Below are 102,750 nucleotides of genomic sequence, written 5' to 3' on the forward strand. Positions count from 1 at the left end.
GGGTTGGATAGATGGAAAGTGATGCAAGAGGGAAGGAATAGTGGTGGAAGGAATGAAGGGAGATACAAAGCATGGTGCTGGAGAGGGGTGATAGAAGGAGAAATGTTGGGCATGGGGCAGGCAGGGAAGGGCCAAAGATACTGTAGAAGGGCCAGGATATGAGAGAGGGAGAAATGTTGGACATGGCTATAGGGGTGAGAGAGATGCACCCTGGATCCCACTCCCTTTGCTGCAAGGGAATGAGAGGGAAACGGTGGACAGTGAGAGAGGAAGAGACATGCTGCACATGAGGGTGGAAGAGAGAAAAAGAAATGCTGTGCAGGAGTGGGAAAGGGAAAAAGAGGGAGGTGGATCCAGGAGGAGAGAGTGATGATGCTGTACAGTGGGAGAGCGGGGAGGGAGAAATGCTGGGCCATGGTAGGAGGAACCAATGGACAGCAACTACTTGAAGAAGAGTTTGCAGAAGACAGGAAAGCAGAAAAAAGAGAAACTGGAACTAACTTGATGGAAAAATAAATCTCCAGACAATAGAGGTAAAAAAAGGAATTTATTGACTGAAATACGTTAGTTTTGGGCAATGTCTATAGCATATGTCTTTGTATTGTGTTCAACAGAAAAGGAAATGCATTTCTGTTTTTATTTCTCCAGAGTTGAAGTATTTGCTGTAGCCAGTGGGGATCACCAAGCAAAGCCAGCTGTGGACCTCCTCCAAAGATGGCTGAAATTCCCTTCTACCAAGCGCAGCAGTTGCTGGCAGCATCCTTGAGCCATTGTGATGCCAGCATCTGTGGCTTAGGGATGTTGCTGCTGCCTGCCAAGCTTGGTAAAAGGGTTTTTTGGGCACCTTCCAAGGAAGTCTTCCACTAACGTACCTTGAGGGTCCTCATCAGCTAAAGTATTTAAATTTTATACTTACATTAGAGCTCTGGCAGAGATCCATCTACAAAGTACGTATTCTTCTCATTTAATATTTTGAAATTAATGTGTCTTTGCTTATTTATAACTGGGTCTCTACCAGAGCCTCTAATTCAGTAAAATAATTAAATGAATAACTACTTATGAAGTAGATGAGGACAGGCGAGGATGGAAGAGAATACTTGCGGGGACGGATTTGATTCTAGTGGGGATGGGTCTGATTTCTGACCCCACACAACTCTCTAACCTAGAGGTAAATGCTGAGGAAAAGAGCTGGATTTCATTTCCAGATCTATCTTCTTTCTGAGTCAGCTCCTTTGCTCTCCTGCAGAGGAGGAGGGGAGGAGGGCAAAGGAGTCCCAAGTGTCATTTAATACCAAAAATGCCTAAAGACTGGATTTATGGTAGCTGCAGAGAGCCCAAGGTTTGGTGATGGGTTTATAAAAAAAGGGAAAAATACCCCAATTAATTGTGAATGGAGGCTCTTGGTATCGCAGCTCAACACAGGCTGGTTGTAGCTGAGCCAGAAACCAAAAGAAACAGGAAAGCACTGGACCAAAAACCCTCTTTGACAAGAACAAAAAAAAAACCTTTAGGGTCAGAATAGGATGAATTGCTAAACTGCTCTGCACCTTTACCACATCCTCAAACTCTCTAAATACTAACTCCTCTTCACATGCCTTGCATTATCCCACAAGGCTTTGGCAAAGAAAGGAGTGAAGAGATCCTAGGTCCTGTAGCCCAAAGCTACTACAAACTGTGCAACCAAATCAATGAACCGAGCACTTGCCCTTCTGCATAGTCAAAGCAGCTCCTAACACAAAGCTGCTAACAGTCATAGGTTTCAGAGAAAGGGGGTTACGGGGAGACCAGCTTCTACCAGGGATATGGCTTGGACTTAGTTTAAATGCCAGCATTTCCAGCGGTAAATCAAATCACAGGCCACTGTGCACCATCCTTCTACAGAGAGCTTCACTGCACTCACTCCAGCGGCCAACCACAGTCATACAACAGATCGAGAAATCAGTCTTCTTGTTTAGCTACTAAGTTTCCAGTGGGCACTTCAGCTTTAGTCTGTAGGTGGGGGGAAGGAGACTAGACTAGTTAGCCCTCCGTCCCTGACCAACAGCCCCAGACAGCTTTCTAGAAATGCTTCAGCTGGCCTGGGAGACCTACAAGGGTGAAGGAAGCTGCTGGATTGCAGTGGCTGTGTGGACAGGTCAGCAATGCTTAAGAACAATCCGTAGCTTTCAATGTAGTTTAGGGGGAGTTTATAGTTCTTAAACAGTCCCTAGTTGCCTGCCCTGGTAGAGAAGCCTTCATCACAAGTCCTCTTCCATGCTGAAGCTGCTGCGCCGGCTACTACTCTTGGAGCGCCCATCAGGTGACAGGGAGCACAGGAGAGGGTCTGCAGCCCCAACTGGTGATAGGGCTTCATCCATCAGGATGTCTGCAATGGCTGAATCGCCAGTCAGCCCCAGCTGGTAGGTCATTTCAGGATCCAGAAAGTCACCCAGGGCCTCCGCGAAGTTCAGCGTGTTCAGGTCCAGGGCAGAGGAGGAGTCACTGACCTGACCAGTATGGGCCAGGGGGCGCAGGAAGGACATATCTGCCCCTTGCATGTTGGGTCCTGTAGAATCCTGCTTCATTAGATCGGCAGCAGGCAGGGATGGAACAGGGATGCCATGGATCTGGGCCTGCATCTCCAGCTCCTGAAGCCCAAAAGACAGACGGACTATAGTTAGCACATAGCAACCTTCTTTTATTCCTACACATGCAAGTACAGCCTGTGATCACAGCGAGTCCTTATTCCCATTCACCCCACCCCATTTACCTGCACACGTAGCAGCAGGCTGCGGTTGGCATGCTCCAGCTTTTTCTGCCTGGTCTCCATCTCCTTGGCCCGCTGATGCTCCTTCTGCAGCTTCCGGATATAGTCTACCGATGCCTTAAGGATTGTGCCTTTGTTCCATCGCATCTCCCTACAAGACAACAGATAATCCATCAGCCAGACCCCAAACACACTACCACAAATTCCACCCTCCTCTCTAATTCCTAGGATGCTTCTTCTGCCGGTGCCTGAGAAAGCAAACAAAAAGTCATTCCATATGTATTGAATCAGAAAAAAAAATCTAAAAATGTTCTTCTTTACTGTTTTTAGGAACTGTGCTCAGAGACATGAAGGCTCACCACCCAATCATTGCATAGTTCAATACAGTGTCAGAAGAATGGTATATATCTCTCTAGTTGATTACGCAAAACCAAACAGGTTATAGCTTTATCATTTTGGGTATGAAACTCTAAAAAGAATAAAACTGAGCTTTAGAGAATCGCTGGTTCCGACTGTTTTTGATACTGCGTCAGGGAACCGAAAAGCCACTGCTGAACCCTTCCAAAAAAGTGGGCAATGAAGTCTCATATATTGTTAGAACTCCGGTGCTAATTGCAAAAATTCGTACCTCCTCATTATCCAGCGGAGGTATGAATTTTTGCAGTTAGCACCAGAGTTCTAACAATATATGAGACTTCATTGCCCACTTTTTTGGAAGGGTTCAGCAGTGGCTTTTCGGTTCCCTGACGCAGTATCAAAAACAGTCGGAACCAGCGATTCTCTAAAGCTAAGTTTTATTCTTTTTAGAGTTTCATACCCAAATTGATAAAGCTATATAACCTGTTTGGTTTTGTGTAATCAACTAGAGAGATATATACCATTCTTCTGACACTGTATTGAACTATGCAATGATTGGGTGGTGAGGCGGTTTTATAGCCTTCATGTCTCTGAACACAGTTCCTAAAAACAGTAAAGAAGAACATTTTTAGATTTTTTTTCTGATTCAATACATTTGGAGTGACTTTTTGTTTGTTTATGTTCTCTTTTGTCACTCAACAGCTTAGTACTGTGTGAGTTATATTGCCTCTCTTTTTGATTTTTTGGTGCCTGAGAAAGCAGCAAAGCAAATCTCCCATTCTCTTCTTGCACCCATTCCAGTCCCCTGCATGATATCTTCCATGAAATTTCTTTGTTATATCTATGTCTCTTTAGCAATTCTAATATTGTGTAAGCCGCAATGATTCCTAGCTGACATTTGCGGGATACAGGAGTTGATATGGTATGGTATGGGTCTCACACCCAATCAGACATACACAGAGATACTGCTACAGCTGCTGCTGACCTCCACTAAATATATTGCAAGAACACGATGAATGATGATGACCTGAGGGAAGTAGTGACACTGAAGTCTAATGTGACATAAAACTACTTTAATAAGGTATCTGAAAGTATATCACATTCAACAGTTCAAGTTGACAAAAACAATGACCTGACACAGCCATGTTTCAGCAAAATATGCCGTCAGAGGTCCAGAATCCATATAAATGCTGGTTTTATAAATACATACTTCATCTTTTGGGAACAGCATTATAAATTGGTTTTACGCTTGTATATCTCTGCTAAAAGGGCTCACCTTTCGGGGTTCAGAGCATCTGCTACTTGTCCCCGCTGTGATGCTCCTGACGCTGGTTTGGGACACATGTTCTGGACCTGTCCCGTCATCCAGTCCTTTTGGGATGCTATTTTTCATTTTGTTGAAAGTATTTGGAATGTTGTTATTCAACGTTCCCCCTTGTTTCTTTTTGGTGTTCCCCTTCATTTTTCCCCTCGAAGTCCGGGGACTGCTGCATTTCTCCGGTGGACTGTAGTGATAGCCCTCAAGTGTATTTTGCTGAAGTGGCTGGAGGTGGAGGGTCCTGACTACTTGCTCTGGCGTTGTCACCTGATCACCCTTTTGATGTGGGAACATCGAGATGTACAGGATTTTTCTTCACTACTTGGACGTACTTTCCAACGTACCTGGGAGCCTTTTTGGAACACTATGACTCCGGTGGCACGTAGCCGCCTTCTGAACTGTTGATCTGTTGCTTTGGACTACTCTCTACACCTGTTGTTTGTTTTGCATATATTGGTTTTATTTTCCTGATTGGATATTCTGGGCTGGGCTTGAAGGAGGACTGGGGAAAGGGGTGGGTTAGAGGGGGGGGTTGGGGGAATTGTAGGTTGTGTTTTATCCTGTGCTCACCATGTTGTTTGGAGGTTTCTTGTTATTTGTCTTTGGTCAGTTTTCTTTCCCTTTATCCCTGTTGGGGCTTACAGGGGGACTGTGGGGTTGTATAATGTTGTGTTTCATACTGTCAAAAAGCGAGCTTGCTTTCTGAATTTCCCTGTGCCTCTGTACTTCTTTCTGTTGAGCTCAATAAAATATATTTGACAATAAATACATACTTCCACTTAGGCAAATAAACCAATATAACTTAATAGTGAATCTTTTTATACATGTATGAATTACATCACTTTCACAATATGTATTAGTTATATCTTTTCTTGCTAATTACAGCGGACTTCAGTGGCCATATTCTGTGCTATTTTCATACCGCACAATATCATCAGCCTATATTTTCATCTGTCCATTTTCAATTTCATCAGTCCTTTTAGATTTTAACTTCTTCAGTAAGTATATAGTAATTCATCTAAGATTGAAGCATTAAACTATATATCGGGCTTTAATCTTAGATGAATTACTATATACTTACTGAAGAAGTTAAAATCTAAAAGGATTGATGAAATTGAAAATGGACAGATGAAAATATAGACTGATGATATTCTGTGCGGTATGAAAATAGCACAGAATACGGCCACTGAAGTCCGCTGTAATTAGCAAGAGAAGATATAAATTAGAGAATGACACGGGGACAAATTTTTCCCTGTCCCTGCAGGAACTCATTTTCCTGTCCCCGCAAGTTCTTTTCCTGTCCTTGCCCCATTCCTGCAAGCTCTGTCCTCATCTGCACAAGCCTCAAACACTTTAAAAATCATAAGTGTCTGAGGCTTGTGTGGTTAAGGCAGAGTTTACTGGAATGGGGCAGGGACAGTGACAAAACTCACGGGGACGGGGCGGGGAAATTGAGTTCCTGTAGGGATGGGGACAAATTTGTCCCTGTGTCATTCTCTAATATAAATAATTCATATAGTGAATGTGATGTGCTGAATCACCGTATTGCCCAATAACAGACCCAACAGCTATGGCATATGTCTCAGCTCCATGCAGTGAATGCAACTGTTAACACTTTTATTACCTCTGATGCATAAAGCCAAGACATATACCTCAGCTGTTGGACTGTTATCGGGCAGTTCAGTGACATTGTATATATAAATACTGCATCTACATGGGCTCTGGACCCCTGATGCAGGCATATTTTGCTGACATGCAGCTGTGTTGGGTCACTGTCCCCTTGAGCTTCTAGATGTGATATATCTTCCGATACTTCAATAAAGTACTTTTACACTAGGCTGGACTCCAGATTCACTACTTCCCCTCTTGGGTCATCAGCACTCACTCTTTGGCCTATGAGTCTGATCCTTTATTCCTTTACTGACTCCACTAGGTGTTACCATTACAGCAGTATTGAAAATGCACCATTCATTCCACTTTTTGAGCTGTAAAAAAGTCTGTAAGACTAGTTAGTGTTCCCCACATTCAAGGTTCAGTATTACTACAGAGCATCACTAAATCCATTTGATATGGATGGTGAGAGCAGTTTCCCCTGCCCTGAGGACAGCTGTTGGTCCTAACAGTGACCCTCACTTATGCTGTCCTCTGCAATCCTCAGGACTGGGAATGTGGTAACTTGTTTAGCCAAGGATGGAACAGTTCAGGCAGGGAGGCAAGCCCCACTCAGAAGGAGGGGAGGTCTTAGCCACATCCTTAGCTCACTTTCTGTCCTTGCATTTCACTTACGGGTCACTAGACTTGGGAATAAGGGTGCCCAATTCCTTAATGCGATCATTGATGTTAAACCGCCGACGCCTCTCAACTGCAGGAGAAAAGGATAAAAAAGAAAGAATGGATGAATGAAGCGCCTAAAAGGTATGCAGGTAGAGAACTAAAGCCCTCTCATCCAGGGTCGCAACTCCTCTGCTCTCCCTTTACAGAGTACAGCAGCATTGCCGGGATGAAGTGGTGGGGAAGGAAGGGGCGTGAGAAAGAGATGACAATGTGACAGAGTCAAGGACCCCAGGGCAACTTACTCAGGTTGTGATTGTCTTTCTTCTGTCGCTCTTTCATCAGGACCTTTGCATCATGTTCTGTAAGAGATAAAGATGAGAAGGGTAAGAGAAAGCCTGGAGTAGGAGGGACACATCAGATTTCCAGAGGTAGTGAGGCCAGCAAGTACACCCTTCACACAATGAACACCCCCTTCTCCCACCTTTCTCAGGGAATATTTAACAAGATAAAACTAGATCAGATGGATCCTCAGACTGGTAGCTACCCAATGAATAACCAGTTCCTTCCATTTTATCCCCTCTTGTAAAAGTTTAGAAAGACTGGAAAAACTAAAGACACCCTTAAACACTGTGACAATGAGCTGCAAAGTAGATGGGATTCTTCCAACATGAAGCAATGACTGGAACCCAGATGCTTTAAACTCACTGTGCCTGAAACAATCGATGCGGAACTGGTTTAGCATCAAAGTAATTTAATCACTGATGCACACAATGGTTCACCGCGGGCTTTTCCGTGGGTTCGTTGCAGCCTCCGTTATGCTATGCAAATGTAGCATAACAAAGTTATTAGTATTAAAATGAGGTCATTAGTATTAAAACAAGCACTCTGATCGAAGCCCTAACATCACTAGTGTTGACAGGCCTCAAGGTACTGGCAAGTGTGTTACCAACAGGTCTGCCAAGAAATTGAAATAACATTTATCATCATATGGGAGGAGGGCTATATACACACGTATTAAAGGCATGTTTTATGCATGCCCCTCTTGCCTCAGCCAACCATATCCCTGGGTCTCCCTCCCCCCAACCGCCATGAAGATTGGCAGGAGGGATGACTACTCCTTCCTGCCTCGGCAACTCAAACCTCTCATATCCCCGACCACCCTAACCCAATATGAAGGTCATTGGCAGGAAGGATGTCCACTTCCTCCTGGTTCATCCAATAGGACCCCTCCCTCCCCCTGGCACCTTATTCAGAAAACAGCAGGAGAGATGCCCATCTTCAAAATGGCGGCCTTCCGTGAAGGGGTCTAAGGCCCTGATTGGCCCAGGTGCCTAAGGCCCCTCCCATAGGGGCCCTCCCATCTGTGCCCATATTAAAAAGAATAAAGAAAAATAGAAAGTCTTTTTGCCCTGAATAGCTGATCAGCAGGAGACTGCTTTGAGCTTTCTCTACCATTCACTTGTTCAGGCTTCCCCTGCCGGCTCTGCACATGTGTGTCAGTCACTTTTCTAACAACTGATCAGATGGACCTCCGCCAAACTCATTTGTATGTGAAATTGTTTTAATATCGATCACCATTTTCAAATTGGACAATTTATTGGCACCACAGTGCCCCACAGGATTTTAACAGCGATTTTAGAGCATCCGGCCTGAGATCCTTAGGCCACAGATCTTAAGGATGAGAAGAACAGAGGAGTAAGGAACCTGCTGGCACAAGATAATACAGGGATGTGAACAGCAAGACTCCTCTGATTAGAGTCAGTGAAACAAGATTATAGTATGGGGGGGGGCATGTGCAGAAGTCCATATTGTCCTATAATGGCAGAAGGAATAAGTCCACATGCTCAAAAATAAGTTAAATGCCTCTCCATAATCAAGAAGTATGTCCCACCATAATGTATATTGGACGTCAGCATAGCCCCTTCGGGATCCCTAACGTTTCAGAGGTTTTTCAGAAGTACTGCCTGCATATGGAAAGGGAGAGCAAAGAGTAAAAAACACAGAGGACTTCAATAGGTGGCTCAAAGACTGGTGTCAAGAAGGCTTTAGGTACATAGGTTGATGGGAAAATACATGGAAAGACAAGAGACTATATTGTAATGATGGGTTACATCTTACTATAGCAGGAAATAGAATCCTTGTTGAGAATTTAGACAACATGTTTCTAGACATTTAAACTAGAAGGTGGGGGGTGGTGTATGTATGAAATACAATTATGGAGGCTACCCCCAGCAAAAAAAACAAGATGCAATGGTAGTAAAGATAGCAACGCAAACAATATTAGCAACTTACTTCTAAGCAATGTAACAGGAAGTGAAACTAGTATTCAAAAAAACCCACGTGGATTTAGCATAACAGGAAAGTGAACTGAAGAATTCCCATCCTGGGGACAGAGCCTCAGAATATAGAGCTAATTCACCAACTGCGAGTTGTTCTGTGAACAAACTTGTTCACTTGCTCTTGTTCATGTCACTGGCTCTAGGGTCCCCCTACCACCTAATATACTATTCAAAATTATTTATTTTTTTATTAATGATAAAAACTTTGATTTAATTTTTCACTTTTCCTTATTTTTTTAAAAAGCTGTTTTTGCGTAACTTCATATTTCAAAATCATTAAAGTGGTGCGTTTCACTCAATTCACAAAACTGTATGCACAGAATCAAAACCGCTATCAAAACCTTATATTTTCAATTTCATTCATGTGACAGTGAAAACTGTACTTATCTTTTTGTTGTCTCTGCGGTTATTTTCTTATTGTGTTAAAAAGCACTGTTGCTGCTGTCTTAATTCATTTCCGACACAGCCTGCGTTTCGCGGGACTAAGTATACTCCCGCTGCGTCAGGGATTCAAAAGCAACGGAATATTGTATTGCAGCGTACCAACTCTAAAACACCAGCAATACAATATTCAATTGTTTTTGAATCCCTGACACAGCGGGAGTATACTTCGTTGAGATTGAGGGTAGTAGATTCAAGAGTAATGTTAGGAAATTATTCTTTATGGAGACGGTGGTTGATGGATGGAATGCGCTCCTGAGGGAGGTGGTGGAGAAGAAAACGGTGACAGAGTTCTAACAAGTGTGGGATGAACACAGAGGATCTCTAATAGAAAATAATGGGTATATACTGAAGGAACTAAGGCCTGTACTGGGAATATTTGCACAGTCTGTGTCCCGTATATGGACATTCAGTTGAGGATGGGCTGGGGAGGGCTTCGATGGTTTAGATGGGCTGGAGTGAGCTTTGACGGAGACCCCAGCAGATAAAACCTAAGCACACTACCGGGCAGAGTTCTGGGTTTCTGGCCCAGAAATATCTAAGAAAAAGGAACATTTAAATTAAATGATTACCATATTTTTCGCTCCATAAGATGCACTTTTTCCACCCCCAATAATGGGGGTGGAAATAAGGGTGCATCTTAAGGAGCGAATGTATAAAAACCCCAAACAAAACCCGTACCTCTTTTTGGCGTCCCGGCGATCCAGCGCGCTTTACATGCTCCTGCCTCGGTTCCCCTGCTCTTCCAGCAGCGGCAACGGCACAGCAGTGCACGAGGCAGGCACGTGCTTTTTGAGGGACGAGAACTGGCAGGCAGCTATTCGGAGTGTAGGGAGGGTCCAAGCAGGCACGCAAAAAGCGCGTGCCTGCCTCATGCACCGCTGTGCCGCTGCCGGAAGAGAGCAGGGGAACCAAGGCAGGAGCATGGAAAGCGCGCTGGACCGCCAGGATGCCCAAAAAAGTTACCAGGGGGGGTACCTGCCTTCCTGCCTTTGGGCTGGGTTGGCTGTGGGCTGGCTGGCTTGGCACTGGCTGGCTGGCTTGGGGTTGGCTGGAGGATGGATGGCTGGCTTGGGGGTGGGTTGGCTGGCTGCCTTGAGACTGGTTAGCTGGTTTGAGGTTGGCTGGGGGCTGGCTGGCTTGGGGGTGGGTTGGCTGGTTGGCTTAGCTCTGGCCAGGGGCTGGCTGACTGACTGGCTGCCACTAGACATACCTACTATTTGACGTGCCCACCACTAGACATGCCCTGTACCCTGTCCCAGCCTACTATTAGACCACCAGAGGAAGGACAGGGTACAGGGCACACCATTTGATTCAGAATTTTTTTTCTTGGATTTTTTTCTCCTCTACAGGTGGGTGCATCTTATGTTCAGGTGCGTCTTATGGAGCAAAAAATACGGTAATTTATATAACGTATATGGTTGGGCAGACTGGATGGACCATTTGGGTCTTTATCTGCCTTCATTTACTATGTTACTATGTAAAAGACAGTCATTTCTTTGCAGAGAAACCAAGCACAAATCAGACAGAATGGACTTCCTTCCTTCTGCCATTGCAGGGCAGCATAGGTCTATTACGTGGCTAAGACTGACTCTTCTGAAAGTTAAGAGTTTCTTTACACTTGTCTGCTAGGTAAGCTTAAGTCTGTTAGAAAACACCATAGACTGAGAAACAGAGGAGTAGCCTAATAGTTAGAGCAGGCTGGACTGAGAACCAGGGAAGCTAGGGTTCAAATCCTGCTGCCTCTGGTGATCTTGGACAAGCCATTTATGTTCAAATGTGTTGTCTCATTGGAAGGTTAACTTGCGTTGAGTTACGACTGAAAAACACATGAACTACTGTAAATCCAGGTTACACTAGTTACTAACCAATTATCAGATCGGTGTAGTGATGCCACAAGATACTGGCACAGCTATTTTACTAGCTTGTTATCATATATGGAAGCTTAAAGATAATGGGGTCAATATTCAGCACCTACACTGACCAGGTCTAGTGTTGAAACATTTTTATTTAAAACAACCAAACTTCCACAATAATCAAAAAGAAAATCAAACTTCAAAACCAATTATAATCCCCAACTTCCCCCCCAAACACCCTCCCTCCCCCCCTACTATCTGTGCTCCCAAATGGTAGAACCATACACCATCAGGCCCAACTTAAAACATCAAAGGCCAGGGATCTTGTTTCTAATAAAGCACAGTTACTTACCGTAACAGGTGTTATCCAGGGACAGCAGGCAGATATTCTTAACGTATGGGTGACGTCACCGACGGAGCCCCGGTACGGACCTTTTTAACTAGAAAGTTCTAGTTGGCCGCACCGCGCATGCGCGAGTGCCTTCCCGCCCGACGGAGGAGTGCGTGGTCTCCAGTTAGGATAAGCCAGCTAAGAAGCCAACCCGGGGAGGTGGGTGGGTCGTAAGAATATCTGCCTGCTGTCCCTGGATAACACCTGTTACGGTAAGTAACTGTGCTTTATCCCAGGACAAGCAGGCAGCATATTCTTAACGTATGGGTGACCTCTAAGCTAACAGAGAGGGAGGAGGGATGGTTGGCCATTAGGAAAATAAATTTTGTAACACAGATTGACCAAAGTGTCCATCCCGTCTGGAGAAGGCATCCAGACAGTAGTGAGTAGTGAATGTGTGAACTGAAGACCAAGTGGCCGCCTTGCAGATTTCCTCAATAGGAGTGGAACGGAGGAAAGCCACAGAAGCAGCCATAGCTCTGACCCTGTGGGCCGTGACAGGTCCTTCCAGTGACAGGCCGGCCCGAGCATAACAGAACGCAATACAGGCAGCAAGCCAATTGGACAGCGTTCGTTTAGATACAGGGTGACCCAGACGATTAGGATCGAAGGTCAGAAAAAGTTGAGGAGAGGAACGGTGAGCCCTGGTACGGTCGAGGTAGTACGCCAGGGCACGCTTACAATCCAGCATGTGAAGAGCCTGTTCCCCAGGATGAGAATGGGGTTTAGGGAAGAAAACAGGCAGCACGATGGACTGGTTGAGGTGAAAGGCTGAAACCACCTTAGGAAGGAATTTAGGATGGGTACGCAGAACCACCTTGTCATGGTGAAAAACAGTGAACGGTGGATCGGCGACCAGTGCATGTAGCTCACTAACCCTCCTGGCAGAGGTGATGGCAATGAGGAAAAGCACCTTCCATGTGAGAAGTTTGAGCGAGGTAGTAGCCAGAGGCTCAAAAGGAGGTTTCATGAGGGCTGACAAAACCACATTGAGGTCCCAGACGACTGGGGGAGGCTGAAGAGGTGGTTTGATATTGAAGAGGCCTCTCATGAACCGGGAAACCAGAGGATGAGCCGTGAGGGGTTTTCCAAGGATAGGCTCATGAAACGCAGTGATGGCACTGAGGTGGACTCTGATTGAGGTCGACTTGAGGCCAGCGTCGGAGAGAGAGAGCAAATAGTCCAGTACAGTTTCCACCGCCAGAGAGGTGGGATTGTGATGATGAAGAAGACACCAAGCGGAGAACCGGGTCCACTTCTGATGGTAACATTGGAGTGTGGAGGGTTTCCTGGAGGCATCCAAAATGCGACGGACTGGCTGAGACAGGTTTTCTGGAGAGGTCAGCCCGAGAGAAACCAAGCTGTCAGGTGGAGCGAAGACAGATTGGGATGTAGTAGAGACTGATGTTGCTGTGTAAGAAGAGTAGGAAACACAGGTAGAGGAATGGGATCCCTGGAACTGAGCTGAAGCAGGAGGGAGAACCAATGTTGTCTGGGCCACCGAGGGGCGATGAGAATCATGGTGGCCCTGTCCTTGCGGAGCTTGAACAGGGTCCGCAACATCAGAGGAAGTGGAGGGAAGGCATAGAGGAACCGATCCGTCCAGTCGAGTAGGAATGCATCCGGGGCCAGACGATGTGGAGAGTAGAGTCTGGAGCAGAACTGGGGCAGCTGATGGTTGTGAGGAGCTGCAAAGAGGTCCACCTGTGGAGTGCCCCATCGAGCAAAGATGGAGTGGAGAGTGGGAGGATCCAGGGTCCACTCGTGAGGTTGAAGGATGCGGCTGAGCTGGTCGGCCAGGGAGTTCTGTTCGCCCTGGATATAGACCGCTTTGAGAAAAAGATTGTGGGCTGTGGCCCAGGTCCAAATTCGGAGGGCCTCCTGACAAAGGAGACGAGATCCGGTGCCGCCTTGCTTGTTGATGTAGTACATGGCGACTTGGTTGTCCGTGCACAGGAGAAGAACCTGAGGATAGAGAAGGTGCTGGAAGGCCTTGAGAGCATAAAACATGGCTCTGAGTTCCAGGAAATTGATGTGATGTTGACGCTCCTGAGGGGTCCAGAGTCCCTGGGTGCGTAGATCCCCTATGTGAGCTCCCCATGCATAGGGGGAGGCATCTGTGGTGATGATCATGGAATGAGGGGGCGGATGAAGAAGGAGGCCCCTGGAAAGATTTGAGGAGTTCAACCACCATTGAAGAGAGTGCTGAAGAGATGATGTCACAGAGATGGGATGAGAAAGAGGATCCCTGGTCTGCGACCATTGGTTGGCGAGGGTCCATTGCGGTATCCTCAAATGGAGTCGCGCCAGAGGAACCACATGGACTGTCGAGGCCATGTGACCCAGAAGAATCATCATCTGGCGAGCAGGGATGGATGGTTGGATGAGCACCTGTCGACAGAGGTGAAGCAGTGTCCGGTGCCGGTCGGCAGGAAGGAACGCTCTCATGGAGTTGGTATCGAGAAGTGCTCCGATGAACTGAAGGCGCTGCGTGGGAAGCAGATGCGACTTGGGATAATTGATCTCGAACCCCAAGAGATGGAGGAAAAAGATGGTGTGGTGAGTGGATTGCAGCACAAGTGGAGCGGTCGTTGCTTTCACCAACCAATCGTCCAAGTAGGGGAACACTTGTAGGTTGTGGGACCTGAGACAGGCCGCTACCACAATCAGGCACTTGGTGAACACCCTGGGCGAAGATGCGAGACCAAAGGGAAGCACTTTGTACTGATAGTGGTGATTGAGTATCTGGAATCGGAGGTAGCGACGTGAAGCCTGATGGATTGGGATGTGAGTGTAGGCCTCCTTGAGGTCCAGGGAACATAGCCAGTCGTGTTGAGACAGAAGAGGATAAAGTGTGGCAAGTGAGAGCATTCTGAACTTTTCCTTGACCAAACACTTGTTGAGGTTCCTGAGGTCGAGGATAGGACGAAGATCTCCTGTTTTCTTGGGTACCAAGAAGTAGCGGGAGTAAAATCCCTGACCTCTTTGGTCTGGTGGAACTTCTTCGATGGCATTGAGAAGGAGGAGGGATTGGACCTCCCTGAGGAGGAGAGGAGTTTGGGAGGAGTGAGAAGCAGACTCTACGGGAGGATGGTCTGGAGGAAGAGTCTGAAACCTTAGTGAGTATCCGTGACGGATGATGTTTAGAACCCACAGGTCTGATGTGATGGCCTCCCAGCGTCGTAGAAAGATGGAGAGGCGGCCCCCGATAGGTTGAGGCAGAGGCAGCGAGGGTTGGAGACTGGCTATGCCCTGGAGAAAGGAGTCAAAAGGGCTGAGGAGGCTTAGTTTGAGGGAGAGGCTTAGCTGTCTGGTGAGATTGCGAGCGAGCCTGAGAGTGTTGTTGCTGTTGTTGGCGAGGCCGACGAGATTGCTGTTGAGGAGGATTCAGCGGCCTAGCAGAAAAGCGACGTTGGTAAGAAGACTGAGGTCTGTATGGTCGTGTCGGCGGAGTCTTCTTTTTAGGCTTAATGAGGGTGTCCCATCTGGTCTCATGAGCCGAAAGTTTTTGTGTGGTGGTATCTAGAGACTCCCCAAAAAGTTCATCACCAAGACAGGGCGCGTTGGCAAGGCGGTCTTGGTGGTTGACATCCAGGTCAGATACTCTCAGCCAGGCAAGGCGTCGCATAGCAATTGCCAGAGCAGAGGCACGGGAGGAGAGCTCGAAGGAGTCATAGATTGAGCGTACCATGAACTTCCTGAGCTGAAGGAGGGTGGAAATTTGTTGTTGAAACAAAGGGACCTTGCGTTCAGGGATGTACTTTTGCAGAGCAGAAAGTTGTTGTACCAGATATTTCATATAAAAAGAAAAATGAAATGAATAATTGTTGGCTCTGCTAGCCAGCATGGCATTCTGGTATAGGCGCTTTCCAAATTTATCCATTGTTTTACCCTCTCTGCCAGGAGGGGTGGAGGCATAGACACTGGAACCATGAGATTTCTTGAGAGTGGATTCTACTAGAAGGCTCTCATGTGGCAACTGGGGTTTATCAAATCCCGGGATGGGGATGACCCTGTATAAACTGTCCAGTTTCTTAGGGGCACCTGGAACAGTAAGGGGGTTCTCCAAGTTTTTATAAAACGTCTCCCGCAGAATATCATGGACGGGGAGTTTGAGAAATTCCTTGGGGGGTTGGTCGAAGTCCAAGGCTTCTAAAAAGGCCTGGGACTTCTTGGAGTCGGACTCGAGTGGGATGGAAAGAGCCCCAGACATCTCCCGAAGGAATTTTGTAAATGAGGACTGCTCGGGCTTGGAGGTGGATTCAGCCATGGAGGGTTCCTCATCAGTGGAAGAGGCATCCTCCTCGGTACCGAGGGGGGATTGCTCCCATAAGTCAGGGTCCCTGATGGCCGGCTCAGCATGGCGGGTTTTAGAAAGGGACTTGCCAGATCTCATGGATACGGTGCCGGGGGATGAAGACCGGTGCCGATCTCTGTCCCGGGAGGAGTGGTGTCGATCCCGGTCCCGAGACGATCGATGTCGATCTTGGGTTCGGGATGGGTCCTCCGCCGTGCAGGTCTGTAATGTAGGCTGTGCCGATAAGACCGGCATCGAAGTATTCATCGGTACCGAGGGGGTGGCCACTGGCGTAGTGGTGCGAGGCTCGGGCCGGACCGGTACCGGAAGGAGCGGTGCCAGCAGGGTTGGGAGCAGTTCCTGAAGCTGGTGCTCGAGTTGCTCCTGTAATTTAGATTGGAGGATGGCCGAGATACGGTCCTCCAATGGGGGCACCGGTACCGTTTTACTTTTCTTCGGTACCATAGGTGCCGCTCTACGCTCCGGTGATGAGGAGGCCGATGAAGAGGCACTCACCGTTATCGGAGCGGAGCGCTTACGGGACTTGCGGGACGTCGGAAGGACCGGTGTCACCGCCGTGGCTGGAGGGCGCTCAAGGGAAGTGGAAGGCTTCTTAGCTGGCTTACCTGGCGCCAGCGACCCCGCAGAAGGATCAGGTGGTGTCGATGTTGACGGTGCCGATTTCGGCGGTGCCGTCGACGTCGGGGTCGGATCCATAGCAGAACCGGTGCCGAAGAGGAGATTCTGCTGAATTTGTCTATTTTTAAGTGTGCGTTTTTGAAGAGTCGCGCAGCGGGTGCAGGTGTCAGCCCGATGTTCCGGACCCAAGCACTGTAGGCACCAGTTGTGTGGGTCCGAAAGGGAAATCGGGCGTGCACACCGCTGGCACTTCTTAAAACCCGGCTGAGGGGGCATGAAGGGGAATACGGCCTCAGCGAAATCAAAGCCGGAGGCTTGTATGATGGCAACAGGCCCCGCTGGGGCCTGTTGAAAAATAAAGGAAAAAATAAAGTTGTTTTTTTTTTTTTTTTTGTAAATTAGACAGAAAGGAAAAACCCGAAGGAAAAAAGCAGAAAAAATCAAAATAACGCGAGCGGGAAGGCAAAAAAGGAGTGTTCAACAGCCGTTGAATACCACATGCGTCTTCTTCGCTCCGCGGAAACGAAGAAACTGGAGACCACGCACTCCTCCGTCGGGCGGGAAGGCACTCGCGCATGCGCGGTGCGGCCAACTAGAACTTTCTAGTTAAAAAGGTCCGTACCGGGGCTCCGTCGGTGACGTCACCCATACGTTAAGAATATGCTGCCTGCTTGTCCTGGGATAATCCCCAGAACCCCAAATACATACAATTGCAAAGCAAAATTAAGCACACTGGACAGCAAAATCGTCCCCGTCCCCCCCCCACATTCCAAAACAAACTATAATATCCCATCCTCCAGCACCAATAGAGGAACACAGTAGAAACATTCCCTCCTTACACTGAACCCATTGCTCCACCATAAAGACCATACCAACCCAGTCTCTATACCTAACTATAGCCTCCCCCCCCCCAACCCCCCCGGGCACAAGCATACACCCCGCAACAAGCACAACTCCTACACACTACCCCGGCCTAATCTGTATTTTCAGTGGCACTTGCCCGGATCATGCTACTGAAAATCTAGAGACCACCTCAGCGCTATCTGGGCAGTGTGGAGATGGAGCAGGGCGATATCCATGTAATTTAAGACCAAAAAAAAAGGGCCGTCTTAAGTTAACTGGGTAGCTATCTGGCTACTATCCTCAATTCGCATCTGCACTCTAGTAACTGTCAGCAGCCATCTAACTCAGGGGTGGGCAGCTCCGGTCCTTGAGGGCCGGAATCCAGTTGGGTTTTCAGGATTTCCCCAATGAATGCGCACTGGAAGCAGTGCATGCACACAGATCTCATGCATATTCATTGGGGAAATCCTGAAAATCTGACTGGATTCCGGCCCTCGAGGACCGGAGCTGCCCACTCCTGATCTAACCTGTACCTTGTAATCACTTTGTTTCCTGCAATACTGTATGCCGTTTTGAACTGAAAAGGTATGATGAGATAAAAATAAAGCTATTATTATTATTAATACCCAGATATTCAAAGTGGTAGCTGCTCAATGTGCGGCAGAGGTTAAGAAAGCAACTAGAATGTTAGGAATTATCAGGAAAGGAATGGAAAACAAAGATGAAAATGTTATAATGCCCTTGTATTGCTCTATGGTACAACTGCATCTCGAATATTGTGTGCCGTTCTGGTCACCATATCTCAAAAAAGATATAGCGGAATTAGAAAAGGTACAGAGAAGGGCGGCAAAAATTATAAACAGTATGGGATGACTTCCCTATGAGGAAAGGCTAAAGCGGCTAGTACTCTTCAGCTTGGAAAAGAGACAGCTCAGGGGTGATATGATAGAGGTCTATAAAATACTGAGTGAAGTAGAAAGGGTGGATGTGAATCGCTTGTTCACTCTTTCCAAAAATACTAAGACTAGGGAGTATGTGATGAAGCTACTAAGTAGTAGATTTAAAACAAACAAGAGAAAATATTTCTTCATATAACATATAATTAAACTCTGGAATTTGTTGCCAGAGAATGTGGTGAAATCAGTTAGCTTAGCGGGGTTTAAAAAAAGGTTTGGATAATTTCCTAAAAGGGAAGTCAATATGCCATTATTGAGATGGCTTGGGAAAATCCACTGCTTATTTCTAGGATAAGAAGCATAAAATCTGTTTTACTACTTGAGATCTAGCTAGGTACCTAGGACCTGGGTTGGCCTCTGTTGGAAACAGGATACCGGGCTTGATGGACCTTCGGTCTGTCCCAGTATGGCAATTCTTATGTATTTATCATTTGTCCTTTTCTTCCTACAAATATTTGCTGTTAATTGGCAAGTTCTTAATAAAGGAAAACCATCTCCTCATGATCTCAGAAAAGGGATCTTGTAAACAGAGCCCCATTCCCCCCCCCCCATGGATGGAAAGTTACTGTCAAGATCTTCCCTCCCCCACCTGTTGTCCCTGCTGCCCACTCATACCTGAGTACTCTTTCTTGATCTTGGGCAGCTCGGCCGGGCAGGAGCTGCTGACGGTGATGGCTGGTGTGCTCACACCCTGGGTGCTGTAGATGTCCAGAATGTTCCCAGAGACCGGTAACTAAGGAAGAGAGACAGAGACTATGGTCAGTTATGCTCTCAGCTCTCTCCCCAAAGACTCTGTGACCTTGGTTTTATCACATTCTCTCTGCTTGCCTTTGCTATAATCCCCTGCTCTCTCACCATCAGTGTAATGCTGCCATATGGCCTACTTTCAAAAAAAATGACAAACTACAGTGAAGAACAAATAACAATCGCTGGCTGATTTTACTGAAAGCCAGCTAGAGTGGAGGAGTAGCCCAACGGTTAGTGCAGTGCACTGAGAACCAGGGAAACCAGATTTGATTCCCACTGCAGCTCCCTGTGACTCTGGGCAAGATACTTAACCCTTCATTGCCCCAGCCCCGGGCACAAAATAAGTATCTCAAATATGTAAACCAGAGAGAATTAGGTTGAAAGATCACAACCTATGGATTTTAACAATTTAACTGATATTTTGGAAAATTATCAAGAAGAAATTGAATATTGTGGTACTATGATTATATCCCTAGTATTCAAACAAGACCTTAATGCTGCATTAAGAATTTTTTTCCAGAAATCTGACTTTGTTTTTGGGTCAGAAAATTTGGATCTTCCCTGACGTGACAAAAACTACTCAAGATCGTAGGAAGCTATTTTTAGCCATGAGGGAAGAAGTAAAAAGTCTGGGAGCTACATTTGTGCTTAATTATCCCTGTAAATGTTTAATCAGATACACTAGGACCAAATATGATTTTTTTTTTTTTTTTTGCTCCTGAGTACCTTCGTAGTTTTCTGTACACTAAGAAAATGCAGTAGGGCAGCCTAAAAGGAAAAATACTGGTTGTGTATTAATACGTTAAGCCATTTCATTATATATTAATGCCTAGAAATATAAGATCTCCTTGTCTTTTTCTTTATTGCTTTTTTTTCCAAGGTGTTGAGGACGTTTTAAGAGTTTAAAGATATGAATAATTATAATACTTAGATTTCTATGATTATCTACTTTAGTTTCCTTCTGATTTGATTCCTTAGTTATTTAATGATAGTCATATTTTCCATATACTCTGTTTTCTGTAACAAGTGGATTTATTTTGAGAGTGCATAAATAAATATTTTTTTTAAAAATGTAAACCAATTTGACTGTACCACAGAAAGGCAATAAATCAATTTCCATCCCCTTTTCTTGTGCAGTACTCCCCTTCTCCGACCTAGTCACTCCTTCAGCCATGGTTGGCAAAACATTCTAGAGAGAACACTATATAAATCATATTTTCTATAGAGAAAAAGCCCTTGGTGGAAAAAAAACCCCCAACAAACATCCTGACAGACAACCATCAGTAAATTTGTATTTTACTACATAACCAAAACATATGTTCCAATGTTCCTTCTGCCTGCTCACATTTAATATATAATGCATTTTATATACCCCACAGTTCCAATTGTTTCTGTGTAAAGTACGCCTGATACATAGACTTACAGTATTTAGTAACATTCTTGTAATTGAGCACTATGTGTCAAAGCTGGAATTCTGTTAGCATTCACTTTCATATCCCATGCTCCAAATGACATATTTAAATCTTTTTCCCATCCCCTGCTATATTGTCCCAACTCTTTTCTTGGCAAGGTCCAGGCAATTGCTTTGTATGTATTTGAGACTGAGACATCCTCTTCACTCCCATATGCTGATCTAATGTGGCCCAGCCGTGTTTCAGCTGATAGTACACATATCGGTTCCCCCATCTGAACCGCACCCATCTTTGTATATCTTCATAGTCTTTCAAAGCCCCATCATCCTTCATCACTTGTTCCAATCTCCATATCCCTTCTTTTACCCAGTTTACAAATGCTACATTCTTACTCCCCTGCATAAATAATATGTGACCCCTCAATGGAATCTGTCACACCCAGATCTCCTCCCAAGATCTTAACTAACCATCTCCACTAGTGCTGCCCGATTTCTTATTCGAATCGATTCACCGATTCACTTTGGGCAAATCGATTAAAAAATATAAAAATTGGCCTCCCGATTCAGTGACTGACTCTCCCCCCATCCCCCTAAAGCAGGAGCGTCAGCGCTGCCTCTTGCTGTGCTTTTGAGGGCAAGGAGGGAGGGCCAATCGGGAAATGCTGCGTTGTATGGCTTTCCCCCCCCCCCCCGGCCTTCCGCTCTTCCATTTACCTAATTTCAGCAGCGAAGCAGCCTGCAGAGAGGATTACCAGTGCTAGCGATTCTTGTAGGCTACCATCAGCCTCCAGAGCTGTTGTTTCCTCTGCTGCGATCCTGCTTCTGACATCAGAGGAGGAGCAGGACCGCAGCAGAGGGAAGACAGCTCCGGAGGCCGATGGCAGCCTGCAAGAATTGCTAGCACTGGCAATCCTCTCTGCAGGCTGCTCCACTGCTGGAATTAGGTAAATGGAAAAGTGGGAAGCCAGGGGGAACATGCAGGCTTTAGAGGGGTGCAGGCCTTCAAAGAGGGGTTCAGACCTTCAAAGGGGGGGGGGCCTGGTGTAGAAGTACACGGAGGGAGGGAGGGAAGGGGAGTTCAAAGTAGAGAATGACACGGTGACAAAATTCATCACCGTTCCCGTCCCCGCGGATAACCGCAAGAAATAATCCCATGTCATTTTCTAGTGTCTATTTCAACCTCGGTCCTTCTACACCAGCATTCTTCAAAGCAAAGCTTGCGGGTCAGTGGTTGTGCCCAATTTTACTTTGATTCTTCCCTCTCTCCTTAAAGAATGACATGAAGATGGTTATCCGCCGGGACGGGAACGGTGATGAATTTTGTCACCGTGTCATTCTCTAGTTCAAAGAGACGTGCACATGCCGGACTGGGGGGGGGAAGAAATAATGGGTCTAAAACAGAGGAGAGGGAGAGAGATGGTGGACAATGGGATTTAGGGAGGGAAAGAACAGAAAGGAAGAAAAGTTGGACACAAAGGATGGTGTAGAGGGGGAATAGAGATACTGGATAGGAGGGTAGTTGGAAAGAGAAAGGGAGACCTGGTGGACCCTGGGGTAGTGGGGAAGGAGGGAGAGATGCTGGATGAAAGGGTAGTTGAGAAAAGGAGAGATGGTGTATCTGGGAATGGTGGGGTCCATCGCTGCAGCTGTGGGAATGGAGATGAAAAAAAGGAAAGATGCCAGACCTCCAGGGGAGAGAAGGGAAACGGAAGGGAAGGACAGAGATGGAAGATGGATGGTTAACACGGAGAAAGAAGAAAGAAGGAGACCCTGGCAAGCGAGTTATCAGAAGACAACCAGAGCCTGGGACCAACATGATTTGAATAATGACCATACAGCAAAAGGTAGAAAAAATAATTTTATTTTATGTTTTGTGATTATAATGTATCAGATTTGAAATGTTTATCCTGCCAGAGCTGGTGTTAGACCGCGAACGTGAGCTAGGATTTAACAAAGAGAGGAAAATCTTTTTTGCTTGTTTATTTTGTTTACACCACAGTGCCAGTGTGGGTAGGAGAGGGCAAAGGGGGTGAAGAGGCTATAAAAGTGGTGACAAGGCTATAAAATAAACCCACCCAATTTTGGGGAAAAAACCGCCCAATTTGGCAGGAAAATTGTATCGAAAAATTGATACAATAGGCTGAATCGAACTCAAAATTTTTTTTCCTGAATTGGGCAGCACTAATCTCCACACCCCCTACAAAGAGCACAATAATATGCTATCTTTAAATCTCTCTGGTAGCTGTGCTCACTTCACATGCATGAAAGAATATAAATGTTTAGGGATATCATAACTGGCATATATTTTTGTGTCTTTAAGATGCAATCACCAACGGGCCAGAGTTAACATGTGTAATTATAATACTGTATGTGTGGTATCTCCAATTCCTCTTGATTCCAGCGTCCCACCATATAAATAAATTGTATTTTGGGGTTTCTCTGTGCCCAACAAAAATGTGCAATCTATTCAATTTACATATACTTTTCATAAGTAATCTAATGGGTATAGTTTGAAATAAATAGCCATTTTGGCAAAATCATCCTCCATATTAGATTTACCCTCCCCAACAGCAAAAGAGGAATAGCTTTCCAGCTCTCCAACAACTACCTGCTCTCCTGCATCATTCGTAGCACATTAAATTGGTATAGTGACGGCACCTGCATAGTAAGCTGTACCCCCAAGTATTTAAAGGATCCCTCTGCCCAACTTAAGAGAAACCAGACCCCTTCCCTTGTTCAAAAGTAGACTGAAATCCCACTTTTTTGAGACAGCTTTCAACTCATAACCCTACTCCCCTCTGCTCACTACCGTAGCCAACAGTTTAACCATCTCCTCTAACTATAATCCCTACTTGGCATCCTGTTTGCCTGTGTTGATCATTTAGATTGTCTCCCTTGTGACTCTGTACAGTGCTGTGTACATCTGGTAGTGCTCTACAAATAATAGTAGTAATCCCTGCCCCCATTTCACCTACAGCTCATCCGAAGAGGGAAGTGCCGCCGATTTATCCTCAATCCTGCATAATCTCCATTTTCCTTTAAAATTTCTATATCTGCAAGAACAATGTAATCTGACTGTAGGAGACTTTTTTTTGCATATAGACAGAAGTGCTATTGTGTTGCCTTTTTGGACGTTGCGAGCCGTTGGTCCGTTTTCCTATGGAAGGGTGAATTCAGGCTTTTGTAGTGGCTTCACAATATCTTGGCTGCATTGAGATCTTCAGCAGCTTTTCTTTTTTGGAGATACACAGGAGGCACTGCAAGATTGCTGGAGTGCCGACCTGGGACTACATAGACACTCTATTGATTTTGTGCAGTTGATTCGTCAGATTCTTGAGATCTCTAATACAAAGGGGTATTGCCAGTGATATTTATTTCTTTCTTGTCTCAGTAACCCCTTGTAGCTCTTTCCTCTTCCTTAAGGTCAGTGTTCTCCCCAGAAATTTTTTCCAGCCAGGTGGCATGAAAAAGTAGCCAGGTGGGGCGGGACGGGGAAATTTGGTGGTGGGGAAAATTAAATGTGTACTATTTTTATTAGTTAATTATTTTCCAATGCTCAATATGACTTCCTTTTTTAAGGTTTGACACTTGTGCCAGAATATTTTTACTAAATTTAAGAAGTATCCAATTCTAGAAGTGAATAATTAGATATTTGCCGTCTTAAAAATGGTATAGAGGTGTAGAAAAGGGAAATGCGTTAATGAAGTCATTAAGTTCAATCTAGCCATTTATTTCTGCATGAATTTAAACAACTAAAAAAAGATAAATATAGCTCATCCAGTCATACAAGTCACAGCTCTACAGCACCTCTAATAATGTTTTGATCACTAGGTTCCTTCCTGAGGTCTCACTGAGGATATGAAATAGATGCAATGCCAACTTCCAGACTTCTTCCACATAATTTATGGAGAGATGTTACTGAGCCTTGAAGGAGACCTGTGTGATTGCACTACAGCAAAATAAAAAAGTAGCAGATAAAGATCAAAGTGAGAGCTAGGGCAAAACAGTTTAGGTAAAGATGCAGGTAATAATTAGCAATGTATTAAAAATATTTTATTTTTATTTGCTTATAATGTCATTTGAAAGCTGCTTGATGTTAATACAACTTTAATTTAATTCTTTATTCGAGGGGGGGGGGGGACAACACCACTTACATCAACAGTAAAGTTAGAATAGGGTCATTAAATCCAGTGGCGTACCTAGTATATATGACAGCCAGTGCGGATCATTTTTTAACAACCCCCTTTATTTTTAGTAATAATCCATGAGTCACACAACAAGGGTGCACCTAGGAAAAGACAGCATCTTAAACACTGCAGTGAGCACTAGAACACCAACACACACATTGTAAAACAAAACAAGCCAGATCCTGCACAGTCAATTGATCCTGTACAGTTGATGCTAACAGAAAACCATGTCCTTTTCATACACACAGAATACAGATACACCCTCGCCCAATATGGAATAATCACAAACTAAAAATTCAAATATGTAGATAAAAGTTAAACTGAACCGCTAAGAAACCAGACTCTGCATACAATGCAACACCACAGAAACAGTGACACATGTCCCCTAATACTGCGCAAAATATAAAGAAATAGATGTAAATTTGGGCAATTTTTTTTTGACTAAACCCCTTTCCTCAGGTCAGGACAGGATACAATAACAACAGTATACTGTACCGTCTTGAAGAAAATCAACACAGTTACAATACTAACTGATTCTACGTAAAGCAACAACAAAATTTTTTTTTTTTTACCTTTTGTTCTTTCTGCTTTAAATCATCTTCTCTTCGCTCTCTTCTTTCTATTCAGCGTTTGTCCTCTCTCCCTTCCATACATCTGTCCTCTCTCTTTGCCCCTTCCACCCAGCCTCAGCAATCTCTCTCTCTCTTTCTACTACCCCTTCCACCCTCTCTCTGCCCCTTGCATCCACTGTCCACCCTCTCTGTCCTTTCCATCCAGTGTCCGCCCTCTCTCTCTCTCTTTTCCATATGGCATCTTCCCTTTTTCTATGTACCTTCAATAAACTGTATATCCTGAGCTCTTTCTCTCCTTTGTACATGATTCATTTCAGCTTCACCCCCCTCTCCATATTTTTTTTGTCTCCACCCCCTCCCCTATGCTCTGGCATCTCTCTCTTCACCTTTCCTTCCCTCCCCCCATGCCCTGGCATCTCTCTCCTATCTTTCCCTCTCCCTCCTTTCTATGGCACCTCCTCTCCTTCCTTTCCCTCTGGCCTGGCATTTTATGTCTCCTTAGTTTCCCTTCCCTCCCTCATGCTCTTCCATCTCCCCCTCCATTATCTGGCATCTCTTCTCCTTCCTTTCTCTCCCTCCTTCCTTCCTTTCATCTTGTCTGGCATCTGTCTCTTCCCCCCCATATGCCCTGACATCTCTCTTTCCCCCTCCATGGTCTGGTAACTCCTTTCCTTTCTCTCCCTCCCATGATCTTGGAATCTCTCTCCTCTCCCTTCCCTGGTCTTCCTTCTCCCTCCTTCCCTTTCCCCCTCAACTGGGTGCATCAGTAGCATTTCTCTTCCCATCCCCCCCTCACACACACGTAGGCAGATTCGCTACAGACAGGTCAGCGACGGAGGGAAGCTTACAACTTGCTGCTCTTGCTTGCTTCAGGCCTTCCTCGTTGCCGGGTCCTGTTTTCATGGAAACAGAAAATAGGCAGGACCCGGCAGCTAGAAAGGCCCGAAACAAGCAAGAGCAGCAAGTTGTAAGCTTCCCTCCGTCACTGACCTATCTCCCACATGCTCTGGGGCTCTAATGGTACCACTGTCCATGCCAGCTTCCCTTCTCTTCCCTACTGCCCACCTCAGGACGTAACTTCCGGTTTTGGAGGGAAGAGAAGGGAAGCCGGAATACACAGTGGTACGGTTAGGGCCCCAGAGCACGGGTTCAAGTTGCTTGCTGCCATTTAAAAAAAAAAAGTCTGGCGGGAGTCAAACACTGAACTTTCGCCGGCTCTTCAGGCTGTGCCAAGTCAGCTCGGGGAATCTCCAAGCCGGTGAGAGGGTTTTTTAAATGTTGAGCAGCAGCGGCAGCAGGATTCACGACAGATGACAGCTGGGCACTCACCTAAATTAGCCAGGCAGAGCCCGGGTAAAAGGCGCTAGGGAGAACACTGCTTAAGGTAATGCTGCCAAACCTTGGTACACCGCAATAGGCCACACTTTCATTTATAAGTACCTTGCTTCTATGTCACTTGCAGAATCTCTTCCTTCACACTACAGTTCTCCCCCAAAATTTGTGGGGTTTCTGTTCCAAATGCGGTTTTGGAGCGGATTGGAGGCAGGAGAGGGCAGCTGGGGTGGTGGCAGGTGAGGAAAATCGGGTACACGATCTTTCACGGTATTTTCCGACCGCCTCTTCCGGGAACTAGTCTGGCTACACCAATAAGGAGCTGCTTTAACATGCTATCTGGCGTGTCAAAGCAACTCCTGATTGGTGTAGGCTGACTTTAGTTCCTGGAAGAGGCGGTCAGAAAATACCGCGAAAGACTGAGTCCGCAATTCGCAAACCGTGAATTTGTGGGGGTGTACTGTATATGAAGTCAGACATATTACTATGTCCCTGGTCATGCTGGTCATCCCAGTGTTCTATGCGTACGTTCTATGCCTACCGCCATTGTGCCAGTTATCTCCATGTGCCAATCCTCACATTACTATAGCCACCTGCTGCACATCTTGATATTCCTCAGGGATGCCTTTCAGGCACAAATTACAGCACCGAGTTCTATTTTCTAAGTCCTCCAGCTTTTCCCAGATCTCTGTATCATTAGTCTGGACAGCTGTTCGCATGTCCACCAAGTCTTCTGCCACCTCATCCACTCAGGCCTCCAGTTCATTCTGGCAGCAACCTAGTTCCTGCAATTCCTGTTTTATATCCGACTTAATAGATACAGAAGACATTCTAAATTCAGCCATCATTTCCACAAAGCCCTGTATGACCTCCAATCGCTGCTCACTGTCTTTCTCACCGTCTCCATCATTTATCAGCTCCACACAGTTCCCCAGTTCTGTGGCCGCCGCCATCTTTGATATACTCGGGGGACTGTGTTTCTCTGTATTCGCTCCAGTTCTGCCGCTAGCTAGCCAGTATGCCTCCAAGTTCTGTTGTGTGGTCATTCTCTCTTCAGAGTTAAGGAGACCCCCAAATTAAAGGGAATGCTGCACTATTAAGGGTGCTTTTGATGAATTCACCATGGCCCCAGTGGAGCTTCACTCCTTCGCGTCCTACCACATCAGCAATGCCACTTCCTCCCCAAGCACTGGAGACTCTTAAATCAAGCCAGTGGCACCCAATATACAGTATTCCACTAAACCACATTTTTTTTCCATCCCCAACTGCACTTCTTGGAACTTGAGGGCTTTCCCTTTCCATTCATTACTTGGGGTCAATAATCATTAGCAATGCAGGGTTTATGCTTTACTTCTTTACCATAATGTCCTGTTTTCTTGCATCAAGCTTTTTATTAGCAGGAATGGGAATGTCCCTGGATGATGGCACTGTAAAGAATTAAAACATTGTGGGCCTGATTCCAAGTGGTACCTGGACTGAGGATGCCTAGCCAAGTTCCAAGCGGAACTCAAAATTAATTAGGTTAATTGACATGGTAATAGAGTTAGTTTGGTAATTAACCACGCCATTAAAAAATAATAATAATTAAGAATTCCGTACAGAACTCTGAGATGCACCTACTGGCACCTAGGCCCAAATTCTGTAACCAGCGCCTAAAGTTAGGCACCTATTTCAGAGGCACCCATCTAAATTGAATAACAAGCTCAATTAAGCTTTTTAATCAGAACAGATTGAAACATAAGCACCTCTCAAGAACACGTGATTCTGTAAAAAGGCGCCTCTAAAAATTTAGGCGGCCTTCAAACAAAAAGGCGCTATGCATGTTAGGCATGGGCGTGGCTACATGTTAGGCGCTTTGTTGCAGAATCACTGCTCTTAAGCAAGTTTCATTATAATATTTGATATAATCGCAGTATCCAAATCCAGTGTGATTTATTTACTCAGCTAGGTGCCTAACTTTTAGTTGTGCCTAGAGCTGGCCTATTTCGTGATTCATTAAACAGCACTCAATTTTACTTGAATCGCGCTGAACAGTGCCTAATTAGGTGCCTAACTTTTGGGCGCTTCTTATAGAATTTGCCCTCTAATGACACCTACCTGAAGAGTGGGCATGGTCGGGGAGCCGAGAATAGGCATGGTATGACGCAGGCGCTGGTAGATTAGGCCAGGAAAATTCTGGCTTAAAATACCAGCGCCCAACGTTACGATGACTACCTAAGTTGAGGACACCATTCTGTAAACAGCGCCAAGCAGCTGACTGACAACCATGCCAAGCGGCGCCTAGAGGATAGGCACTGTTTATAGAATCAGCCCCTGTCCCGAGTGTTACTCTGATACAAAAGAGAGTTTCCAGCAGATGAAACTCTAAACACCAGGCCTTCAGACATCGAAAGTGAGAGGTGTAACCAATTCCCACTCTGTGCTACACAACCTGCAACTGTCTGTTTTACCATTTTTTTTCTTTGCAGGCAGTCCACCATTCTCTCTGTAGCACATTATCTTGTGCTGCAATTTGCTATCTTTATGGGCAAGTTCACCTTTCTCAGACTATTTCCATGCCAAATTTTGATCGATTGCCAATCTAACTTTATATTTCCTGCTGTATTTGCTCCATAGCTACTCTATTCTCTTTGCTTGCTAATTTAATTCTATACATTTTCCCCCTATGGGGAATACGTTCCTTCTTTTCATGTGGGCCTAGTGACCTTGGTGAAAAGAAATTGCCTGTAGTGATTTCTGTTAGGACTTGGCTGATCTTACATATCATACTTTTGGTGTCAAGTTTAACTCAGGTAGCCTTTCCTTCTCCTTGACATCAGCATACACGGACAAGGAACTCAATCGCCTGGTCTCTTGAGAATTTCACTTTACCTTACTGAGCCTCAACTCTGGTTCTGTTTATGTTATTAATGCTCACAGATGACAGAGTGCCCACATTTATTTTCAACTGAGTTTTCCTTTTTTTAAAAAAAAATAATTTTTATTGATAGTGCAGCCATGACCTTTAACTGAACGGTTCTAGTCACGCTACACCAAGCAAACTAGCTTGTGTTTGGATTTCAGCATATTCATTGTCTCCTAATGAAGGCACCTTTTCATGCCAAAACTAAAATTGATACACTGGTTTTAAAGCCATCTCTCTTGCCTTCCTTTTGTTTCTTCTATTATACTAAGGCAAGACTCTGTCTTTTTGTTGTCTGTTTATGTTATCACCTGGGACACTCCCATTCCCTCTGAATATGATTTTGGCCCTGCAGTTTTCACTACCTGCAGCAGCAGATCCCCCCAGTGCTTTCTGCTTCCTCTTACCGTGCTAGGAAGCTGCAGCCCTCCAGCATCCATGAAGCCCAGCATATCATCGTTGATGCTCGACTCCAGGCTAATGATCTCATCAATTACATCATCAATCTGTGCCAGCAAAGAGCAAAGGAGAAAGAAAGTCAGAGCATGAAGTAGCTACAAATCAGTCTCATCCCCTACAGGAGATACATATCAGTACTCCAAAGACACCAAAAACAAAGAGGCTGCTCTCTTAAAAGTTGTCTAGAGTACAAAAAAATCCTCCACACACACTTATAGGCCTTACCTCCTTCTCTGAGCTGGAGCCAATATTCAGCATGGCCATAGGGCTGTTGAGGCCACTGCCAGATCCTTGGGGTACAGCAGGCTTGGGAGCAGAGGCTGCCTGTGGAGAGTGGACCCCAGCGAGGGCCTGGGTGGCTCGTTTGTTACCCATGGTGGTAGATAGGTACTCTTTCACCTGCTGCCTCTGGGCCTGCTGGATGTGATACTTAGTTGGATTTTCCAGGTGCGTCTGGACCTGCAAGAAAGGATAAGCAAGCCCAGGAATGAAAGAGCCACTCCTGGCACTGTCTACATAGTTCAATAACACTATTATTATCCCACTACATTCCTCCTTAGTATAAGTGTAGAATGGTTTCTTGCAGGTAAGAGATGTTCTTTTAACCCTTTCCAGAAGATGGAACACCTTTTCAGAAGGGGTGATGCAATCAGGATTGTAAAGGCGTAGCACAATCCTTTGTGATATTGCTCTTGTGCAATCAATGCTTCTTAACACCCACTTCCCTTAAAAAGGGACAGGATTTGCTACACCCCCTCCTCACCTTCAGAACTTCCACAGGCACTTGTGCAGCAGCCGGACGAACACCGGGAGTCACGCTAATGGCTGCTGTGGCAGGGCCTGCAGCCGCAGCCTTCTCGGCCAGAAACTGGGCGGCTTGCTGCTGCTCCCTTCGCTCCTGTTCCTGGGCCTGGGCGCGCATCAGCTGCTGGCGCAGCAACACCCGAGAAGACATGGCGGAGTGAGGCACCTGCACTGTGGGGTGCGCTGGAGCTACCTTCTCTGTGGGCAGGCTGTGGAACAAGCACAGGACAAGACAAGACATTAAGACACATAGCTGTCCCTTTAAGGCCACCGTGTTCATAATTCCAGACTTCATTCCTTTCATCTAGCTGCCTCCTATGCCTGGAATAAATTACCCGAGTTTGTCCGCCAAGCTCTTTCCCTTGTTTAAAAGCAGACTGAAAACCCACCTTTTTGATATAGCTTTCAATCCTTAACCCTACTCCTCTGCCCTCCAACGCAGCCAGCTGATTAACCGTTCCCCTTTAACTGTATCCATGACATCTTGTTTATCTTTGGGAAGCAGAGCTGAGATTATGATGTTATAATGCCTCCTTCCACCAATAAAAGACAACCTCATCAGTGATGTCACAATGGCTTGATTGTCCTGTAACTGAGTTTGTCTGCCAAGCCCCTTCCCTTGTTTAAAAGCAGACTGAAAACCCACCTTTTTGATATAGCTTTCAATCCTTAACCCTACTCCTCTGCCCTCCAACCCAGCCCTCTGATTAACCGTTCCCCTTAACTGTATCCATGACATCCTGTTTGTCTGTCTTGTCTTTTTAGATTGTAAGCTCTTTCGAGCACTGACTGTCTTCTTTGTGCCTCTGTACAGTGCTATGTACATCTGGTAGCATTATAGAAATAATTAGTAGCAGTAGTAATAATAGTAATCTATAGGGCCTTCAGGGTCCAGGACCTCACTATTAACATTTCTTCTCCCACCTCAGCACACCCTTCCAGCCCTAACTCTCTAGAATTCTAGATGATCTCCTAGGGTCCCATTTGGCCCTATCTTTATGTGCATCAGTGCAATGTGGGCATGGGGCTCGGATGGTGATCTGCTCTAAAGCTAGCCCTGCTATTTTACTGTTTAATTATAAAACAGGGCTTTTCCAATTTCTTTATGGTAAAGGGTGCTCTTTGAAGGGAGGGCCACATCAGATTCTTATAGCAGATGTATATATACCCAGAATGGGTGTGGAGGACACAAGATGGCTGAATATAATTCCTGTGTGAAATATAATGAGTGAAGAAGCTTCATTTCTTCACTATGTATGGATTTTCCCAAAAAGTTCAGTTTATTATTATTAATTTTAAAAAACAATTTTATTAAACTTTTCCAAAACTAAGGGCATATTTTCAAAGCACTATGAAACTTTGTAAGTCTAAGTGCTTTGAAAATGAGCCCCTAATAGTAACCTACTATATAACCAACAAAAGTGCAGCTTTTTAGAATGGTGTCTTCACTCCTCACTCCCTCCTGAGGAAGGGAGAGTGAAAATGTGAAGAGAAATGCCTTCTGGATATAGTAAGAAACGTAATCTTCAACTTCCCCCCCCCCACTACTACTACTATTTATCACTTATATGACGCTGAAAGGCGTAAGCAGCGCTGTACATTTTGACATTTAATAGACGGTCCCTGCTCAGAAGAGCTTACAATCTAACTTGGACAGACAGACAGGACATATAGGGTTGGGGATGCAGAACCCAAGGTGAGAGGAGTTATGAGTTGAAAGCATTCTCAAAGAGGTGGGCTTTTAACTGGGCCTTGAACACTGCCTGAAACTTCAGCCATGTCCCCCTCCTCTTCTGAGAAAGGGCTCCAGGCTGTATCTCCCCAGACTAGCGTCTCCCCTTCCTTTCCTAACCTCCTCCTTACCTCTCAATTCAGCATCTTCTCCATCCACTCTACCTTTTCCCAGAACTGGGCCAAAGTAGCAAACTGACTCAACATCATTGGCTGGATCAAGGGATTGTGGCGCCCTGAGCCAACTTTTGTATGGCCATCCTCCACACACACCCCATTCTAACACCTCAGTGCCTAAATGTAAATGCCATATGCATTCTAACTACAGAATAACTTACACACATGAGTGTAAGGTTCACAGGTTTCCTGTAGGATTTGCTGTATTGCTTGTGTGGTGTGGGGGGGGTATGTTATAAAAACATAAGAATAGCACCATCAAGCCCAGAAGCCCGTTCTCACGGTGGCCAATCCAGGTCACTAGTACCTGGCCAAAACCCAGTGGCTTCCCCCATGTCTTTCTCAATAACATACTATGGACTTTTCCTCTAGGAAACTGTTCAAACTTTTCTTAAAACCAGCTACTCTATCTGTTCTTACCACAACCTCCGGCAACCAATGGCGTACCAAGGGGGGGGGGGCGGGGGGGGCGGTGCGCACCGGGTGCCAGCCCTAAGGGGGTGCTCCCGGCCTTGCCGTTCAGTCCCCCCCACCACCCCCAAAGGACCGCTCGCCCCACTGACCTTCCTGCACCACCTGTGAAGCAGCCCGCAGCAGGATCGCGAAGTCAGCGTCAGCGATCCCTGCGCTGCTTAGGCGCTGCTTCCTGCGCTGCGATCCAGCCCCTCCTCTGACGTCAGAGGAGGGGCGGGACCGTGGCGCAGGAAGCAGCGCAGGGATCGCTGACGTTGACTTCGCGATCCTGCTGCGGCTGCTTCATAGGTGGTACGGGGAGGCCAGGGGGGCGAGCGGTCCTTCGGGGTGGGTCGGGGCATCAGGCCTTCAGGGTGGGGCGGGCGGGCAGGCAGGCAGGCTTTCAAGGGGGGAGGGGGTGACAGGCAGGCAGGCAGGCCTTCAAGGGGGGGACAGGCCTTCGGGGGGGGGGTGCAGACCTTCAAGGGGTGCAGGCCTTCAAGGGGGGTCAGGCAGGCCTTCAGGGGGGGTGCAGGCCTTCGGGGGGGGTGTAGGCCTTTGGGGGAGTGCAGACCTTCAAGGGGGTGCAGGCCTTCAAGGGGGGGGGACAGGCCTACAAGGGGGGGACAGGCCTTCAAGGGGGGGACAGGCCTTCGGGGGGGTGCAGACCTTCAAGGGAGTGCAGGCCTTCAAGAGGGAGACAGGCCTTCAAGGGGGGGAAAGGCAGGCAGGCAGGCCTTCAAGGGGGGGACAGGCCTACAGGGGGGGACAGGCCTACAAGGGGGTGGGACAGGCCTTCAAGGGGGGGACAGGCCTTCGGGGGGGTGCAGACCTTCAAGGGAGTGCAGGCCTTCGGGGGGGGGTGCAGGCCTTCAAGGGGGGGAAAGGCAGGCAGGCAGGCCTTCAAGGGGGGACAGGCCTACAAGGGGGGGGAGAAGCTACAAGGGGCTGGGACAGGCCTTCAAGTGGGGGACAGGCCTTCGGGGGGGTGCAGGCCTTCGGGGGGTGCAGACCTTCAAGGGGGGGGACAGGCAGGCAGGCCTTCAAGGGGGGGACAGATCTAGAAGGGGATGGGACAGGCCTCCAAGGGGGGTGCAGGCCTTCAAGGGGGGACAGGCAGACCTTTAAGGGGGGACAGGCCTTTGGGGGGGACCATGATTTAGAAGTACACGGAGGGAAGGGGGTGTTCAAAGAGACGTGCATATGCCAAACTTTGGGGGGGGGGAAGAAATAATGGGTCTGAAAATAGAGGAGAGGGAGAGAGATGATGGACCATGGGATTTAGGGAGGGAAGGAACAGAAAGGAAGAGAAATTGGACACAAGGGATGGTGTGGAGGAGGGATAGAGATACTGGATAGGAGGGTAATTAGGAAAAGAAAGGGAGAGATGGTGGACTCTGGGATGGTGGGGAAGGAGGGAGAGATGCCGGATGAAAGGGTATTTAAGAAAAGGTGGATCTGTGGAGGGAGATGAAAAAAAGGAAAGATACCAGACTTCCTGGGAAGGGAAGGGAAATGGAAAGGGAGGACAGAGTTGGCAGATGGATGGTTAGCATGCAGAAAGAAGGAGACCCTGGCAAGCAAGTTATCAGAAGAAAACCAGAGCCTTGGACCAACAAGATTTTAAATATAACCAGACAACAAAAGGTAGAAAAATTAATTTTATTTTCTGTTTTGTGATTATAATATGTCAGATTTGAAATGTGTATCCTGCCAGAGCTGGTGTTGGACTGCAAACGTGAGCTAGGATTTAACAGAGAGGAAAAGTCCTTTTTGTTTCTTTATTTTATTTACACCACAGCGCCAGTGTGGTTAGGAGAAGCCAAAGGGGGTGAAAAAGCTATAAAACCCATCAGGAGTTTTGAAAAAAATCACCCAACTGGGCAGGAAAATCGAATTGAAAAACCAATTCAATAGGGCTGAATCGAATCAAAAATTTTTTTCCTGTATCTGGCAGCATTAGTTTGCGCTACTGTCTTAGACTTTAGGATCTGGGATTGGGGAGAGATGGCATCCTCAGTACTTTATAATGCAAGTGAAATGAGGATTTGGTCAGACTTTTGAAGGGTCTGCAGAAAAAAAATATTGTATAGGCCGGGGACATGAGACAGCAGGAAATGGGAACTTTTCTTCCTTCTATTTTTGTGAATGGAAAGGCTGAGGATGTCAGAGAGTTCAGTTAAAATATGTGCTTTATAAGAAAATATAATAATGTGTTTTATAAAGTTTATAGCATAGCTGGCCTACCCAGTGAGGTGTTCCTAGTGGTGATGGTGGCAGCGTGTCAATGTGTTGAGAGGAAGAGGTGGTCTGGAAAATTCTGCTGAGCAAACTCCGGGCCCATTTCCACCCCCCAGTTTGTCCACTCCACTCAACTGGTTCACACACTGAGTGGGTCTTTGGGTGTTGTTTTGGGATCTCTTCCAGTGGTTTATCTCCTTCTGGTCCAAGGAAGGAAACTTTGTTATCCTTAGCATTGACCTACAGAATATGTTTGTAACAGCACTGCTTGTGTGGCATTAGGCTATGTAGTGATCGAAAGAAAAAAACAGACCTTTGCACATTTTTGCACTATATGGTGGGTGTATGAGGAGATTCACATTTCCTGCACAGCTAAGTCAATGTGAAGTTACCTTGTGCTGTATTTGACATCTAGCAAGGTCTCTGTTTGAAAGGAAAGATCTAAACTTAAAAATGAAGTGGCCAGAAGTTATGGTAAAAGCAGATAGTGTAGCTGGTTTTAAGAAAGATTTGGACAAATTCCTGGAGGAAAAGTCCATAATCTGTTATTAAGACATGGGGGAAGTGTCTGCTTGCCCTGGATCGGTAGTATGGAATGTTGCTACTCTTTGGGTTTTGACCAGGTATTAGTGTCCTGGATTGGCTACCATGAGAATGGGCTACTGGGCATGATGGACCATTGGTCTGACCCAGTTAGGCTATTCTTATGTTATGTTCTCATCTGTAGGGGCCTTTGTTTTCACTTCTTATTTTAATGTATTTTTTTTCTGGGAACTTATCAGTGTTTTTTATAATGGGAACAAAAATGGAAGAGAATTAATGTGTGTGGGATGAGGGGGTAACTAATTTCTTCAGCTAAATAATTCAATCCACTTCAAACAGACATAGGAGAACTCACGCACCATTCACACACCCTCCAACCAAAAACGTCAAAAGAAAAAACTGTTCGACAACCTCTTAGCCATTCGAGCTGCAACACTCGACCCCCAACTCTACAACCAATTGACATCGACCACAGACTGCAAAACCTTCAAAAAGAAATAAAAACCCTTCTATTCAAAAAACACATAAAACCGAACTAACACAATCAGAACTGTCCCAAGCATCACCTGCAACTACTCCATATGTACTTCTGATGTCATGACAATTCAGACATAATTTATGTTATGTTATGTTATGTTTGGAATATAAGAAAATTTTCACTGCCTGTTTCTATTCTGACCATTTATTCTGTTTCATGGTCATTACAAAAAATATTTTTTTACATAGGGGGGGGTGTCAAAAAATGATGGGCCCCGGGTGCCACATACCCTAGGTACGCCACTGCCGGCAACACGTTCCCGAGCTTAACTATTCTCCGAGTGAAAAAATATTTGCTCCTATTGGTTTTAAAAATATTTCCCTGTAACTTCATTGAGTATCCCCTAGTCTTTGTAATTTCTGACGGAGTGAAAAATCGATCCACTTGATGTAGTAAGTTTCGATCTTATGATATTTTGCACTGTTTTCTGTATTTCTGGTTTTAAATTTTCTTCTGTTTATGCTTTTTTTTTTCTCCAATAAAAGCGTTAATTATAAATGTGGAACCCATTCTTTCTGTCCATGGCAAACAAACTAAGGAGTGGCATTAAATGCTGAACTCCCCAAAGGTATCGGCCTATTAGCCTGCTCATATTATGCTCTAAATAACATTTTGTACAATTTGGGAAGTACCGTATTTTCACGTAGATAACGCGCACCCGTGTAAAACGTGCACACGGGTATAGCGCGGGGGAAACCGAAATATATGTTAAAAAAATTTTGTATACCGCGCATGCTGCCCGACTCTCCCGTCGCCGCCCGACTTTCCTTTCACCCGCCCCGACTCTCCTCTCCCCCTTGAAGTCCTGTCTCCACCCTGAAAGCCTGATGCCCCCCCCCGACGTCCGATTCACCCCCCCCCCCCGCAGGACCGCTCGCACCCCCACCCCGAAGGACCGCTCGCACGCACCCGCACCCTCACCCTGAAGGACCGCTCGCACCCTCTTGGCGGTCTCGCCCTTTCTCTGACATCAAGCCCTCTTGCCCCACCGACTCCCCGACTCCCCGACACGATCGGGGCAAGAGGGAGCTCAAGCCCTCTTGCCCCAGCCAACCGCGGCACCCCCGACATGATCGGGGCAAGAGGGAGCTCAAGCCTTCTTGCCCCCCCCCCCCGACTCCCCAACATGATCTGGGCAAAAGGGAGCCCAAGCCCTCTTGCCCCACCGACTCCCCAACTCCCTGACAATATCGGGCCAGGAGGGAGCCCAAGCCCATCTGGCTCTGGCAAGCCCCCCCCCCGCTAGTTGTTCGGGCCAGGAGGGAGCCCAAGTCCTCCTGGCCCTGGCGACCCCCTCCCCGCTAGTTGTTCGGGCCAGGAGGAAGCCCAAACCCTCCTGGCTACGGCGACCCCCTACCCCCCACCCCGCACTACATTACGGGCAGGAGGGATCCCAGGCCCTCCTGCCCTCGATGCAAACCCCCCTCCCCCCAACGACCGCCCCCCCCCAAGAACCTCCGACCGCCCCCCCCAGCCGACCCCCACGACCCCCCTGGCCGACCCCCACGACACCCCCACCCCCCTTTCCCGTACCTTTGTGTAGTTGGCCGGACAGACGGGAGCCAAACCCGCCTGTCCGGCAGGCAGCCAACGACGGAATGAGGCCGGATTGGCCCATCCGTCCCAAAGCTCCGCCTACTGGTGGGGCCTAAGGCAACTGGGCCAATCAGAATAGGCCCGGGAGCCTTAGGTCCCTTCTGGGGGCGGGGCCTTGGACACATGGTCGGGTTGGGCCCATGTGCCTCAGGCCCCGCCCCCAGGAGGGACCTAAGGCTCCCGGGCCTATTCTGATTGGCCCAGGCACCTTAGGCCCCACCAGTAGGCGGAGCTTTGGGACGGATGGGCCAATCCGGCCTCATTCCGTCGTTGGCTGCCTGCCGGACAGGCGGGTTTGGCTCCCATCTGTCCGGCCAACTACACAAAGGTACGGGGAAGGGGGATGGGGGTGTCGTGGGGGTCAGCCAGGGGGGTCGCAGGACGGCTGGGGGGGCGGTCGTTGGGGGGATGGGAGGGATGGGTGTTTGCGTCGAGAGCAGGAGGGCCTGGGATCCCTCCTGCCCGTAATGTAGTGCGGGGTGGGGGTAGGGGGTCGCCGTGGCCAGGAGGATTTGGGCTCCTTCCTGGCCTTAACAACTAGCGGGGGGGGGGGGTCGCCAGGGCTAGGAGGACTTGGGCTCCCTCCTGGCCCGATATTGTCGGGGAGTTGGGGAGTCGGCGGGGCAAGAGGGCTTGGGCTCCCTTTTGCCCCAATCGTGTCGGGGAGTCGGGGGGGCAAGAGGGCTTGAGCTCCCTCTTGCCCCGATCGTGTCGGGGGTGCCGCGGTTGTTTGGGGCAAGAGGGCTTGAGCTCCCTCTTGCCCCAATCGTGTCGGGGAGTCGGCGGTGCAAGAGGGCTTGACATCAGAGAAAGGGCGGGACCGCTGGAAGAGGAAGCAGCGCAGGCGCAGGGCTCACAGAAGGGCCGGGACCGCCAAGAGGAAGCAGCAGGACACCGGTAGGAGCTTCTACATGATGGGGGGGGGGGTCGGGAGGCTGTGGGGGTGCGAGCGGTCCTTCAGGCTGGGGGTGCGGGTGGGAGTGCGTGCAAGCGGTCCTTCGGGGGGGGTGCGGGTGCGTGCGAGCGGTTCTTCGGGGTGGGGGTGTGAGCGGTCCTGCGGGGGGGTGAATAGGACGTGGGGGGGGGGGGGAACTATGTAAAAAAAATTTTGTACAACGCACTCACGCGTATAACGCGCAAGGTTATGCACGGTTTGTAAAAATCGTGTATAACGCGCGCGTTATATGCGTGAAAATACGGTAACTAAAGAAGGGAAGGTCAATGTGAATATGTGAGCACAGACATGAGTGGACATGTCAGGTTTTATTTGCGTAACAAGATTCAGTGAACTGTTTACAAATACAACAAGACTTTCACATTTCCTTCACTGTTCATTTTATATTTACAACAGGTTCCACAGGCTTTATTTCCAGTAGATGCATTATCTTCCCTTCCTGGCCTTTCGGCACCCCGAGACCTGCCTGTCTCTTGCCACTGCCTTCTGTCCTGTTTCTGAGGATGACACAGCAGAATCTCAACAAAGAGAGGGGAAGAAATGGCCTCCCCACTTCTGTGCCTGATCCTGTTTACCCGTCCTAAAATCTTCTGACACTGTGGTCAAGCTGAGCCCTCCCCCACCCCATCTAGAATAAAAGCAAAACAACTGCAGCCCATTCTTGGGTATCTTCTGCTTGCTGCATTAAAATTTCATACAGACTGCTCCCTCTCCATTCCTGAAACAAAAATTTAAAAAAAAAAACCCCTAAACAAAGAGAAAGAACTAGAGCCAAGAAAAGCAACAGCCTGGGCGCTTTTAAACAAGATGGTTGTGCAGCTGTAATAAAAAGGTGCTTTCTGTTGGTGTCAGGTCAAAAGCGCGCCGGGATAAAGGCGCGCGCAGACAATTGAGCGCAGCGCGGAGGCGCGCACCACAGAAAATTACTGTTTTTAGGGCTCCAACGGGGGGGCATGGGGGGAACCCCCCCACTTTACTTTATAGAGATTGCGCCGCGTTGTGGGGGCGTTGTGGGGGGTTGTAACCCCCCACATTTTACTGAAAACTTCACTTTTTCCCTGTTTTTAGGGAAAAAGTTAAGTTTACAGTAAAATGTGGAGGGTTACAACCCCCCACAACGTCGGCGCGATCTCTATTAAGTAAACTGTGGGGGCTCCTCAACAAAACCCCCCCCCGTCGGAGCCCCTAAAAACTGTAATTTTCTTCGGCGCGCGCCTCCATCTTGCGCTCAGTTGTCGGCGCGCGCCTTTGTCTTTCGCGGGGTTGTCTATGAACCCTTTCTGTTGACTAACCTAGCTCAAAATAAGGCACTGTTCTTTTGTAAAAATTTTCACCCTCTACATTTTCCACATTTTGCTACTCTTAATTATTTTCAGAGCGCTACCAGACGTACTCAGCGCTGTACAGAGTCACAAAGAAGATAGACCCTGCTCAAAAGAGCTTGCAATCTAAACAGAGAAGAAAGACAAAAAAGATGCCAGGGTGGAGATATCGTTAGGGGGGATGGTTAATCTGCTGGCTAGGGTGGTGGTGAGCAGCGGGGAGTAGGGTTATGGATTGAAGGCTAAATCAAAAGGTGGGTTTTCAGTCTGCTTTTAAACAAGATAAGGGAAGGGGAGTGACGGACGAACTCAGGTAGTTTATTCCAGGCATAGGGGGCAGCTAGATAAAAGGAGTGAAGTCTGGGCTTGGCCATGGAAGGAGAAGGAGAAAGATAAAAGCAGCTTATCTGAAGAAAGGCGTTCTCGGAGAGGCATATAAGGAGAGATACAGAGGGGCTGCAGCATGAAGTTTTGATTTCAACGCAAAATCTTAATTCAATGCGATTTACAAGTACTAGTAAAATTGGAGTAAAAAAAAGAAAAAAAACACATTCCTCAAACAAGACAATTCAAACACCTGTGTACCAGACAAATACAAAAAGGAAAAATAAAAAAAGGATTAAATGCAATTTGTAAATCAAATCAAAAAAGGCAAGGTAATGAAACAAAAGGAGGGGGGGAAAGGTTACCCACTCAATTTTCACTTATCGACCTTACTATTACTCTAACGAGTATCCTGGGGGATATAAAATAAGCCAGCTTTTCAGGAGACTTTTGAACTTGCCAAGTCATTTTTCTTCCCTTATATTAGTTGGGAGTGAATTCCAGATTTGGGGGGCCGTGATGGAAAAGATCGTGTCTCTCCTAGAATAGATGACTGTTAATGAGGGGACGAGGAGGAGTGATTTCTCTTCCGATCTTAAAGATTTTATAGGAGTATAAGGGATTAAGAGTCTTTCTAAAAAATGCAGGAGCTTTGTTCGTTAAAATTTTGTGTGAAAGTAATGCTATTTTATATGTGATTCTATGGTTAACAGGTAACCAATGATTTTCCTTCAGAAGGGGAGTCACATGGTCGAATTTTTTCCTTTTAGTAATTATTTTTATTGCCGTATTTTGTAAGATTTGTAGTCTGTGTATTTCTTTTAGAGTTATTCCCTTATAGGTTAGTAATAGGTGCTTGAACTGTACATGGAGATGGATAGGGAGCCAGTGAAGTGATTTGAGGAGGGGGTAAGGTGAGTGTAGCAAGGTTGGCAGTAGATAAGTCATGCAGCTGAGCTTTTGCACCGATTGCAAGGGGGAGAGGCGGTTCAGTGGGATACCTGCAGTAATCTAAGTGTGAGGTTATGAGAGTGTGGACAAGGGTTTGGGTAGTGTGCTCAGAGAGGAAGGGGCAAATTTACTATCTGAAGAGTACAATTCAGAATGCATTAAAGTAGGACTTTGTTTTACTGTTCTACACAACATACTCTACGCGTCCAATGTGAATAAACAATTACAGAAATAGTCAGAAAGTAAAAAAATAATAAACCAAAAAAAATCTCAATTGCATTAAGCTCTCACACCTCCATCTTTGTTGAAAGCACCTTCCGGAGCAATAACAGCAATAAATCATTTACGAGAATGTCTACCACCTTTGCACAGTGAAATGAGGCAGGTTTTGACCAAATTTCTTCTAGAATCGCTGAGGCTCCTTCAGGTTGGCTGGGGATCATCTGTGGCATGAAGTCTCCAAATCTCCAATACATTTGCTATTACACTCAGGCCTAGCTTTTAATGCAAACACTCTGCAGCACATCATGTGGCGTTTCTTCAGGAGTAGCTTCCTTTTTGCCATCCTCCCACACAGGCCGTGTCTGTGGAATAATCTTGAAACTGTTGTAACAGTCAGCATTTCTCCCCAGCCTGAGCCAGAGACCTCTGCAGTTCTTTTAAAGCTATCTTAGGCCTCACACTTTTTCTTAAGCAACGACTACTTAGACAAATGGCCTGACTGAAACAATGTCTGGTTTTGGAGGGACGGTATGAATGAGCCGGTTTCCATTTTAAAACGATGGACCTGACAGTGCCCCTACGGATATTCAAGCACATTAAGTTTTCCAACAATTTTCCTCTACTTTGTCCCTTTGAATAACTTTATCCTGGAATTCATTGGAAGCTCTGTATTCAGCATGTTTAGATTTTTGCTTAGGATTCACTTCACACAAAAGAAACAGCTCAATTCCTCCTTCTGGAGTATCTGAATCAGTTCAATTACTGTGATTGGACTCAGGACAGCTCTATTTAATTAATTAGGTACCTTGCTCAGACAGTTTTTATAAACAGAGCTAATTTGGGATTTCTATGACTAAGGGTGTGAAGCCTTACACAAGCAAAGAAAGATTAGGTTCTTACCTCGATAATCTTCTTTCTAATGGTCCTGAACGCTAGGGTCTTGTACCAGAACCATCAAGTTACTTGCAGAAAATTGCCAATCATGTTTTCCAATTGCATCATCTTTCTTTTTTTTTTTCCTGAGAGACAAAAAATTCTTCCAATCCAGAATGATTCTCAGGCAGAAGGCAGGCAAAGCTCATACACAGGGCAGGGCTTCAGGACCACTAACACATCTACAAGAAAGATTACCGAGGTAAGAACCTAATCTTTCTTTCTAGTACAGGGGTGGGCAAATGTTTTGACTCGTGGGCCACAACTGGGTTCTTAAATTTGCCAGAGGGACCGGGTGATTGTGGGAAGGGACCGGGGCGGGTCTGATGTACCGCAGAATGATGATGGTAAGAGAAAGGGCTAAGGCAGAAAGAAAGAAAAAGCCCCCCCCAAAAGGGCAGACTGTTGTCTCTGGTTTCTGCTTTCATCTTCTTTTCACCCTCTCCAGCGTCTGCCCTCTCTGTCTCTTCAATCCAGCATCTGCCTCTCCCATCCACTGTCTGCCCTCTCCCTCTTCCGTATGGTATTTGTCTTCTTTCTATGCCCCTCTTCCGTTTCCATCCAGCCTGTGCCCCCTCTCTCCTTTTTACATGGTTCATTCCAGCTTCACTGCTCCCTTCATTTTTATCTCTCCTACACCAGATCTAGCATCTTTGTCCCTTTCTCCTTATTTCTCTGCTGACCCCTTTCCCAGCAATCTCTCTCTACTTTCTCATTCCTGTCTCTCCCCTTTCTTTCATCTGATCTTTCCATTCCACCCAGACCCTTTACCTTCCTCTAATCTCCCTGCCAGCTATTTCCTTCCTTTTTTCCTCCTCCTCTGTCCAGTAGTACCCCTTCCTCCCCTATCCAACAGTAACTCTCTTCCCTTCTCCCCTCCCAGCAGCATCTCTCCTTCTCCCTCCCTCCAGGTCCAATAGCAGCCCTCCCTTTATCGGGCAGCTTCCGAGCCTCCAACAGTGGCTTCCTCCCCTTTCCTCCGCTCCTCTCCCAGCAGCTCTCAGTAATTGCCTGCAGCAGCAATTCACTTAGGCAGCCTTGGGTCCATTGATGGGTCACGCCACCTCTGAGGAAAGAAGAAGTTGCATCATCAGAGGCGGGCTGCAACTCAGCAAAAGCCCCAAGGCTGCCTAAGTGAATCACTGCACTGGCAAGTACCGAAAGCTGCTGGGAGGGGAGTGGAGGGGAGAAAGCCACTGTTGGAGGCTCCCCCTGATCTCACCAGCCCTGTACGGACTGGCAGGAAATTTCAGCGCGCTGATCTTGCCAGCCCTGCACGGACCGGCAGGAAATTTTCAGCGGGCCGGATTAAAACAGTCAACGGGCCAGATACGGCCTGTGGGCCATAGTTTGCCAATGTTTGTTCTAGTGCAATGTATCTAGTGGTACTGAATACTAGGGACATACCAAAGCAGTCCCCAGAGTCTAGGGTGAGCCCGCTGTGCCTGTCTTTAAGATGGAGACCCTGAAAACGGCTTCTTTCCAGCTGCTACATCCACCCTATAGAACTTGGTAAAGATATGAAGGGTAGTCCATAAAGCTGCTCTACAAACCTCCTCAGGAGATAATCCTGGGTCTCCGCCTATGAGGCAGCAACTCCTCTAGTGGAGTATGCATTCAGTGTGATCAGTGGTTGTTTATCACATCCTGCATACATGGTAGAAATGGCCATTTTAATCCATCTGGAAATCAAGACTTTAGACTCCTTTTCTTGGCATGACTGGCAAAAACAAAAAGATGATACGAAAGGCAAAACTTGGTAACTTCGAGGTACTGAAGAAGCACTCACTTGACAACCAGCAGTTCAAATAAGAATTCCACATAAGGCTCACAAAATCCAGTGTGAAGCCTTGTACTGGGGTCTCTCCGACCCCGACAGGGACCCCCTGCTCATCCTCTTGGGCTCCACACCCCCACATGACTGCACTTGGCCATGGCCCCCATATGACTGCGCTTGGCCAATACAGATTCGGAGGTTCCTGGAAGATCCCCAGTCCTGGAAGACTTGGAGACTGAACTTGAGGCTCCGGCCCCTTCTCCATGCGCTCTGTCGCACGCAGGACATGGATGCTCCTTGGCCAGCCAGCTAATGCAAATCTGCCATGATATAGGGATAAAAAGATCTGAGGAGTACATCCCAGTTTTGAGGCAGATTGAAGCAAAAGTAAAAAAATCATTTAAAATCCAAGATGGCCACCGCCAGAAAAATTACACTACAAATGGCTTGTGAAGACCTCCCTGAAGGAAATAAATCACAGGGAAATTGATTTTGGAAGAGGGGGGTCAGAAACCCTCAAAATCAATTTTTAGAGAGCCCTGATTTTCCCCATAGGCGTCAATGGCCTTACTCACTGTGCCATGTGGTGCCTACCTGCCTCAGCATAGTATTTCAGCTGGAATGAAGGGAGAAGAAATCTGCTTCACAGATTCTTTGGACGAACCTGGTCTTTTTGCTACCAGTTGGACTGAACCTCAACACCCAGAAAACCACCCCGCAAAATAGGGGAGGACCACATAGCCGGCTCACTCTTAGTTCTGGCTGAGCCAGGAAGGAGCCCACACAGCCTCTGTTCAAGCTCCCGACTGAATCAGGGATGCGAACAGCTACACACGGGACAGCTCCTGAGCTCTAAAAAAATAACAGCAGGCTGGCTATCTAGGTGATCTTGCTAGCAGCAGACTTCCATTGTGTAAAGTCTGTGTCATCTCCCACACAGAGGTCCCACCATAGTAACATAGTAAATGATGGCAGATAAAGACTTGAATGGTCCATCCATACACTCTATAATTTAATGATTTAATTTAAATTGTTCTTTTTCTTAGATATTTCTGGGCCAGAAACCCAGAGCTCTGCCAGGTATTGTGCATCTACTGGAGTCTCTCCGTCGAAGCTCACTTAAGCTCATCTAAACAATCCCAGCCCATCCTTAACTGGGAACCTCCAGGAACGAAGCCTCCAAATATCACCAAGTAAAAATACCCAAAAATAATAAAACCACAGAGCAGATCAAAAACACTTCTGAGCAACTTGCTTGCGGAAAACAAACTGAGGGGGCAGAAGCAGCTCCCAGGGAAGGAGGTGGAGTTGGAAAACATAATTGACTGTTTTCTGCAAGCAATTTGTTGTTTCAGATGCAAGACCCTAGCATTCAAGACCACTAGACTCATTGCACTAAAAGACTTTTGGGTTTCTTATTATTAATTATTTTCTGAATATTTCTGTAATTGTTCTTTCACGTTGCAAGCATAAAGACTCCCACTTTAATACATTCTAAATTTTTTCTAAACAGCAGAATGTGAAAAATATACAAGAATGTCAAGACTTTGGAAGGCACTGCAAAACAGACGTTCTTTTGTTGATTAATCTAGCTGTAACAGTTGCTTCCAGCTCAGAAAATCAGTTCCACCGCTGCCAAAGTATCTAGGCAGGTGTATTAGGTCAGCTCTCAAAAGCAACATCACTCCAGTGGGATTAACAAGGTACTGGCTAGCAGGAAGAGATCACACGGGAGTCAAGCTATATCCCCTTTTATTACTCCCCCTTGCCCCTACTCATGACAGGGTGGGTATGCAAGATTGTGCTGCTGGGGCAGTTGAACTAAGGAAGTATTCTTGTTGCAGCTTTGAGGTACTCAAAACAGTAAACTCTGAGAGGGAGGAGAGTTAAAAGTATCAATGATAAACTGCACAATGGAAGAGAGGTGGGAGTGAGCTGACCCTGGAGAACTGCACCTGCCGCTATCTCAGCTCAAGGACATTTATGGTATGCCAGGAGTACTGCAGGAGGGAAAACAAGGACAGAGACTGAGCCTAGGACATCATAGGTTATACCACTAGTGATAGTGTAGCCCTACGCTATTTGGGAAGAGAGCTCAGGAAGAGGGATGGATGGCGGGTGAATGTGTAAGTGTACAGCTGGCCCAGTTAGTCAAATGGCGAGAGCTGGGTAAGTCCCAAAGGCAGTTGCCTCTTTTTCTCTGACACTTTCAGCCTCCCAAATCTCCTGCTTCTTCCTTTCACACATTCCTTCCATCTCCCTTCCTCCTCAGGCCAAAAACAACAACAAAAAACTGAACAAGCTTTCTAAGAACAAGTGCAATAATTTCAGTCACCAGAAAATTTTAATTGAAAATATTCCAGCCTAGGGTTACCAGACGTCCAGATTTCCCCGAGAACATATTCGGGGATCCGGACGGCATTTCAAAACTCAGCACTTCGTTCGGGTTTTGAAAAGCTTTTGGCAACGAGCAACATCAGTACGGCATTTGCACAAGGACGGATACAATGCTGTGACGTCACACGCATCACACAGGCACATGAGTGAATGCCGTCCGACATCACTCGTTGCTTGTGCAGGTTGAGGGGGCGGGCCTGGGGACAGGACAGGACAGCCAGAATGGGGCGGGCCTGAGGGCAGGGCCATGGGTCCGGATTTTCCATTTGGAAAATCTGGTAACCCTATTCCAGCCCCTAACCAAGAATGGCTCACTGCACTTGCACCCCTCTACTGGATCCCTAAAAATGTTCTGACTTATCAAAATTGCTCCCTCCAGGCCAGTGGTTCCCAAACCCTGTCCTGGGGGACCCCCAGCCAGTCGGGTTTTCAAGATATCCCTAATGAATATGCATGAGAGAGATTTGCATACCTGTCGCTTCCATTATATGCAAATATCTCTCATGCATATTCATTAGGGATATCTTGAAAACCCAGGACAGGGTTTGGGAACCACTGCTCCAGGCTGTGCCAAGAGGGTTCTGACTAACGTTTCACTCTCCCTCTTCCTGAGTTCTAGCCCCCCAGGTTGCCACTAATTAATAACTCGCCAGGACTAAGGAGTAATGGCTTACCTGGCACTGATTGGCTAGAACTGTGGAGCAACGGCTTACCTGGTACTGATTGGTTGGCTTTTTAGCTCGTAGAATGTGTTACTCGCCTGTGCCAATATGTTTTCCACCTCAATGTCAGCCACAATGCCCGACTCAGGGAGAAGAGAGTTCAGACTGAGAGAGAAAGAGATAGAGAGAATTCAACACTTGGACATCGATATCAGAGACAGTAAGTACATAAATACTAATATTAACCAGTCCAAGATCCTACCAGGGAGTTCCACAAAGTTACTTAACAGCTGCGGAATACAAGCAGGAATCCCTTGGTTTTAATCTCTGGCTTTGTGCCTCAGGTCTAATCCTTGCTCCGTCAACTCATGTATAATGTTGGGGGAGTCAATTTATCTCCTTAGACTTAGATATTATATTAACTAGGGCTGTACTAAATATTCGTATGAGATTCAATTCAGCCCTAAATAGATCCCCAAATACATTATGGGGCTAATAATTGAAACTGAAAAACATCTAAAAACCGGCCTAAATCGGCACTTGGATGATCTAAAAGACATGTCATCCAAGTGGCGATAATCAAACCAGGTTTTAGATGTATTTAAAAATGACCTAGGCCTTCACAGTGCTGCTAAACGACCAGAGCTAAAAGGGAATTGTCAGGAGGAGCATCGAGGGTGGGATTTGGGTGGGACATGGGCCGTCCTAGACTTAGTCATACTGCATGTAGACGGAACCCTTATGGCTGCAGCAGCCAGTTATATGGCAGTAGAAAAGGGTTATGGTTTTTTTGGGGAGGCTCACATTTTCACCAGAATGCAGTGATTAGAGTGGCTTATGGGCCTGGGTCCTCCTTTCTTATGGTTCACTAACCCACCCCAAAGATCACTTAAGCCACTTCTGTGCAGCTCTACTAGGCTATCCTATGTCAGGCTGCCAGGTGCTGATGTCCTGGAGGCAGATATGTAAAGTTGTTATTACGATTTTTAGGGGGGAGGGTCAGTGATCACTGGGGCAGTGTGGGGGGGTCTGTACTTTGTGTCTGCAGCCACTCTAATCACTGCATTCTGGTGAAAATGTGAGCCTCCCCAAAAAAACCATAACCCTTTTCTACTGCCATATAACTGGCTGCTGCAGCCATAAGGGCTATTGAGGTGGTAGATAGGTGGGTCTAGTAGATTCTGGGGGTGTTTTGGGGGGTTCACCATGACCTATAAGGGAGCTGTTGCGAGATGTGTAGTTTTTTGAAGTTTTGTGAAGTTTACAGCAGTGCCCCGTAAGGTACCCCATTACTCTGGTACCATGTCTGGGTGTCCAGTCCCTTACTTTTCTGGCACCTCCCATGCCCAAAAGGTCTTTTTCTAGGCGTTTTGAGTTGGACGAATTTTTGGTCGAAAATGGGGTATAAAGATGGACGACTTAGCGGTCTGGACGATTAGATGGTTGGACGTACAGTTAAGACGATTTTCGGAAAAAAAAATATGCTGGAAGTACTTTTTGAAAATGGACCTTTACCCATGTCTGACTTTGGGTGACTTGCGACTTAGGCCCAAACGGACTTGGAGGTTTCTTTTGTCCAAATAGTATTTGTCCAAATAGTGATTTAAATTCAAATATAAATACTGTGCTAAATCTTACTGGAATAAACACTTGATCTCCGATTTCACATTGTTTCTTTTATTATTTGTTATGTGAAAGCTCAATGCCCATTATTTGTATTTGGCCAAATAGTAAATATGCTCTCGGTACAGCTCTAAAATTAACATTATTCACACAGAAATTGGGAGGCTTTCGTGTTCATGCTTTCAGGTAAATGCACATCTGAGGTGGCTGCATGCCTCTAAAATACTAGGCTGTAAGCCATATAAGTTCTTTTAAAATCCATGACCCTTTAGCTCATCTCCTTTGCGACTTAAAAGGGCCAAACTGTATACAATTACAAAAATGAGGAATGGGTGTCAAGCCAGAATGAATCAGGCCACAAATGGTAAAAAGAGTGAGAAAAGTGAATTGTCTAGGACAGTTTCCAGATGCTGGTGCTGCTCCATCCTGTTTCTGGGATACTGCATATTTTGCTGTTTTATCCCTCTCCTCCTACCACCTCCCTTTTCCCTTCCCATACCATTTCTTTGCTCTTTTCCTGGGAAATACTATTTATATGGTTTTTATGATGCATTGTTGTGTTTTCACCGCAAACCCTTGTGTGAAAGGGAGAAGAGCTGAGGTCTGAGAGAATCAATCTGTGACCTGTATGGGGCCCAGAACCAAAAATAGATTTACCCACAGAACATGGGAGCTACTCTCTGCATACAGTCCGAGTCACAAGCATGTCACAAACTAATGCTCTCCGATCTCAGCTCTTCACCTCTCTCTGTCACACAAAGGTTCACAGTGAAAGTACAACAGTGCATCATATAAAAACAAAACAAAACAAAACATGCATGCAGTGCTTCCCAGAAAATGTGCAAAGAGCCTAGTGTGGGAACAGAGAGAAAGAGAGGTAAGGGGAGGAGGGAAGAGCTAAAATAGCAAAATCTGTCGTATCCCATCAGCAGGCCTGTAACAGGACCAGGGAATTATCCTTGGCAGTTTTATTCTCTAAATCATAATTCCTACTATGACTACTATCATTTCTAAAGTGCTGAAAGGCGTACGCAGCACTGTACATGTAACATTCAATAGACGGTCCCTGCTCAAAAGAGCTTACAATCTAATTTAGACAAGACAGGACATCTCAGGGTTGGGGAGATTCTGGTAGAATGAATGATATGATTCCTCAGTGCAGTCAGTTTTGATATTAAGAACATATAGTACAGCTTGCGGAGTACCACCACTGAGGGAGTATATTGCCGCTTCCAAACTACCACTAGTGCTATCCATGCTGCAACAAAAATATTGGTTGCTAATTTGTGTAACGTGGGCTTCACATTAAATGGTTTACTATGTAATAAACAGTGTTCAGCTTCGAGTGGATATTAGTGTCCCATAATTTGGCAAACCATCTTCAAGATACGAGGGCGAATCAAAAATGAAAACAAGAGAACTGATCCAGTGATCTCCACAGCAAATTCAAGAAGAAACAAAAAACAATGTGGAGAAATGATGTTCCTGAGATGGACTTTATTTTAATATTAATAATGTTAAAACTTGGCAAACCACATAAAAACCTCTAGGACGCAGTCTGCTGAAAAGCTTTGGACCGTGTTGGGTTCATTGTCCAAAGCTTTTCAACGGACTACGTCCTAGAGGTTTTTATGTGGTTTGCCAAGTTTTAATATTATTTTAATATTAATAAAGTCCAGCTCAGGAACATCATTTCTCCACATTGTTTTTTGTTTCTTCTTAAATTAAACATTGACCAGAACAGAGCTAGTGAAATGCAACATATGTACTTGTACATTGCCTGTTGGATAGTTCATCCAAGCACAGTGCAGCACTCGGCCTTTAGTCTTATGGCAGCCACTATCGAAGAACAATGTGCAGTAAAGTGCTTTCTTTGGGCAGAGGGAGTGAAACCTATGGAAATTCACTGTCGGATATTGACTCAGTATGGACCTAGCACCATGAATCAAGAGCAGATGTAACCGACGGTCGTTCTGGTCACCCATCAACAATGTGAACACAAGAGCACATTGACAGGGCGGATGCCTTGATTAAAGAAGACCAACAGTTGGCTAAAAATTTGGATATCAGCTATGGATCTGCATTTGCCATAAAGCATGATGGCTTGATATACAGGAACGTCTGCACATGTTGGGTTCCCAAACAGCTTACTGAGATGCACAAACAATAGTGTGTGGAGGTTGCAACCCAGTTCCTGAGAAGGTACGAAGAAGATTCGAGTATTCTGGACAAGACATGGGTGCATCACTGCAACCCGGAGAGCAAAAGATAAAGTATGATGAAGTAAAGGAAGCGGTGCTCACCCAGCTTCAGGAGCAGCTGAAAAACTTTTCTGCAGGAATGCAGAAGCTAGTTGAACGATACAACAAATGCGTCATCTTGCGTGGGGACTATGCGGAAAAGTGATATGTTCAATTGCTCACAGCTACTTCTACTAAAGCCGTTAAATGTATTTTGCCTTTACTTTTTGATTTACCCTTGTATTAGCCCAACATAAAATGGCTTTTGTGTATGACCCCCCATATCTGGAACATGTCCCCCAGTTTCTCCAACAGTGTCTAATTCCATGGTTGAACATTTTCAGCAATCTCAAAGGTGGTTGAGGATGGGCTGGGATGGCGTAGATGGGCTGGAGTGAGCTTTGACGGAGACTTCAGTAGTTGGAACCTAAGAACAGTACCGGGCAGAGCTCTGGATTCTTGCCCAGAAATAGCAAAGAAAAAAAACAACCTAACAAATTGTTAGATTAAATCAGGTTGGGCAGACTGGATGGACCACTATCTGCCGTCATCTACTATGTTTATAATATCAACGATAAGGCATTTTATGACCATTTTCTAATAATAATAATAATTTATTTTCTTATATACCGCCCAATAAGTTGCTTGCTATAGATCAGTGTTTCTCAACACGCAATACGCGTACCCTTGGACCGGACGTGGCCTGGCCGCCGCTGCCGGCGATCCTTCCCTGCCTGCCCGCTGCTGAATCTGCTTCCAGGGATCCCTCTCTGCCCGCCCGCTGCTGAAGTCCCTAGATTCCCTATTGAGAGAAAGTATGGTGAATCATTCCAGGTGCAACACCAGGGGCATATCTAACAGAAATTTGTAAAGCATGCTTCCTATCCAGGAAGAACTGCTGGTACCCTTCATACTAGGTCTTGAGGGGACCTTCTTCTGAGGTTTGTTTTATATGCTCAAGAATTAATGAACTAGGTAGCCATGGATTAGCCCAAAGTGGCATAGACCCCCATCAAATTTTGTTCCAGCCACACCTTTATCTTATGTGAGTGAGCTAATCACTCTGCCAATATGCAGTAGTGCTGCCTGATTCAGGGGAAAATTTTTCGATTTGATTCAATTCACTTTTCCTGCCCAATCAGGCGTGTGTTTTGTTTTGGTATTTTTTAAACAGCCTGGTGGGTTTATTTTTGTAGCCTCTTCACCTACTCTACCCCATCCCCCTTTTCCCTCTCCAACCCCACATCGGTGCTGTGGTGTAAACAAAAAATACTTTTCCTCTCTCTGTTAAGTCCTAGCTAACGCTCGCTAACACCAGCTCTGGCAGGATACACATTTCAAATCTGACATACTGTAATCACAAAATAGAAAATAAAATTATTTTTTCTACCTTTTGTTGTCTGGTTATTTTATTATTCAAATCATGTTTGTCCCAGGCTCTGTTTGTCTTCTGTTAACTCACTTGCCAAGATCTCCTGCCCATTTGATGTTTTCTTCCTATTCCGTGTTCACCACTCATCTTTCATCTCTGTACCTTTCCCCTTCCACTGCCATATCCAACATTTCTGTCTCTTTCTCACTGTCTACAATCTCTCTCTCACTCACTTTCCCTGCCTTGTGCTCTGGATCAAACCTATTTTTTTCCATGCAGCATCTCTCCCTTCCTCCCCTCCACTATCATGTGCAACATTTCTTTCTTCCTATACACCATCTCTCCCTGCCCTCCACCCAATGTCCAACATTTCTCTCTCTCTCTCTTATCCATGCATGTCTCCCTCCCCTCCACCATATGCAAGATTTCTCCCTCTCACCCCTTTGTTTACTCCTAGTAGAATTCTGTGCAAAAAAAATTCAAAATTCTGCACACAAAATTAGCAAATTCTGCAAGTTTATTTGTCAAAATTTAAACAATATTTTTTCTAATTATTATCCATATTCCATTTAAACTGATGATATTTTGCTTCATTTGAGAAATCCTGAAACTACCATTCCACATTTATTGGATCTGATTGATAAATTTGGGAAATTTTCAGGTTATAAAATAAATTGGAGTAAATCAGTGATCCTTCCGTTAAATGTTCATTGTCAAAAAGGTTTATTTGATTCATTCTCCTTTCTGTATTAAATATTTAGGTATTTGGATTCATAAAACATTGGAAGAGATGATGAAGGTTAATGAAAAATCTTCATTGACAAAGGTCATGAAAATGTGTGAGCAATGGAATCCTTTACATCGGTCTTGGTGGGAGAATCCAAACAATTAAAATGATGATTTTGCCTGTAGTCTGTTACCAAATGGGTATGTTGCCAATCTATTTTCCGGGGTCATTTTAAAAGAAAGTAAAGTGTTTTAACTAAATTTATTTGGCTGGGCAAAGCAGTGAGAATTGCCTTAGTATCTCTAAAAAACCAATTGCGGAGGGTGGGGTAAATTTTCCTAATTTTTATAGGTATCATCAATCCTATATTATGCGTCAAGGTATGTACTGGATCCTCCCAGAGCTCATGGAAAATCTTCCAGATTGGTTGTGGCTGGAATGGCAACTTATGTCACCACTGAGATTGAGTCATGTGTTAAGTATTAAGATGACCAGGTTATACAAGGACAATAGAATACTAGTTGATACATGGAAAACATTAAAATGTATGGATAATTTAACATCTATTCCAATTAATAAATCAACTTAACAAACTATATGGCTGAACTCCAAGATTCAAATCGGCGGATTTAAAGTCATCTGGAAATATTGGATGAAGAGAGAAGCTAAGTACCTCCAGTAGTCATTTAGCTCAGATTTGTGCCTGCTTAGCTGACTTTGGATGCTCCTCCACCCTTGGATGAGGGGCAGAGACAGCCTTAAAAACTTTGTTGATTTATTTTTCACTTTTAGCACACTGGTTTGTGCATTAGTTTATCACAAAAAAAAACTTATATGAAGGTAGCCCAGGGATGTTTCACAGGGATGTTTGGGTGTATGCTTATGGCAGCTGGTGCATTAGGGGTGTGTCCCCATTGCAAGCTGTGTGACTGAGGGCTTTCCTTCCACTACAAATATTTCTCATTGTGGTAGTGTGTTGTTTGGGCTGTCTCTCCCCCTCACCCTTTATTTTTTGGGGGTAGGGGAGATTTTCCCTTTGCGCTTGATTATATAAGACAGAGCTAGGCAAAGACATTCCTCCCAATTTTGGGGGATGACATGTCACTTGGGTGTGAACTCAAAGAAGGCATTTGTTCCATATGTATCTTCTGAACACTTTCCTTTTCAATTTTATGAAAAAAGTTTCTAGGGAATGGAAGAGGTATAGCCATAAATAAATATAGCAATTTGTGTAAAAATATCATTTTCACAGGGGCACCACAGCCAGCGCTAAAGCCTCTGATAAATCAGCAGGCGAGTCAGCTCCCAGGGAAACAAACCCCAAAGCTCCTTAAGGGACACCAAAGCAGGATGGCTGCACAGGTGCTCATGTGAGATTGGCCTGGGAGCAGAAGTCCACCCATGCAGGACTGTGTCCTTTCCCTGGTAGAGTAAGCCCAAGAAGGGGACCTCCGCGCACCAAAGCCATGCAGAAAATTTGAAAATCAATGGCAAAAATACCCCAAAATAATAAAAAAAGACAAATCAGATCACACCTTCTGAGTTCACTTGCAGAAGGAAAAACTGAAGCAGCAGCTGTTCTCTAGTGCTAAAGAGAAGGAGTTGGAAATTTTGAGTGACATTCTTCTGCAAAGTTCATGACTAGGGGGAAGGAACAGCTATGGTACAGAATCCTACGTCTTTACTACAGAATTGAAGATTTTGGAGTTCTATTATCAGATTATTTAATAGTTTCTCTCTAGTGGGAGAGTGATCTCTCTTATCTTGCTTTTCTAGCACATCAATTTGTTCATGCAAAGCTCACTCCCTAGCTTTCCTAGTTTTATTGATACGGGCCTGCAAAAACGATTATTCTCCCATGTAAAACAAGTTTGTGCCCCTCCCACAAACTTAATTCAATCTAATCTTCCATTTGTGTGTCGCTTGTACCTGTGCAGGCTCTAGGTGACTTACAGAGAGAAGGGAGCGCAGAGTCATGGGTAGGGAAAGAGAAAGGACTTGAAGGATGTTGGCTGAATTGTGGGAGGAAAGATTGAAAGATGCAAATAGGTTCAGTTGTGAAAGAGAAGAATTTTCAGTTTCTTCCGGAATAAGGTGTAGCTAGTTTCCATTCTGATTGTTTCTGGGAGGTCATTCCAAGTTTTTACATCCAGGAAGGTTAGCATGGAATGGAAAATGCACATGTAATGGAGATCTTTTTTGTGGTTGGCAGATTTAGTTGAATTCTGTTAAGGATTCTCCTAGAGTGGTCTCAAACTCAAACCCTTTGCAGGGCCACATTCTGGATTTGTAGGTACTTGGAAGGCCTCAGAAAAAAATAGTTAATGTCTTATTAAAGAAATGACAATTTTGCACAAGGTAAAACTCTTTATAGTTTATAAATCTTTCCTTTTGGCTAAGTCTTAATAATAATATTGTAATTTATAGCTAAAGAAACAGATGATCAAGAAACTGTTTTATTTTACTTTTGTGATTACGATAAACATACCGAGGGCCTCAAAATAGTATCTGACGGGCTGCATGTGATCCCCCGAGCCGTGAGTTTGAGATAGATCAAGCCGTTGAGAATAGTTGGGTAAGGGGGAAGATGAGTTTCCATGGAGCATGTAGTGTATGATGCATGATATTTTGAAGTTTATTCGCGAAGGAATGGGTAGCCAGTGCACTTGTTTGATGAAGGCTGAGATCAAATTATATTTCTTTAAGTTGAAAATTAGTCTTACAGTTGTGTTCCAGATGAGCTGCAGTCTGTGGACTAGAGTGGTGTTGATCCCCTGTATCATTTATAGCAGTATCTCTATCTTTTTATCTTTATTTATATCCCGCCTTTCCCAAGGCAACATGGCACATACAAGTTTCAAGTTTCAAGTTTATTTTATTATTTGATTGAACGCCTATCAAAATACTAAGCGTTGTACAATAGTAATTAAAACATTGACAGAAGTACACAAAGACTAACATCTTAACACACTACATGGGTTTTTTTTTTGTTTTTTGTTAATCTATTAGGATACAATAGGAAAAGAGGGGGGAGAACTACAATGTTTATTAAAAAGAAAAGAGACAGCAAAGGAAAGCACAATGGGAGGTGAAATCAAGAGTTGCTGGACTTGAAATGAATAGACAATTGTATAGTCAATTGTAGGCATCTTTAAAAAAGAATCACAAAAATTTCAACACATACATGATAATGAAAGCAAACAGCATAAATTCTCAAAGAATAGGCGACCAGCGCCTACGTACAAATCAAAAAATGGTTCAGCTCCTTTATTTCATCATACAAAAGAGATGTCTTTTTAACAATTTTTTGAAACTACCTAAACTTGTCTGTTGACATATATATTGAGAACCCATGTAAGAAAACATGCTGACTCTAGACACTTTCAACCTCAGTTGTTTCACAGTCGAGATACATAAATCGGCATGGTTTGCAGAATGCAACGTATATTGTGGTTCATATGGTAGAATATGATCCACTAGATATTTTGGTGCCCGATTATGTATACAAAGGTACACCATCACCAAAAATTTATAGTGGATCCTATATTCCAGTCTCAACCAATACAGTGAGATATAGTATTCTGTCACGTGATCACATTTTCTCAATTTAAATACAGTACAAACAATTGCGTTCTGTGCCACCTGCAACGCACATAGCGCAGATGCCGGTATACCCAATAACACCAAATTACAATAGTCAAGACATGATAGCAAAATAGTTTGCAAAATTGTCTTGAACATTTGATCGGATAGATACGGTCGTAGATTGTTCATCACGCACAGCTTAAAAAATACTTTTTTAAGTAACGTACACACACGGCCCCTAAGACAGGCATGAATCGACCAGCACCCCGTAGATATTTTCTCTCCTTGGAAATAGCAACTGGTGCACCTAGTAACTCAATCGTAACAAGTAAGGCATTCTCAAAGTCTCCGCTGAAAACACGTCACCTTGGTTTTCTGAATGCTTAATTTCAATCTATTACAATTCATGCAATTTTTAATCTTCACCATCACTCCCTGCAGTCGCTGCATATTCTAACAGTTCTTTCTCCAACTGTTCTACATTGGCAGGGTCTAATAAAATATCACCATTCAATCGCCATCGTCAAGACCCTTTAAATTCCAATGCCATTGATAGCTCTAGTTGTAAGGTGGCGTGATCTTACCAAGTACAGGTAAGGATCTGCAAAGAATAATGAAATCTCCGAACCAAAAGTCTATGTGGGAACGAGATCGATTGATCTGGAAATAGTAAGTGTAGTCTTTTACTTTAGGGCAGTGTTTTTCAACCTTTTTTGGGCAAAGGCACACTTGTTTCATGAAAAAAATCACGAGGCACACCACCATTAGAAAATGTTAAAAAATTTAACTCTGTGCCTATATTGACTATATATAAAGTAATTCTCTTGAATAGGAATCAAATAAACACAAAGAAAGTATTTTATAATGCTGCCACCGCCAACAACACCGTTGGCGGCGGTGGCACTCAAATGGCTAAAGAGCCGCAGTTTGCCGGCCTAGGGACAACACTGGAGGGTGGCCAGCTTTCCCCCCCCTTGGGACGTAAACCCGGGGTGGGGCAGACCGCCCCCCCCCACCCTGGTATGCCACTATCTGTACCTCACTCCCTCCCTATGACCAAAAATTCTCCTTTCTTCTATTCCCCGTGTACACAACCATCTCTTTCCCTCCCTTCCTCTCTCCCAAGTCCATGCCTTCTGTGTCCAAACACTCATTCCCTCCCCCACCTCAGCATCTTTCCCTCCCTTCCTCTCTCCCAAGTCCATTTCTTCTGTCCAAAAACGCATTCCCTCCCCCACCTCAGCATCTCTTTCCCTCCCTTCCTCTCTCCCAAGTCCATTTCTTCTGTGTCCAAAAACGCATTCCCTCCCCCACCTCAGCATCTCTTTCCCTCCCTTCCTCTCTCCCAAGTTCATGCCTTGTGTCCAAAACGCACTCCCTCCCCCCTTTTGTGTTCCGTGTTTGCCTACCAGCCCATCTTTGCAACTTTCTCAGCAAAACGAAGCTCAAGCCGCGAGGTTTGTCTTCTGCTTCCTGCCTGACCTGCCGCACACAAATAGCCGAACGGAAGTATTCTCCGACGTCAGCGCTGACGTCGGAGGGCAGGCTTTGCTTAAGCCCTCCCTCCGACGTCAGCGCTGACATCGGGGAACGCTTGCGATCGGCTATATGTTAGCTGCAGGGCAGGCAGGAACAGAAGACGAGCCTCGCGGCTCGAGATGTATTGAACTCCGCGGGTCCCCCGTCCAGCTCTCTCCTGTCCACGTGGGGCGGACCGCCCCTCTCCCTAGACTGGTGGTACTGCCCTGATGGCGGCCCTGACCGTACGGCACACCAGGCAACATCTCGCGGCACACTAGTGTGCCGCGGAACAGCGGTTGAAAAACACTGCTTTAGGGTGCTTATGTCTCACCGAATCCCACTGACATAAAAAGCTCTGTAGTTTTTCTCTCCCCCTCTCCCCCCCCAGTTAACAGTTTATTCTTGGGATATCGCAAAAAAAAAACTGCTCAATCTTTGCAAAAACACACTTTGGTTATCGTTAGGAGAGTAAACATTTACCAAAGTGAATAATTGTATGCCCCAAAAAAATGAAGTAGCGACAAATATCGCCCTTCCTTTTTGTGGATCACTTTTTGGACCTCCTTTTTTTTTTTTTACAGAGAAGGGAAAGAAGAAAAAAATTGAGACCCAGTCAGACCCTCTAGCAATGGAGGGAGGGTGAGGCAGGGACCTGGGGGGGCCCAGGTGTAACCCCTAAAGCCGGCACCGTTCAGCCGGACACCCCTGTCTCACTGAAGAGAAAATCTCAACAGGAGAAATAGCATTGTCAGCTCACTGAAGAGAAACCACAACAGGAGAAACAGAATGGCAGTTTCACTGAATAGAAACCTCAACAGGAGAAAATAAAGTTCCAGTCACAGCCAGAATTCAGGAGCTAGTTGAATAGCGACCATTTCCTGCTGGGAGATAGAGAATACTGGAGATACAGGAGGAGTGCCAGCCAATTTGACCACCTGTTAATCAGTTTCTCTATCTCCGCCTGCTGGTAGATGTGGGCTATCCCATTGGTCTCTGGATTCATCTGCTGCTGTTGCTAGGGAAGTGATATTTACATAAAGAGGAATCTGATGGGTTTCCTGCACTAACGCTCATTGTTCGAGACTTCATCAGTTCTTTTAAAGGTAGTTGATATTTAAACAGTGAATTGAACATTTTTACCTCTTTTACTAAGGCGTGTTAGCCGTTTTAGTGCGCGCTAAATGCTAACACGTCCATAGATTATAATGGATGCATTAGCATTTAGCACGTGCTGAAAAGGCTAGCACGCCTTAGTAAAAGGACCCTTAAATGCCACAAAGACTACTGTCCCCAGTCAGGTACAGACAAAAAAAAATCATAAAAACATTCATCCCATTGTTGAAGTCCCTCAAGCCTAGGCCTGAAAAATTTTCCCTGTAAACGTTCTCAGAATAGAGGCCACTGCATAATCGTTATCTGTAATCCATCTTCCCCACCCAACCTTTCCAACAGTTATATTCTCTGGTAGAATCCTGTGCCAGGTCAAGAAAGTGCAAGAATCCATGCAGAACCTTCTCTTGACTATAGTTTCAATTTCAAATTCCTAAGTATATTAAAAGACTCCGTAACATCAAAATAATTTTAATCATCTATCATTATAAAACCCTAAGCATGCGCACTTCAAAAGCCGTGATCCCTGCTTCCGTGATCCGTGCTTCCGTGGCGCCGCATGCGCAGTAGGACCCTGCAGCAGTTTCTCTATCGGCCTCCATTCTCAAGCACATACGCACCAATGGCTCCCCCCCCTCCAACACCCCAGCCAGCCTGTGCCTTGATGAACAGCGCACAGACAGGGATTAGCGGCATTTCCCCAGCCCGAGGACAGACCAGTAACGCAAGCAGCCGCGGTTTCATCAAGCAGCCACGTGCCATTTGCAAGACCGGCCCACTTTGATAATGCGAGGCGGGCTGACCTAGCAAAAGCCCCGAGGCTGCCCGGGCTAGCGGATGCTGGATAGGAGGAGCAGGTAAGGGAGAAGGGGTACTACTGGACAGAGGGGAGTTAAAACGGGAGCAGAGAAGGGGTGTTGCTGGACGGGGGGGAGGTAAAAGTAAGGGAGAAGGGCTGCTAGCATCCGTAAATGTAACGGGCTAAAAAACTAGTTGGTAATAAAATTGTAAACAACATGCAACATTCCAAACTTGACACTTGAACTTATGAAAAGCAAAAAAAGCCCAAACAGTGACCGTCAGTCCTTCAAATGACAGTGTAAAATATTATAAACACCCTCCACAGAATGGGAAGCTGCTCAAGTGTCAGATAATTAGAGAGTAATGATGTTTCCGATTGCTGATGTTTCAATCATCCTTTTTCTTTTATAATCTCTACCATTTAGGCTGCTCTTGTAGCAGTGCAATTGAAAACAAAAGTTGCGACATTGGCTTCTATTTTCCAGGTACTCTAGTTTATCACATATGGGGGTTTTACTAAACTCAAACTTCTGTTATTAGCGCAGGGAGCCGTGCTGAATGCTTCGCACTGCTCCCGACCCTAATAGGAACTCAATGAGCGTCGGGAGCTGCAAGGAGCATTCAGCGCAGCTCCTTGCACTAATGAATGTCGGAAACAGCTCCCTGCGCTAATAACCGCTATTACAGTTTAGTAAAAGGGAGGGATAGTGAGGAATTTATGACCCAGACTTCTTGCAGCTGTTTACCTAAGGTCCCCAGTGCTTCAGCTTGTTTATCCAGGTACTGTTCTGAGTCCTTCACCTGGTGTCCCAGTTCGGTAATCTCGGTTCTATTTCTAGAGGTGGCAGTATAGAACATTTTAATAAACTATAAACTACAATCACAGCTTCTTTGAAGGCCTCAACAGTCCCAAACATATCTGCCCTTGGTTTTTCATCTTTACAGAGAACCACTATTACCACATCTTCTAGCAATGAGTTCCAGAGCTTAACTATTCGTTGAGTGAAAAAAATATTTCCTCCTATTTGTTTAGAAGGTATTTCCATGTAACTTCATTGAGTGTTCCTTAGTCTTTGTAAGATTTAAAAGATTTTTTTAAAAATCAATTCACTTTTACACTTGTCATTTTCTGTATGAATTTCAGATAATTAAATCCTCAGGTGACGAAGTACTGATGGGCAATTTCACTGACCCTCCCCTGTCTGCCTATTCAGGGTCCTCCTCCCAGCAGCTTCCATGCACTACAAGTCTTCAAGCGAAGGATGAAGGATTGTTTCTATACATTACTGTACAGTATTTATTTATTGGATTTATTAACCACCTTTATGAAGAGATTCACCCAAGGCGGTGTACAGCAAGTACAGTTCAACATAAAACCTACAATTTTGTTAACAGCATAATAGTGGTAAAAAAAAAAAAAAAAACCCTCAAATACAATACGTGAGGTAAATTCAAAATCATCAAATTAAAGCTTAATAATAGAACTACCATGAAACAATTTTTAAAATATATTTATAACAGCACTGAAATTCAAATAAGAAAGCTATAATACAATGTCAGCATAATATGTTTATGTTTATTAAAATCTGATATTCCGCCAAGCCTTGCAAAAGTTCTAAGTGGAATACATATATAATACAAACTTAAAACTAAAATGAACTCCATGGCATAAAGAAAAGACCTTGGGCTCCTCTTACAAAGGTGCAGTAGCGGTTTTAGCGTGCGCTAAAATGCCGCGCATGCTAGCCGCTACCGCCTCCTTTTAAGCAGGCGGTAATTTTTCGGCTAGCGCGCGCTATAGCACTAAAAACGCTAGCGCGCTTTTGTAAAAGGAGCCCCTAAGCTCCTCATTCATATCTAAAACACAATCAGAATCCATTCTCGCAAAAAAAAAAAAAAAAGAAGATTAATCAGTGGGTCAGTTGCCTGTGAATCTCTTGAATTAATGAATATGTTCATTCAGAATAGAATCAGTACCATAATACTTATGAAACCACCAATAAGTACACATCAGAAAATACAAATAACATAGATATGATGCTAATGCTTTTCTACAGCTTATCCTATAGCCAAGGGTCCAAGTGCAGTTATCTTCATGAAATATTAAGGGCGTTTATTATTCATATACTGGTGCTTCATGTGCTGTTGACGTGGAGCAATTTGAATGCAACTTTCCTTAGAAGTCAATGCTCAGCATCAATATCTGTCTTATCATTCCCTCTATAATTCCCCCACCTGAGCAGTGTACTGATGCATCTTCTTGTTCAGTTTGTCTGTCCTGACTAGATTGTAAGCTCTTTTGAGCAGGGACTGTCTCTTCTATGTTTTGATGTACAGCTCTGCATATGTCTAATAGCACTATAGAAACGATAAGTAGGAGGAGTAACATGGCTCTTGCGCCTTGACGCTCCCTAGGTCCAAGGACAGTCAAGACCATCTAGAAGTGATGAAGCCTGGCCCTGGAGAACCTTCGGCTGAAAATGGGATTGGCATATCCCAATAGTCATTCTTGATGAAATGCCAAAATTGTTTCAAGCTAACATCAAGAGGTCCCATCACTTTGATAGGTAACAAGGGAGGACCAGGCAAAAAGTCATTAGCTTCTGCACCCAGCATGGGCCCTGCTTGCTCCAATATTTTCAGTGATAACATTTCTGAATATAATGATGGAGACCAATACTCCCTCTAAGGATTGACTTGACGTAAGCAAAAATTTGTCTTTGTGAGCAAAGGACTTAGTTGACATGAGCAACAAAATTTCTATTACATTATGAACAATGGTTATCACAAGACTGGAAGTAAACGACCATGTAAAATCTGTCAGCGATGCTCCAAAAATGTATTAGCGATTGTTCATATGCTCAGCTTAGAGGGAACAGAGGCAGAAATACAGATGATGCAAACATCAAGTGCACTGAATGAAGAGTAAATGGCAACGAAGCGTTCATGATTTTCAGCATCAAGGATGGATGGAGGAGTTTCTCTCACATTGGCAATTCCTACTAGTGCTGCCTGATTCGCCAATTCATTTTCCCAAAAAATAGGACTTACTGATTTAGTGACCAACAACTGCCCCCTCCCCCCACCCTGGTGAGACCTTACATACCTCTAGGCCTCCTGAAGCAACAGCAATGGTGGCCGGCCAGCAGAGCCAGCGCTATGAACAGGCTGCTCATGGCCTGCTCCGCCGGGGCCTTCCTTCTGCCACGTCACTGATGATGCAACAAAGGGAAGCCCTGGTGGAGCAGGCTGCAAATAGCTTATTCATAGCGCTGTCTCTGCCTGCCAGCCACCACCACCATTGCTGTTGCTTTAGGAAGCCTGGAGGTATGTCAGGTCTCACAGTGGGGGATGGGGGAGGAAATCAGTCAGGAAGTGCTGCATAGGGGGATAGAAGGGATGGAAGGCTATTGCACATGGGGGAAGAGAGAAGAAGAATTGTTGGACATTGGGTGGGGAGAGGAAGGGAGAGATGCAACAAAGAGGTAGAAACGGGTGAGAGGGACAAATCCTACATATGGTGGAGGGGAGGGAGAAATGCATGGAGAAGAGAGAGAGAAATGTTGGACATAGGGTGGAAGGCAGGAAGAGATGGTGCACGGGGAGAGAGAAAAAAATGTTGCACATGGTAATTGAGGGGAGGAAGGGAGAGATGTTGCATGGAGGGGAATAGAGAGGTTTGACCCAGGGCCCAAGGCAGGGAGAAAGAGAGAGAGAAAGAAATGTTAAACAGTGGGAAGAAACCGAAATGTTGGATATGGCAATGGAAGGGAAGATACAGAGATGGAAGATGGATGGTGAGCATGGAGAAAGAAGAAAATGTCAAATGGGAAGGAGACCCTGGCGAGCGAGTTAACAGAAGACAAACAGAAACCATAGCCTGGGACCAACATGATTTGAATAATAATATGACCAGACAACAAAAGGAAGAAAAAATATACTGTAATCACAAAATAGAAAATAAAATTATCAGATCTGAAATGTGTATCCTGCCAGAGCTAGTGCTAAACAGCGAGTGTGAGATAGGAGAGAAAGGAAAAGTCTTTTTTATTTTGTTTACACCACAGCGCCGGCATGGGGTTTGAGTAGGCAAAGGGGGGGTGGGGTGGGCGATTATGCTACAAAACAAACCTGCCAGTACATTTGAAAAAAAAGTCCAAGCAAATCAAATTGAATCAAAATATCAATTCAATAGGCCAAATCAAATCAAAAATTTTTTTCCTGATTCTAGCAGCACTAGTCCTACACCACCAAATATCCCTGCACTGAGCGAAGCATAGTAGGATCTAGCCTTTCCCTGGAAACACCTTCTTGGTGAAGCCTTGTTCTTTATGAAACACCCTCTATTTTGGAAGCATTTAACTCCTGGGAGTAAAAGACCTCTGCCCTTCCTATTAATTGGAGAGGAATAGTCCAGAAAGCACACTGAAACTGCTCCTCTCTCTGATTTCAGTTGGCTTAGAACAGTGGTCTCAAAACTCACGGCCCACAAGGTACTATTTTGAGGCCCTTGGTATGTTACCATTGTTCTGGAACGTTGCCCGCCTCACTGCTGTAAACTCATGCAAGCGCTTTCCTGCATCTGTACACGATTGTGAGGTGGAGTGGAGAGGACAATCGCGTACAGATGCATGAAAGCGCTTGCATGAGTTTACAGCAGTGAGGCAGGCAACGTTCCAGAATGTAAGGTAACCACTGGAGGCAGTGCAGCTTGTAATTTTGTGAACTCTCACGAAATTCGGCACTTCTCCTGGCGGTGACTGATGTAATATGGCGGTTGTGTCCAGTGCTGGAGGAGATGAGAGCTGAAGGCGGTTGCAGACGCGACCACCGGACACTTAAGGCAAAAGTCAGATATCGATTCCCCCCCCTCTACAAAAAAAGCCTAGAGGACTACACCAAAATCTTGTCTCTTGCAGTTGATATTTTAGATTAGAATCTAAATCACAATTTCATAAGAACATAAGAACATAAGCAGTGCCTCCGCTGGGTCAGACCACAGGTCCATCTTGCCCAGCAGTCCGCTCCCGCGGCGGCCCGAACAGGTCACGGCCTGTCTGAATCACCAGAAGGGGCTCCCTTGCCACCTTGGTTTCCCATTGAGTCTTATCTTCCCATCGAAGTCCTAACCCTCTGGTCTTGCACATGCACGACCTGGTTGGATTTCTATACTTATTACTTGGTTTGCTTTCTATACCTGTGTTACATCCCAGCACCTCTCTCAGTATCCCACGATCCCCCTATCCCTCAGGAATCCGTCCAATCCCTGTTTGAATCCCTGTACCGTACTCTGCCTGATCACTTCCTCCGGTAGCGCATTCCAAGTGTCCACGACCCTTTCGCATTAGGTAAAACTCTTTACAGTTTATAAATCTTTCCTTAATTGCTTCTGATAATTTCAGCTATACACAGCTGAAAGTAGTGCAACATGCAGAAAATGAAAAACTATTTAAACTTCACTTTCTGCATGTTGCATTGCTTTCAGATGTGTATAGCTGAAATTATCAGAAGCAATTAAGAAAAGATTTATAAACTATAACGAATTTTACCTCATGCAAAGTTGTCATTTATTTAATAAGACATTAACTATTTTTTTCTGCGGCCCTCCAAATACCTACAAATCCAAAATGTGGCACTGCAAAGGGTTTGAGTTTGAGACCGCTGCCTTAGAGGGACGGCCAATGAAGAGACAGAAAAGGCTTTGGGAGCAACTGAGGACATGCAGCGTATGTGTCTTCAATAGACCTTTTCCAACCACAAGTGCATCCTTTTGACGCCACTCACTGTCTGTCTACTGGGGCAAAATCTGCCAACCAAGTCAAGATCAATTTTCAAGAAAAAACTGGATAAGGAAAGAAAGGGGAAAACATCAAAAGAGTGTTCCTTATAAAAGTACTGTACTCCAGAAACAAAGGAAAACAAAATCAAAAACCACGCTTTCTCTCTATGACTGGAAAAACAAATATGGAGATCAGAATCATGTCCACACTGCAGCTCGGTTGAAAACAAACTAGGCAGACTAGTTAGGTAATGGCTGTGCAGTAACTCCACAGCAGCGTAATTCATATCAGCGTCATCAGTCAATGATATCCTGTTCTATAATCAATTTATCCCTACTGTTGAAAGAAAATCAAGGTAGCTCTTGGCAAATGGCTAAATACTCTTTCACCCAAGTGAAATCAGAGAGAGTACATTCCAGGGAAAGAAGTTAAAGGAACTCACTGTGTTTACAAGGTGATGTCAGTTCTGCCACAGAGGCTTTAATAGCCTATATTTTAAGAAGAGCAGTAAGTATCAGTGGCAGGATTAAGTAACCAGGATCCTAGTCTTGTATTACAAGAGAGAAAAGCACATTCTTTCCCTCTCCTTGCAACAAACTTTTTCCTTTAGAGCAGGGGTGTCAAAGTCCCTCCTCTAGGGCCACAATCCAGTCGGGTTTTCAGGATTTCCCCAATGAATATGTATGAGATCTATTTGCATGCACTGCTTTCATTGTGTGCTAATAGATCTCATGCGTATTCATTGGGGAAATCCTGAAAACCCGACTGGATTGTGGCCCTCGAGGAGGGACTTTGACACCCCTGCTTTAGAGGGAACTTACATTTAATAAAATACAAACAAATATGGAGAGCCCCCCTCCCCGGCATCCCTCAAAAACCTCGCCAAACATGCAGAGATACAACCATGATTTTTGTGTACAGCTCATATTATTAAAATAATTCTCTCAACAAGCAAATGTTACAGACATCAGGTTAACCTACTGATGGGTGAAGCAAGCTAAGAAGAAAAGCCAGAGTCTAAATTCAACACTCCTTAGGCAAGTCACTTCACCTTCTCAAGTACAAAACTTAAATCCTGTGGAGACGGCACCTAGCTACTGTACCTGAATCTGCAGCTTATTTTGAGATTAGACCTAGAAAGGTGAGGAATTAAATCAAATCTCAAGCCATTTACCATTTAATATCCACATGGGCTGCCCTGAAGCAAGAATCCCAGTACAGCTGTTATCCCCGGTAAAAAAAAAACCACCAAAAAAAAACACCAAACCTTTTAAAACACACACTCCATTTCTTAATCCTCACCAAGAATTTTTCTTTCTCCCTCCTCAAAAAATACATTCTATATAATAACACCAGCGATACCAAGCACCACCCTAAACAGCACAAACATAGATGACAGCCAACGTGTAGGGGGTGAGTCTGGGCAGGCCACATGGTCCCAAAATACCCCCATTATTACTACACATCTCTGCAAGGTGCTGTGTTACTGTTTACAGGGCCACATTAAAGCAGCAGTGACGATCTCTCCCCCCAAAAAAAAGCAAAAAAAAAAAAAAAGCACCAAATCCGTAAGCTTAGTTTGGAGGCTAAAGAAAAAAAAACAACACAAGCTCAAGTGGCTTATGTAATGTTTACTTACACCGCAGGACAGGAAGAGGCCGGGCACAGACTCTCCTGGCACTCTTGGAAAGATTTCTCTGTCCACGAAAAAGGCTCTCACACCAGTTCCCGGGCTGTGATCATAGTAGCAGAACCAGCTGCCCTCATTTCCTGGTTGTAGATGTGTCTTTCCACTCCCCGTTTTGCCATTTTGAGGAAGCTGCGAACACACAGGCGAGCAAGAAATCCCACACGCATAAGCCAAGGCTGTGAAAGCTGCCCTGCGCGGTGGATGGCGGCGCAGACCATCACCAGGCCCCTACTACAAATCCTGTCTCTTCTCCACCTTAGACGTCCAGTTTCGGAAAATGCGTCTGCCTCTTCTGTTTTAGGTCTGTGCAGTGAATGCGTGCAAAACACTCGATCTCCATGTCTGTGACTAAGAATAGAAACGTAGACTCGGGAGGGAAAAAAATGACACCTGCAGTACTCAGTGGAAGCCACCAGGGGGTGCAAAAAAAACACGAACAGCCATGCAGTGCTCTCGTTATTCTTACGGTTTATACCAGAGGCGGGTTTGGGCTTATAACCTAATCAAGACAAATACTGTAATAGTAAAGAAACATTTCAGAGCCCCGTGCAGGTTTTGTACTAAGTAATATCTATATGGCTTACAAGTATGGACACCTAAACAATTGAACTGAGCCCCATGCATCATTATCTCCCAGGGGCTGTTTACATTTGTACATGACCCTCCCCTGACCCCCTCCAGAACAGCCCAAACCCAACTGAGAGCAGCAGAATGCACCTGACAGCAGGCCTAGTGCTTCTGAAATCTGTTCCTCTCCTGCATTCAAAGCTTACATCAATTTTCTGACCTACTCACTGGTGACAAGAATACAGGAGGGGATGCTGTGTAGGGCCACAAACATATGAATGAGTCAAAACGAAGCCAGGTTAAGGCCGACTGATGCCCTAAGCACAGCCCATCAATAGTGTTCCTCAGCCCTTCCATTGCTTAATTGACATTTAAGAGTCAATAAATTTTGTACGAGTGCAGAGAAATATCATTTATTGTATGACACTAAACATCATACAGTATATATTTATGATGATTAGAAAAACACTGAAATTCATGTTAGATAATGGGTGTAACCTCCGAGATGCCCCCCTTCCCTTGGTGCCCTATGCATTTGCTTATTTTGCTTAATGGTTAATCCAGGGCTGATCCAAGACCATAGTCTACTTTTATTTTCAGTGCCACCAGAGGCACCAGAAGCCTCCCCAGCCCCAAGAGCCAATGTCCACTCCCTGTATGAGTCTGCGACTGCAAGAATAAATAGGAAAGGTGATCTTTCCTTCCCTTCCTCTGTCTCCCCAACTAAGGAGTCTTCAAAGAGAATTAAATCATAGGGAGGGCCAGAGCCTTGTGTGTACCTTCTGCTGCAGGCTCTACTTGTCTCCTCCCCCAAAATGGAATCTACATCATGAGGAGGAAGACAAGCAGAGCAGGCAGCAACCCACACAGGGAGACAGCAGAAGAGAAGGGGAACCTTTCCTATTTGTTTTTGCTGCCATGGACTTGGGCAGGCAGCAGCCCAACAGAGGAATCAATGAGTGTAGGTGCAGTGTGCAGTGGAGGGAGAGAAAGAGATGAGGCAATTGGGGGATGAGGTGGGAAAAAAGGAAGCAAGCCTCATGTGGTAGGGTTACCATATGGCTCCAGAAAAAAAAGAGGACGGATTAAGATATCCGGGTTTTACTTCCATTGCTTTCAGTGGAAGTAAAACCCGCATATCTCAATCTGCCCTACTTTTTCTAGAGCCATAGGGTAACCCTACTCATGGGGGAACAGACAGGCAATGTTGGACGAGGAGAGAGACAGAGGGGCTTGCACCCAAGGATTTTAACTTGTACTAACTACCCCACCCATATCGCCTCGCTCCACTTTAGCATCTACAAAACATCTGAGTCACCAACCGCCTGGTGCTCTCTAACACCCCACCCAATTTTCTCACCATTGGTAGACCACTGGCTCCATACAGGCAGCTGTACTGGAGACTTCAGGACACCATACATAGAACAGCTTTAGTTGTGGGCAGAAGAATATCTGCAGTGGACCTCCAAGAAAACTGGAGATGATTCAATCCAAAAGTTCAGGAAGGTCCAAATGTTGACACAAGTCTTCATCTTGTAGGAAGCAAGGCTGAATTAAGATGACATGCTCAGTGGTGTAGTGAGAGAAGCTGGCGCCGGGGTGATACACTCCCCCCAGTATTTATTCAAGTCTTCTGCTCTTTGCTAGCAGTGAGCAGGATCTCATGCCAGCTCTTAACTGCCCTCTGATGTAGCCTCCTGGTCCTGCGAATAGGAAGTTACATCAGAGGGAGGGCTTGGGGCCTGCACGAGCAGTAGGTATGAGACCCTGCTCACTGCTGGCTAAGAACAGAAGATTTTTAAGAGGTACTAGGTAGAGGGAGGGAGAGTGTGCATTTATGATAACCCTCCTCCATCGCTGGGGTAGAGAAGAGATTCTGGGCTACTTCACTATGCCACTGGGTATGCTTTTAGATTATAGAACAAGGGTGTGATACAGTATGCACAAAATGGATGGGGACGAGAGAAATCCTGTTACATGAAGCTCTAGGTCTGATTTATGTTTGCAAAGAGTTGTTGTTTAGTATGTAATGTGTTTTTTGTTTTTTGTTTGTGGATTTGGTGTATTTTATAATGTGTGGTTTTATCCTGAAATCCACTTTTGTTTAAAGCAGAATTATTTCTAAAACCTGACGTTTTCCTGCCAACCTACGTGTTGGAGGACATCAGGGAAACAGATTAGGAGCATACTGGGGAGGATATGAAATGGTGAGAAATGTATATTAGTTGTTTCAAATATTTATAGACTGCAACTATCCACAGTTCTATGTAGTATACACTGAAAACATATATACTGTAATAAGATATTTAAAACATTGCCTACAAAGCATATGCGAGGGGGGGGGCGCTGAAAAGTTCTCTGTCCAAGCAAGAAGGGAATGACATGGAGACTTGAAGCTTATAAGTTATTCCACATATTCACCCCTAAGTTCAACACACTTGGCATATCGTGTCTGTAGTTTCTGTAACCTTCCCCAAAAATACTCTGATGTCTGGTCACTGAAATACTGTTCCGCTGCTGCAATCACCTCCAAATCACTAAAAAAATTGTCACCCTTTCAATCTCTTTTTAAGGTTTGCAAACAGAAAATAGTCAGTTGGAGCAAAATCTGATGAGTAGGGTGGATAGTCTATGCATTGAAACTCCAACTGCATCAAAAATCCATCATTTTGCCAGCCTTGTGAGTACACGTCTCCCTCGTTATTCGCGGGGGATACGGGCAGAGCCGGACCATGAATGGCGAAAAACCGCGATTATCCGGCTCTGACCCACCCCCACCTCTCTGCTGCCTTCCCGGCCTTACCTGATGGTCTAGAGGGCTTTCAGGGCAGGAGCGATCTTCCTACGCTCCTGCCCCGTGCAGATCGCCATGAGGAAATGGCTGCTGTGAGTTCCTGTAGTCTCTCGAGACTACGACGGGAATTCCCTACAGCCATTTCCTCATGGCGATCTGCACGGGGCAGGAGTGTAGGAAGATCGCTCCTGCCCCGAAAGCCCTCTAGACCACCAGGTAAGGCCGGGAAGGCAGCAGGGAGGTAAAAAAATATGGTTTTTATTATTTTCCCCCTCCCCAGAAAAAAATCGCGATTATGTGAAATCGCGAGTGCAGAAACCGCAAATGGGGAGGGGGAAGTGTAGGTGCAAAAAGAGAACTCCTTTCCGCAGCTTCCCTCTCCTTTTTTCTTTCAATGCCTCCTTTAATCGGCACAGCAAGTTACAGTAATATTCTACATTAACTGTTTAGTCCCTTGGAAGACAGTCAGTCATTACAACACCTTCCTGATCCCAAAACACACTGGCTGTGACCTTTCCTGCTGACTTTTGGGTCTTGAATTTCCTTGGCCTTGGAGAACCTAAGTGCCGCCACTGCATGGACTGCTGTTTTGTCTCAGGATCATAGTAGTATAACCATGTTTCATCAACAGCAACTAATTCCAAAAAGCTGGCACAAGCTCGCTGAAAATGCTACAAAATCAATTTGGAAGTATCCACTTGATGTCGTTTCTCATTAGCATTCAAATATTTAGGCACTCGCTTGGCTGACAGCTTCTGCACACCCAGCTGTTCGTGAATTATAAATCCAATACATTCCCTGGATATCTGTAGTGTCTCAGCAATTGTTTTAACCAATATTCGCCGATCTGCCAAAATCAGGGCATGGGCATGGTCAACAATTTCAGAAGTTGACACTGTTTGAGGCCTCCCAGACTGTGCTGCATCTTTGGTCTTCAAATCTCCATACTGAAAGTTTGCACACCACTTCTTCCCTGTGGAGTATAACGGGCATTTGTCACTCAATGTTTGCATCATACGTACATTCATGGATTTCTTGTGGAGTTTTTTTCTGTAGAAATAGGAACTTCATGATGGCTCAGAGTTTCACACTTGAAAATGCCATACTTTTCATTGGCATGAATCAATCAATGATCTAAAACAATGTCAAAACATAGCATTACGATTCTGCAAATTGGCCCTTTACAAAATAAAATAACACTCTTTTCAGCTACAGTGGCAAATAACGCTCAGAATTTAGAACGTTGGTTGGGCTAAGAACTTTTCAGCACCCCCTCATGGTTTTAGCAGTGCAATATTCAAAATATTCCTCCTCAAGGTACAACTTTCAATCACCAAATGGTCTCTTGAGTTACTGTAGTCTCCTTATAATCTGATTTGTTTCATGCGAAAGGCCCTGAAGGAAAAAAGACTTTTTATGCGCCTGTCAATCAATATTACATAGCATTAGATGCAGAAGCCTCGCACTTTCAGAATGCAGAGTTTTGTTATTTATTTATTCATTCAATTTTCTATACCGTTCTCCCAGGGGAGCTCAGAACGGTTTCCATTAATTTTTTCAGGTACTTGAGCATTATTCCCTGTCTGTCCTGGTGGGCTCACAGTCTATCTAATGTACCTGGGGCAATGGGGGAGCAGGTGACTTGCTCAGGGGTCACAACCTCAGGGTGCAGATAGGTAAATATGGCTTCCCAAATGATGTCATTAAAAGGTGCTTCTCTGGAGTATCTTCTGAAAATCATACATAATTGAAATTTAACATGCCAGAATACTGGTAGCCAATGCAGTGAAGAAAGAATCGGATTAATATGCTCAAACCGAGAGGCTCCAGCAAAGCAGACGGAGCGGAGTTCTGAAGTGATAGTAATGCCTTAAATATAGATGAGGAAAAGCCTAAAAATGCAGAATTATATTAATCCAAACAGGGCAAGAAGTCAGGTAAAGAGATGTGAAGAAAACAAATTGGGTTTGATCCGTGGACGAACTCGTGTGCACATCTACACAAGCTCACAAACTGCAACTGAGCCGTCTAGATGGGCCCTTCCAATTTATCTAAGGGAAGAGCAGAATCTTGAGAAATTCAAAAGTAACTTAAAAACATTTCTCTTTAAAGACGCTTTTGATAATTAACTAAACTCACCGCAGCTCAGATTATTTTATTATACTATATTATACAGTTTTTTTTTGTTACTCATTTTGTAGTTTTCCTTTTTTTGTTCTACTTTTCTATAATGATTTTGTATTTCATCTCTCCCCCTTCCTTATGTTTATAAGTTTGTAATGGTAATTTTTTTGATTTGGTATGTTAATATGTATTGTTCTGTCATGTATTGTTTCCCAGAAATTGTAATTTTAATTTGTTCATCGCTTTGAAATATGATTAAGCGATTAATCAAAATAATTATTAAACTTGAACTTGAAAATAATTATTAAACTTGAAACTTGGTTTGTTCCTTATGCACGAATACAGAACAGTCAGCTCAAGGATGGATCATCAGAGCATCTCATTTATATACATACAGCACTCAGCTGGGGGAATCAGGGAAAGGAGATTTTAAATACACATGGCTAGAGGGAATACACCTTTTTTTATTTTAAGACATAAAAACCATCTGGATAATCAAATATGAAACGGAAACCAAGAAGCAAGGACCGCAGAGAATTTAAGAGGGCCAAGAAAGAGTTAAATTGATGTTCTCAATGTAAGTGGAAACACCCTGTTTTTCTCATAATCACTTCTTGAAATACTGTACTACTGAGAAGTTTCCTAATAGAAAGAATACCCAAAGTCCCATTTGTTTATACCAGATGGAAGAGGAATAAAATATTTTATAACAGGGTGAGTCTATGGCAGAGCCGGGGATTAGCAGTGAAGCCCGGGGGGAATAAAAGGACTCTGTGTCAGGGGTGTACAAATGTCAGCCTTCCTCCTGTGCCAAAGAGCAGCACAAAGCCTCTCTCACTGATTCACTGCAGACTCCGGGAAGCCAGCCGACCTACATAAACTGGGACTTCTTGTTCAGATTTCGCAATCCCAAGACTTGGGGGGGGGGGGGAGGAAAAGAGCTGACATCAGCTGCAGAGGCCAAAGCAAAAAATAAAAAAAAATAATATAATCACATTTGACTCACTTCCTCAGCTTTTGCAAACTATTGTAAAAACAAGAGAAACCTCAATCAACCTAAGAAATGCAAAGTTAACATCAGACCTTCCTGAAGCAAGGACACAGGGCAGACACTGGGGAGGGGGGTTGTTTCCAATTTTATGCCATTTATAAACATATTTTTCTTAGAGAACAGTTTGGCTACAGGCTGAGGTTTTTTGCTTTTCCATTCACAACAAGGCCGCCTGCACTGAGCCAAAGAGCAATCAGTAATGTGAATTACCCTGCAGTGGATGGAACTGGTTTTCATCTTCCCTATATCACCTTCAGTCTACAGTATGCTGTCACAACTGATCCAGTGCACACGGAGCCACAACTGTACCCACCAAGCCAAAACTTTACCCACAGACCCAGCATAAGAGTTGGCAAGTACCCCAGCTCGACATTTTTGAATAATCCTAAAAATAAATAAAGCATGTCCACCAACATTATGACTATAAATATTCATAAAAATCAATTTGTTTTATCTGCCATTTATATGAGCAGCACTTTATTCATATACTGCGAGGCTTAGACAGTCAATACACTTCTCCCTCCATATCCGCGGTTTCCATTTCTGTGGATTCGCTTATTCGCAATTTTTCGGCTGCTGACTCCGCTCCCTCATTTTCGTCACTGAGCCAGGCGTTTCACAATGGAAATCGCTGCTCCCGGTGGTTCATGGAGGAAATCACTGTTCCCGGTGGTTCCTGAAGGAAATCGCTGCCCCCGGTGTTGTACGGAGCAAATTGCAGGTCGAGTTATTCACGGTTTATTTTCTTTTTCAGGTCTATTTTACTGAAAAAACGCAAATAACATGCAAAAAGTTATTCACGGTTTTTCGGTATTCACGGCTATGTTCTACCCGCATCCCCCGTGAATACGGAGGAAGAAGTTATCTCAGCCTGTCTTGCACCACAGAATGCAAACATGTCTTCCTGTATCCATGTCCTTTGTAATTTAAGTTCAGTAACATGCTACCAGCCCCCTCTTCTACAAAGCCACAGGGTAACGGCCCCGAAGCCCTTATAGATTTAAAGGACTTTGGGGCTGTTGCCGCTTGTAGGTCTCCTATAAAGAGGCTAAGTCAGGGGTGGGCAACTCCGGTCCTCGAGGGCTGGAATCCAGTCGGGTTTTCAGAATTTCCACAATGTAATAATAATAATAACTTTATTTTTGTATATCGCCATACAGTGCATGCAAATAGATCTCATGCATATTCATTGGGGAAATCCTGAAAACCCGACTGGATTCTGGCCCTCAAGGACCGGAGTTGCCCACCCCTGGGTTAAGTGCATCTTTTTTATGGGGGGAAGGGCTCTGTACCTGACATTTCAGGACACTATTCTAAACTCGTTTATTAAAATTCTTTCTCTAAGCCTCAGAATGCAATATGAATCTCTTACGGTTGCAGATGCCCTACCCCAAACCAGAACTCTGACTCCCAAAGAATTTATAACCAGTCACATATGATATTCGTGTGGTCCACCTTGAATCCTCCCCCTTCTCACCCACAAACTCCCTTCCCTTCCTCAGATCCATACTACTCATCTCTGAGTACAGTCACAGTTGTGATGCCGTCCACCAAAGTAAGTCGATAACAAGACCCCAATACAGAATCATATATGAGGTCTGATAATTAAGTTCATGAACTCATCCTAGAAAAAGTGCTACATATCTCATTGCTGAATATACTACAGTCACCTTTGAAGTACTCTCCTTGGGGAAGCTATACACCAAAGTCAGCGCCTACTCCACCCTTCAAAGCAATTTTGGAACTCTTTTTCTGGAATGCCCATCAGAACTGTCATCGTATTACCCTTGATGTCCTGAATGTCATCAAAATGTCTTCCATTCAATATTTCTTTTATCTTTGGGTAAAAAAAAAGTCATTGAGGGCCAGATCAGGCGATTAGGGAGGGTGTTCCAATATAGTTCAGGTCGTATTCGTCTAACTTTTTCACGCAGCCTTTAGCACTTCTAAATAGTAAACTTGGTTAACAGTATGGCCAGTTGGTACAAAATCTTAATGAACAATCCCTCCGATATCAAAAAAGGTTGGCAAACTCCTTTTCCCTTATGAAAGGTGGCACCCAAACTTAAATATTTGGGGGTATATGTTACTAGTGAGTTATCAAAAGCCTATACTGAAAATGTTACTGTTTTGTTAAGAAAGACAAGGGACATTCTGGCTCTCTAGACTAAGTTTCCTTTGTCTTTGCAGGACCGCATTGCTTTGTTTAAAATGGTATTATTTCATAAATGGATATATGTGATGCAAACTTTTCCTATGTATGTAACTAACAAGGACCTGGGTAAATACCACACTGTTTTCAGAAAATTTCTTTGGCATACTAAAAAAAACTCCGACTGACATTTTCTCAGCTGTCTTTGACGGTGGGATGTGGTGGCCTAGCACTCCCAGACCTGCGAAGATATAGGGCTCCTTTTACTAAGGTGTGCTAGCATTTTTAACGCATGCAGGATATTACCACACACTACGTGGCTAGAACTAACATAGAAACATAGAATATGACGGCAAAAAAGGGCCATCAGCCCAACAAGTCTGCCCACTCAAGAACCCTCTCCCTTAAGCACTTCCTCGAAGTGAACCCACATGTTTATCCCATCTTTTCATAAAATCGAGCACATTGCTGGCCTCAACTACCTGAAGTGGAAGATCATTCCAACGATCAACCACCCTCTCAGTGAAGAAATACTTCCTAATATCACCATGAAATCTCCCACCCTTGATTTTTAACGGATGCCCTCTTATTGCTTTAGGTCCTGTAAGGAAAAAGATATCTTCTTCCACCTCAATACGGCCAGTAACATATTTGAATGTATCTATCATGTCTCCCCTCTCTTTGCGTTCCTCGAGAGAGTATAGCTGCAACTTACCTAGACGTTCTTCATAGGAAAGATCTTTGAGCCCTGAGACCATCCTAGTGGCCATTCGATGAACCGACTCCATTCTCAGCACATCCTTTTGATAATGTGGCCTCCAAAATTGAACACAATATTCCAGATGTGGTCTCACCATGGACCTGTACAACGGCATCACAACTTCAGGCTTTCGGCTGACAAAACTTCTTCGGATGCAACCCAGCATTTGTCTAGCCTTGGATGAAGCTTTCTCCACCTGGTTGGCAGTTTTCATATCTTTACGTTACATTACATTAGGGATTTCTATTCCGCCATTACCTTGCAGTTCAAGGCGGATTACAAAAAAATTATCCAAGATGTATTACAAGAACTTACAAAAAAAAAAAAAAAATTGGTCATTTTCAAAAAGAGTGAGAAATGGGTAAGGTTATTTGTTTGGGGTAGTTGGCTTTAGTGAGAGGTGGAGTTTGAGACTTGCGGTATTATTTCTTTTTTCAGAGTTTTCTTGAAGAGTATGGTCTTTATTTCTTTTCTAAAAGTCTTGTAGTCGAGGGATGCCGTCAGTAGATTGGCGATTTGATTGTCTAGTTTGGCTGCTTGAGTGGCCAGGAGGCCATCATATAGTTTTTTCCATTTGACCTCCTTAATTGGGGGGTATGAGAATGGGGTGTGAGTTTTCCTATGTCTGGTTGCGGTGTTGTGGATGAGGCGGTTATTCAGGTAGTTTGGACTGTCTCCATATAAAGTCTTAAATAGTAGGCAGTAGAATTTAAATTGTTGCTGGGATTGGAAGCCAGTGCGATTGGAGATATGCTTCTGTAATGTGATCATGTTTCTTTAATGAGTAGATGAGTCTTAGTGCTGTGTTTTGGATAGTTTGTAATTGTTTTGTTATGGTTGTAGGGCATGGGAGGTAGAGAATATTACAGTAGTCAAGTAGGCCTAGTATTAAGGACTGAACTATGAGCTGGAATTGAGTTTTCTCGAAGAATTTCTGAACTTGTCTTAAGTTTCTCATGACTAAGAATGACTTTTGTATTGTTTTATTGATTTGTGGTTGCATGGTGCAGCATCTGTCAATAGTTATTCCTAGCAGTTTTAGGGTGGTTTGTATGGGGTAGTTGATTGCGTTGATTTCAATGTTGGTTATGGTTGGTATTTTGTTGTTTTCTAGGAGGATGAATTTCGTTTTATCTGGGTTCAATTTCAGTTTGTGATCTTTCATCCAGGTTGCTATTGATTTTAGTGTTTGGTATATTGTGTTCGTCATGGAGAGTTCAGGTTGATTGAAGGGTATGAGAATGGTAATGTCATCGGCATAGCTGTAGGAGGTTATGCCTTGTTTGTCCAGGTGAGAGCTGAGGGAGGCTGTATAGAGATTGAAGAGAGTCGGGGATAGAGGGGATCCTTGGGGAACTCCGCAGAGGTTTGACCAAGGTTCAGATTTTTGTTTGTCTGATTTTACTCTATAGGTTCTTGATTTAAGGAATCCTTCAAACCATGTGTATACTTTATCTGTGATACCTATTGTATCCAGGATTTGTAGTAGAATGTTATGGTCTACCAAGTCGAATGCAGCGGTAAGGTCTAGTTGTATGAGCATCTTCACTAATGATTACTAGTTGTATGAGCATCTTCACTAATGATTACTCCTAGGTCCCGTTCTGCAACAGTTCTTGTTAAGGTTTCACCATTTAGGGTGTAAGTTTTGCATGGGTTTCCACTGCCAAGGTGCATAACCTTACATTTTTTGGCATTAAAACTCAGTTTAATCCACTATAAAGAAGATAAATACTGCCCGCCCAGTTTTCCTCTTGACAAAGACAACATCGAAACACGGCCTGTGTCGAGGAAGGGTGAGAAGACTGGCAGCTGTTTTGGCTCTTTTCTTCTGTGTTCTACACCGTGGGATGTTTTTGAATCTGCCTTTGCATCTTACTGATACACGGTTGTCTCTTTATTGCACTCACATCTGCACTTTGGCACTTCAGCACTTTTGTTTCGTTCTGGATTCGTATTGGAACTGAGTTGGACTTGTTTCACCTGATCCCAAGATGGCCGCGGTGCTCGTTTGTGACCTTGGCTTTACTGGATTTCAAGCTAAGTGATTTGTTGAACATTTCTTTGATGAACTGTGCTAATCCCCTTGGCTGTCTCGGTTTTGTATTTTTGTATTTATGTATGTGTTTTAGCTCAATGATTTTATTTTATGGTTAGTTTAGGTTTTGTGTATATATGTGCTGTGATGTAACTTTGATGACATGAATGAAATTTATAATTAATCAAGTGTATAAGTTATGTATCAATTGATTATTTTACTGCATTACACTATTTTGGATTTGATATTTATAAGCATTTATCTTCTTTATAGTGGATTCTTTATTATTATTATTATATATGTTATTATTGAATCCTTTTTTGAATCATTTTTCTCAAGTTTGTTTTGAATTGTGATTAAAGCTCAGTTGCCAAGTTGTGGACCATTGTTCCAGTAAAAGTAGGTCCTGCGCTTAATGCTGGCGTTAGCGTCTAGCACACGCGGCAATGTAGCGCACGCTATTCCACGCTTCGTAAAAGGAGCCCATAATGTTGCTTGCCTCCTTCGACATTTAATAGACTGGATTAAGAACACTCAAAATTATACTCCTGTTTCTCTTGAGCAGCGGTTGATGGCACCTACCCTTTACCTTTATCATTGCCAAGCACCCCTACAGGATTCTTCCTACCCACTGTCATCCTCTGCTGAAATCTATGCGACAATGTTGGCAATGGTTGTGTAAACATATGCTGCCACTGTGGGATAATCGTGGTTTGGATCCTGATGCCACTAAAAGATACTTGCAGAGAGGTTCATAGTCAGTCGCACGCGAGACACCAGCGCGCCAACAATTGAGCGCTGACAATTCGGCGCAAGAAAGAAGCGTGCCATGGGAAAACTTAGTTTTAATGAGCTCCGAAGCGGGGTATTACATTACATTACATTACATTAGTGATTTTTATTCCGCTTGTACCTTGCGGTTCAAAGCGGATTACATATGAAGAGAACTGGACATTTCCAGGAGGGTACATGACATTGGAGAATACAGATTGAGGGTATAGACCTAATAACAGAATGAGGGTAAAGACTTAATAACATTGGAAGATTAATCAGGTTACATTACATTACATAGCAAGTAGTCTGTTTCCATACGTTGGTAGATAGTCGGTTTCGATAGGATAATTTAGGTTTCAGGTAGCTTTCTTTGCCTTTCGTTTTTTTTTGTTGTTTTTTTTATTGGTCGATTGAGGGTATGGTGCCAGGGAGTGAGCAGAGCCTGGTCGGAGTAAGTGGGGAAGAGGAGAGGGAGATTAGGTAGATTGTTTGTAATTTTTGAACAGCAGTGTTTTGATTTCTTGGGGAAGAGGAGAGGGAGATTAGGTAGATTGTATATACTTTTTGAACAGCAGTGTTTTGATTTCTTTACGGAATGCTTTGAGGTCAGATGTTGTGGTTAACAATCTGGTGATGGAGGGTTCGAGTTTTGCTGCATGTGTTGCTAGGAAGTTATCATAAAGCTTTTTGCGATGAGTGCCTTTGAGTGGTGGGTATGAGAATGGTGTCAGTGTTCTTCTTGTTCTGGGTGGAAGGTTACGGTTTAGGCGATCGTTTAGATAGGCAGGTGCAGTACCGTTAATTACTTTGAAGAGAAGACAGTATAGTTTGAATTGAATTCTGGCTCGAATCGGTAGCCAATGTGAGTCTAGGTAGGCATTGGTGATGTGGTCAAATTTTCCGAGGGAGTAGATTAGTCTGAGAGCTGTGTTCTGAACGGTCTGTAGTTTTTTGATCATGTTTGTGGGGCATGGTAGATATAGGATATTGCAGTAGTCCACAAGACCTAGTACCAGGGATTGTACAATGATCCTATAGTGTTCTTTGTCGAAGAATTTCCTTATTTTTCTTAAGTTGCGCATTGTGAAGAATGCTTTTTGGGTAGTTTTGATGATTTGGGTCTGCATAGTGCAGCATCTGTCTATCAGCACTCCCAGGATTTTGAGTGAGGTCTGGATTGGGTATTTGGTTGCTTTAATTTCTAAGTCTGTTATGGATGGGTTTTTGTCCGTTTCAAGCATTAGGAATTTGGTTTTGTCCGAGTTTAGTTTCAGTTTGTGGTTTGTCATCCATTTTTCTATTTCATCTAGTATTATTTCCAGGTGTCCTGTTGATGTGTGGTCTTGGGTTTCGAAGGGGAGGAGAATAGTTATGTCGTCTGCGTAGCTGAATGATGTTACATTTAGGTTGTCTAAAGTGGTACCGAGGGAGGAGATGAAGAGATTGAATAGAATGGGCGATAGTGGAGACCCCTGCGGGACTCCGCATGGATTTGACCATGGGTTAGATTTCGTGTCGTTTGTCTTGACTCTGTACGTTCTTGTTTTAAGGAATCCTTGGAACCAGTTGTAAACCACCCCTGAGATCCCTATTGCATCAAGTATCTGGAGTAGTATGGTATGATCAACTAGATCGAAGGCGGCGGAAAGATCTAGTTGGATAATTAGGATCCTGTGTCCTTTACTGAGGTATTGTCGGGCTATGTTTAGTAGTGTTGCTACTATGAGTGGGGAACCCCCCACTTTACTGTATAGTGTTTGCACTGCTGTGGGGGGGGGGGTTGGAACCCTCCATTATAGAGAAAATGGAACTTTTTCTGATTTTTTTCAGGAAAAGTTCAGTTTTCTCCATAATGTGGGGGGTTGCACGCCCCCCTCAACGGCCCCCCACACCCCCCAATGGCAGCACTCCCCCAATGCAGTAAAGTGGAGGGGTTCCCCCCCATACCCCCTGTCTGAACTCTTTAAAACTAAGTTTTCCTGTGGCGCGCTTCTTTCTTGCGCCGAATTATCAGCGCTCGATTTTCGGCGCACTGGTGTCTCACGTGCGACTGACTATGAACCTCTCTGCAAGTATCTTTTAGTGGCATCAGGATCCAAACCACGACCATCAAGCCCAGTAGCCCATTCTCACGGTGGCCAATCCAAATCACTAGTAGCTGGCCAAAACCCAAGGAGTAGCAACATTCCATGCTACCAATCCAGGGCTTCCCCTGTGTCTTTCTCAATAACAGACTATGGACTTTTCCTCCAGGAACTTGTCCAAACCTTTCTTAAAACCAGTTACGTTATCTGCTCTTACCACAACCTCTGGCAACGCATTCCAGAGCTTAACTATTCTCGGTGCTCTTTCTGACGTCACTTCTGGAACCCGCGCCTAGGAAGTGATGTCAAAGGGCGAGCTGACACCGATGTGGACATGCTGCTCACACCGAAGTTAAAAAGGTACAGGGAAAGGGAGGGGGGGGGGTGTGCACGGGAAGGGGATGGGTACCACCACCCACTGTGCCACTCACCCCACTGCAAGCACAGCCCTCACCCCACTGCAAGCACAGCCAAAAACTGGGGTTTTTTAACCTTTCGCTCAATGCTTGTGGAGGAGCACAGGAGGCCTGCTCCCAGCTAATATAATCATCTTGATTTATAAGGTCAGAAAGTGGTGGGGGGGTTCAGGAGGGTAGATTTTCCAAGGTGCCTTTTTATCAAATGCTGACTCCGCTTTGGTGCAGGTTAGTTAAGGTTCTTGTTTTGCCTCTCTAGAAGTATTTTGTAGAGTTTTAGTAAAGGATTGATAGAAGAAAAAGCTCTAAATGTTAATAAGCAACAGGCACTGCCAACGCTCTCAGTCCCGCTTCACAGTTCTCCTAAATCCACTGCTTAGCCCTAAAATAAGCAGCATGCAATCTGTTTTGTTTTTTTTTAGGTGAAATCTGTTTTTTATTAAGCAACAAACCACAACAGGTACAAACAGCAGGCAAAGTCATATGTAAAAACAGGGCTCCCCTCCCCCAAGAGGACTGGACTCTTATGTCCTCTCAGATTACAAAACGCCCCACCCCCCTAAGCCCCCCCAAAAGCAGACCCCTCCCAACACCCCCACCCCCCAGCTCAGACAGGTGAAAGGGAATACAACTGCAGTCTATTTAAGATACGACTACGAACCCGGGGAGACAAACTGTCCAAATAAGGAGTCCAAATATGAACAAAGTCTCTGCTCCGTCGACGGGAAGAAGAAGCCAGCGCGGCCTCCCATCCTAGAAGAGCATGTAGTTTATTCCTCCAGTACCAGAAGGAGGGAGGGACATCCGCCAGCCAGAAATTCAATATACACTTTTTCCCCAAAATATAACATTTGCTCAAAAACAGTTTTTCCGCAGAGGTATACACAGAAAACAAAGAAAAATGAGCGAACAGCATATGGTATGCAGAGACAGGAACAGAAACCTGTAGGAGACCCTGAAGAAAGGAAGCCAGAGCCCCCCAAAAGCTCTGAATACTCTCACACTCCCAGAGACCATGAAAATAAGAGTTCACCTCCACATGACAGGTGAGACAGTATTGGGTATCAACACATCCCATATGGTAGGCCCGGCTCTGGGAGGCATACGCTCTCAACAAGGTCCTGAAGTGGCACTCTCGAAGCTCCACACTATACACCAAAGTAGGAATACGGCGAATAGCACGAAGCAAAAAACCCACCCCGAGCTCCCGCCCCAAATCCCTCTGCCAAGCCCTCAGCACCAAGGTAAAATCCCTCAGAGGCCCAAGAGCCCCAAGCTGTTTATGATATAAGGAGACCTACTTGGGATCTAGCTAGGTACACTTCTTCCTCCGTATTCGCTGTGATAGGGGATTAACAAAACCGCAAATAACTTTTTCATATGTTATTCGCTGTTTTCTATTAAAAAAAACCATCGTGAATATGGTGAAACTGCGAATAACATGGTGGGAGAACGGGCCTGTTCCTGAAAGAGAGGCAAAACACGGTGAAGAAAGTGCTGGAAATTGGCGATTTTCTCTGTGAACACTTGAAATCAGCGATTTCTCTATGCAAGCTGATGTAATTTTGGGGGAGGAGACAGCAAACTAAAAACCGTGAATAATCGAAACCGCGAATGCTGAAACCACGAATACGGAGGGAGAAGTGTACTTGGGACCTGGGCTGGCCACTGTTGGAAACAGGATACTGGGCTTGATGGACCTTCAGTCTGTCCCAGTATGGCTATTCTTATGTTCTTATTAATCTTTCAAAAAATTTATGGATTGTACACAAACATACCGAGCAAACAAATCTTATGCTGTGAAGCTTCCACTGCCTCTCCTCAACTTATATCCTGACAAGCACTTCTTTCTCCTTTATCACTACATATTTTCTTCCGGTTTTTTTTTTTTAATTTATTTATAAATTTTCTAATCATTACATTACAAACATAATGAATAAAGAAAAAAGGAAGTTAATACAATAACATCACAGAAAACACATCATTTCAAAATTTCCTTTCAAGCCCACATTAATGAGGAGCCACACTGAAATTCCTAGAAAATAATAATAGGTAAAAAATTGAGTGAAATCTGAGTCCATAAAAATAGACCCAGATTCAATCAAAAATATCTAGGGCCAAATTACATTTAATCCTCTAAAGTCTGTTATAAGTAAAGCACAGTTACTTACCGTAACAGGTGTTATCCAGGGACAGCAGGCAGATATTCTTGACTGATGGGTGACGGCACCGACGGAGCCCCGGTACGGACAATTTTAGAGTGATTGCACTCTAAGAACTTAGAAAGTTCTAGCTAGGTCACACCGCGCGTGCGCGAGTGCCTTCCCGCCCGACAGAGGTGCGCGGTCCCCAATTAAGATAAGCCAGCTAAGAAGCCAACCTGGGGAGGTGGGAGGGACGCAAGAATATCTGCCTGCTGTCCCTGGATAACACCTGTTACGGTGTGCTTTATCCCAGGACAAGCAGGCAGCATATTCTTGACTGATGGGTGACCTCCAAGCTAACAAAAAGAGGGATGGAGGGAAGGTTGGCCATTAAGAAAACAAATTTTGTAAAACAGATTAGCCGAAGTGTCCATCCCGTCTGGAGAATGCATCTAGACAAGAGTGAGATGTGAAAGTATGAACTGAGGACAAAGTGGCAGCCTTGCAGATTTCCTCAATAGGAGTGGAACGGAGGAAAGCTACAGATGCTGCCATAGCTCTAACTTTGTGGCCCGTGACAGAACCTTCCAGTGTCAGGCCCGACTGAGCATAACAGAATGAAACGCAAGCAGCAAGCCAATTATTAGGGTGCGTTTAGATACAGGATGACCCAACTTGTTAGGATCAAAAGACAAAAACAGTTGAAGAGATGATCTGTGAGGTTTAGTGCGTTCGAGATAGTAAGCCAAAGCACGTTTACAGTCCAAGGTATGCAAAGCCTGTTCACCTGGATGAGAATGAGGCTTTGGAAAAAACACAGGTAGGACAATGGACTGATTAAGATGAAAGTCAGACACAACCTTAGGGATAAACTTGGGGTGTGTACCTAGAACCACCTTATCATGGTGAAAAACCGTGAAAGGTGGATCGGCCACTAGTGCATGCAACTCACTGACCCTCCTGGCAGAAGTGAGAGCTATCAGGAAGACCACTTTCCAAGTGAGAAATTTGAAATGTGATGTGGCAAAAGGTTCAAAAGGAGGCTTCATTAAAGCGGAAAGAACCACATTGAGATCCCAAACCACAGGAGGAGGCTTGAGAGGTGGTTTTACATTGAAAAGGCCCCTCATGAATCTAGAAACCAGAGGATGAGCAGAAAGGGGTTTTCCATGAACTGGCTCATGAAAGGCAGCAATGGCGCTAAGATGAACTCTGATAGAAGTAGATTTAAGGCCAGAGTCAGACAAGGAAAGAAGATAGTCCAACACCAGTCCCACTGCCAGAGACATGGGATTATGGTGATGTAAGAGGCACCAGGAAGGAAACCGAGACCATTTCTGTTGATAACACTGAAGAGTGGCCGGTTTCCTGGAAGCATCAATGATAGAACGGACAGGCTGAGAAAGGAGTGAATGAGCCGAAGTCAGCCCGGGAGAAACCAAGCTGTCAGGTGCAGAGACTGTAAGTTGGGATGCAGAAGGGACTGTTGATGCTGAGTAAGCAGAGAAGGAAACAGTGGAAGAGGTATGGGGTCCCTGCAACTGAGTTGAAGTAGAAGGGAGAACCAATGTTGCCTGGGCCACCGTGGAGCGATGAGAATCATGGTGGCTCGTTCCCTCTTGAGCTTGAACAATGTCCGCAGCATGAGCGGTAGAGGGGGAAATGCATATAGGAAGAGATTGATCCAATCCAGGAGAAATGCATCGGGTGCCAGACGGTGAGGAGAGTAGAGTCTGGAGCAAAACAGAGGCAGCTGATGATTGTGAGGAGCTGCAAAAAGGTCCACTTGAGGAGTGCCCCAGTGGGCGAAAATGGACTGAAGAGTCGTGGGATCGAGAGTCCATTCATGAGGTTGGAGAATTCTGCTGAGATTATCCGCTAAGGAATTCTGCTCCCCTTGAATGTAGACAGCCTTCAGGAATAAGTGACGAGCTGTCGCCCAAGACCAAATCCGTTGGGCTTCCTGACACAACAGGCGAGAGCCCGTCCCTCCCTGTTTGTTGATGTAGTACATTGCAACTTGATTGTCTGTGCAAATGAGTAGTACTTGAGGAAAGAGAAGATGTTGAAAAGCCTTGAGGGCATAAAACATCGCTCGGAGTTCCAGGAAATTGATGTGGTGTGTCTTTTCCTGGGCAGTCCAAAACCCCTGAGTTTGGAACTCGTTCAAGTGAGCTCCCCAGGCATAGGGGGAGGAATCTGTGGTGATGACTAGTTGATGAGGAGGTAGATGGAACAGTAGACCTCTAGATAGATTTGAAGATGTCAACCACCAAAGAAGCGACTGTTGAAGAGACGAGGTCACAGATATGTGTTGTGAGCAAGGATCCGTCGCTTGTGACCACTGGTTCGCTAGGATCCATTGAGGAGTACGCAGGTGGAGATGTGCGAAGGGGGTGACATGTACTGTCGAAGCCATGTGCCCCAATAGCACCATCATGTGATTCGCAGAAATGGTAATCTGTTGAAACACCTGTCGACAGAGATGAAGGATGGTCTGAATGCGGTTGGATGGAAGAAACGCCCGCATCAGAACAGTGTCCAGAATGGCTCTAATGAATTGAAGTCGTTGGGTTGGAATGAGGTGCGACTTGGGTAGATTGATTTCGAAACCCAACAGCCGAAGAAAGTGAATGGTCTGGTTGGTGGCAAGCAGAATCGCCTGAGGAGAGTGAGCCTTGATCAGCCAGTTGTCCAAGTAAGGGAAGACTTGAAAATTGTGAGAGCGGAGATAGGCCGCTACTACAATCAGGCACTTGGTGAATACCCTGGAAGAGGAGGCCAGACCGAAGGGTAGTACCTTGTACTGATAATGGGTTTGATTGATGAGAAAGCGCAGATATTGCCTGGACGTCAGATGGATAGGAATATGTGTGTAAGCCTCTTTTAGATCGAGGGAGCATAGCCAGTCGCCCTGAGAGATGAGAGGGTAGAGGGTGGCAAGAGAGAGCATTTTGAACTTCTCCTTGACCAAGCATTTGTTGAGATCTCTGAGATCTAATATAGGTCTGAGGTCTCCGGTCTTTTTGGGAACTAGAAAGTACCAGGAGTAAAATCCCTGACCTCTCTGATCTTGAGGAACTTCTTCGATGGCATTGAGAAGAAGGAGGGATTGAACTTCTTGAGCTAGGAGGGACTGAGACTTGTTGGAAGCAGACTCTTTTGGCAGGCCTAACGGCGGAGGAGTCTGAAAATTGAGGGAGTAGCCGTGGGCGATGATAGAGAGCACCCACTGGTCGGTGGTGATCACTTCCCATCGAGTTAGAAAAATGTTTGGTCGACCTCCTATAGGTTGCGGAAGCGGACATGAGGGAGGAAGACTGGCAATGCCCTGGAGAAGCGAGTCAAAAGGGCTGAGTCGGTTTAGGCTGAGCAACAGGCTTCATGGCAGGCGGCTGTTGTTGGCGAGCCTGTTGTTGTTGCTGCCTTTGCCTCCGAGGCTGAGGAGGATGAGGCTGAATCGGCCGAGCAGAAAAACACCTCTGATAGGATGTCTGCTGCCTGAAAGGACGAGGAGGAGGGGGTTTCTTCTTGTTTTTCAATAAAGTATCCCACCTCGTCTCATGAGCAGAAAGCTTCTGAGTGGTGGTGTCCAGAGATTCACCAAACAGCTCATCCCCCAGGCAGGGAGCATTGGCAAGGTGGTCCTGGTGGTTCACATCAAGGTCTGAGACGCGAAGCCACGCCAATCGTCTCATCGCTACAGCCATAGCAGTAGCTCGGGAGGTCAGTTCAAAAGTGTCATAGATGGAACAGACCATAAACTTCCTGAGTTGCAAGAGACTGGCAGTGCATTGTTGAAAAGCAGAAAGCTTGCGGTCAGGAATATATTTCTGAAAAGTGGCCATCTGCTGGATAAGATGTTTCAGGTAAAAGGAAAAGTGAAAAGCATAGTTACCTGAACGGTTGGCCAACATAGCATTTTGGTAAAGTTGTTTACCAAATTTATCCATGGCCTTGCCTTCTCTGCCAGGAGGGACAGAGGCATATACACTAGAGCCTGCAGATTTTTTGAGGGTTGACTCCACCAGCAAAGATTCATGTGGAAGCTGAGGTTTGTCAAACCCTGGGATAGGAATAACTTTATAAAGTGATTCCAACTTCCTTGGAGCTCCTGGAATAGTGAGAGGAGTTTCCAAATTTTTGTAAAAAGTTTCCCTTAATATATCATGAAGGGGTAACTTTAAAAATTCTTTGGGAGGTTGTTCAAAGTCCAAAGCCTCCAAGAATGCTTTTGACTTCTTAGAATCAGATTCCAAGGGAAGAGAAAGGGTGTCTGACATTTCCCTAAGAAATTTGGTGAAGGAAGAGTGCTCTGGCTTACTAGCAGGATCCTGCACCGATGGGTCAGCTTCATCCGATGAAAAATCCTCCTCGGTACCGAGGGGATCATCGGAGTCATCCCATAAATCAGGGTCCCGTACCGATAGGAGACGGCCCTGAGACAAAGGGGTAGAGGATTCGGTATGCCTGGTTTTGCGTACCGATTTGTCTGAATGCATCGACACCGTACCCGGTGACTGTAAAACGGGACGGGTGTCAGAGAGCGGTACCGGATCAGAGGCTGAGTGAGCCGTACGTCGAAGAGACTTTGGCTCTGCCGATAAGAAAGGCATAGAAATGGAAGAGGCAGATTTAAGCAGTGCCGATAACGTCGATGCCGACAACATAGGCTGGTCGACTATCGGTACCGCAGGCTCAGTGGGTACCGACACCGGAAGGTTCGGAGTTAGCAGAGCCGGGAGCAGGTGTTGCAATTGCTCCTTAAGCTGGACCTGAAGGATGGATGCTATACGCTCATCCAGAGACGGTCCCGATGGCACCGGTACCGCTTTTTTCTTGCTCGGTACCTGCGGTGCCGCTCGACGCTCAGGCGAAGTCGATGCCGATGAAGAGGCAGTGACTTCTATGGGAGCGGAGCGTTTGCGGGGCTGGCGCGCAGTCTGCAGGACTTGGCTCACTGCTTGTTCGACTGGCGGGCCAAGAACAGAAGGGGATGGCTTCTTAGCCGGCTTACCTGAAGGGTGCGACATCGAAGAGACCTCTTGCGGTGTCGAAACCATCGGTGCCGATTTGGAGGAAGTCGCCGGAGTCGACGCTGGTGGAACTTCCATAGCGGCACCGAAAAGAATCCACTGCTGAATTTGGCGGTTCTTCAAAGTTCTTTTTTGAAGAGAACTACAGCAGGTGCACGTTTCTGCCCTATGGTCCGGACCCAAACACTGAAGGCACCACTTGTGCGGGTCGGATAAAGAAATAGGGCGTGCATACCGCTGACACTTCTTAAAACCCGGAGAAGGGGGCATGAAGGGGAAAACGGCAGTAGCAAGATGGTGCCCCGCCGGGGCCGACCGAAAAAAGTCAAAAAAAATAGACTTTTTTTTTTTTTAGGAAAAGAAGAAAAAGTGAATAAATTCACGAGAAAAATTATGCGAGCGGGAAGGCGAAAAAAGAGAGTCCAACAGCCGTTGGAAACACGTGTCTTCTTAGCTCCACGGAAACTAAGAAACTGGGGACCGCGCGCCTCTGTCGGGCGGGAAGGTACTCGCGCACGCACGGTGCGGCCTAGCTAGAACTTTCTAAGTTCTTAGAGTGCAATCACTCTAAAATTGTCCGTACCGGGGCTCCATTGGTGCCGTCACCCATCATTCAAGAATATGCTGCCTGCTTGTCCTGGGATAAACAGTAATTATTTCATTTCTCTAGCCAGCAGAAATTGTTGCAATTGAATTGGGTCCCAGAACACAAATTCCATATCATGCAATTTAACTAAATATTTGCATGGAAATTTTAAGTAGAAAGATGCCTCCAGAGCCATTCTTTACAGGTCATGTGTATTATGAACACTGTATTCCTAATCCGGTCTCATTCATTTTCTGAAAGCTTTTAGCACTTCCAGTCCAGAGACATGATTTGCAATCAATTTTGCAATATGTATACTGTATATCCAAAGCAAATTACAGGGAAAACATTACTCCTAGTTTTCTGTCATTTTCACTGGCTAACCACTAGTTAATGTTACTATTTTAATTTTTAAAGTGCTAAGGGGTACTACATCAAAATATTAATCTGTGTGAAATGTATGCATTTCTTAAAAACAGATTAGAGCCTCCAGCAGATTAACCATTCCCCTTAACTGTATCCATGACATCCTGTTTGTCTGTCTTGTCTGTTTAGATTATAAACTCTTTCGAACAGGGACTGTCTTCTTTGAGACTGTGTACAGCGTTGCGCATGTCTGCCAGTGCTATACAAATAATTAACAGTAGTAGTAGTATAGGATCCATACTCTGGAACTCATTATGCTCCTGGAGATAGGGTTAGAAGAAAGTTACCCTACATTTCGAAAGAAAAGTAAGGCCTTTTTCAGTCAAGCCTCTGAGCAATGCTGAGAGTGCACTATTATATATGTAAATGCCAAAATTCTGCCTAAGGGCTAGTCTCCAAATACTGAGAGCCATCCTAGAACAGCACAATTTTGAGGGCAGCAGTCAGCATGCTTATGATGGATAATGCAGCATCCCTGCATGCTCAAGGTCTGCTGGGCCCTTCTCCCTCCAAACGTCCTGTTTCTGAGAGGGCAGGAACTGGCAAAGTCTTGAGCATGAGCAGATGCTCAAAGCCTCAAGCCAGCAAAATCCACTACTTATTTCTAGGATAAACAGAATAAAATAATTTTTACTCTTTTGAGAACTTACCAGGTACAAGTAGTCCCTGTGTTAAGAACGAGTTATGTTTTTAAAGCTGTTCTTAAGCCAGATTTGTATGCACCGTATTTTTCGTTGCATAAGACGCACTTTTTTCCATTCAAAAGTGGGCGGAAATGTCAGTTCATCTTATGCAGCGAAGACGGCACACCCGTACCTTTTTTAAACACCGCCCGCCCTTCCTTTTAAAACACTTCCACCCACCCACATGCCCTTCCTTTTAAAAAACCCACCCCGCAGTACCTTTTTAAATGCCCCCTAGGCCTTTGAGAACTGACGCAAGCCATTCAGAAAGAGACACCCCAGGCAGCAGCGCAGAAAGCACGCTCCTGCCAGCCCATACACCACTGGACCACAAGGCTTAAGGGGCATTTAAAAAGGTACTGCGGGAAAGATTGCATGCAATCGCTGCTGCCGGAGTAGTAAGGAGGAACACGGGGAAGAGCAGGTGGAGAGGAAAGAAAGGGACTGTACTGCGGAGGGAAAGAAGGGAAAAGATGCCAGCATCAGGGGGGGAGGCAGGCCGGGAAGATACGTGGCCTTGAGGTGAGATGGGAAGAGACAGGGGAGAAGCTGAACATGGGGAGAGACTAGAACATAGATGCTGGGCGAAGAGGGACCGCAGGGTCAGGGATGCACACTGTCAATGGTACATAGGGAGAGAGTAGGAACAGTGGAACACAGAGGCCAATGCTGGAAAATGGAGGAGATTAGGACACTGAAGGACAATGCTGGAAAAGGGGCAGATGCAGACATGGAGGTAGGATAGGGACAGAGAAGGAAGATGCTGGGTAGGGAAAATAGGGGTGCAGAAGGAACAAGGATGGTGGACCTGGGAAAAGAAGAAATGTCAGAGGGACAGGAGACCCTGCATAGACAGAAGAAACAGATAAAAACAGAAAAGAGACACATGGAGTCAAAGTAAATTGCCAAAAAAACCAAAACAAAACATGTTGAAACAACAAAGGTAGAAAAAAGTATTTTGTTTTGCATTTATTAATTTAAATGTTAGCTTTTGGAAATAAACATCTCTGATATTTTGCATTAAAACAAAATGGTACTGCGGGGCAGGAGGTGTTTTAAAAGGAAGGACTGGAGGGGGGGGGGAGGAGGAAAAAATTGTTAGTCAGCTGGGACGGATCTCCCAGCCTACCACTAGACCACCAGAGGTGAGGGGGGGCAAGGTTACATTGCATGGCGGTGTGAAAGGGTGCAGAGCCTGGCAGGGAGGGGGACAGGGGACAGAGTCTGAGTGTGGGGTTGGGTGCAGAGCCTGGCAGGAAGTGAGGGAGGCTGGGTGCACAATTTGGTTCAGAATGGTTTTTTCCTTGTTTTCCTACTCTAAATCTAGAGTGTGTCTTATGGAGTGAAAAATACAGTAACTTGACTTGTAGATTTTAAGATTCTTGCTGCTTACCTCTGTTCCCAGTTGACAAAAGAGTCAACTTGTGCCTAGTCCAGTGTTCCCTCTAAGGTACAGCATGCACAACCACATACTGTTCTTAATGTGGCCATGCATAATTCCTGAATCTGCTACAGAAGTGTAGGAGTCTATGCCACTGGAAATACTGCTCAGTGAAATCAAATGAAGCCGCAACTGCGTTCTTAAGTATGAGTCGTACTTAAGTTTGATGTCTGTAACTCGGGGACTGCCTGTACTTATGACCTGGATTGGCTACTGCTGGAAACAGGATGGGCATGATAGGCCTTTGATCTGTCCCAATATGGCAATGATTATGCTGATAACTATTTTGGGTTGTTTTTTTTTTTTACTTTAAGGGAAAACAATTATTAAAAGTAACCACAATTGCAATTACAAATATTACTGTCACAAGAAGAATAAATACAACTCTTGTACCAACAATCCTGGATTTGAAGGAGCAGGGCACCATACAAGTTGAGAATAGGGAAAGAAAGATAGAGGATTAGGGAAGAGCGGGGAAAGGGCCATGAGCGAGTTGTTCAAAATTCTATTATTTGAGCTTTGTTTGGAATGTGGAAGTATAAACACATTACTTCATATTTTATATCATTGTATTGGTTGACTATGGAACATAGAGTGAAGTACAAGTTGTTACTGTTGGTTTACTTACAAGATTGTGTGACGTCCTATGTGCCCTCTCAACCATTGAATTCTGCTGTACATTGTGATTTGGTTATTCCTACTCATAAGAAATTTGGTTTAGAGTCTATAACATAGTAGATGACGGCAGATAAAGATCCGAATGGTCCATCCAGTCTGCCCAACCTGATTCAATTTAAATTTTTTTTTTTTTTTTTTTTTTCTTCTTAGCTATTTCTGGGCAAGAATCCAAAGCTTTACCCGGTACTGTGCTTGGGTTCCAACTGCCAAAATCTCTGTTAAGACTTACTCCAGCCCATCTACACCCTCCCAGCCATTGAAGCCCTCCCCTGCCCATCTACCACCAAACGGCCATACACAGACACAGACCGTGCAAGTCTGCCCAGTAACTGGCCTAGTTCAATATTTAATATTATTTTCTGATTCTAAATCTTCTGTGTTCATCCCAAGCTTCTTTGAACTCAGTCACAGTTTTACTCTCCACCACCTCTCTCGGGAGCGCATTCCAGGCATCCACTACCCTCTCCGTAAGCATCCACTACCCTCTCCGCCGTAGTACTTTCTCATGTGTGGGACCTGTAGAGTGGAAAAGGTTTCCAGAATATATCAGGCAACAACTAGATCTGTGTCAGTTTAGAAAATTGTTAAAACGTCATCTTTTTTGGAAAATGAAGTATGATGGTTGATGCCTTTTATAGGAACTGATAATTTTGACATCTTTTGACATGTCTGTTTGTTGTTGCTTTCATTATGTATGTATGGTTGTAATCTGCCTTGTTTAAAGGCAGAATATAAATAATAAACTATAAGCTATAAAATGACTAAATTAACTGCCACATTTAAAGTATTTTGTCTTTTATCCCTGTGTAACCCCCCTCTCCCCCCACCCCCACTTCAAACTCATCTATACAGTGAAAACAGAGTTTGTGCACCAGAACAAAGTAAACACAATCAGAATGTGACTATTGGGGATTTATGGTGGTGTTTTGAGGGGTTGGATAAATGGCTGTGTAAAATGGAAACCTCCAAAAAAGTAAATAATTTTCATATTCCAAATAGAAACGCGTCCTGTTTGTCTGTTTAATTAGATTGTAAGCTCTGCTGAGCAGGGATTGTATCTTGAATGATTTATTGTACAGCGCTGTGTACATCTAGCAGCGCTATAAGAACATAAGAATAGCCTTACTGGGTCAGACCAGTGGTTCGTCAGAACAGTGGTTCATCTAGCCCAGTATCCCGTCTTCACAGTGGTCAATCCAGGTCACAAGTACCTGGCAAAAACTTAAACAGTAGCAACATTCCATGCTACCAATCCAGGGCAAGCAGTGGCTTCTCCTATGTCTGTCTTATTAGCAGACTACGGCCTTTTCCTCCAGGAACTTGTCCAAAACATTTTTTAAACCAGCTACGTTAACCGCTCTTACCACATCCTCTGGCAATGCATTCCACAGCTTAACTCTTCTCCGAGAGAAAAAATATTTCCTCCTATTGGTTTTAAAGCTATCTCCCTGGAACTTCTTGTGTCCCCTTGAAACGAGTAATAGCAATTGAATTAAGGCTTGCCAAATCTCTGTCCACTTTGAGAAACTGTGCCTCTTCTCAGCTAAGAGCTGAGCATTCTAGCAGGAGGAGCATAAAGCAGACAGCAGAGTCGCAGGGACGTCAGGCCTGGTCATCAGAAGAGAAACTGGTGCTATGTAAGCCCTGACTCTATGGCACACAAAAAAAAAAAGTTTCCCTCAGTGGTAGAATAGGGATCACAATCCTGTCAGCAAAAGGAAAGAAGGGCTGTAGCTGATGGGGACCCAGTCGCCAGCTGAGAAGGACCACAGCCTCATCCACCCTTACCCCCCCCCAACATCCCTACCTGAGGTCTGTGTTGGAGGCAGGTTACAATGAGCAGGCTTTTCATTCAAATCCTGCTTGCTCCCAGAGGCACTGCACTACAAGAAGCGTTTCTCCGATCTCAGCTTGCTTTGTTTCAGTCTTCTCTCCGTCCTTTAATTTTCTCATGACACTTTCTCTTGCTCTTCTGCTCAACACATTTCTGTTTCATTATCTGAAGGTCCTGTTCCTCTTTTTTTTTTTTTCTAAGCTTCCCACCCCACCCCCAACATCATGTACCTCAAAATTCTTTCACTCTCACTTTGATCTGCCTTCTCCAAATTCAAAATCCCTTATAACCACGTCAACAGCTATTGGGCTCTGGAACAATTTTTACAAAAGATTGCCTCTCTCCTGATTGTGTTCAGTTTTGGAGACCGTATCTGGCGAAAGACGTAAGAAGACTTGAGGCGGTCCAGAGGAGGGCGACGAAAATGATAGGAGGCTTGCGCCAGAAGACGTATGAGGAGAGACTGGAAGCCCTGAATATGTATACCCTAGAGGAAAGGAGAGACAGGGGAGATATGATTCAGACGTTCAAATACTTAAAGGGTATTAATGTAGAACAAAATCTTTTCCAGAGAAAGGAAAATGGTAAAACCAGAGGACATAATTTGAGGTTGAGGGGTGGTAGATTCAGGGGCAATGTTAGGAAATTCTACTTTACGGAGAGGGTGGTGGATGCCTGGAATGCGCTCCCGAGAGAGGTGGTGGAGAGTAAAACTGTGACTGAGTTCAAAGAAGCGTGGGATGAACACAGAAGATTTAGAATCAGAAAATAATATTAAAGATTGAACTAGGCCAGTTACTGGGCAGACTTGTACGGTCTGTGTCTGTGTATGGCCGTTTGGTGGAGGATGGGCAGGGGAGGGCTTCAATGGCTGGGAGGGTGTAGATGGGCTGGAGTAAGTCTTAACAGAGATTTCGGCAGTTGGAACCCAAGCATAGTACCGGGTAAAGCTTTGGATTCTCGCCCAGAAATAGCTAAGAAGAAAATAAAATTAAATTAAAAATTTAATTAAATAAAATTAAAAAAAAAAATTTAAATTGAATCAGGTTGGGCAGACTGGATGGACCATTCGGGTCTTTATCTGCCGTCATCTACTATGTTACTATGTTACTATGATTCCCCCTGAAGAGGCCCTATAATTCCAGCACTGAGATAACACACACACCTCTGCCACCAACATACCTCATTCCTGCACACATACCATTTCCTTCATTAAACATGAGACACCTGATTGGAGGGGATCTCACACAACACAGATACAAAGATCCTCCCCCCCCCTTCTCAAATACTACCGCAACTAGTGGGGTTTTGCAGATGGCATTGGGAGATGTAAACAGTAAGACTGGCAGGTTTCCCAAGCCCCATCGTCACCCCAAAAAGCAAGATGGAACTAGGCCATGGTAGCAAGACTGGCATGCTTCCTGATCCCTACTAGCCCAAGAAGCAAGGCACACTTGGAACTGCAGCAGCAAGGCCAGCAGAAGTTTTCCAGGCCTCGCTGGCCCGAGAAGTGAAGAAACTTGAGTGGAGTAGCAAGGCTGTTCAGGTTTTCTAGTCCATACCATCTGTTACATCCCAGGTTAGAGCAGCAGAAGCCTATACCACGGTTCTCCACTGCTATGCTTCACTATCGGCATATCAAGTTTAGAACATGCTTGTGGGGTCCTGACAGAGGAGGGAGCAACAGAACAGACCCTCCCATCTTTGAACTCAGGTGACTTAAGGGAGGGAGGCAAAGTAGAAGGTAGATTCTCAGGACCAGAGCAATAGAACTAATACAATTCTCATTTAGATTGAAATTAAATCTGGGCAAATCAAAATTCTTTCTAGCTAGTCCTAATGAAAAAATTACTGAAACAACTTTACTTTTAAATGGTCAATCTTATTCAATATTGGCTACGCTGAAAATTTTAGGGGTTATTTTAGATCGGTCCTTATCTTTTAAGGCCTATACAGATTCTCTGGTTAAGAGATGTTTTATTGTCCTCTGTGGTCCTTATCTTTTAAGGCCTATACAGATTCTCTGGTTAAGAGATGTTTTATTGTCCTCTGGAAACTGCGTACTATTAGGAAATATTTTGATTTTATATCATTTAAAATCCTGGTTCAATCTTCAATCCTTTCAATATTGGATTATTGTAACGTTATTTATCTGGGATCGTATAAAATAACTACTAGCCAACTAAAAATCATACAAAATATAGCTATTCGTTTGATTTTTAATCTGAAAAAACACAATCATATCAATGTATATTACCAAAAGCTTCACTGGCTACCATTTGAGGCTAGAGTGTTATTTAAATTTGGATGCATTTGTTTAAAAGTTTTATTCGGCTTAGTGCCGGCTTACCTTGTTTCTCATTTTTGTTTTTTTATTTCTAAGAAAAATATTCATAGATCTGGTTGGTTTTATTTTCCTTCAGCAAATGCAGGTCGTTACAAAAAGTTTTTGGATAGGACCTTAGCATTCCAAGCAGGATTAATGAATTCATGATTGAATCTTCTTGTTTCTCCATTTCTTACTTACTATCAATTTCAAAAAGATCTTAAAACCCACTTATTTAAACAATATAATATACATTATTGATTTTCATATTATCATGTAGTTATAATGTACTTTTAATCTTTTTATCTATACTTATTTAGTTTATATTGTGTGTTTTTTTTTATTCATTAGTTTTAATGTTTGTATTAGTTACTTAGAATTTTATTATATTGTATGCTGAATACCTATTGTGTAAACTGCTATGAATTGCTGGTTTGCCGGTATATAAAAATAAATTATTATTATTATCTTTGCTAGCTCAAGAAACAAAAGCATAGAAGGAGTTAATTCAGGCCAGAACATGAAGTTGAGCAGGGGTAGCAACAAGACTGGGATTTCAGCAACCTCTAAAGATGCAACTATGATTTGATACGAGTATTGCTCCTTTCATCTGTATAACATGCCACCCAAAACCTTTCACTCTCTAGCCTTCAATTTCAGTCACTGGGATACTGAATTGGGATTGGCCACCCTGAGCATCTCTACTCCTGCTGTTCCAGTGCATACACAGCTTTATGGATACACTTCACCCTCTCCTACAGCACCCCATATTAGTCCCCCTGCGATCTACACACAGATCTCACCCCCTGCCATTCCAGTAGATGTTATATGACTTTACCTCCATCTGCAGGGATTCAGCCAGACCCTGGAGAGACAAACTTCACTGGAGAATAGGCTATACAGTATAGCCAAGCAGTGCCAACTGTCCAGGCTATAAAGAGGCAAACAAAATTCTCCCCATCCTTCACTCGTTCATGGTGTGGATCACTACTTGGGCCAGGTACATATTGCCCAGGTAACTGGCCTCCATCAACCTTCTGAAATATTTTCAGCATCTTCATGTTTTCCTGGAAGCAAAAACTGGGCACGGTTTACAAATATGTCCCCTACCCTCTCCTGGTTTTGTTTTAGGACATGTCTAAGTCAAGTCAAGTCAGGTCTAGTGGACATGCTTATAAACCAGGGGTGTCAAAGTCCCTCCTCGAGGGCCGCAATCCAGTCGGGTTTTCAGGATGTCCCCAATGAATATGCATTGAAAGCAGTGCATACACATAGATCTCATGCATATTCATTGGGGACATCCTGAAAACCCGACTGGATTGCGGCCCTCGAGGAGGGACTTTGACACCCCTGTTATAAACTGTGCTGAGTTCTTGGTTCCAAGAAAATCTGAAGGTCATTTAGCTACACAGCTTATTCTCCAGCGAAGTTTGTTCATCAGGGACTGGCTGAAGGGGAGAAGAGGCCTAGTGGCCACTTCCCCAGGTACCATGATTAGATTGTGAGCCAGGGGGAACAGATAGGGAAAATATTTGAATACCTAATTACTATTCAATGTATTGTAAACCGCATTGGGTGAATCTCTTCGTGAAAAGGCGGTTAATAAATCCCAATAAATAACTAGAGCAATGTAACAGCAGAAATGCCAAGTTACCCAGTTCCAGGCTAGAGATTTTGGGACAGTCCTGAATTCCTGACCACCCCTTCCTGGTCCATCAAAGGACCTACAGCACTGATTTCAATGGGCAGGAATCGGGCACTACAAACCCCACACTGCCTTTGGGTGTAAGCTCAAAAACAGGACTGGGTAACCTGGCTGATCTGAAACAGTAAAGAGCCCCCACCAGCCCATGCATGCCAATCTGATGTTATACAGTCACTGATCCCAGGACAACTATTGGAGAAGCCAAAGCCTTGACCACTCTGACCCCAAACAGCAGATAAGACTATCATAACTCTTATCTATGGCCAAGACCAGATGCTTCCTTCTCTCCACCACCACACACACATTCTTCCTACATAGAGAGCAGAGGCCAAACTGTCAGGAACCACTTTTCAAAAGCAAGCACCTCTTACAATGTAAGAGTGTCACCTGGTGTGCAGGTTCAGGAAGTGTTTGTATGATTGGGAACTGTTGCCCTCACCTCTGCTTCCAACCTGGAAACCGGGGAGGGGGAGCCCTCACAGCATTGCATCATTGTTTTTCTGTATTTGCTGGGGGTCATGTGTTCTTCTACCAGAACACAGCAATGGAAAGTTTGTCATAAGTAATTTGAGGCTTGAAAAATAGTGAATCCAAATGCTCAGAGAGATTAGGGCTTAGAACCTTATCACTGTCTACCCCGCTCTCTCTCTTCAGATGCCCCTGTAACTCTGTTTATTGCTTCTGCTACTGCCCTTCTCTCCTCTCAACAGTTCCAGTTCTTTGCTCTTTTCTTCTCTTGCCCCTTTCTCATCAGCACTTTATTGCCCCTGCTATTTTCCATCAGCAGTTCCTGTATCTTATTGCCTCTTCTTTTATTATCTTTCCCTTAACAGTTCTGTTGCATGTTTATTGCCCCTATGCTCTCCTCTCTCTCCCCACAGCACTTATATCTGTTTATTGCCTCTGCTCTTCCTGCAATTGTTTACTGCCCCTGCTTTCCCCGCCTTCCCATCCCCTAGCAGTTTCTGGATGTTGTTTACTGCCCCTGCTTCCCCCCTCTTGCTCTTCCCTACCCCCACCCAGTAGTTTCTGGATGTTGTTTACTGCCCCTGCTTTCCCCTCCCCCCCACCCCCCCACACTTTCTGGATGTTGTTTACTGCCCCTGCTTTCCCCTCCCCCCCCCACTTTCTGGATATTGTTTACTGCCCCTGCTCCCCCCAGCAGTTTCTGGATGTTGTTTACTGCCCCTGCTTCCCCCCAGCTGTTTCTGGATGTTGTTTACTGCCCCTGCTTCCCCCCTCTTGCTCTTCCCTACCCCCACCCAGTAGTTTCTGGATGTTGTTTACTGCCCCTGCTTTCCCCTCCTCCCCACCCCCCCACACTTTCTGGATGTTGTTTACTGCCCCTGCTTTCCCCTCCCCCCCCCCACTTTCTGGATATTGTTTACTGCCCCTGCTCCCCCCAGCAGTTTCTGGATGTTGTTTACTGCCCCTGCTTCCCCCCCAGCTGTTTCTGGATGTTGTTTACTGCTCCTGCTTTCCACTCCCCCCCCTCCCTGCACTTTCTGGATGTTGTTTACTGCCCCTGCTTCCCCCCCAGCAGTTTATGGATGCTCTTTACTGCCCCTGCTTCCCCCTCTTGCTCTTCCCTCCCCCCCAGTAGTTTCTGGATGTTGTTTACTGCTCCTGCTTTCCCCTCCCCCCCCCCCACTTTCTGGATATTGTTTACTGCCCCTGCTCCCCCCAGCAGTTTCTGGATGTTATTTACTGCCCCTGCTCCCCCCTCTTGCTCATCCTCCCCCCACTAGTTTCTGGATGTTGTTTACTGCTCCTGCTTCCCCCCTCTTGCTCTTCCCTCCCCCCCCAGTAGTTTCTGGATATTGTTTACTGCCCCTGCTCCCCCCAGCAGTTTCTGGATGTTGTTTACTGCCCCTGCTTCCCCCCCAGCTGTTTCTGGATGTTGTTTACTGCTCCTGCTTTCCACTCCCCCCCTCCCTGCACTTTCTGGATGTTGTTTACTGCCCCTGCTTCCCCCCCAGCAGTTTATGGATGCTCTTTACTGCCCCTGCTTCCCCCCTCTTGCTCTTCCCTCCCCCCCAGTAGTTTCTGGATGTTGTTTACTGCTCCTGCTTTCTCCTCCCCCCCCCCACACTTTCTGAATGTTGTTTACTGCTCCTGCTCCCCCCCAGCAGTTTCTGGATGTTATTTACTGCCCCTGCTCCCCCCTCTTGCTCTTCCCCCCCCCCCAGTAGTTTCTGGATGTTGTTTACTGCCCCTGCTCCCCCCTCTTGCTCTTCCTCCCCCCCCCAGTAGTTTCTGGATGTTGTTTACCGCTCCTGCTTTCCCCTCTCCCCCCCCCCCCCCCGCACTTTATGGATGTTGTTTACTGCCCCTGCTTTGCCCTCTTGTTCCCTCGGCGGTCGCCGGCTTTAGCTAGCGGCACCCAGGGCGGTACCTCGTACCTGACCAGCTGAATTGCGTCCGAGCCGGAGCCCACGATCACATAGACGGTCTGCGCCTCTTTGCGGGTCCCCTCCGCGCCCAGGGCAGCCTCAGCATGAGACATTTCCATGCCCCTCGCCGCTCCTTTGCCGGCCTCACCCCGCGATCCCCCGTTACCGCCAGACCGGGGCTCTGCTGCCGACTGGATCCTCCCCGAGGAGTGACGGAGCGTGGGCTGATCCGCCGGCCCTGGAGGAGGAGGAGGAGGAGGAGGAGGCGGCAGCGGGGCTCTTTCGCAAGCAGAGCTAAGCTTGGAAATCCCCCTCCCGGCTTATCCCTCCCTCAAACAAATCTTTCAGCTCGTTAGGATTTGGGATGGCGGCTGCTGAATTTTAAGAACATCTTGAAAAAAAAAGGATTGAATAGATTTTCTTTTACTAAGACTTGGAGACGGGGGTTGTTACCTGTGAATGCACCAATTCCCAGTTGATTTACATTAGGAAGAAGCGCTTTTCGTGTAAACGATAGATAGGGGTTTTTTTGTGTTTTTTTTTAAGAGTTGCCCTAACCTTTGAGAGGACAAATCGACCTGGAGAAGACATGGGTT

At 45.0% G+C, this 102,750-nt stretch overlaps 1 protein-coding gene across 3 annotated transcripts; it reads right to left on the reverse strand.

Annotated features, from left to right (window-relative positions):
* Window positions 1–530: 530 nt before the first annotated feature.
* On the reverse strand, window positions 531–102,406 carry TFE3 (transcription factor binding to IGHM enhancer 3). 3 transcript variants are annotated; one of them, XM_033923001.1, is made up of 10 exons: window positions 102,164–102,406; window positions 47,745–47,858; window positions 30,831–31,080; window positions 30,293–30,526; window positions 30,016–30,114; window positions 19,073–19,190; window positions 6,998–7,054; window positions 6,708–6,783; window positions 2,750–2,897; window positions 531–2,627 (listed from the first exon to the last, which is right to left on the reverse strand). In XM_033923001.1, exons 1-10 carry the CDS (start codon window positions 102,271–102,273, stop codon window positions 2,238–2,240), a joined length of 1,596 nt encoding a protein of 531 aa, XP_033778892.1. In that variant the 5' UTR covers window positions 102,274–102,406; the 3' UTR covers window positions 531–2,237. The 3 variants fall into 3 exon arrangements, with proteins under 3 accessions (XP_033778892.1, XP_033778895.1, XP_033778893.1); XM_033923004.1 differs by lacking the exon at window positions 102,164–102,406 and adding an exon at window positions 68,092–68,779 and having other exon boundaries at window positions 47,792–47,858; XM_033923002.1 differs by lacking the exon at window positions 102,164–102,406 and adding an exon at window positions 68,092–68,776.
* Between the last annotated feature and the right edge of the window lie 344 nt (window positions 102,407–102,750).

The sequence above is a fragment of the Geotrypetes seraphini genome, chromosome 1 (assembly GCF_902459505.1).
Source record: "Geotrypetes seraphini chromosome 1, aGeoSer1.1, whole genome shotgun sequence".
In the NCBI taxonomy this organism is placed as follows: domain Eukaryota; kingdom Metazoa; phylum Chordata; class Amphibia; order Gymnophiona; family Dermophiidae; genus Geotrypetes; species Geotrypetes seraphini.

Excerpts from the sequence above, each read along its gene's own strand:
- TFE3 (XM_033923001.1), bottom strand. The coding sequence starts at position 102,273 with ATGGAAATGTCTCATGCTGAGGCTGCCCTGGGCGCGGAGGGGACCCGC. Across the intron at positions 47,859-102,163 it reads GACGCAATTCAGCTGGTCAG|TCTGAACTCTCTTCTCCCTG; the intron begins GTACGAGGTACC and ends TTTCTCTCTCAG. Across the intron at positions 7,055-19,072 it reads GATCAAGAAAGAGTACTCAG|AACATGATGCAAAGGTCCTG; the intron begins GTATGAGTGGGC and ends TATCTCTTACAG.